This window comes from Dermacentor andersoni, chromosome 2 (genome assembly GCF_023375885.2).
Source record: "Dermacentor andersoni chromosome 2, qqDerAnde1_hic_scaffold, whole genome shotgun sequence".
In the NCBI taxonomy this organism is placed as follows: domain Eukaryota; kingdom Metazoa; phylum Arthropoda; class Arachnida; order Ixodida; family Ixodidae; genus Dermacentor; species Dermacentor andersoni.
This window is the reverse complement of record NC_092815.1, coordinates 180,713,474-180,857,652: the sequence shown is the minus strand read 5'-3', so window position 1 is coordinate 180,857,652 and position 144,179 is coordinate 180,713,474. Positions and strand designations below refer to the sequence as shown.

The 144,179-nt window shown below is 45.6% G+C and overlaps 1 protein-coding gene, 1 long non-coding RNA gene and 1 other non-coding gene across 6 annotated transcripts in view; 2 read left to right on the top strand and 1 right to left on the bottom strand.

Moving 5' to 3' along the window:
• Positions 1-32,770: 32,770 nt before the first annotated feature.
• On the top strand, positions 32,771-107,343 carry LOC129387222 (uncharacterized). Its single transcript, XR_008614486.1, has 3 exons — positions 32,771-32,919; positions 37,522-37,574; positions 107,230-107,343. It is a non-coding gene; the product is annotated as an uncharacterized lncRNA (long non-coding RNA).
• TRNAT-GGU (transfer RNA threonine (anticodon GGU)) lies at positions 82,524-82,598 on the bottom strand. The gene has a single exon. It is a non-coding gene; the product is annotated as a tRNA-Thr (tRNA).
• A 29,645-nt stretch (positions 107,344-136,988) lies between the features above and the next one.
• Positions 136,989-144,179, top strand: part of LOC126540366 (calcitonin gene-related peptide type 1 receptor-like) — a 143,443-nt gene continuing 136,252 nt past the window's right edge. For 2 of the 4 annotated variants that reach the window (XM_050187166.3, XM_050187165.3), the window contains exon 1: positions 136,990-137,844. The gene's annotated coding sequence lies outside the window, so the exon portion shown is untranslated. Of the gene's footprint in view, positions 137,845-144,179 lie in introns of all 4 variants that reach the window. The other 2 variants (XM_055075994.2, XM_050187167.3) reach the window with 2 other exon arrangements.

Sequence of the window (144,179 nt, the reverse complement as noted above, 5' to 3'; positions counted from 1 at the left end):
CAAACGAAATGGCGTTGAAAGAGTAACAACCTGCTCATTATCACAAAGTAGAATGAGGTGATCACTAGTGACTCACGTGACGTCATCACGGCTCTCACCCAACCATGCACTCTCCTAACCTGCCGACATGCATATCAAACGAAATGACTTTTAAAGAGCAACAACCTGCTCATTATCATAAAGTAGAAAGAGGTGATCACTAGTGACTCACGTGACGTCACCACGGCTCTCACCCAACCGTGCACTCTCCTAACCGGCGACATGCATATCAAACGAAATGGCTTTTAAAGAGCAACAACCTGCTCATTATCACAAAGTAGAATGAGGTGATCACTAGTGACTCACGTGACGTCACTACATTCGCACGAGAGCGTCAACTCCCCTTACCTGCCGGCACGTATATCAAAAGAAATGGTTTTCAAAGGGCAGGTAACTGCTTACTATCGCTCATTAACATGACGTGATCACTAGTGACTTACAATGCTCTGTTCCGAGTAACTCGCTCGAGATATCGTGTTAGAGAAGAGACACATTGACACGCGCAAACCGTGTTATGATGGTGACTCACATGATGTCCCCATGAAGGCTATTTAGCACGCACTCTTCATTAAGGGCTGCAATAATATAAAAATATTTTTAAAGGCCAAAATATGCTAATTGAGTCACACCTTTTTCTTACAAATGAATTGGTCATTATGGAATGGTGGTTCTCATATTGCCAGAAACGTTGTCATGCTACCGACCTCGAAAGGAAATATCCTTTTATAAGCTTACACTTTGAAGGCTGCCTCGCGTTAATCAAATATAAGTGGAAAATTGACGAATAGCTGAATCTCGGATGCGTGGGATTGAGCGCGCCTTCTTTTCTCCTAAAGCTCAAGTATGGACTGCAAGAAGTACAACCGAAAAAATAGCGTCGTGATGTATTTTATGAGACATCTCACTCGACACGAGATGTACAAAGATACGGTGAGATCTTTTGAACGAAAATATGTAATTTGATGCGGTATTTAATATTACAAGAAACCAGGGCACTTCCTGAATGGGATTGTAGAAACAAACCGAGAACAACTACATGTCTTCCTCTCTAAGCGCAGCCTGAACAAAAGAAAAGTTGTGCCTATTGTTACGTTTCGCCTACGACGCGCGGTATAGCCTGCGCGGATGCAACGGACGCCGGGGCTTCGTTCAAAGCGGCGGACATTTTGGCCCGTTCAGCGCCGCCGATACGCCTCCCCGCCACGCGCGTCCAGGCATGTTTCAGTGTCACGTGTCTTCAAGTGTGCGTGTGTGTGTGTGTGTGTGTGTGTGTGCATGGTTGTGCCCACGCTTGTCAAAGCGCGGCAGCCGGGGAGAGGAGCTCCCCAAGTGTGAAGCGAGGAGGTCTGACCGGCGCCGGCCCGGCGGATGCGTCACTACACTCGTCTCAACCTGTCTCTCAGCGTGTCCGTGCCCCGTCACGTGCGCCTCTGACGTGACGTTCCTTCTTGCCCTCGACTCCGAGACTATAAAAGCAGCTGCCCCCGGACGCCAAGAGGGAGGCTCCGATTTCTTCCGTCGAGATACGTGCTCTCCTGTCTCTCCACTTCGGTCGACCTGACCTGCCGCTCTTTTGCGATGCTAGAATAAACAAGTTGTTCTGTTACCAGTCGACTCATGCTTTGCCGGGACCTTCGGATGCTTCCAGTTGTGCCCCAGGCCGCCAGGCCAACGCTACCCTTGGGGCTTGCGACCCATCTGCAACAACTCGTGCCAGCGGTGCGATTGCAACAACGGGTGTCAGCGCTGAGATTCCAACACTATCAAATGCAGCGCAATCCACGCGTTGAACAAGTGCCATTGCGTGTTGTGCAGCATTTACAAGCAACGAGCGCCTGTGCTCCTTTTGTGTGACTCCTTGTGGAGTCACCAGCACTGCGTCGCGCCGCTCACTGAGGTACTGTTTAACTTGACATTTAAACTTGGAGAAAACTTCCTCTACGGGTTAAAAAAAGGGCTGTATGGCGGCAGGCGCTTGATGGAATGGTTCGAGCTGACCAGATTTGCCTGTTTTGCGCGATTGTGAGCGGGAGCGTTGTCGAAAATGAAGACAGCCTCTGCATCCGGCTCCTCAGAGTCAACCTGGGCGGAAACTTCGGCGAGAAAGTCATTGAATACGATCCAATGGACTCTTTCGACAATTCGCCAGTGCAGCACACCGTTTGCCGACATGCAGGCGATGATGTTGATGTTCGCGCGTTTCGTCGAAGTCGTCGTCTGGAGCGCTGCCGTGCCTTTTTTTGCGCGGCCGAATTTTCTTGAACACCATATATTGTAATTCGTTTCGTCGACGTAAAAGCGGCAAACCCGGGGCCCATTGGTTTGTAACCATTGCGCATACTCTTTTCGCTTCTTCTTCACGTCGCAGCGGTTGCGGTCCACCGGCCTCGGGGTCGCTAATTTGATGGAGTAGGTGTGTGCGTCGAGGAGGCGGTCAACTGAACTGGTGCTGATTGTGAGGCCAGGTATTTCTTGTTCAACGGTTCGCTTTATCTGTTTCAGCGTGAACGCTGGGTTCTCGTCGACAGTTCTTGTTACAACGGGGACAACATCGGCACCAAATTTTCTGATGGAGCTCCCCGTTTTCAGAGACACTTCACGGTCTGTCGCTGCAATCGACCTTACAGTTTTTAGATTTATGCCGAGCGTCTCGGCGAGTTGTCTCAAATCTCCGCTGCGCCTTGAGGCATCGACGATTCTTGATCGGTCGACGTCAGACACCTTGTTGTTTTTCTTCGTGGCTTATTTTGATCCTTGAACGGAGCACCCCGCTTTCGCACGACGCTCGCCTGTTCGTCTTCAGGAGTCCCACCTTCTATGGCGGTCAGCTCAGGTAAAAATCAAGCACAGCTGTAGCACCGGGAGCACATAAGAAAAGGTCAGACCGCCACTATTACAGAAGCGCCGTGAACGCCGTCTGCTGAGTCCTCTGTTTTTGTTTCACCACCATCGCAGGAGAACGGCGTGTGCAGTTTCGCCTGCGGTGACGCAGACGATAACTTGTCTGCTTTAGCTTTTTTGTTCTACTGCTCTATGTCATTCAGAAATACTTCCAGTAATGTAATTCTAAAGAGCACCAACTCTTTTTAGTACTTCCACGATTTCCCTGTCGTCTGTAAGCGCGTTCGACTTTCCGCTTGAAAAGCAGACGATATCGTGTCGTAACCTAGCGGACTCAGCAGACGGCGTTCACGGCGCTTCTGTAATAGTGGCGGTCTGACCTTTTGTTATGTGCTCCCAGTTTTCGTTCAAAAGATCTCACCGTATCTTTGTACATCTCGTGTCGAGTGAGATGTCTCATAAAATACATCACGACGATATTTTTTCGGTTGTACTTCTTGCAGTCCATACTCGAGCTTTAGGAGAAAAGAAGGCGCACTCAATCCCACGCATCCAAGATTCAGCTATTCGTCAATTTTCCACTTATATTTGATTAACGCGAGGCAACCTTCAAAGTGTAAGCTTATACAAGGATATTACCTTTCGAGGTCGGTAGCATGACAAGGTTTCTGGCAATATGAGAACCACCGTTCCATAATGACCAATTCATTGGTAAGAAAAAGGTGTGACTCAATTCGCATATTTTGGCCTTTAAAAATATTTTTATAATATTGCAGCCCTTAATGAAGAGTGCGTGCTAAATAGCCTTCATGGGGACGTCATGTGAGTCACCATCATAACACCGTTTGCGCGTGTCAATGCGTCTCTTCTCTAACACGATATCTTGAGTGAGTTACTCGGAACAGCGCATTGTAAGTCACTAGTGATCACGTCATGTTAATGAGCGATAGTAAGCAGTTACCTGCCCTTTGAAAACCATTTCTTTTTATATACGTGCCGGCAGGTAAGGGGAGTTGACGCTCGCGTGCGAATGTAGTGACGTCACGTGAGTCACTAGTGATCTCCTCATTCTACTTTGTGATAATGAGCAGGTTGTTGCTCTTTAAAAGCCATTTCGTTTGATATGCATGTCGCTAGGTTAGGAGAGTGCACGGTTGCGTGAGAGCCGTGGTGACGTCACGTGAGTCACTAGTGATCACCTCATTGTACTTTGTGATAATGAGCAGGTTGTTGCTCTTTAAAAGTCATTTCGTTTGATCTGCATGTCGCCAGGTTAGGAGAGTGCATGGTTGGGTGAGAGCCGTGGTGATGTCACGCGAGTCACTAGTGATCACCTCATTCTACTTTGTGATAATGAGCAGGTTGTTGCTCTTTAAACGCCATTTCGTTTGATATGCATGTTGCCAGGTTAGGAGAGTGCATGGTTGGGTGAGAGCCGTGGTGACGTCACGTGAGTCACTAGTGATCACCTCATTGTACTTTGTGATAATGAGCAGGTTGTTGCTCTTTAAAAGTCATTTCGTTTGATATGCATGTCGCCAGGTTAGGAGAGTGCATGGTTGGGTGAGAACCGTGGTGACGTCACTTGAGTCACTAGTAGTCACCTCATTCTACTTTGTGATAATGAGCAGGTTGTTGCTCTTTAAAAGTCATTTCTTTTGATATGCATGTCGCCAGGTTAGGAGAGTGCATGGTTGGGTGAGAACCGTGGAGACGTCACGTGAGTCACTAGTGATCACCTCATTCGACGTTGTGATAATGAGCAGGTTGTTGCTCTTTAAACGCCATTTCCTTTGATATGCATGTCGGCAGGTTAGGAGAGTGCACGGTTCGGTAAGAGCCGTAATGACGTCACGTTAGCCACTAGTGATCAGCTCATTTGACTTTGTGATAATGAGCAGGTTGTGGCTCTTCAAAAGCCATTTCGTTTGATATGCATGTCGGCAGGTTTTTAGAGTGCATGGTTGGGTGAGAACCATGATGACGTCATGGGAGTCACTAGTGATCACGTCATTGGCTGGGTGATTGTGAGCAGGTTATTATCCTTTATAAGCCACTTCGTTTGATATGCATGCTGGCAGTTTAGGATAGTGCATGCGTGAGAAGCGTGGTGACGGCATGCAAGTCACTAGTGATCACGTCACTTGAGTCATTGATAGGGGGCATGTTTTTGAGCTTTGAAAGCGATTTCCTTTGATATGTTAGTAGGCAGGTCAGGAGAGGTGCGACGGCGGTGGCGTCGAGCGAGTCACAAGTGAGCTAATCATGTCGCTCAAGGATAAGCTGTTACATTCTCCGAACCATTTAATTTGCTGTGCATGACGGAATCATAAGAGCGCATGCAAAATACAAGATTAGGGAGCTATATTGAATCGCTTAGTGATTAGGCCAGTGCCTGAGTAATGGTGAGCAAGTTTTTACCCTTGCGAACAATGTCAATCGATATGCAAGGTGATAGGGAAGGAAATCGGATGTCATGATCGCGACCCAAGTCGCGTAATATCCGTCATGATTGTGCCTCACTTACCTCTATAAGGGGCTAAGATATCAATATCCCCCACCACATAAAGCATTAACAAAGGAGGAGGCCGCAGGCTGGCGGAGACTGCAAACGGGCTCCTTCCCAAACTTACACATACTAAGTAGGATGTTCCCCACGCAGTATAGCGCAATCTGTCCGTGGTGTGGAGCTAAACCAATATTATACCACATTACATGGGAGTGTACAAGAAACCAGGCATTCCACAAACACAAAACACCAAGTGCGGAGCAAAGGGAGAGCTGGCTCATCAGCCGCGAGCTAGAGGCTCAAAGAGCTCTAATAGCGCACGCGTGCGAGGCGGCCCGGCTCAGTGGAGCCCTGGACTCGGGGCCCATCCATGGCTGAAGAGGACCCAAGCTTCAAGAATTAAGACTTCGGCCTCGACCCGCTAAAACCTTAAAAGAGTCGATAAAGTTTTCCATTCCATTCCATTCACTTATGTGAGTCTCTTGTCACTCGGGAATGCGACTCAAGAAGGAGGAAATGAGCGAGCGGTATAACACACGGAAGTGTTTCTGAAGCAACCATGACAACACCGGTAGCGTGGAAACTGTGCTCCTGTAGTGCAGACGCCAATTTAGTTATCACATCAATGAATACACGGCATTCATGACGCCTGTTACGAGCTCTTCTGCAAGAATTATTCGTTTCTCAATCAATTTCCAACAGGATTCAATTGACTGGCACTGGGATTAAAATGTGTGGCACTTGGATTAAAATGGATGGCGCAAGGATTAAATGAGTTGGCACACAGATTAATTTGGATGGCGCTGGGATTAAAAGTGATGGCGCCTGGATTAAATTATTGGCACTGGGATTAAAAATGCTGGCGCTCAGATTAAATTGGCTGGCACCTGGATTATTTTCAATGGCGTTCAGATTAAACTGAGCGGGAAAACCTGTAGATGCCATTCGTGAATTCATCGAGGAAAGCAAGATGACAGAGTTCTCGAGGAAAGGTGTTGGTGATGATGGAACATGTGGCGGAAATGAAATGCTTGCGGTCGGTAAGGATGACAAATTCTCCACCTTCGAGGAAGTCTCTGAAGTGCTTCACTGCAAGGTGAGCGGCGAGCAGCCCCCGTCTTAAAGTGCTATATCAGGTTCAGTGTCGCTCAACCTCTGGGAAAAGTTTATGTTGTGTGTCAGATTAACGGGTATTTTCGTAGGTATTTGTGCATTCTTTATCTATATAAAATCTCTAGCAACGGCCAAAAGTGGGACGCCGGACGCTGGAAGAATGTTTGTCGTTTACCTTAGTCAGCCTTCGTTTCACAACTTTCTCAAAACAAGATTTTGCTCTACCTCATGTTACGCACATTTTGATGACTATTCGCCAGTGAATATCTTGAAAGGAAATTCCTCATTCATTCCTCACTCACTCATTCCTCACATAGAGAAGTGTGCAACGAACAAGGACCAAAATATGGTGCAATATATTTTCGTTATACACCTGATTTCGCAAATATCTTTGTCGAAATAGGCAATTTTTCTCCCTTGGCTTAGTTTTCCAAATGTTACTTCCTTAATATTTACCACATTACATTTATCCTAGTTCATTGCATAGGTCCCCAATTTAGCTACACATAATGCCAAGCCTTACTCAATTTCACCCCCATCGAAATACGGCTACCGTGCCCGCGATACAATCCCGCGACCTCGTGCTTAACAGCCCAACATAGTAGCCACTAAGCAACCATGACGGGTCATACAGCGAGATGACAAACAATGCAAAATTGCCGCACCATCACATAAGCCGCTTCGAATGCAGATGAAGATAAGGTGCTCCCAGTTTACTTTCATTGATCGTGGAGCTTGAGCACTTGGAGTGTAGCGATCGCAGCGTACTGTAAAAATACAGAAAAGCCTGCATCTCCTTGTTGCAGTGAAATTATGCAAGAGACGAATAAAACAGAGGTAGAGCTTCGCGCTATCCTTTAGGCCACTCGTTTGGCGTGGGCAATTATCGTTCGTTGCAAAGAGTCTATTCAGACAAAAGTCAACTCATTATTTCAACAACGCCAGTGCAGTGCCTGACCTGAAGTGACCGAAATGGTGCAACGCAATGGCAGAGCTGTCACGTTAAGATTGCGTGCGACCAATTCCTAAGAGGGACACATCTTACTACCGTCATGTTGGTGCGAAGACACATTGGAAATGCCGAGAACGAGCGCGTCCTGAGGCTTCCGAGCGAGTCACAACTGATTCGTCCCTCTCAAACCATATGGTCACCTGTGGGCGTTTTTCTGCAAGGGCCCGAAAAGGAACAGACCAGCCTGAAGAAACACCTTTGCGAAAACATGTTCGCTGCGAACCTCCATTCAAACAAACCCTCCATAGAGATAGCTATATTGGGGTCCCAAACTTTTTTTCACGAAGGTCAGACCGAGATAGAATATGACTGAGGGCAGCGTAGTTTTTTGGGGGCAACGTGGACAATGCAGTGTTCCTGACGGCCCAGGCTCGTCGCTGCAAGTGAAACGCTACGCGCACGAAATTGCGGTTTATGTGCTTCACCTCGTAAGGGAATGCTCATGACAAGCTCTAGAGAAGGCGGTTATGCCCTCTAAAGATTGAACCTGGCGACTAGCCATAACAGCTAGTAGACTGATGCTTTTACTATGAATGCGGTTCGTCGCATGTGAAAATTTACATAATATACTATACAGTGCCCAAGCCTTAACCCCTGACGCACTTTCTTAAATGGGCTTCGAGCCGTCATTTAAACTTGTTGTATTGGTCTGTTCTGTAGTACAACATCTTTCGTGTCATGCCGGCAAAGAGATCTGCGCGCATGTCTAACAAAGTGGGCCTTTTCAGCAATGGAAACCGACACCATGTTACCCACGACCCTACAGTGCTGAGGCTTGTCCTCCGAGAACGCGCACGCTGGCAGGTTCTGCTCCGGCCGTCCCATTAGCACGGGGAGAGCGTAAGTCCAGTGGCTAACTGCTTTTCTTCCGCACCGCGGCGCTCGAAACCGAGGGCTTTTCATGCGTAGAGGAAGTTTCGAGCGCTCCGGTCCTGTTGCTGCTGCGCGGGTGAGGAGCGAAAAGTTTATTATGCGCTACCAGATACGATAGCTTATACTGATTTGGAAATGACGGCTCATGGTCCACGAGATGGAAAGCGCGTGGTGGCGTCTACCTATTCTCAAATGCGTTATTTTTTCCTGCGCATACACTCCTGTCGCACTCAGGCGAGTATGTAGACATGGAATATCTGGGCAAAACTTCGTCGCGTGCGGGAAACGCGCTATACTTCGAATTTCGCGGATTTCAAGTATTTTTATGAAGTTGTGAGCTGGTTTCCAGCCTTTGGACGAATCGCCTACTGGTGTTTGCGCTTCCTTTCCACTGGACATGTTGCTGTCGTGATATCGCGTGAAAGAATCGAGACTTAGCGGGATCCACCAACAGAAAACGGCCACAATGGCTCAGGCACTTATATTTAGGTGTCCGTTAGACATCCGCACACTGTTTAGATTATACCGGAGTCCCACACTTCGGCGTGCCTCATATTCATATCGCGTTTCTGGCACGCGTACATGCCAGAATTTATTTAATTTGTTTTTTTTTTGGCGGACCGTGTTCGTCGCAGTAAAACTTCGTCGTGCTAAGCCAACAACTGTGATGCGGGTCTCTTTTCCATTCGGTTCTGAAATTTCGAAACGTGTTTACTGACTGCAACGAGTGTTGTGCGTATTCATAAGCGTCAGCTAACAAGCACAAACATTCAAAATAACTATGCCTTAGTGCAGAAAAAATTGTGCTTGTCTATGTATATCGTGTTGGGTTTGTCAGCAAATCTACCAACATAACTCGCTGGAAGTAGTACGTATGCCAGTCAAAAGGCAAATATGCAAGGTAAACTGTCACCTAAATGTGCAAACGCACAAATAACGTCTCACCTAAGGAACAGCAAGCTCGAAGAGAGGTTACCTTTGCGGATCAAAGAAAATGCACGTGTTCTGCGGCGTGAGCTTGCATGCCATTGCCTGATGCGCGCAGCTGTCTTAACCCATTAGGGACCGGTTTCTTTTTTTTCTTGATATCTTTAAATAAATCTTATATATTGACTTATCTGTGTACTAATAATTCACATGCAAAAAATTATTACTCTCGCCTAATTAGTTTTTGAAATATAGCCCGTGACCATATGGTCACACTGGGCCCTTACGTTACAACAAAATACGCGAAGTGAAAAACATTTATTTGAAGCCATGAAACATCACAAAAACATATATAGCGAATAGTCGAGCACTTATTTAGTGTGATATGGTTTAAATCATGGAATACACATGCCGTCGTCATATTTTGCGCATTGTGTGTGCACTGAGCTGTTGCAATTATCTCATGCACACCTCCACCTCTTGCCATTAGGTATTGGTGCAACAAAGTTGGCCACTTGGTCATACCGTGTACCAGTCAGGACATCACCAGTCTTTGGGATTATGCGTTGACCAGGTCCTCTATGCTTATTGGCCCATTGTATCAGGTAGCTTTGTGCAATTTGCCTGCGGAATTCCACCTGCGTGACGTTGAACCCTTTGCTACGAATTAGCGCCCAAGCGTTGCTGATAGATACATCACAAAGTCAAGTGAAAATTGGCCACCACCATTTTTTGCCACGGATTACAATCCTGTGGGCGCCTACATTTGCATCAATCTGGTCCGTACCTCTCATAAAACTTGTACTGAGCAACAGTGTTTTTTGCGGGCCACCTCGATTTGCTTCTTCTGAACACGAGAGTACCTGTCTGCAGATGACATTGGCTCTACGCCGTGAATGGTGCTTACGATCGTTACTACAGAATTGTCCAGAATTGTTGTCCAGCGGACAACAATTACCCATTGTCGCTCAGCACGGGCTCTTCGTGCCCGCGAGGTTGGCGCTTGACGAATTGTGGTCGAGCGATAAGGCAGTCTTTGGGAACACGGTTCTGCTTCACTGTGCCCGTGCCTTCGTAGCCCTGCGCCTTGAGATGCCTGAGTAGCGGCATGTCTGTGAATAAATTATCAAAATAGAAAAAGAAAGGAAGGTCATGCGTCGCTGCTGCGAGTTCATCCACCACTTGAAGAAGTGGCGCCGCTGCTTTTCCGAAGTCCTTTTCATATTTTGGAGATGTTCCGGGATCCCCTGCTTGCCTTGATACACTTTGAAGTTTACAAAGTATCCGTTCTTGGCATTTAAGAAGCACACTTTACACCCGAAGCGGATAGGCTTTCCGCGTATAAACTGTTTACAGCCATCACGACCATAATACTCAATCATACTTTCGTCGTAGCTCAGGTGACGCACAGGTTGAAAGTGCTCCAGAATCCTTGCTTTCAATAGTGCCATCAATGGACGCAACTTGGCCAACTTGTCACTAAGCGTTAGGCTTGCATTTGGCACAGGGCAGGAATCGCTTTATCTGTACGAAGCGATTTCTTTGCATAGCATTGTAGGCCATCGTGTGGCGCATATCCAAGCCACTGTCCCAATAGCACTTTTTCCCTGGCAAGCGGTTATAGCCGGACAAAACCAGCACTCGAAGAAAACCTAATTCTTCTTTGCTAACCTCCGGATCTGGCATATTGAAAAATAACGCATACTTTCTTGTTTGTTCGGCTAGCAGCTCCACGACGGCTTCGTCAAAAAAGATTTCGAACAACTCGACAGGTGAAAAGCCCCTGTAAGCAGCAAAGTTTGGGTAGGGAAATATGCCAAGGCTTTTCGGGAGATCACCGTTCGTCCATTTAGAAGCAGTGGATAATTTCGCAGGAATGGCCGCATCAACTACGGCAGAAGAAACCTCTCATGTTCCGTCACCTTGCCCGCCTGGGGTCGTCACCGTCCGAGTCGGATCCACCAATACGGCGTCCGTCGGAGAAAACAGTTTCAGCGACGGCTCATAGCTGCCGCCAGATTAGATTGTCAATGAGCCCGCCTGAGTCTTCATCGGCCGACTCTTCATCCGAATAGGTGCTAGCCTCTCGCGGGTCGATATAAATCACTGACACGTCGTCATCGTCTTCTTCGAGTATCTTCGCTATTTATTCCAACATCAACCTATTCAGACATTAAAATAAGAATTAACCACTGCGGGAATGCGCCAGCAGCCATGCAAAAGATGACAATGCAGTTTTAAAAAAAATAAAAAGTTAGGTAGCCTAAAGGCCTAGCGTGACCATATGGCAACGCGCAAGATAACACGCTCATTGACGGATAAATCAAACATAAATCTTTCAGAAATGTTCTTTGAAGGTCACATATTCGAAGAGCAATATGGAGGTAAGGATATCGGACTATTGCTTAAACAAGTAGTGAAAAAAAAAATACACGTTACCCCTTGGAGTGATGCGTGGTGACGCTACTAGCACAGCAACCCTTATTCCCGCCTTTGCGAGGGGCTCCCACAACACGACTGACACCTGCTGCCACTTGATATCCATAAAAAGGGAACTCTCATCTGTCTAACGGCATGTCAAAGGCAATTTTGGTGACGTTTTGTTAATCTTAATTAAATGAAATCCACTGTGCAGACTAACGTGACCATATGGTCACGCTGGTCTTTAATGGGTTAAGTCCCGATGGAGTGAGAAATTTGGCGCAGAACGTGAAATGACAAATTATAAAACTATTTCCTCGTTCATTAATACATGCCGAAGCCACTGAACCAGGCATTACTCGACCTATATGCAGTAATGAATCAAGTGGTAATTGCCCCGAACAGAAAAGAAATATTAGTCGCTTGTAAGGGTGCCTTCTTTCGCCATGTTTAGTTTACTTATTTATTATTAAATATATTTATTTATTAATTATTTACGTGCATTCCCGAAGACATTGGGTAAACGGAAAGGTTGAGGTACATCAACGTAAAACAAGCATGCTTAGCACAACGGAATAGCCCGCAACATCGATGCATTCAATACACAAAAATACTATTGAAGTAAAAATCACAAATAGAAGAAGTGCGCTCAGGAAGATGCTAGTAATTATTACTCCAAGATCCAGGCACAACATAGTCGGGGTGCAAATGCGAAAGTCGCCGTATCGATTCATAAATCACCGAAACGCAAAGCGCAAAAAAAAAGCGGACAGCAATTAAACTCTGTCATTTAGGGTAAGCTGCAAGTGCACCGACAATTAATGGTGTGTGAGACCCCACATGATTTGTTTAGGAAAAGAGGATAATAAACAAGCTTTAAGAATCGACTATTCATACTACAACATCAACGGATAAGGATATAGAAAGCTACTGGATAAAATGAAGGCAGAAAAGAAGCGGACAGTTCAGATAGCAAAATGTTCGAGGCAGAGCAAGAGGCGGAGTGCCTGCGATATACACAGTGCAAATCTTCAGCAAAACGTGAAAAGACCGTATTACCTTTTTAGGTTATGAAGTGCACCGAATGGGACTGCCGCAGCAAAACGTATCAGAGCGCACGCAAACGTCCTAGGCACCAACATTTAAAAACCTACAACAGTGGTATAACGTTTGAAAGGCGCTGTCTCGCTATGTTTAATCGCAGCTCGTCTTCAGTACCTCTCGAAAAGGAGATTCGACTCCAGCTTTTCCAACTTGCAAAAGCACAGGAACACGATGAAACAACGAAAAATCCGCCCGGGTCACAACCCATTTGCCTTAACACTGTCGAAAAGACTGAAATAAAATTGAGCACTAAAGGTAGACGAGCCCATTATTCAGAGGGAGTTGAGATGCCCTATTACCTACGCGACAGCTTTCCAACGGCCTCGAATTAAACGGCCTACAGGCTTCATTAACTGCAGAAAGCATTGTGCGTGGATGTCGTAGGTTGATAAATGCTAAGCCAATCTCTGTCACAAAATGGGGCTGCCTAATGGCTCAGAGGACTGCTCAAATTGCCTTGCTGCTCAGATCTAGGCAGGTTTGAAACTTGATGAAGGAACTGTAGCGCAAATACAAAGAAAGGAGGACCGCAGATAACGGGCGCTACACTCGCAAATTATGTATTTCAGTTCGAATAAAATGAATAAAGAAAAACAAAGCTCTCTTCCAAGCATTGACATAAATGTGTCGCGTGCGCAATGCGTGCCTCTTTCTCTGATATAAAAAGGCTCCAAAAGTTCGCGTACAGTAGTCTCTTTATTGTTGCGCAGATTTTTAACCATGTGAAACAGAGGTTCCCATTTGCAAGGACTACAATGTGCAAGTAGATGCGCATTACATTTCTTCCTAATTTGAAATTTTGTGCTCCCATGCTCACTCATTAACGCACAGTCCAGTTTGACCTAGTATATATATGCCTTCTGATGCCGTCAGCGGAATCAAGTGAACCCCACCAGATAGGTATTTCACATAGGACCTGCAGTGCTGCTCTGGTCTCGAAGCTTTCCGTTCTCGCAGGAAATACTCGGACACAAGCCACCGACTCTAAAACAAAAACAACACAAAAATTTGCAGTTTTGCCAAAATGGCGAAGCATCGACTGCGACAGTAGAAGAAGTATTTTAATGACCGGGAAATGTAGAGACGTCGACCGGATAATGGAGCATCTGGCCTGCTACTCTACGTAAGGGAAGGGGAAGAGGGGAAGAAAAAGCGTCACAATGGAGGATGATAATGGGAGGAATGAGGTGAAGGACACATTACACAACTGGTATCACAGGCTTGAGTCCAGGCCCGTGTCACCTAGGAAACGTGAAAGAGCACGCGTTGTCTCAGTCGTCTGCCAACTCTGTGGCCATGCGCCTAGCAAGAGGTCCTCCGACAGTGGTCCATCGTGTAAATGTCTCAAGGTATCTGCCATTGTCAGTCTTTCGCGCGCATACTCAGGGCACACCACGAGCACATGGTCTATAGTCTCTATAGCGCCACACACTGAACAGTCCGGGGAATCTGTCCGTCCAATAATGTGCAAATATTTGCGCGTGAAGGCGACGCCATTCGCAGTCTGTGTATCAGGCATGTATGAGGGCGTGGAATTCCACACAGAATAAGAAATTTCATATCCGGATCAAGCCTTTTAAGGCGGACGTGACGAGCGTCTGGCTGGGCCCAGTATTTTCTCGTCGCACTCCTCATTAATTCCGACAGGAGGCATGTGATGTCCGGTCTGGAGAATGGCAGTACAGTTCACAGGCCATTGCGGAGGGCGCGCCCTGCTGCAGCATCGGCCATCTCATTACCGTTGAGCCCACAGTGTCCCGGGATCCATTGGAACACTATGCAGTGGTGTTTTTCTTGAGCGCATGAAAGTAGCTCGGTGATCTGCAGTGCCAGAACCTGATATGCGGTGTGGCGCAGGAAGCAACCCAAAATTTGCAGCGCGGGTTTTGAGTCCATGAAAATGCACCACTCTTGAGGTCTTTCCCCGCAAATGTGGCTAATCTCTTCTGAATAGCCACACGCTCTGCAGCGGTTGATATAGAATTATGATCTAGTATGAAACCTCGAGTCATCTGTTCGGCTGGTATCACCACAGCTGCTGTCAATGCCTTTGATGACGCGGAGTAAGGACAGTGTAGTTTTATCAGCCATGTAAACTTGGACACAGTCGTTTACATAACTAAATAACAAGCCTGGTGTCAGCGCGCACAGGCAAACCTGAACACATACCACTCGATGACCGCGGACACTCGCTGTCAAAACGTTGGAGTGAGCAAGCGCAGCAGCAGCATCGAGCGAAGTGACCTTCGTGCTGTATATCGCTCCAACGCAAACTGCGGCGAGAAAACAGCACGCACAAAGGTATGAGCCGTCTGCACATCACTTTCAAGATGTGGTTGAACGCGTTAAATGCGCAATGCGTTAGAGTACGCATTGCTGGCGTAGCAAAAGCCGCCCCCTCCCCCGTCCCTCCCGCGCTGCCTCCCCACTTTCCTCCGTTTCATGCGCGAGTTTCAGCTTGAAACAAGCCCGCGAACACACGCAAAATTGCCTCGCGACTGGCCGCTCGAGGCTGTTTGCGTGCATTCGTGGACTTCTTCCACGCTAGGAAAAACGCTTTTAGGTAGCACGTATTTAGATTTTAGTACTTATTTTTTCGTGTTCCTCTACAAGTTTCTCATTGTAACTTTTCGTCTAATTATAATATTTGAGGAGTTGATTAATTAATTAAGACGAATTATGTAATTAGGTAGAATGCCATAAAAATAATCTGAGTATCTCCAAGCGATGGCAAGCAACATTATCTTACTGCTGTCCAGTTACGTGTCCTTTGCATACCTTTAAATCTTGGTGCATTAAAGTTGGGAAACCCTGTATAACGTAACACATCCTGTATGCAGTAAATAAGGTGACTTATTTACATGATATTATCATTAATAACAACTCCTTTTTTTTTCTTCCATGGATTACTTCTCAGAGCCGAGATTGGATCATAGACATTTCGAATTTCTCTGCCATTAAAGTTTCCTTTTGGGGTGGGTTTCCGCTCGGGCGAAAATGTGCAATCATCTTGAACACTTACCGAAAAGAATGCGTATAATGCAGGTAGTATATTTCCTTTCTGCGCTAGCTCTGTTTCACAAGAAGCCCGTGTGGAAACGATCATTTTATCGGGGCGCTAAGAAGCAAAATTAAGGTCCTTTTCATCGTGAAACTGAACCCACAAGTACAGAGCGCCTATCATCTCATCAGAGCACTCCCGCAATACACACGGTGCAAACGCCGTTTCTTCTTTATTCGCACCTAAATGGCTTCCTTAGAAAGTGAAATTTTTGTGCCTCCACTTTCTTTGCCAGTGGAACCCTTGCCTGAGCAACACGGCATACACTTTCTTTCCTTTTCAGCTTGCGTGGTTCTCAATCGCTTTATCGATGTTTGCTGAAAGTAAACGAAACAAAGCGAAGAGCTTATGCAAATGTGTTCACGGGTGAATTTCGGTTTATGCACGAAGCAACAGTGGAAAAGCTTGCCTTTCGTTTATCCCGTGTGTTGTGCCTGAGGCTATGCGTGAAGGTATTCTCACGACATATTCCAGATTCTCAGTACTAAGATACAAAGTTACATTATTCTACAATATGTATGCATCTTATACTTTCTTGTTAAATCGTCCTCAATATGCGGCCTAAAGGTGCACCACAGATGCCGATAAAAGCAAGAAATTTACAAAGATCATAGCCCAATAAAGGAGACTTAAAATAACGTTCACTCAGCTTGATTACGTTGTTGTAAAGTTATTGTTTTTATTTAAACTTAAAGTTTGAAGTTTCCAGAAATGTTTCATGGGATCAGGAGGCATAGACAAGTTGCAGGCAAGCTTTTCCCCGCCTTCTTCACTGCTTTAGGTTCCTCTGTAACAAGACGGGAAAAATTCAATCCAGACAGGGCATTGTGAGGAGCCAAATTAAAGAAAACAAGAAGTACCAGTACCCGTAGCATGTAATAAAAAGGCAATCACAGGCAGAACATTTGTAGAATTCTGAAGCCGAGCTGTCTATAGTTTCCGGTACGGCCGCAGATCGCCAAAGCCGTAAGTCCACACTCATGCTCCACGCAGTGAACAACACTGCCATCGCATTATTGCTAGACATCGGACTCCGTAGCTCGCACAGATGGGTGTTTGTGATCGCCGACGTCAGCTTTGCCATACTGGGAGTGGACTTCCTCAGCCATTTCAATCTAGATGTGAGTGTTCGCGAGTGGCACCTAAAGGATAACGTCACATCCCTCGATCTCTTTGGCCGATGGCCAAACAAATCGAGGGATGTGACGTTATCGACTTGCTTGTTTCGACTTGCTGAGTACCCGCAGCTCACGAAGCCCTGAAACGATGCGCTACCCGCGAAACACAAAGTGGCGCATCATACCACCACCACTGGCCCACCTGTTACCGAACGGCACGGAGGCTCGCTGGATGGAGGTTGGAAGTCGCCCGCCGTGAGTTCCAACACATGCTTCAGCTCGGCGTTATTTGTCTGCCATCCAGCAATTGGTCTTCACTTCTCCACCTAGTTGCAAAACACGATAGGGATGAATGGCGGCCTTGTGGTGATTACCGAGCTTTGAATGCCGTAGCTACTCCGGAATATTATCCCATTCCCCACATACGTGACTTCGGCGCCCATCTTGCAGGAGCCGAAATACACACCGAGATCTACTTGATGAAAGCGAACTACCCAATTCCTCTCGAACCCAGCTACACTCCGAAGGCAGCAATCCCTACTCTATTAGGCCTATTTGAGCTTTTCCGTACGCCTTACGGGTTGAAGAATGTGGCGCAAACTTTTCAAATGTCCATGGACGAGGCTACGCACGAACTCCCGTTCATTTCTGTCTACCTTGACGACATTCTTGTTCTAAGTCGCACAGACGAAGAGCACAAAGAGCACCTTCGCCTTCTATTTGAGCGACTGGATGAACACGGCCTGGTCCTAAAACCACAGAAATGCATTTTCGGAGTTGAAGCCCCCCCATTTTCTCGGCCATCGCATTTGAGCCTAAGGAATCAAGCCACTGGAATCCCGGTTGCGGGCAATCGAGGGCTTCTCCTCTTCAACCTCCTTCGGCAGGTTGCCCGAGTTCCTTGTGCTCAAACATTTCCACAAACGCTTCATACCATCCTGTGCGCATGTTCTCCAGCCGCTTACCGACCTGCTGTTTCGCGACTCAAAAAAAAAAAAAAATGGGAGAACGCCTAGCTTCCACTAGTCAACGGAGCACGAACACTCCTTTCAGGAAGACAAAACGTGGTTGGCGGCTGCAGTGTTGCGGATTCGTCCGTTGCCCGACGCGCCAGCTCCCCTTATGGCAACACGCGTCGACCACGGCAATGGGTACAGTATTGCAGCAGCACGACGGCACAGACTAGAGGCAGCTGGACTCTTTTCAAAGCGCCTCACACCTACAGAAGCTCGCTACAGCGCCTTCGGGAAGGAGATGGCCATCCATTGTGCTGTCGAGCATTTCCGTTTTTTTTAAACGTTGTAGCGTTTCCGTTCTGACCAACCGTAAGCCGTTCACCTTCCTTCGCCATATTTCTGGGACCGAAAATCAGGCAGCTGACGCACTGTCGCCGATGGGCGCTGTGCCTGCTGTCCTTGTGGATTTACAATCTCTAGCCTCTGCCCAGCCAAACGACTCCTAGCTGCGCCAATTGAGGGAAAAAAGGCTCGTCGCTCCAGCTTGCGGAGATGCCGCTTCCCTACATCTCAACTTTGGTCACGTGCGACGTGTCGCAGGCGGCTCCTCGCCCGTTCGTGCCCCATCAGTTTCGGCAGCCAATATTCGATTCGCTCTACGGTCTAACCCATCCCGGCATCAGAGAGACACAGAGGTTTACCACACGCCGCTTCGTCTGGCGAAGGATCAACAGAGGTGTTTGAAACTGTCCAAGAAGCTGCTAAGCCTGTCAAGCCGTGAAAGTGACCCGGCACACGCGTTCAGTGGTGCAGCCGTTTCAATCACTACACGGCGTTTCGACCACGTGCATTATATGCACGTGGTCTAAATTAGTCTAAACTTAGTCTAAAATAAAATCTAAATTTTAGGCTTGGTAGAGCCTCTTCGGCACTGCCAAGGTATCGGACATCTCCTCACGTGCGCCGACCGGTACTGAAGGCGACCTGAGGTGACGCCTCTAAAGACATCGCGGCCGAAACGGTGGCGGTAAAATTTGTTGCTACGTGGGAGTCGCGGTACGGTTGCCCTTTGCGTATAACCAGAGACCGAGGCCGACAATTCCGAAGCTCACTTTTTTCTGCCCTGGTAAGACTGCTCGGCACGCGCCTTCATAACACCACTGCTTACCACCGACAGAGCAACAGCATGGTCGAGGGTTTCCATCTACAACTGAAGGCGTCATTGACCACCACTATCGACAGACAGCGCTGGGTGGGAAGGTTACCCTAATGCTACTGCGGCTGCGAACAACAATCAAAGATGACCTCGGAGTAAGTGAAGCCGAGATTTTCTATGGGTCAGCAATCCGCGTTCCAGGGCACTTTTTCGGCACCCAGCAAGGCATTCCGCCAGCGGCCGCGCCGCAATTAGGGAGATTACATACCTGGCTCGACCAGGTTCGACCTACACCCTCACGTATCACCTGCGGGCAGCCTGTGTTTAGTTTCCCGACAACGAACACAACCATGAAACCACCATTCACTCCTTCCTATGAAGGCGTCTTTCTTGTGGTTTTGCGTTGACAGAAAACCTTGAAGATTGGCGTTCGCGGCAAAGAAAAGACATTGCCGTGCGACCGCTTGAGACCAGGCTATATTGAGCATTAACTCTTCATTCCTTCCGCTATTCACACCTACTTCTGAAGAACCTACTTCTTTACCAATCAACAAGTCGGAAAGCAATACTGCGGAACAGCCGCTTCTTCGCTGTGAAGCCCACTCGTGGGTGCATGCAAGCTTGGCGGCGACGCAACAGTTCATCTGGCAACAGTCAAAAGGTGGTATGGGTGGTACATCTGAACAGCGGCTATTGAAGCGGCCATTCATTGCGAGGCGCCCGGGGAACTACATCGTTGTGGTCATGCGTTTACGCCTGTTTTTCGTCCAGGTTAATTATTTGCACCCTGACTCTTGTTACCAGAGTTCAAATCGCTGTGGTATTGCCGTGTCGTGCCCCAGTGACCTGTTCCCTTTCCTGAGAGTCTGCCTTGCCTTGACAGATTGTGTATCGTCTGGTTTGTGCCAGCTTTTATTGATGCTATCCGGGAACATTGAAAGTAATCCTGGGCCTGTTCGCCCAACTAGTACACCGAGTGTGACTACCGATGCTGTCAGTATCGCTGGGATCTTTGATTTACTTAAGTGCTTAGACCTAGATCAGATGGGCTTCCTTCAAGAATTACGAGCTGTAAAAAAAAAAAAAAAAGATGCGATGAACGCATCTTTGGATGGTCTTCTAGGTAGAGTCGCTGTTCTGGAAAAGGATATGAGGGTTTTCAAACGAGATGAGGCTGCTTCTGTATTGGCTCAGCCACAAGCTGTTGACAATTTAGCGCGCAACTCGGCCGAGCTCAACACATCGCTTGATGACGCGAATAGTAGATCGAGAAGAAATAATTTGGTTCTTCTGGGCTTGGGTAACTCGGTTACAGAAACATGGAGTGAAACCGAAGATAAGGTCGAGCATTCTTTCAAGAGTAGTTGAGTGAACATGTTCATGCCGAAAGTATTGAACGCTCTCACATTATTCGCCAGTTCGAAGATGATAAAAAAGCGTCCTATAACCACTCGGTTCTGCAACTTTAAAGAGAAACTGACCTTGTCTTGCGGAGGTAAATTGAAAGATACAGACTTCGCCATCCGAGAGGATTTCACTTGGGCTGTGCGAGTATCTCGGGCTAAACTTGTAAACTATGCTCGCACCAAGAAAGCTTCTTCCAAATTTTTTTACGACAATATGGCCATCAAAAAAAATGCTTCGTTTATGATGCATTTCAGAACTAAGTCATCGAACATAAACCCTAGCAAAAGTCAAGGAGACTGCGCTGTGGATTCCAACGCCACATTCACTGCGGTCTTCGCACTATTCATTCAATATCTGATCTTACCATTCTTTTGCTGAACTACCGCAGTATAAAGAACAAAATTGATGACATTACCTCGCTTGTTCCCTCAGTACAACCGCATGTAGTCACGGGTACAGAGTCATGGCTGGATAATTCAATTCAGAACGCTCAAATCTTTCCAGCTGATTTTGACGCTTACCGATGTGATAGACACTCGCAGGGTGGTGACGTGTTTCTGCTTAATCACTCGAGTGTCCGTTCTTCTGCTTTGACCACACCTAATGGCTGCGAAGAAACTGAGTGGTGCAACTTCGTCTGGAAAATGGGCAGCTCTTGACAGTTGGTTGCTTCTATTGTTCCCCTACGCGGGCTAGTGCAGACATATATTTATCTCTTCCCGAATTCATAAGCCAGATACACAATGATTTCATTATCGGAGGCAATTTTAACATGTCTTACATTACATGGATCGACAATAAGCCATTCCTTACTAACTTATCCAAACTGTACATTGACTTCCGCGACTTCATTATTTCATACGACCTGTATAGCTTTTTAATGAAGCTAACCAGGACAAGCAATGGTTCCTCACCTGTTTTAGATCTGCTTCTTTCTAACTGAGATTCGCTTGAGGGCTATAGCTATATTATTCCTGGTATCAGATGCGTGGCTGCACACATGCCAATGACCCAGCCTTCAGTTCCACACAGGAACACGAGAACAATATTTTCTATGATAAAGGCAATTACACATCATTATCGAGTGAGCTTGCTAACTTCTTACCAGATTTTGAATTCCTGGACCAGCTTTTAGATATTAATGCGTTATCAGAGATATTTAGGCAGAAGAATTTAATGCTATTTGATAAATACCTCCCTTTTAAGTACGTATCAGCTAAGTGACGCAAGGACAAGCCGTGGGTAACCCGCGAAACTAAACTAGTGATCAAAAAGACCATCGTCTCTCAAGCCCGTTTAGAAAATTTTCGGATCCGAAAGTGCAAGAAAAGGTGCGAAGCCTTGGTACAGAAGTAAAAGTAAAAATGAAAGCTGCAGAAGGGAGGTACCTACATAAGTTGCACCTGAAACTTCAGAATAACCGAAAAGAAGTGGCAATTTCTTAATTCGAAGCAATGGCCGTGAATCAGTTGGCATTCCGGCACTGAATCGTGTCAGAACCTGTTACTAATGATTTTGATAAGGCATGTTGCTTCAATCAGTATTTTCAGTCCATCTTCGCGGCGAATTTGCGTCATAAGATCGAAGATATGGGCGTCTATGAGTAAGAGTCAATGGCAGAACTAATTATAACATAGAACGGTGTGTTACAATCGCTCACTAACCTAAGCGTTTCTTCGGCCAGTGTGCCCGACGACGTTCCTGTTTCTTATGTCTGTACAGTCTGTGCTGAACTTATTGCGCATTACTTGGTTGTCCTGTACTCAAAATCTTTGGATACAACAATAATACTTCAGGAATGGAAAAATGTTGCTACAGTGCCAATTCATCAGAGTGGTCCTAAAGACATAGCTGATAATTACAGGCCAATTTAGTTTAAATGAATGAATGAATGAATGAACTTTATTCCCCTTTTAGGAGAGGGGAGGGGCCGGGGTGGGGACAGAGGGAGGTCTAAGTATTCCAGTCCCAGCAGGCGTCCGCCACCACGTTATGTGGCTAGAAGTATAATATCAGTTGAAAAACTCTTGAACACATGATTTATAGCGCAATGTTGAAACCTTTGGAGGAAGATCAATTCTCCACTCCTGCTCAGCATGGTTTTACATCAGGTCACTCGTGTACAGCACAGCTCATAGAATTTAGCCATGATATTTTTTCATGATTTTACCTTGGGTTACAAACCGATTGTATTTTCTTAGATTTCAGAAAAGGGTTTGATTTGGTACCTCATGAATTGCTGCTATATAAACTGTCTTTACTTAACATGCCTACTTCTCTCCTAAACTGGCTTCAATGTTATCTACAGGGACGTAAGCAACGTGTGCTGATTAGGGTCCCAGTCTGATTATGTCATCTTTGGGAGTGCCTCAGGGGGTGAGTTCTAGGGCCCCGGCTGTTTCTAGTCTTTATTAATGACATTGCGAAAGATGTGACTTGTAAGATACATTTATATTCAGATGATTGTGTTGTCTACCGCGATGTAAACAATCATTCAGATTCATTTCATTTGCAGAACAACTTGGACCACATCCAACAAGCGCGTTTGAAGTGGAAAATGTACTTAAATCGAATAAAGTGTCAGATTATCTCTTTCACGTGCAGGCATCATTCTTTCCTGGCCGAATATGGATTACGTTCTGTCCAACTATCAAGTGTATCTGATTACAAATACCTTGTCTTTCTCTTTTCCTCCGACCTCGCACGAAATAAGCACGTTGAATATGTTTCATCCAGAGGTTGTGGAATGCTGATTTTATTAATATGAAATTTTAAAACATCACCGCTAAATGTTAAAGAGCTTCCCTATTTAACTTATGTTCGACCTATATTTGAGTACGCTTGTGTCGTTTGGAGCCCGCGAACTTCATATTTAACCTAGATGCTTGAACGTGTACAAAACTGTGCCGCTTGATTTGTATCCAGAGATTATAACTTCCGTAGTAGTGTTAGTAACATTAAACTAACGTTGGGATGGGAGCTTCTGTGTATTCGCCGAAGGAACTTTCCGTTAGAAATATTGTATGAAATTTATCACAGTAAAATAAAGACAGACAAAGATATTGACTTGCTTCCACGCATTTCATGTCGAATAGACTTGATCATGGATGGAAAAGAAGAGAAATTAAATGTAGAACTAACACTTATCAAAGCACATTTTCTACTTACAATTCGTGAATGCAACTGGTTGCCCAAACAAATTGTCGGATGAAGATCTCAACCAAAGTTTCGGGCATTATTATCAGATGTATGGACGAGCGCAGTTCCCTTCATTTAGTACTTGCTTGTCATGCCTTGTAGTTTTTTTACTCGCCTTTTGCTTAGTTATTTATCCTCCTCTCCTCCCCTCCTGCAATAATGCTTTCGGGCGCTGCAGGTATTTGCAATAAAAATAAATAAATAAATAAGGCTCCGGTATTGTATGGGAAGGGGGGGGGGGGAGTGCCCTGTTAGCGACTGTCCGTCACTTCGTTGTGCGAGTCTCCTCGGAAATCCAGTTTGCCTTGCCCTGGGGGTCACTGCCCCTTGCTCCTTTTGCCATGCCTTGCTGTGGGCGTCACTCCCCCCTGCTCGCCTGACAGGGGCGCCACCACAGCCACACGGTAAACCTGCTTTTACTTTTTGAATAAAAAGTCAGTCGACTCTCCGTTCCCAAGCTGTCAAAAAGTGTATTCCTTGCCTCCGCTAAACCGAGCTCCCACCGTATCCCCCAGCACCTAGCCTCATGAACAAACGCGTAAGCGCGTGTTTTCGTGTTATTGTTGTTTGTCAGATTTTGCAGAAGTCTGTCCATTTAAGTATGACGCTGTCAACGTTGCCTGTCATTGCTTCTGTGTCCCGGGCGTCAGGAATCGCGACACCATGGCATTAAGTAGCGGGTTTAATTGCAGCCTTGCCTTCTTGCACGGCAAACAGAATCGATAATTGTCGAGCTTGAATAAAGGCAAAAAGCGAGACTAGTTTGTTGCTTGATTCCTTTGCAGAACTTAAAGCGCGCTAGCCCCACATAACAGGACCTTCCGCCGATACATGTAACTTAACACAACATGGCACGGTTATGCGCGTTGTTGCTGCGAGCACATAATACCGCCCGAATCTATTTTATGTTAAGCGGCCGTCTTTAGTGGTGTTAGAAAGCCGTACAAAGCAAGTTTCAGCTCATGCTCTTCAACACACGTGCCTGTCGCATCGGGCAAGCCTATCCCCTTTTCTCAACGCTTCCAAAGTAGTACAAACTATACAGTGGTGGTCCAGCCAATCTAGGATTTGGGGAAATTTTCGGAGCAGGCGAAATGTCGTTCTGGAACAGTTTAGGAGCAGCCAGACCAGCATTTTGGAGCAGTTTGGGAGCAGAAAAATTTGTCTTTCCGGAACACTTGGAGTGGTACAGCCGTAAACGGTAACCTTTCAGCGAAGCATGCTATTGCTTTGTAATCAGTAAGTGCTGCGCAAGAGTGAAGCAAGACACAAAGCCAAAAGCGACCAATTAAGTTTGCATTCCCTCTGGCCGTATGTTATGCGTGGTATGTGGCTTACATATTTATTTGGGCATGCAAGGAACTTAATTTTGTAAACAATAAAATAAATATTTGTATGCTAATGAGAACAAAGATGTGCGCCTGGGCGCAAGTCAGACATAAAATTACAGAACTATTTGCGCCGTCAGGTACCAGACAAAAAGTGATGGCAAATGTTTTAAGTGCATTCCTAGTGACAGATGTGCTTTGGCGTGCTTTACCGCATAGGACAAAATGTGTATTACTCCCAAAACCTATCCTCCACTGACAAGCTCGACAAGAGACTATGTGTCTATGAACGGCGCAAAGACGAGATGCCTCCATACGGTGTGTCACAAAGAGGGTGATGGTGGTAAAGAACAATGTTCAGAGCATCCCTTCCACTCGCTTTTGTTTTGAGGCAGTTTGTCAGCCTCCCGTGTGTCGTGTGGCTTCTGAGCGTAGATACAAGTCGATTCGGCGTGAAATCCGCAAATTTTGCCTCCTATACCGACCGGTCTTCCGAAGCACTACTGATTGGACCTAACGGCCAAGGCGATGTGCCATGAAGAAAATTGGCTATTGGCCGATGTGACCGGCATGCTTTCCACAAGCTGTCGCGGAAGATTTGTCGCTAATATGTTCGCGTGAGTGTGTAACCGACGACCGGTTGTCAGATCATGCGCACGTGTTTTTGACAACCGTCGAAGCCGGAAAGTACGACAATCGGGCACAGAAGTTCATAGGTTCACAGAAAGTTCCGAACTGCACGTGTAAACGTGCGAAACCGCGTGCATGAACACACGCATGCAATATGATCTGCGTGCCTTCCAGTTTCTAATCGGTCCTACATCTTCACACACAGGCGCTGCATTCGTCGCCGTTCGCTTTGTCGCCGTCAAGCATAGCAATCGTTTCGATCGGAGACGATGACCCGGACAACCCTTGCACCAAGATAGTCGTGCCTCATATCAAACAGTGGTTGCGCCAGTTCAAAACTCCGGAATTAAATTTTCTTTTGTCGAGAAACCAAATGAGCGCCGTGGTAAGGCTGCGTGCAAATTCATCGACCTCAGCCGAGTATTTCATCAAACATACGAAAAAATAGAGTAGTAAAGAATCTAGTCGTCGACTGAATTATTTTAATGTTCACAAATCGATTCGTATAGTTCAGTAGTTGCATAACGCGGCTGAAAACATTGTATTGCCGTAGAAAACGCGAAAATACCACAATTTTGCGCAGTTGGCGGAAACGTCACTTAAGTAGGCGCAGCAAGGAGCCGGCAAGTCGAATTGTAGCAAAATGGCACAGTTGTACCACAACTCGCTATATAGTTGGCGTATATATGACAGCAATTCCGATGTAACGATACTTATGAAACTTCTTTTTTTCTGAAGAGCCTATGAAAAAAATCCTGCTTTTTCTCGCCACCTGTTCATGGGGACAGATAGAGAAAAGGCTACCCCCTCCAAACACCCCCCCCCCCCCCAACCCATGCAGATGGCATCAAAGAAAAATACAATGGAGTGAGAAGGGCGGTGCATAACGTAGCATTGGGCATTGCCCTCATGCCTGCGGTATTTCCTGAGAGCAAGCAAAAACCCCGTACCGCTTGTACAGAACTCATCTCTAGCTCATCAGCGGCGGTTAGGCCGACCTCGCAGTAACTCATACGCCACGTGGCTGGCCGGTGCCACGATAATTAAATCTCGCGATGCCATGTGGCCACGGCCCTGCCCATATTTCCTAATGAACGGCCCGATACCTCCGAGAATATATGCCAGCTCGTTACCGAGGGTTTATCAGGTGATAAAGGCAGCACAGCATGAGTGCAAATGTGTTAGTGTTTTAGTGTGCGTGCGTGTGGTTGTGTGCGCATGTGTGCGTACGAGTGTGTTTGTGCGTGCTTTCAGCGCAGGCAGTGGATAATGAGAACGGCGTATTAATATCAGTTACTTCAAGCACTGCATTTGAATTGCAAATATATAGTATCCGCTTTTAATATATTCTATACAGTGCGACAGAAGAAAATATCTAATGAAGGATACCATTAGGAAACCTCCCAAAATTGGCTGAAACCTCATCCACTGTAGCTGCAAAAATTACGCATGTCTCTACTCTTCAGCACGGTTTTTGCGGAATAACGCATGCATTTTCACATTATAAACTATCATCAACTCAAGTTACTTGCGAAGCCCATGGCATCGACGGATTTATAGCTTTTAACAGATATCCGCGCTAATTTCGTATTGGAAAATGAGCTGTATGCGAAATTATAACACGAAATATATAATTTGTATAAACGGCAGATACAGGGCGTACCTCTAGTATGTTAAACTACATAGACCTTCCTTTTGATTTCCTAAACTTTCGGTGCTTCCCCTACGAAGATTGAACCACAAAATAATTACAAAAATGAGATCGTCGCTTTTGCACGAACCAACAATGTAACTTTATTACTATGTATTCCCACCATTAAAAAGGGGCCAGCTACGTTAACTGGCCACTTTTTACGTCTGTGCTACATTGTTCTCGCGTGAATTGGTTTCTACATAGGCTTTTCTAAGAGTGGCGTGATTTAACTGGCCAAAAATGAGCAGCTGTCGACGCTGAAATGTCATGCTGTGAAAAACTGTACTTGTTGAAACGGATAAAAATACAAGCGATTTAAAAGCGTTTAATGCTCGGCCAGTTCTTGTGCAGGTCCAGTAGCTTTCACAAGAATGGCGTGAATGAATGTGTGGCTTGCAGGGGTACAACGTATTTTAGAATTCATCACCGAAACGGTCGATGTTCAGTGCAAAACTAGGCGGGCTATATTGCGATTAGACTACAACAAATAGAATTACTTCAAGAGAAGGAGTGATCAAAGCACAGCATGGGATAAACAACCTAAATTATGACAGCTGTATATAACAACCAAAGTATGAATAGTAAGTGAGGCGAGCAACGCTTCTTCAGTCACTTCCTGTGTCATAGCAATTTGTAGATTGTAGATCATAGAAGTTGCATGACAAAAAGTTGCAAGCAACGTATCAATATCGAGTGCCTATTTTTACCCCGATGGATAATATCCTATTGCAATGACGGTGAGATAAACAAGAGAGATCATTACTACTACGATGCAGTGTCAAGCTGTCGACCAAAGCAGGCACATAGTTTTTGTGTAGGACCCAAACAGTTCTTCCACGCAAAAAAAAAAAAAAGAAAGATCGAACGGCTTTGTTTCTACTGCCCCAGGACAGGCATGCAGTAGGAATACATGCCGCGAGAATGTCTTCCCCTACATTTGTTTTGCAGTTATGTATTGAATTGAGAATGACGCGGTGTAAACAATGAGCCATCATTTCGCTTTATATGTATTAAAACAGCTGGCTTTTGTGTGTGCGAAGAACGTTCCGATACTTCAGCTGCCTTTTGCTGCAGGATCCATGCGACTCTGCGACACTGTGCTTCCCTGCTGTGCCTGTTTCTTCGGCGTAAATAGGGTTCACGAAGACTAGCAGAACTCAGCGATATCTTTCTTTGCTTGGGACAGTGTGACTGAGCACCGTCTGAGTGATGATAGGCTGCAAAGCCTGTGCTGAAAAGCAATAGTTCACAAGTAGGCGGGGGGGGGGGGGGGGGGGGGGGGGGTTGCTGTGGTAACGGTGAAGCAAAAGCGCTCGTCTAAAAGCCCAATTTAATGACGTTTACCAAATGGAGAGGAAAAACATTGCTATATTTTCAACCAAACGAAAGGGTCTCTGGCACCGGTGCGTCTAAGAATTCGATATCTGATGTGAGAAGTGTAGTGTTAGCGCTGATGTCAAACACTTCACGAATCATGCGGCGAAATAGTCTGGTTCGGTGCGCAGTAAGCATGCCAGAGAGGCGAAAATACCCATAATTTTGCCACTTAGATGATTCAATCAGTTGGAAAATGAAAAAGAAAGAGTGTTCGGACAAACCAATTGACAGCAGGCAGATGCACGATGATAACCTAGTACGTGAGCATGTCCGAAAACAGCAAACAGGCTATAATTCACGCCGCTGTGGACGCCTCCAGAATAACATAGTCTTTCTACAGCACTAAACACAGAGGCTGTATCAGGGCACGTTAATGCACTGAATCTGCATTAGTATGCGGCCGCCGAGGTTGGAAAATTGACTCGCATAACAGGGATGCTGTCTCGTGTGCGCAGGACACACACACACAAATAAGAAAAAGACAGCATTTCAGGCGTACGCGTTTCTTTTTCTGTTTTCTGCAAGTTTCATTATCTGTTTACACCTTGCACAGAAGAAGAAGGAAAGGCCTGCGCGAACTTTCACGTATTATTCCGCAGCTTCTTTGGAATAAACATAAAACTCTATTTCACGTACGTAGAACATCACTGAGAGAAGAGAGAGCGAAGAAACAAAATCGAGTAGCCAGCGTGTAAAAGTTAAGCACTGTGTCGCATCAGCTCAAGAAGTCTATTGCGCAATAAAGCATATATATGTGCAGTTTTCCAGCAATGAAGCAGCCTGGTAATCCATGAGTGACCTGATGAATTTAGAAGCAGTAGACAGGTCTCTCCAGTAAAGGTCTAAGAACAAACGTGCACTGTTTAAATACAGGCTGGGACAAGCGCATAGTCTCATCAGAAAAGAAAGCGCGCGTTATAAGCAACTGGTTATAATTTTGAATGCAAGTCACATTTACAAATTTTCATGCAAATGTTTCGGGATGTGCCTAAGCGTGTCGATAATACCATGTAAAATATGGCCTAAACACTTTAAGTTTTTTTAAATTCAATCTTCCGCTATTACATGTTCGCAACCATCGCGGTGCTCCTTTCTTGTTTCTTGCGAGGATACATGAACTTACAATGCCGCCTACAGTGCCGGCCACCTTGAAATCGAAGGCTGCGAGACGGCTAGCGAGAGCAATAATATGGCATCAATTTACTGTCTACTTCATTATTCATAAAAGAAAACTCGTAAATCAGTGCCGCTGCAACCCTTCCTGCCCCCCCACAACATAAAGGCAGCAAAGAAAAGAAAAAAGAAGGCCGACCAAGCGTAAATAGAAATCTGCAACCCTTGCACCCTAAGCAACAAGCTCACATCCACTTATCTATTCTGTTGTGTACACATAGGCTGGACATCATGCGCGCAATTGGAACTTATACACGGTGCATAATTGTGACATTTTAGTAGTTCAGATGCACTGCTAATTAACGCGTCACTCCACATTTGCCAGTGAAAGTTTGCTTATTTTACTCTTGCTATCACACGAAACCCGAATAAAAACAAACGACGCTTTCAGTTGGTAAAAGGGGTAGCACATTGTGACGTCCCCTACGCTTTCAGTAGTCGCCACAAGCGCGCTGTGTAAGATGCATTTAAAAATCGAGCTAATATTCGACACCACCGTTACCTCTATACGGTTTGAAGCAGCTGCACACAGTGTAAAGGTATACGATGCGAAATTGCTGGAATATCCAGCTCGGTTACTATGAGAACTGCTACATCTACCACATGTTGCGCCAGCGAGAGTTTTTCAGAGCTTGCCTCTATGGCTTGAAGCAAGTGCACTCTGCGAAAAGTTATACGGGCGGCAACCCGCCCACGTGAAACGGCTATTAGTGTTGAAGCATGACGACAGCATCTGCGGGCACGACTCAGATGTTTTTTGGAGGTGCGCAGCTCTGCCCGAACGACGCTTTCAAAGCAAGTTTAATAAGAGACACGTGAAGCTTTTTTTTGTGCAAACGCGTAGAGTGAGAGAGCTCATCCATAATTCCTCGTCATATTTTTTTTCTGTAAGAGAAGCTGTACACATCCACTAACCAAAAAGATGATGTTATTTTCTACGTATCTGGGCTAACTGTTGGCTGGAATAAAGATGTTCTTATCATGCGCAAACAGACATATCATAATGTGAATAATATGTGCCACTTTCTGAGTCTCATCAGCTGTGAGCATGGATACTTTGGGATGTTCTAGTTATGATCGCTGTAGTCACACTAGACAGAATGAAACAAGAATCAGGAACAGCCGCGAAGTACCTCGAACGCAGTGCTGACACAATTACCTATCGCAAGCAAGGGGGCCGCAGCAGCGACAGAACGGAAGCGCCCAGCGGCAGGTGCCAGGGTTTTCGCATCCGTGTCAGCAAAGGCAAGACGTTAACGAACCAAGAAGCTGGAGCGCTTCCGCTTCGTCGTCGTGCCTGGTCTCGACTGATTGCCGATCCTCTGAACTCTGCCTGACCTGCTGTCGTTAATGGGTGTTCATCAGTGAACCGGTTCCTTTGGCGACCTGGCTGGCGCGAGTAACTATGGTGTAACGCTTGAATAAGCGCAGAGCTTCAGACGAAGTCAGCGGTGCCCCGAATGACAATCTGTCGGCAGAAGGGTAGTGCTAGCCTTGGACAGCGTCCCCTTATGCTGACATGGCTTCGAAGCTGTTTCAGATACAAAGGAAGCAAATTTGCCCGCGGATTGCAAGCTGAAGCGGTTCAATATTTACAGCCACTAATGTCGTAAAAGCCTCAAAATAAGTTTAATTCTATATGTCTCGGAAGTGCGGCAACCACAATGCACTGTTGGTAGAACACAGACACGCACACACACAAATAAAATGCTCACGTGCCGGTCTTTCCGTGCACGCTAAGGAATCCCTGTTGGTAAATTTAATACGTAACTTTCCGTCAAGGCACCTCTCATGATAACCGATTGTGCAGTTTCGGGACATTAAAACCCATGATTCAATTTATGTTAATTTGAATTCTGAAAGGAAAGGGCCGGAGAGGCAGAATCAGCCTTCTGACGTGAAGGCTGCTTAAGAGTTGCACGGACACATGATTGTAAATGATCATCATTTCTTCTGAATATATCAAATCTATGTCGTCATGGATAACTCAATTGCCTGAATTATTTGCTCAGTTATATTTTGGAAATTCTATTAGAAGCCACCGTACGTATTGTGCTATATACCACATTCAAGGGTTAATTGTTGGGGATGTTTTCACTTTCATGTCGTAACCTATTTGATGAAACGCCTTTTTGTTGAAATCATCATAAGCGTAACAGCGAGGAAAGGTTCGTGCAGGCCCTCATGAACCATTGAGTGTCAAGCGTGAATTCTCGCTTGTCCAATTTCTGACAAGGACGCAGTGCTTTTCATCGCCGAGAAGAGAACCATTTGAAACAACACGAGAAGTCAAGTTTCAAGATAATCCTATGAAGCAATCCTATGATGGCCTGCAAATAGAAGTTGAAACAAGACAAGTGGCAGGGGGAGAAAAGAGAATAAGGAAGAAGTGCGATAGAACAAAATGGAGTCTGTGTTGTGAAGATGCTAAGTGCAGTTTTAGTACATGAGTGACTACACATTTTCATGAGCTGACTACGCCACATACTGCCGCAAGGCAACACACGTGAATTAAGCTATGGAGCGATGAAGCGCGTCTTTCGGAGAGGTAGTTGCGGATTTCATAATAAAGCGCCACACGAAGCGAAAGCTAGCATGAGTCACGGCTTAGAAGCACTCATTAGCATCTATTTGGTTGATAGAGTTGGGAAACAAGGTTTTCTCCAATACTGAAACCGCGCTGAAAGCTCCACAAGCTTTTCCTTTGTATCCTTTCATTCTCCTAACTGAATGGCGCCTCCATCCGTTTCCAAAAATTGCGGAACGCTCGCTTCTTTTGAAGCGCGTTTTCCACGTGCTTCGTGGCAGTTATGTGAGAGGCAGAACGTTGCAGATGCACGACGAGCTATCAGCAACTGCGAGAATTCCTTTTCATTGAACAGAGGAAATGGTCGAAGGTAAACATGCCGAAATGAAGGCTAACTGTCGAAGATTTCGCAACTCCGGCATTCCTATCACTCAACGCTCTTTCCATTAATTTCAGGTGGGTGGTTTCAAAAACGTTTTCTGTCTGGCGCAATCGAATTCCTGGAGGTATCGAAGAACACAAAAAAGAAAGGAAACAGGAGAAGCAATCGAGCGCGCGAATTAATGACACAACGTAGAGTACCGTTTTGTGAAATCCGGTATTCGTGTTTAACGAAAATTTCGCAACCAGTGTGCACATCAGTGGAAGTGAGAACAAGAAATGCGTGGCTGGGGAAAAAATTGTTTTAGCGAAAAGAGAGTGAAATAAACACATAGAGGCAGTCGGAGAACGTTGCACTGAGTGATCAGAAACACGAACGGAAGCAGAAAAGCAGTCCAAATGGCAATGAGCAGGAATTAATGCTCACCAAAAAAAAGAGCGCAAGTCCCACTCAAATCTCTGGAAAAGCCGGGGAAGTAGCGCGCAAGTTATTTGGGCACTAGATAAAATAACTTTTTTTAGCGTAACGTGGACACACACATGTTCATGTCGCTAGCAAAGGCCACGAGTGGTCGATGCGCAATTGTGTGTTTAACATTATAGCGCTTTCCTGAAGCTGTGTTAGCTCAAACATTCACACTTGATTTTTCCATCGCTATGAACAAATGATGACGATCCTGTCCTGCAGAGGTGAGACATTGCAGGACGTACAGTTTTATCACTGAATGTACTGTTCACAACTGTTCGCAAATCGGCTTCTTCATTGTCGTCAGGACACTATCATAACTATTTTAACTTGAAGAAATATTGTTGGGGAGTAGACACTGCTGAAAAACTTTGGCACGGAACACGCAGTTAAATGACAAGCACAATTAAGAACATTTAACGAGAACCATTAATTGACAAGTCGCAATGAAAGCAAGATAATGTGTCCTCAACACCACTGCAAGATCGACAACCGTCAACAAATGTCGAGGCTGAACAAGCTGATAAGCGCGAGCTCTTCATGGTTGCAGCTTCGGCAAGCCTGGAGGACACAGTAAATGTCGCTATAATCTTACTGTTCATTGTGCCAGAATAATGCATTTTCACATATACATATACATATACATATATATAAGAATCCGCATTAGCAAAAGATATATTATCTCCGCTCTGACAAAGCGCGAGCGTGCAATCAGTGTTTGTTGCTGGTTATCATCTGTTTATGGGCGCAACGATGTGGTAAGGAAGAACAAAGACAAAGCGAAAAGGGTGCCTGAAGCGTATAGCACTCAAATGGTTATCGCAAATTTGGTCTAGCGTTGTGCATGTTCAAATAAATGTACTGCGGGACGGCTTTAGTACGTACATTAATTAGGTTTACAGCAATGAATAGAAAACACAGGAATGCTCCAGAGGCCACAAACTAAGGAAGCCTTTATGATTACTTTCCCGACCACCCTTAAAGCATCTACGTACAAATGATCACGATGCTAAAAACCAAGGCAGCATTCGTACGTGGAAACAAAATATATCGGGATATACAGTTGGCTACAATCACCTCGCTAACAATTTCGTTCACTTCGCGCACGAGCGCTCATCGGTATCCTCACAGCGTTGCCTTCCAGTTCTGTTCTTTTTCTTTGCCTCTTTTTTTTTTTTTTTTTTTGCTGCTATACTCCCCAACAGCTATGGGATTGCCTGTGCTGTATGCATATACGAATGCAGTACTTAATGATTGCCCTTTGTTTCGGGCCGAGTTTATTAGGAAAGCAGGACTGTCGCTGGGTCGGTTGCAGCTCTCGCAAATTAGTCTTGGTGTCGGAAGCGTGCAGAGTGAACCTCAAGAACTTCACACAAAGTTTTTTCAATATCGAGTCCATTCGTGCGACGCGACGCTTGCATTCTAACCCGTCGGCACATCTCTTTGTTTACTGCTCAGGCAGTAGTTTCTCTTCCGGAGAAAGCGTATGCGCTTCCGTGAAAGTAACTCTTAGCGACCCTGATTGCCTCCTCTAAGATTGCGGGTGAGCGCTTCCTTTGATAAAGCGCCAGGTTGAAAGTATAGGCAAGGCCTGAATGTGGCTTTGCGTGTTAAACAAGCAGTGCGTGCATTTTCTTGTGTCTGCATTTTTACCTTTCTTTACTTCTGGCTCAACGCATCCTATCTCCTATCAGTCTCCTATCTCAATATACAAGTAATGGTCACCCCATTTAATATCAGGTGCATCGGTGTTTCTTACCAATTTTATTGTTCTTGTGTTGGTTGATAAAGCCTCGAACATAGTACACACAAAAAAAAATAAACGCAGGGACCTCGTTCCCTCCCCTAAACACCTTAGGAAAGAAGTTTAAACTGTTTATTTGAAGTGAACTTATCGGCAATTCCAGGGTTCTTATAGAAAATTATGCCAGAGCTGTAGTTATTCTAATTGTTCTACCTAAGGTGAGTTTAAAAAGAGAAGCCAGGAGCATCCATGCCAACGAAATACTGTGGACTTCTTCAGATGGCTGCTGGATGGCAGCAATACGATTGCAGTGTATGGTTGCATCCAGGTGGATAAATTCACAGCACGTTTTCCGGTATGCCGGTTTAACCAAGTAGAGATGTTCGGTTGTCTAAAATCTTACATAACAATTTTGCTTTATTAAGTTTTGATCGCAAGAAGGTAAACCATGTTTAAGATGTGTGACCGTTTTTGTTGTGCAGGCTCAGACGTTTTGTGTTGCCGTTTTTCGCACTAAGCGGAAAGCTGACGTAAATTAGAAAAACAATTCCCGCAATTTCAGTCTCATGTGCTCGCGTATTGAAACAGTATGAAAGGCTATTAAGTTCTCCATTTAAATTATGCTGATATTTCAGACTGTCTATTCCGCAACTGATACAGAGCAGGTTCCCAATTACCATTCGACATCTGCATACAGACGGGTTCACTATAAATTTTAGATTCTTAGTAGCTTGCGGATGTTCCGAGGCAGTCAGCTGACAGCCAATTCGGCGGGGGTAGTAATACGTCTCGGAGCTGCTGAGGCAAAATTAGATGCACAGTCGTATTCAAGATACCCTTCACGAGGACTATACAAAACTAGCCTCAGAAACTGTACGGCAATGACACTGAAGATCAATAATAAACTTATGCTGCTCATGCCCTAAATGTCGAAAACAAGTTTCCAAACCAGATCTACTTCTGTTTGAGTACGCGACACAGAACGTAACTTTCACTGGCTACAAAACCTACCAACCCTCGATAGTCATCGCATGTTCGTAAAGCATAACGGCAAACATGAAACACGCCAAAGGTAAAGGGCAAAAGTCTTTCAAGCGCGAAATGGGCCAACTATATACAGGAGGTATATAAAATAGGACCCTAAAGGCACTTTTCACGCTTACTAGCGATTGTGGCAGTGTTGTTGAAAGGAAGGTATCGGAGATGGAATGCTGAGCCGACGTCAACACCGTGACTTTCAATTCCGGCAGGTCAACACACCGCCTTTGTCTTCCTAACAGCTCCGAGTGCGCTGATAATCTTGGCCACGAGAACACCGTGGTTTCATACTTGAGCCTAAGTGTTGTGTTCTCACTTATTAAGAACGTGGTGCTCCATAACCGGTAGTTTACCTCCAATGCTCGTCCTCTACACAACAGGCTCTGAGCTAAGATTTGGCAGCAGGCGTTTCCAGATCGCAATGGCGATATAAAATAATCGCAATAAATCGGATTCCATGGTAATAACAATTAAAATCGGAAGCTAAACATAAAGCCACTTACATTAATTATTGCTGAATTGGTAGATAGCCTGAAAGTAAATATCTAAAAAAAGCATTACATTCGAAAAGTCCGACGTCAGTGAAGGACACCTAACTTCAAGAAAAGATATATGAACTGTAGTATAGCAGGGCAGTAGAAAGTCGCATCAAAATTATTCTTGCTGCGTTCATTACAACTGCAGTTGTTCTCAAGCAACAGTGAATTGATGAAGTTGCAGCAGGCTTGTTAAGTTTTTACTGACATGGTTGAATTTATTGAATAACTGCATGACGTCTCTGCCAATCTGCCGTCTCCTCAAAGCATATGTGTAATGCTCCGAAAAAGCATGTTCCATTGACAAAAGGAGCAATTACTGCTGTATGCTGCGTTTGTATAAGAAAGCTATAGAAATAAGACATCATATAGCATGTCCTGATTTTAAGAATGCACGTACCACTAAAGTAGTCCTGCTATTGCAAAATTTTTGCACCAAGGTCACTTTTTTTGCATCGAGGCTCTCATCTAGTTACAGTCTGTCTATTTGCGTAGCTAATTACAAAGTCACGGCCCTTAACCTTACATTTTGAGATAGAACTCTTCCTCACACTCCAGAAAACGTGCTATCTGCGTGGCCGAAAGCGCACTTAAGTAACCTACTCTCTCGAACTAATGTTATCAGCATCCAGCTGTGAGGCTGAAAAAGTGGCTCACTAACTGCATTTTGCGTGGCTGGGAAAATAAAGCACCTTGAGACAAGGCGCCGAAAGAGCCGCTGAAGATTGCAAAGATCCCACAAAATGACAGGTGATTTAAAGTGTGGTAATTTGGAGTGCATATTTAACCAGTGGATATTTACGTTGGAGCTACATTAAGGCGTAAGTAACCTCGACGCTCTTGTACGACAGTTTGATTCACCTGCGTACCTTATTCTTTTCTTAAATTTACAGATGCTTACATGCAAAATGCTCGACGTAAATGTGATCACAATCTTCATTACTCGGTGAGTGTCTCGTCTCGAGTTACGTGCCTCATCTTCGGCCATCGCACCAGTCTTAGTTCGCTGCCATCATGCTCGCCCGCTGTGCGGCGTGCGTGTAAACAGGAATGTGAGATAACGGACACAAAATGACCCACGTGAGCGATAAATTTCTAAAGCTGCATTTTAATTCAACAAGCATTAACCTCAAAAGTGTTTACTGATTTGAAAGGGAAGAATAAAATTTTTGTCGTGCGTTCGAGAACATTGGCCAAGGAAGTCACCGCGTACACATTCTGAGAAAAGCTGAAGAAATAGTACGTACAGGTTTCACAATAGTCACTGCGAGACAAAAAAAAAGGAAAATTAGCAAGCTGAGTAATGGTAAGTTCCAGGGACGCTGGAGCGTATGCGAAATACAAAGCGTGCAACTCTACCATGGGAACAACGAGAAGAAAGGGGGTTAACCGAGAACCCGATGTTTATTAGTCATATCAGAAGAAGCCAACAAATACTCACACCAAGGACAACATAGGGGAAATTACTTGTGCTTTAATAAATGAAATAAAGAAACGATAAGTTTAAGTTAATGGAAAATAAAGTGGATGAAAAAACAGCTTGCCGCAGGTGGGAACCAAACCCACAACCTTCGCATTTCGCGTGCGATGCTCTACCAATCGAGCTACCGCGGCGCCGTTTTCCCATCCACTTTCTTGGGTATTTTTGGGTCCTAGTAGAACCCTGGGAGTGTTAGCCAGCGCCACCACTTGGCGGCGGACGTGGAACGTCCTCTTTGCCACAGGCGTTACGAGAACGTGATCTTTTTGGGTGAAGGCAACAGGTCAATAAACCCACATATGCTACCTGAAGGCATCAATGATACTTAGGCATCAACACTCCCAGAGTTCTACTAGGACACATAAATACCCATGAAAGTGGATGGGAAAACGACGCCGCGGTAGCTCAATTGGTAGAGCATCGCACGCGAAATGCGACGGTTGTGGGTTTGGTTCCCACCTGGGGGAAGTTGTTTATTCATCCACTTTAGTTTCCATTAATTTATCGTTTCTTTATTTCATTTATTAAAGCACAAGTAATTTCCCATATGTTGTCCTTGGTGTCAGTGTTTGATGGCTTCTTCTGATATGTCTACCATGGCAAGTAATTTTGCAGTGGAAGGGAATGAATGTGGTCGCACATAGAGCCTCGACGAGTTCGTCGGCATCCATTAAGGGATGCGATGGTCCCGCCTCTTCGCGCAGGGGACTGGGGCTTCTGTAAAGCATAATGAGTGTGTATGTTTCAGCTACGCTTTTCTTTTTTATGTTATGTACACTACACACCACCGACCCCGCCTCTCTTTCCCATTGTGCCAGCGTCTATGCCTCTGGCCACCCTATACTTGACGTGATCATGTGTTGCGTCAGATGGTGGGAGTATTCCACCTTCCACCTATGTCCTCTTCCCTCCGTACGATTTGCCCAGTAAAAATGATTTTCCCTTCTCTAAACATTGTATTACTTCCACAGTCGCTCTGCTTCATTAGTTCCAGCGTGTTATAAGCTCACTAGTGCCAGCGCTGTAGAAGACGAGAAACAAAGTACAACATTTTTTCATTCCTGAAAAGGCTCATCTTTACCGCGATGATTGCGGTTCGTACCATTCCGCAAGTTATTAAGGATTAATATAAGTGTGCTTTCATGACTTTACGCCCATACCACCTGCTTTACTCGGCGTTGCTTGAGAAAGAAAAATGATTTTTTAATTTCTTTAAAAGAACTAATGCAACTTACGGGCTAAATTTACATTAGTGGATCGAATAGAAGGATAGATCAGCTGATATCACTACTACTTATCCAATGCGGTGCGCGTACCGCATACAAACTGCGTTGGTTACGCCCATTGCTCCAGGTATGCAGCTGATTTGTATTTCTACATTCTTAGCCAAACTAGAAAGAAAACAGACAGTGCCAAGAGAGAAAACAGAATAAGCAGAGTGAAAGATAAGAATCATCGCAGTCGTCTACCTGCATACTTGCACTGCCTAAGAATATTCCTCCTTTGTCCTAGATGGTCACGGACAGATTTGGCCAGAAGGTACTCTATTCCCCCGTCAACTGTGCTACCTCTACAATGATGCTTGATGCACCGCATTTTAAAGCGCAATTTTCTTTGGGAACCCACCCGGACTTTTTCTAACCATGTCTGGGCTAGGTTTCTAACCGTGCCTCGTCGAATAGCTAGATACAGCTCTCACGCAGGACAGCGCTACCACCTTTAATACCCTTGCAGTTGTCCTGGCTGCTAACCTTGTTTTCAGTTAAACTACTCAACAATAAACAAGGTATACCCAAAGATCGACATCGCAACCAATATACGTATCAAAACACAATTCCTTCAGTAAAGCTAACCTTTCTACCCCTACTTTCCTAGTGTTTCGGTTTTGACGCATCTCTACTTGGTTGGCCTATCGCCGAGTAAAGTTCAGTTTGCTATTGCACTATAGCCCGGATCAGCCCCACTCTAGGCAGCACGCCTATCCTGGATATCGTGTTACAGCAAAGGAGATCAATCCCGCAGATGGTATTATGCGCGGTCGCGTGGGTCGCGTATAGCGGGGGTCTCGGCGTCCTACTGCCTTTACTAGGAGGCAGCGAATCGCTTTGGTGAGAAACGCTGTCTAGAATTTCAGCAATTCCGTATCATTTATTTAACCGCATCGCGAAAACTTCGCTTTTCAATTTCTAACATATTGGTTGGATCGGCAGTTTTTTTAAATCTTTACCGTGGTTTCCTCGAGTACAAGTACGCAGCCTGACATGCGGTTATGCGGCGCCAAGATATATTCTTCGTTTGGAACATAATACACGTAACAGTGCACAGATCCTTTTGTTTAAGAACACTATTTATTATATTTGAATACACGGGCAACTTTTGAGGATAAAGGATGACCGCCGAACACCAACACACGGTAAATTTTCCAGCCGGTGGGGCAAGTGATGCTTGAACCACAGCGAGCTCTTCAGGCCGTACCATGTTGACTGCAAATAGTTCTTCTGTTTGCCCTCACTAAATTAATTGTTTGCGACACTGAGACAGTCAACGCTCCGGATTTAATTTCCCGCAGGTCAAGGTGCCTGAGGGGATCCTATTACCCCAGTCATTACCTTAGCGTCAGCCTAAGGCATGCAAGAAGCACGCGTGAGCAATGACCCTCTCAGCAAATTTACTGTGATCCAAGGTGAAGGTTAGTAATGGTCTTTTGGCGCTCAGTTTGCTGCCCCAGCCGACCTATATAGTAATAAGACAAAAAAGAACCGCTAATGACCAATGACCAAGGGGCGAACAATTTGGCAGTCCCACGCAACTTGAGGGCCTTCTAGGGATTCGTTAGTGGCCTGAGCGGCGCGTCCCGCCTCCATTATCGTCAGAATAGACCAGTCGCGAAGGGTTAAAGATAAGAGTGAAGTAGAATAGGGCGAGCAGTACCTCAACATTGCGCCGACTCCCTAGTGAAACCCACCACGAAAGGCAGAATTGACGCCAAGTGGGAAAACTGCTCAGAAACTGCCAGACAAAAGCTGTCACCATCAAAAAGGCGCAGCTGTCGAGTCTGAGCTCGATATTGCTTCTCCTGCGGTTTCATCTCTGTGAGCAACGTGGACTGATTGCGGGATTCCCTAGCACTGCGCAATATGTTGTTGTCAACGGGTCTTCATCAGTCAGTCGCCATAGGTCACCTCATTGAGCCACGCAAGGGCCGCGAGTTGTCCGACCGCGGAGTTATAGATGATTGATATATCCAAGGGAAAAGAGGGACTCATAAAATCTTTAGCCTAGGGAATAACGATGTTTTGCGATGATGGCGGATGGGTCAAAGAACGATTAAAACACGAAGAGAGAATGTGTGTTAGAAACGGGCATCCAAAGAATAGAGGCGTCAGTAATATAACTTTTATTCCAGAGGATGGTACGTAGAAGTCATGGAATACCCTTTTCCCTAAAACACCAACGTCGCCACGAGGGACAGGAGTAGCCGCCGTTCATGTGAAGATATTATATATTCTATTATGTCACATAATAATCATAGCCTTGGCAACATATTCGCTATTTATTACACTACATACATCGAGTGCTCAGTCAGCAGGATATAGGAAGCTATTTTTGAGTTACTCTTATCGCATAGTTATCAGTGCGTGTTTTAGATTACATTGTATATATGAAACATCAAACGACTTCCCCATTGCCTTTCAGGAGTAAAAAACAAGCGGACTATGTTACAATTTGAAGCACGTGTTAAAACTTTTCAATCTGACTGACCAAAAAGAAAATAAATGTGTAAACACCTTGCAGTAAACCATGCAATTATATTCTTTGCAATTATTTTAACCGATTGATCAGATGGTGAATGATTGCTTACGAAGACGTAGCGGATGCCCGAGGGCGCTGACCGCTACAGAGGATGGTTGTGAAGCTTACAATCACTGCATATCTATTTTCTTGCCGTCGGCTGGCACAGCTTCTGGGCATATATCAGAGCTCAGAAATGCGTATGGAATCTCAACGAAATAAAAGTGATAAGTTTAAACTATCAAGTATTCGCCAACGCGCCTACCATGCTCACGCAAAGCTGAGGTCGTCGTACGGCAGAGGTTTAGCAACGCTGGTTCGACACGCTCGGTGGCGAAGGCTGGAATGCGCGCTGGAATCCGCTGGAATGCCCGAGTCGTGATACGGCATGTCTTGGGTCAAGATCGGCAGCATTTTCAGTAAGCTTGTCGGTGTACAAGGTTCCTTGCTTCTGCAGGAAGTTCGCTCATTTATTTCTTATCTATTATTCGGAGGACGGATGCACGACATGTAGCTCCACTATTAAAGAAGTCTTGTCGACGCCATACAGTAATACAATGTGAATGCATGAGTTTTTACAAAACACCATGTCTGTTTTTATTTTTTGATATTTGTGATAAATAATGCGCACGAGAAATATGCGAAATAACTGTAAAAGCACACTGCGAGATGCTGAACAATGAGAAACTACATATAAAAAGCCACAACAAATGTAAACGAATGCTCTCTTGACATTCAAACGTAAGTAGAGAGCCTGGACATGACGACGACTACCTCTTGCGGTCGCTATAATTAAAGAACAAAGGTATCGAAATAAAACATAGGCGTGTAAAATAAATTTCACTTATCTTGCCAAGCATTTCATACGACGCAACTCAAGTGTTAGCCATAATAGTACTTGTCCCGACGCTTACAAGTTTTTAACAACGAGCGTGTGGAAAATAAAATGGTATAAAAAATACAATTTATATAGAAATTACGGCCTACAGGGGAACTTTTCAATCGTTCTACAACTCTGTGGAGGAATCTGTTTTCATTTCCTTCGAACTTGGCGTATCAAAAGTGGAGTGATTGTTTGAAAGAGAGGCAGTTTTCAATAGTGCACTAAAACATTTAGTGTAGATCTCTGAACGCTGTGAAAGGTACGCTTCTACAATTTCTCTGTAGGAACTTCTAATCTTCTCTATACAAGCATAAAAACCAAGAAAAAATGGCGAAGAGGTACAGACGCTATGCGAAACGTCTATTAAGTAAGGTTAAAATCGTTATGACCGTAGGTTTTCACAGAAAGCGAAAGGGCAATGGGCAACGTGATTTCCAGTATGAGCCCTTATGCGGGAACTGTCACCGTCCTGTGTCTGGCGAAACCCGAGGCGTTGTTTATTCTATCAGCTAAGCCCGAAGCACTGCCACTCGCCGCTTTTCTGTCACCCTCTCCTTTTTTTATGCAAGGCACCACGCGGCTATAGAACAGGTTTAAATTAGGTCGAGATACAAAGAATGAGCAAATGGCTTGGATAAAATTATGTGGTATCAGCACATGAAACAAGACGTACGTCCATGCGCCCTAACGTCAAAGCAGTGGTCGCGTAAATATGCAGACGTTATTTACCCGAAAGATACAAAGGCTCCGACTCGTGTAAGGACTCAACGGTCAAACAAAGTTATAATTGAAGCAGAGGTGACCGTTTGAATTCGTGAAAACTGGTGGCGAGCTCGGGTAGGTCTGTTGTGTATTATTCTGTGGTCTTCTCTTTAGTTCTTGAATGTATAAATCTTGTTTTACTCAAATAATTGGTGTTCGAAAACAGAGAAACCTGACATTGAAGAAGACGTCCTGTCTTGTAACTTAGCGTTCAGTCTGCATTCCTCATCTCCGATGTGATATTTTTCAATTAGGACGTGGTGTCTTGACAGTGACAGCCTGCCCATGCAAAATAGAAAGCTTCATCACAAAGTTCCCTGTCGCAGCTATGTTTCCCCAATTTTCCGTACCAGCGCACTTGCATGCTGCAATTGATTTGCTCCGACATGGACTTTAAAGGCAGAAGATCCCAGGTGACCAAGGCGAGTGAGAGAGCGAGAGGTGAAGAACTCGTATCGTCCGTATTGAAAGGCATGAAGACATGTTGTCAAAAAAGCTCAGGTCTTTCGCGTCTGCGTATACTGCCAACATTCTATGCGACATTCCATGCATATCGAGTCGAAGATCATTTACAAGCTGATTCCACTGACGTACGTTTCAACCCGGCAACGTGCGCCTAAGTGCTGCCTTCTAAGACGTTCTTACTCGGATGTAAGTCTCTTCATTTCAAACGATCAGTGAGCTAGCACAGGCGAATTATTTCACAGGATTCACGTTCATTCACAGAAATCACGATTTTCCTCGTGTGTTTAGTTCCCGGGAGGATAACATTACTTCCACAAGCTATTCACGTCGATCTTCCTGCTCCTATAAGGAATCTTCATAAATAATGCATGCTACTTGACATCACAAGGGTTAAGAATATGCGCGAAATCATGTGTATCATCATTAGCCAAACCTGAAAAGTGATATCAATGCTAGCTTTAGATGGTTTACGCTAATGCACCTCGTTATTTCAGTATTTGATCTTCAGTTTTCAGTTTCAGCTTATTATTCCTTCATAGCAATTTGTTACAAGAAATGGTATACAGACAAGGGTCCCAAAGTCAGAGACTGCACCGGGACCCTTGGATTAGAAGTTATATGAAAAAAATAAAACGGTGGTACAGAGCAGAGAAACAAATTATGAAATAAGAAAAATATAACCAAGAAACTGAGTGACGACACACCTAAAAGACAAAAGAAACGGGGAAGATGCACAATCAATGGTAATTACACAGCTTCTAAATAGCAAAATAACATTGTAGGAAATTAATCAGACAGCAAATAATTCTTGAGTTCATATTTGGAAGAGTACAAGGTAAATGACAACTTAATGAAATATGGAAGACTGTTCCAAAGTTTAAGCGCACAAAAACAGGAAGCCATCTTTCCGTAATTAGTATGACATAAAGGCAACAAGAAATTTCTTTGTGCTGCAAACCTTGTTTTATTAGGATTAAAAAGGAGATCAGAACTAACGAAGTTGTAAAAAACTTGTTGAGTTAGTAATCTGAAAAATAATATCGCTAAATGATAGTTAAACAAATCAGTAACTTGAAGAATGCGGTTTGTACATAGTTGTGAAGAGGCGTTAGAGAAAAAATGGCTTTGCGTTATAATGCTGATAGCCTGATTTTGAATGTGCTCAATAGAGGAAAGATAAAAATGATAAGTGTTACCCCAAGAAGCGATACCATAAATGATATGACTATGAATGAAAGCGAAGTATTACGATAATAATGCTTCTTTGAAAAAAATGCACGTGAATTGAGTAGTGCTCTAATGCCAAATGCTGTTTATGCTTGATGTGTGCAATGTGGTTAGTAAACTGTAAATAAAAACTGTACGTAAATTCCCTGTAAATTCTCCCTTTCTTTCCCATTTTTATCCGCCAAAGAAGATACAGAAAAGCAATATTTTTTTTTCATTTTATTGAGGTATTACATGCGTCCCATTCCAGCGCCGATAAGAGCTTTATGGCAGCACAACTATGACGTATCTACGCCACAGACCAAGAATTATCAGTGCTCTCTAGCTTCAATGCAGTCACTGACATAAGATAAGCCTGGGTTCCTCAATTAAGAAGACTTTTCAGTGCGCTGCTATGGTGGCGCACCATCAGCCCGCCAATGTGTAAGGTTTACCTTACCGAGCTTCGGAGTCAAAGTTAAAAAAATATTTGCACAATATACGAAAGGTAGGTCGGTACATACAATCAAAGAGTGTTCCCAAGAGCATTCTAACATTCAGAAATACACCTCAACTTGAAGCCCTCGGGTGACTTGATTTAAACGACGCCTGTCGTGAACGCACGGAAGCAAACACAATGAATGTCTTGGGCTTGTTCACACGAGGCGTCATTTATGTGAAGTTAGGCATGGGCTTCAAGTTGAGATGCATTTTTGAATACAGGGTTTAGAGCTAAGTGAGCCATAATTGAATTAATTGCTTTTTATGGAGAGTGAAAATCAATATATTTTATAGGTGAAATACTAAAAGCATTTCATTATTTCAAAATTTCAGTTGTCGGCGAGTGCTATGTCTCGTTTTCACTGGGAACCTGAACATAATTAATCTGTATATATTACCACTGAATGTATTTGCACTCGATGTTTCGATATTTAAGCACCAAATAGCAGAGAAGGTCATTTCATAGTTAAACACGATTAAAGGTGGAATAATATATGACGAAATAGAGAATTTGCGATGTGTTAAGATAAGAGGAGTTTCTTTTTTGTTGTTGTTGTTGTAGTTGTTGTTACAGATCATGTAACGACAGAAAAATACCCACGATGCCGATATGTTATCGAGTTGGGCGTAATTCAACGTTGTCGAATATTGTTGCCTTCCTGATACGTTCGTACACGCAGTTCGAGTTCTTATTTCCTGGGCTTTAGGCGCGATCACATTAGGCCATTTCTCTCCAACGAATTCTGTCAATAATCGTGCTTGTCAAGGTGATACGTGAGGCGACTTCCAATCGCGGGATAACACAGTGTGATGCTTGATTCGCATGCTGCAAAGCGAACACTTCAACGGGCATTTAGCGGTTGCAAAAGCTGACATGTTCAATAAGGTTGTTTCTGGCCATAGAATAATTTCAGTTTGTTCAGTCGCACGAGATTTTCTTTTATGACCAGTTCAATAACCTTAGGCGCCGCGTCTCATACACAGAGATAGCTCTTTGTTTGAAAGCAATGAGATTAGGTGTGGCGTACAAGCATTCACCTACATCAAGCTCCGCAAAGGAGAGGAGAGCGAAGGCCTTGAAAGGGGCAGCAAAATAAGAACCTTATGTCACAACTGGCTTTTATATTGTCGCGTATACTCTGCTGAAGTATACACACTGAATGGAGATCCAGGCGTTTGTCCTTCACGAAACGAAACCGTTGATGCGCGATGCCGAGACGAACCTCGTTCTCTTCTTCTTTAATCCCCTTGCTGTGCCACTGCATGTGGCACTACCCCCTCTTCAAAAAAATAATAATAAAAAAATGAAAACATACATAGGCTTGACGTGAGAGCGCCGAGATGGCTTAGGACGAACACATAGGCTATAGTCACAATCACTGTGGTGTGCGATATAGTCACAAGGCACTGAGGGACGAGCAACAACAAAAACTAACCTAAGCGGCTGAAGACGTCGGATTTTAGCGGCTATGATACGGTTTCAACCGCACAACATGCGCAATCTCGGATTGCGGTTGCCGACGTCGGGGAGGCTGGCTTCCGTCAGGAAGGACTTCGTAATTCACGTCGCTAATCCGCTGCAACACTTTGTAAGGTCCGAAGTAGCGACTCAAAAGCTTCTCGGACAGTCCTTTTCAGCGCACGGGAGTCCAGACCAAAACTTGATCGCCAGGTTGGAACTCGACTTGTCGATGGCGGAGATTGTAACGTTGTGCATCGATGCTCTGTTGTTTCTTTATGTGCACTCAGGCAAACTGACGGGCTTCTTCCACTCGTTGCACGAAGAGTTCGGCATCTTGGGCGAGATCGAGGTGATCGATGTTGTCGCATGGCAGCATTGCTTCTAATATAGTCTGCACTTAACGGCCGTAAACGAGGTAAAACGGCGTGAAGCGTCTTGTTTCTTGCGTAGCAGTATTATACGCAAACGTTACGTATGGGAGTATCTCGTCCCACGTCTTGCGCTGTACGTCTACGTACATAGACAGCATGTCAGTCATCGTTTTGTTCAGTCGTTCGGTCAAGCCGTTTGTCTGCGGATGATAGGCAGTTGTCCGTCGATGGGTTGTGCAGCTGAGTTTAAAAACGTCTTCAATGAGCTGCGCTGTAAAGGCTTTGCCTCGGTCTGTGATGACGTGCGATGGGGCGCCATGCCGTAGGACGATGTTCTGTATGAAAAACTGGGCAACCTCGGAAGCTGTGCCTCGAGGCAACGCCTTTGTCTCAGCATATCGCGTTAAATAGTCTGTGGCGACGATTATCCACCTGTTGCCAGAAGATGACAGTGGAAACGGGCCCAGAAGATCCATGCCCACGTGGTCGAAAGGTTTGCCAGGTGGGTCAATAGGATTCAGCAATCCCACAGGCTTCACAGCTGGTGACTTTCGGCGCTGGCATTCGCGGCACGCTTGGACGTATCGCTTAACACACTCGGCAAGTTTCGGCCAGTAGTAGGATTTGCGCACTCTGTCAAGCGTTCGCGTGAAACCCAAATGGCCAGACGGAGGCTCGTCATGACAGGCGAATAAAACTTCGGCACGGAGGTCTGCTGGAACGACCAAAAGGTATATCTTGTTGGTGGCAGCGGACTTCTTCTTATACAAGACGCCATGTCGTAAACAAAAAGACGACAATCCTCGAGCGATGTGCCGGGGTATTGATGGGTTTCGTCCTTCCATATGTTCGAATATAGGTCGTAGTGAGTTGTCTGCGCGCTGCCGTGTGGACAAATCAGTAACGCTTACGGCCCCAAGGAAAACGCCGTCGTCCTCAATGTCTTGGTCGGTAGTGTCGATAGGGGCGCGCGAGAGTGCGTCAGCGTCTTCGTGTATGCGGCCTGACTACGACGTGGCCTGAGTACGACGTGACACGATGGTCACGTCGTACTCCTGCAAACGTAGACTCCACCGTGCAAGTCGCCCAGAAGGGTCCCGCAGATTTGCAAGCCAACATAACGAGTGATGATCGGTTGCAACTTTGAATGGGCGGCCGTAGAGGTAAGGTCGAAATTTGGCCAGCGCCGATACGACGGCAAGACACTCTTTCTCCGTAGTGGTGTAGTTGGTCTCTGCACGCGATAGTGTGCGACTTGCGTAGGCGATCACTCTTTCAATACCTTCCTGCCGTTGTACAAGTACCGCGCCAAGACCAACGTTACTGGCGTCTGTATGAACTTCCGTGTCCGCCTCCTCGTCAAAGTGGGCCAGAACTGGTGCTGACACCAGACGCTGTCGAAGTTCAGTGAAAGCAGTCTCTTGCTCTGAGGCCCAGACGAACGATACATCGTCCCTCGTGAGTCGAGTCAGCGGTTCCGCCATCTTCGAAAAATTTTCGATGAAACGCCGGTAGTATGCGCAAAGGCCCAGGAAGCGTCGGACACCTTTCTTGTCGGTCGGTGTTGGAAATGTGGCTACAGCGGCAGTTTTCGCGGGATCGGGGCTAACGCCTTCCGCGCTGACCACGTGTCCCAGAAACAAAAGCTCCTTGTAGCCGAAGTGACACTTCTGAGGCTTAAGGGTGAGGTTAGCCGATCGGATGGCTTCGAGAACTTGCCGCAGTCGTTTCAGGTGGTCGTCAAATGTCGCCGAAAAAACAACCACGTCGTCGAGGTAGACGAGGCAGGTTTGCCACTTCAGACCAGCGAGAACGGTGTCCATCATTCGCTGGAAAGTTGCTGGCGCCGAACAGAGCCCGAAACGAAGTACCCTGAATTCGTACAGGCCATCTGGAGTGACGAAAGCAGTTTTTTCGCGGTCTCGTTCATCTACCTCAATTTGCCAGTAACCGCTCTTTAGATCGATAGACGAAAAATACTTAGCTCACCGCAACCTGTCTAAAGAGTCATCGATACGTGGTAGTGGGTACACGTCCTTCTTGGTGACATCGTTGAGACGTCGATAATCAACACAGAAACGAAGCATTCCGTCTTTTTTCTTGACCAGAACGACCAGAGACGACCACGGACTGTGCGAAGGCTGAATGACACCATCATCTAGCATCTCCTTGACTTGGGCTTGAATTGCCTCACGTTCTTTCGGCGAGACACGATAAGGCTGTTGTTTGATGGGGCGTGCGTCGGCGGATGTCGTGATTCGGTGCTTCGTGATTGGCGTTTGGCCCACCTTAGTAGACCGAGCGAAGCACGTGCGGAACTCGTTCAAGAGTTCCTGCAGTGCGCTCTTTTGGTCGTCCGTAAGCTCGGAGTCTATATCGACGTCTCTGAGCGAACCGTCGTTTGTGTCCACTTCAGAAGCAAAGCACTCGACGATGTCCGTTGATGGTTCGGCGCAGGCGACGGCAGTGCCACGAAAAACGTGCCGATGCTCAAAGCTAAAGTTGGTAACGAGGACCGCTGTCTGGCTATCACGAAGTTCCACAAGGCTTCGTGCAACACAAATACCTTGGGCCAGCAACATAGAAATGTTGCCTTCTACAATGGCTTCACCGTCTCGTAGCTCGTCGGACTTGACCGGGACCATAACACTCGCACGCGGCGGTATCGTGATGCTGTCGTCCGAAACGCGAAGTGCGGATCGGGGTCCAACGGCGTCGGTCTGTGTTGTTGCCCTTTGTGTCGAGAAAGTGATGCAGCGCTCGCGGAGGTCAATAATGGCGCCATATTGCCGGAGAAAGTCCATCCCAAGAATTAAATCGCGGGAACACTCGCGTAGAACCAGACAAGTGGCGAGAAAAGCAGCACCGCGAATTTCTACTCTCGCCGTGCATAAGCCAAGCGGTGTGACAACGTGGCCACCTGCCGTACAAACTGGTGCCCCATTCCAGGGCAACGTAACTTTTTTCAGAACGCTCGCCAGTTTGCCACTAAGAATGGAGTAATCGGCGCCGGTATCTACAAGTGCACTCATTTTTCTGCCGTCGATCAACACAGGTATGTCCAGTGAAATTTTGTTGGCGGGAACTGGTTCTGGCGTCGTCGTGTTCTCGTTGTTCTGCGGTCGGCACGATACGAGGTCTTCAGCGCGTCGAGTATCAGCGGCCCCGCCTCGGAAGGTCGCTGACGTCAGTTTTCCCGGCGTGGACTTGGTGATCGCCCTTGCGTCGTCCTCGAGGTGGTATCACGAGCAGGGAAATATCGCCGCGGTGAGGGTGAGCGTGACTGCCGCTGCGATGCACCCGGCCTGCGCTGCTGTTCGATGAATTCTGCGATGTCGGGAGGCCTCTGGCCAATCCTAGGTGGAGGCGAATTGATGTAAAACCCCGCTGGCCGAGTCGTCGATAGGGGCACTCCCGATACGCATGACCAGCTTCGCCGCAGTGGTAGCACAGCGGTCGTCGGTCGGGTGCTCGCCAAACCTATGATTTCCTCGTGGGTGTTCGGCGGTCGTCGAAGTACGGTAGCGGAGTTGTCGGAGCGGCTTGCGCCGATTGCAACGCAACTGGCGATGCAACATAAGTAGGTGCGAAAGCTTGGGCGGGGCTCAGTAACGTTTCTGCGTAAGTCTTGCGCCGGGATTCACTTGGCAGAGGTGGCGCTTCACTGCTGGAAAGAGATGCCTGCAGTGCCTGCTGCACTTCGTTGCGTACGACGCTGACAAGGGAGCTGACTGGCGGCGGCGACGTACCGTGGTGCTTCTGCAGCTCGTCGTGAACCACTGAGCTAATCAGCTCACAAAGCAAGGCGATGTCGCACCCGAAGCCTACGGGCGTATCCGGAGTGCAGGCGGAATTTACTTGTCGGTTGTACATGCTCGACCGTTGCTGAAGCGTCTTCTCCATTGCGGTGGCTTCGGTGAGGAACTCCGCGACAGTCTTGGGCGTATTCCGAACAAGACCGCCAAAGAGCTGTTCCTTTACGCCTCTCATCAGATGACGCACCTTCTTCTCTTCCGACATGCTCGGATCGGCACGCTGAAAGAGACGCGTTATGTCCTCCACGTACATCGTGACGCTCTCGTTGGGCTTTTGGACGCGTGACTGAAGGGCTCGCTCCGCTTTTTCCAGGCGATCGGGGCTGGAGTAAGTCTCCAGTAGCTTGCGCTGGAATTCCGGCCAGGATGACAGGGCACTTTCGCGGTTCACAAACCACGTGCGAGCACCATCTTGGAGGCTGAAGTAGACGTTCCTGAGTTTAGCGTTGTTGTCCCACTCGTTAAACGCAGCCACGCGCTCTAACTCCGCCAGCCAGTCTTCCACGTCTTCAAATATGTCGCCATGAAAAGCCGTCGGCACTTGGGGGTTCAGCAGCGTTAGGTAAGTCGGTGTCACCCTTTCCGTAGACGTCGCAGTGGTCGTAGTCATCACTTTTTCCGGGAGGTTTCCAAATTCTGGGGCGAGGCCTCGGATTCGCCGGCTTGTGCGGTGAACTGAAGTCAACTCCAATTGTGCGAGGTTCTTGCTGCCCAGTGGGGTCTCCTGCATAAGTTGGGTGTACCCAGCAAGCTCCACCAAATTGTCTCGTATACTCTACTGAAGTATACACACTGAATGGAGATCCAGGCGTTTGTCCTTCACGAAACGAAACCGTTGATGCGCGATGCCGAGACGAACCTCGTTCTCTTCTTCTTTAGTCCCCTTGCTGTGCCACTGCATGTGGCAGTATCATGTTCTTGTATCTTACAGTCTTAATGAGAGCTACAGTTTCAAAAAAGTGCCAGTTCATTCAAGGTAATCGAAACAAGAAATCAAGTGTCCGGCGTCGCACGGATAGAGAGCTCGAGGGGCCTAAGATGCACCTAAGTGTGAAACAGCTTTCATATAATGTAAAATAATCTATTTCATATAATATATTTGTCAAATAGGTCAAATTTTCTTCGCCGTGCGTTCTAGAGTCTAGCTCACTGAGAGACAGCAAAGGTCAACTTATATTTGTCTAGTGCGGCTTTCTTTAAAAGTATTCAAGCAATCTCATTGCTAAGCTCGAGCAGACTGTGAAGTACATCCTGAGCACACAACACAGACATAATAGTGGAGGTCGGTATAACGTATCTGTCGAAAAATTCATATTGACGTGCATCTAGGCGAGTGTCGATAGAAGAATTAAATATTAGGCCAATATAAAAGCCGTTAGGCGTAGATTACTTCATACGTTTTAACTTTTCGGGAAACGATGGTCCTAAAAAATCATATCTATTGAGCGCTGAGAATGAGCTTACTTCTGATGTCTGACGTAGGTTTAGCTTCAGTTGACTCCCACATAGGCAAGTAACCTTCTTTAATATGATCAAAGGTTTCCTATCAGATAGTTCAGTTTACTGAGACCATCACGAACCTGCGTTATTTCAACAAAAGTTGTTAATCTTATATGTCTTATACACGCTATATGATCAAGATGCGTTTGAAATAGCCTTCAGCCATAAAGGATGCGCAAGAGGACAAGCAAGTTCAACGGAACTTGCCAAGGATTGAACAAATGAAAAGGAGCAGTTGCTGCTCATCTGCCAGTGAGCGGCTTGGTTGTTTTAACAGCGGAGCTGTTTAACCTTTTATTTTCGCCGTGGAGCGTTATCAGAAAACTCAACCCAGCTGTGCGCCACCTCGCGCTGCCTAGCAACCACCTGTGAGAGCACCGAGCCACGTAACGTCCTCCTAGTCCGCGCGCGTAGGGTGGACTCGTGACGTCGCAGGCGAGTAAAAGCTCGTAACAGCTGGCGCGGTGGCACACCTCTCGCCTCCTCTACATTGCGAGTACGTGCTGCTGCCATTGGAAGACCGAAGAAAGTCCGGACGCCCGAAGAAAAAGCGGCTTACCAGGAAGAGCACGGTACTGCGGAGCGGGATCGCCACCGAGCTGATCCGGAACAGCTCGCCGAAGATGCGGCTAAGACGAGGCGATGCCGAGTCAAGGATGCCGAGTTTCAGTCCAGGGACGTCCAGTTTCAGGCCAGTCGGCACCTGAGTGCTCGACGTCGCCGAGAAAGTGATCCCGACCAGCGACCGCTCGAAAACTTCCAGCGTCAAGCCCACCGAGACAACTTGACAAAACCTAGAAACAACTTAGCCAACCTACCATAACCTCGGAAAACTTAGAAATGACTTTGCCAAGCCTACCAACAACTTAGCAAAAGATAGAAACAACTTAGGCAATCCACGTAAAAGCTAGGGGATCACAAGGTCCGCTGTTGACTCCAGCCTTGCACCACTAGTGGAAACTGCGCACAATTTTTTTTTTTTTTTTTTTTTTTACGGAACCCTTCCAAACAGTGCTGACCTGCTCCTGCGGCAGCCTTGGTGAATAGCCCCCAAAACGGGACAGCACATATATAAAAAATCTCATTACACGTGTAGCCATTTGGTACTTCCCCGTACAAATGTGCATGTGGCAGAATGTTTTATCCGCGGAATTATACTATGAAATGCGAGAGACCTAAATATCCTACCGGGGAAAACGTACGCCTTCGATCACATCATCTCTTGACAAAAGAGATTAGAGTTGGCGTCGGCTCTCTCATTTTCATGCTCGGGCGAGTACGGGGCCTGAATGGCACGCCTACTTGTGCCAACGCAACCTACATTTTTGAAGCTCGCGTGTTCTCGCGGAAAAGTGTTGCCGCGACCGAATGTATACACGCTGCGGTAGGTCGAGACGTTCCGGCGCCTGTCTAATCTGCTTGGGGTTATGGTTGCGGGGCACGTTCACCACCGAAGATCCCTGCGTGTCCCTTGTCAAGATGCGCCATTGTGTCCTTCTGGCTCACCATAGTTTCGCTTAGGTCGGCTTCTACAATGCGTGGTGTGTGGCAATGCCTGGTATTGGCGTGATTGCAATTCATAGATTAAGAATACAGCGGAACAACTTTTCTTTACGGGCATTTTTAGAACACTACAGATATACGTGTCACCGCGGACAACAAGCACTATGAGCACGCAAGCTGCGTGGTGTACTTGAGTTACGCGATAAATTCGGATTAGCAAGAACCCGCTTAACGCGCAAGTGGCTTGTAACGAAAAAATATCTGTAATCATGTTCAGCTGATGTCGACAGCTTGGATTGGAGTTAGGCATGTATCATACAATTCGTCACACGCCTGCCGCGGTGGCTTAATGGCTATGGTGCTGCGCTGCTAAGCACGAGGTCGTGGGATGGAATCCCGCAACCTCCGGCGACCGCATTTCGATGGGGCGCGAAATGCAAAACACCGGCGTCCCGCTCATTGGAGACGCGATAAAGATCCCCCGGTGGTCGAAATTAATCTGAAGTCCCCCACTACTGAGTGCCTTATAGTCAAATCGCGGTATTGGAACGTAGAGCTTCCAGAATTCAATTCAACAATTCGTCGCACAAAACAAATCGCAATAAAACTCGGCACAGTTGCTGAGGAAGAGAGAGAAAAAGGGTGCATAGAAATGCAGGGAGGGTAACCAGAGGTAGTTCCGGTTGCCTACTCTGCACCGGGAGAAGGAGCAGGGTAATAAAAAGAGAGAGAGAGAGAGAGTGGAAGACTTTTTCTAGCATTATTAAGAAGATCACATTCTGCTCTTCGAGTTTCGTAAAAGAAACACGTATTACCGGGCCCCTGGTGCCCTTAAAAATTCATTGTCGTAGTTATTGACCTCATGACTTCCCTGTTCTTGCACGTCACGCGGAGACGTCGGAATTTTCTCGTACCTTGCACAGGAATACAGAGCATGCAATAGCAACCAAGAATAAAGGCTTGACAAATTGCGCATTGTAAGCCACAGGAATGTTGTTGTTTCCCTACGTGAGCAAAGAGTTCTTGTTTAAAGGTTATGCTTACTTCTTTTTTTTTTTATTTTTTGAGATACAAATACCTTGGCTTCAATTAAGTGCATATTGCTGTTATTTATAGAAATCGATTTCTGGTTGGAACAGAGTGACAGCACATGTAGGTAAATTACCTTTATAGTACAAAAAGACCAACTTGTTCTTTTGTTCTTTTTTTTTTTGCTCTCTGCCGTTTTCTGTTCCATATCTGTACCACAAGAGCACATATTATTCTTGTCTTAAATGAGTATTTGCAGAAATACGCCCCCTGCTTGGTCTGTATAGTCTGCAGTAAGTACAAATAAATAAAATAAATAAATTCAGTAGCATGATATTAGGCACCGCACGTCAAACTGACAAAGGGTGTGGTTGTACACTACGAGTATCAAAAAAATAAAACATTGGATGAATGGAGGATATTCACAGTGCTTCGAGCTCCGGCAAAAGTGCAGTGGCGTGGCGTGTGCGCCTGCATTAGGAGAGGATGAGTCGGGCTGCGTGGTAGTCGATTGCCGTAACTATCTGGCCAACGAAAACGCAGCAGTTCCCTTCGACGTCCAGTGGCAAATGGTCAATGGACCTTACACTGCTGCTACAAATTGACGAGAACACTCTAACGCACTTTGACCCCATTAAAGATTCATGCCGACGCCAGCCGCAAAAGGTGTAGAGCTTCGCAAGAGAAACTTACGCCAATCCTCTCCCTGTTGTGACGTGCACTTTTTATCTAGCATAAGTGCTTGAAAAAAATGTTCATTGCCGGACAAATGTTAGCGTAATACTTTTCAAATGATGTTACATTGCAATACAAGGCTCCGTACGTTCCAAAGGGAACACTTCGACTATACGAGAGACGCCTAGAAGAGGACTCCAGATTATCCATCTGAACCGGCCTAGAGAGTATCGAAGCCTTACGGCACTTCGTGATCATGCCAACACTTCCGTCGAATCCAGTCTTCGAGTCGTTCATCTATTGTGCTGAGCTACAGAGTACTAAAGTCACTGAGCCACTGCGTCTGCTAGAAAGGCTCACACGTGAGTGTGTTGTAACCGCTGGAGATTTATTCTTTGGCTATTCCGCTCTATTATGCATACTCTTTCATTGTTTCAAAAAAAAGTTACGGATCTCTCAAAAATAGAATAACACCGGCAGACCAGTGAAGTGTAAGGCACACTGATCCACAGAAATGACGCTGCATACGCACAGAAAAGTTCCCATTCCCCAAGAGGTCTTGGAGCACTTTTTTAATGGTCCCATGTCCACTTTTTGCGAAGTAATGACACACTGCAATCCTCTTTGTAGTGGATTGAAGTGAGATAGGTAGCTTCAAAGGTGTTATCACTAATGCTAAGGCGGGCCCCAACAAATGTGCTAACTTTTTGGGGCGTATGATGAGGCATCGCCGGAAACAATGACGGTATATCTAACTTCTGAAATTTCTGAGAAATATTGCTTTCGCGACAGGCAAAGACAAAACTAAAAGTGTTCTGCATAAAATGGTAAGGAGAGACGCTACTGTCTATGTAATCCATTCGTCACAACTTTCAGCAAAAATTAAACAAATGAACAAAAAATTAACTAAAACAGCGTATTTAAATTTAGTTTTAGAGATCCAGTAATGCGCCCTCTCGTGCGCAGCGAGCTAGCTCGAACATTGCGCTATAATATAGTATAGCATATTGTGTATTGAAGTATAATATGCTGCACTATCGTATCCTTTAATCTATAGGTGCCTGGTGTCGCTATGAAAAAAGCAAGAAATTAACAAGAAGTGCTGGTGTTTTCTGGAGTGTACGACTGACACAGAACGACCACCGTTGTACCGCTTGAAATGGTAACACGAAAATTGGTGCACAAGAGATTGTCGCAAACAAGCACGCCTGCCCATACGTTTGTGACAAAGGGTTTCCTTCGTTCGTCTCTCTTTCTCTCTCTCTCTCTTTTAGCCGCCGTATCGTGCGTTCTTGTGCTTCGGTTAGAAGCAGAAATAGAGAAGCATATATATATATATATATATACATATATATATATATATATATATGCTACGTTGCACTTTTGGCAGGCTAACACTGAATTCGGTATGATGAAAAGAAAGGCTTACATATTTTTTTGTTCTGCTAAGGAAGTCCCAAGGAAAACCGGGCAGTTTCACTCTGTTTACGTCGAACTGGCGCACATAGGTACACGAAAATACTGCCATTGTTTCCCGTTTAGCGTGTTCTTTTTTATTATTATTATTATTTGCCGTGAATCGATACGAAATTGCATCGCAAGCGATTGTCAAGCTCGCTCGATCCTATTCAAGGCGAAATGACCTCGAAGGGGAGAACGATAGCCAAAGTAAAAAAAATATAACTTGAGGAAGCTGGAAGCCGAAAATCCGAGTAAAGTATAAAAGCTTGTCTGTTCTGCACTGGCGCCAGTTCCATGCACAAAAATCTATTCGCGCCTGCGCGACACACATCGAGGTAGAAAAATACGAATAAGACAAAGACGTTCTTGTTTTTCGACCGGGACGCACAATTCCAAGACATTGTGCCTTCTTCTGCGCTAGCCTGTGGGTGTGCGCGAAGAGTGAAGGCCGTTTTGCTATTCCCTCTCGCCTTCCCCCCCCCCAACCTCCTCATTTTTTTTCAACATGCACCGGTACCAAAATTTTCTATCCTTTAGCACAGCAAGCTCGCTCCCTTGCTTTAGTTTTTCTCGGGAAGGCGAATGTTGTGTGTGTTTTTCTAAAGAATGTAAATGAGGAGAAAGCAACAAATTGTTGTTGTTGTGGCTGCTGCTGCTTCTGTTGTTGTTATATGTTGTTTTTGTTTCAACAAATAATATGGTTTTCGACTACATACCTTTGTTTTATTCGAGAAAATCTGGAACTTGGCATGTTGATTTCGATAGCCGAGAACAAGGCTCGATTAAGCACCGCCTCCTAGTGACGAGCTATGAGACACGGGAATGGAAAGTGAAACGTCTAACTCAACGAATCTTATGTGTTATAGTCTGGTTGACAGTACTTACTATGGTACGTGAATGCAGCACCAGGTACTGGTACAGGGCGCAATAACGCATCAGGATTTGATTTCAACTCTGTTCTTCTTGCGCTTCGTTATGGACACCCAAGAAAGACACCTTGTCTACGTTAATTTCAGTAAATACATGTGTGCACTGGTGCATCAAATAAACTTAGAGAAATCGGGTAAAACAAACTGTTACAGAGTACAGCAGTTGTGTTTCGGGTCCAGACCACGGAGTTGAAAATTTTTCAGTATCTTTGATTGTACTACACAAGTAAACCTGACCTCACGAACGGCTTTTCTTTTCACTTAGTTATACCACGTTGCTTTATTATTAAAGTGGCGACATCATGGATGGCATTGAAAATCACCCAATAATGGGTGTACGCGTAAACATTATTTAGATTCTCTTGCCACATGTTGGTGGACATCAGATGCCATAATATGTTCACACTAACATCAGGATGAAGGAACATGCTAGAGGTGTTATTGAGCGAAAAGACATCAAGTTGTGAAAATAAATGGCAAAATTGCAACTTTAGTATTATATCCTTTTCTCTTGTTGTTTACTGGCATATAAAAGGTGGTGTTAAGCGACCGTTTATCCGCGAATACGGTTGTCGTTTACAGCCTTGTGTGCGTGAAGTTTTTCACGCCAAGCGCACTTGAGGCACACGATACAGCAATGAGATTTTTTTATATGTGATATGCTTCTTGTGAAGATATATATTCTATAGCATCTTAGCCTTGGTTGATTCTTTGGTTACATGTACTAAGAGAGACATTACACGCTAATATCACCTGCACTTATGCCGCTTATGCTGAAAGAGGCCGTGAGCCTGCTGGATTTCTTATCTGGCTGTCGGAACGTTTTGTGTCCGGTCGCTGACATGCATTAAAAAAAATGTTTACCCAAAGAAAGAAAACAATTCGCACTGAGTAACAGGAAAAGTAGGGCGCAGGAATTACTTATTAATATGCCTAAATTAGTTTTGGGAAGTAAGTGTTACAATATAAAAGGTTAATATGTTATGTTAAACCTGGAGGCATTTGCTCGCATAAGCAAAAAAAAGACATTATCGTGTTTGGTCAGCATTCATGCAAAGTAACCTGCGCGATAGAGATAAAAAGAAGAATGGTGGAAAGTTGCAAACCAAGTGCATAAAGAGGGACACACAAAATTTAAGCTATAGCCAATACGCGACAGGAGTTACCGCAGAGGTTCAATAATTTACGATAAACAACTTTTTTCGCACTCCTTGCTCGCCCAGCGAGTTCGCTTTTCTGTGGGTCTTCCCTTCTTGCATAGATAATTGAGTATAGCCGTTGCGTGCTCCACGTATCATACTATAAGTCGTTCCACGCAACCGCGTACCGCTGGCCGTGCAGTTGTCACTCCTCGCCCGCGTCGGCGAGCCGCGATATAACGTATGTTCTTTAAAGCACAGCGCGCTCATCTTGAAATGCATAGCTGTCCAGTGGGATTTTTGTATGGGGCAACGTTCTTTAGTCCTAGTTGATTGCGTTTACAAATGATCGAAAGCATACGACAGGACAATGAGCATCGAATATCTCAAATCTAAGAAGACACAATAGCCTTGCACACAATGGGGTGTGCTTGCCACCCGAAACGGTAGCACAGTCTCTGTGGCGTTGGGGTGCTGAATTTGAGGCGGCGGATTCCATCTCGGCAGTGACAGCGCATTTCGATGGGAGCGAAGTGCAAAGACACTCGCCTGCTTAGATTAATTTAGGCACGCGTTAAATAATCCCCATGCGGTCAAAATCAATCCTGAACCCCCCACTACGGAGTGTCCCACAATCATATTGTCTTTTTTATCGTGAAACCTCAGAAGTTATTTTTTTTTACCGAAGAAATTGCCTTTTTATGAACTCACGCTATTACTCCAAGTTCTTTTCCTTGGGAGGGGGGGGGGGGGGGGGGGGCGTTACATTGTCGTCATCATATTGGAGAAAAAGCACAGCGAGCGATTTGAGAGAACAGAGAGGCATTCTTGAGTGGGTACTCGAAATGTGTGCCTGGCTTAGCATTCTGCACCAGGTGACACTGGTGATGCATGAAACGACACACTTACTGCGAAGGAAAGGTAACGTTGAAAACAGTCTGTGCGGAGAAGCCAGCCTCGTCTACAGGGCCACTGCCGGTTGGTCATCCACTTGCGAAGCTCACATTATTTGACGAAGAAAGGCAAAGTCTAGTGTGGCAGCTCGATGAATAAAGAAAAAGAGTTGTTTAGAATTTTGTAGATACGTCCGTCCTAAGAACAGTGAGAATTTCTAACTCTAGGAAAGTGCTCTACGATTGCGTGCCATTGGTCAAGCGTTTGAAGCAACGTAACGCTCTTTGCCAGACTACATTGATTGCGTCATTAATATAGCGAGACGACAAGGTAAGTAGTATAAACAAACAAGCATGATTACACGGGAACTCTAAATAAACTTACACCGTGAAAATTGTACAGTAATCAATTCATTATTTGCGATTGTTGGTACTTCGTCGCTCCTACTATACTTCACGAACCGGGCATCCCGTACAAAAAAAATTATTGAGAAGGCATTGAATTATTATTGGCCAATGTTGAGTTTTTCATTGAGGAATTGTGGAAATTTTGTTGGAGAATTGTTGGGCGAACTGTTGAGTGGTCTTGAATATTGTCCACTGAAATTTAATTGAAACACCATTGGGTACCTCAATGTTGAATAATTGTTAAGTTACATTGAAAGTCCATTGTGCTTAGACGGCTCGTTGTGTTCATTTTGTTGAATGGTTGTTGAGTTACCATTGATTCTGCGTTGAACTAACGTTGTTGTAGTTCTGTTGACCTGTTGTTGAGTTATTATTGCCCCAGCATTGATAAGCACATTGTGGCACAGTTGAGATGGCATTGAGATTTTAGAAGTCGCCATTGAAATATGATTGACGTTTTGTTGGGCTAGTGAATTTTATTCATATATAGAAATTTCTTTGCTGTTCACACTTGCATGCCCCGGTGCCTGCTCATAACTTTCCTAAACACAAACAAAATCAAAGCAGATACTGGTCCAACTTGAAGTACCTTTATTTACACTAAAGATGCGTGCACGTGAAACATTATTACAGTACATAAGGCACCACTACATCGAACCTGGAGACATAGGCTCGTATCTACAGCACTCTAGCAGTGTAAATACATCTGAAAAAACCTATACATATGAATTAAATCAAAACGATCATTGTGGCCTTTACTTTCGACTTAAGTTTATGACTAGAAGGCAAAGCGACTCAAAAGGCAGGGCCCTTGTAACAACCAACTTTGAACACATGAACACTTAAAGCTGCTTGCGTGTGGATACACACAAGACATCTGAATGCGTTATATTAACATGTTTCGCACACTAACCCATCACAGGAAAAGTTACGGCTGACTGTGAGGAGGCAAAATTAAAATAACAGACTTGAAACAAATGACTTCACGTAAATATATACAAGCTTTAGCACGTCTTTCATCGCGACTAAAATTTAATGAAGTACCAAAGTAGACTTGTCTGAGCTTTTTGTCTTGGAGATGTATATATTTTCAGGTTGCCCAATTATTTTATAAAATAACATCACTCAACTTAGCTATTAATTGATGAGACATCATTTAGAAAGTTGTCGGGCATGGCGAACACCTGAATCATGTTTCTGACGAGCCAGGTTTGCAAGAACAGTACACCATTTGTATATGTTAAATTGAGGTACAGAAGAGTTTGTTGGTGGTATTTCCTCAATTTAGTGAGCTCATTTTCAGTTAATTTTTCTGGACTTGCACAAAGCTAATTAGAGCACTTTTGGGGGCCTTTTTCACTATACCCAGCAACTAAGTGGTTTAAATAATTATTTAGCACAGAAAATTGGTAGTAACACACGGCTAACACAATTCCAGAGCCAAATAGATGGTCACCTGCACTTGCAGTATCAAGTAGCCCAGAAATAGTCATAAAGGATGGGAAAAGGTTTCAATGACTGGACAGCCAGATTGGTGAGACAGTGAAAAACGCAAATAAATGTGTATACGAAAAACCAATGACCTCAATTGCGCAGGTAAAATATTATTAAAATGCTACCAGAATATTATTGCATAAAATACATAAAAGTTGCATAAAAATTGGGACAAAGCAGTAAGAAAGACAGAGGGAGATACAGCACCCGTGTTGAAAAAAAATTACAAGTGATATACATGCATATTTAAGCTCAAGACAATTGTTTCTCCAATATATACAAAAAGAACCCATACACTGACGGCATAAAAGAAGGTTCCTGCGCCTGGAGAATGCAGCACAGTACAAACAGCGTCATGAGAACCGAAAACTAGAACTTAGTATGTTTAAAAAGTACGAATACTTGCATACCTACAGGCATGTGACATGTCATGCCTTGACTGGATGAAATTCATAAATCTTACACAAATGAAGTTACCATCACTCTTATTGGCTTCCTCAGGGGACTCCTTGAAGTTGAACTAGAAAAATGTACATCAGTGTTAAAAACAGAGAAGATAAGACCCTATAGCGTTCTTCCTGAAATAAACAGCGCAAATATTTCATGTATAAATTATATGGACACTTCGCCAATTCGGTGTACATTATTATTTGACAACCACACAAACAGAAACGAGAAGGATGAATTAAGGTAGGAACACACATGAACGCTGACTCAACTAGACGTTTATTCGTGAAGACAAATATTTTAAACAAATTGGCCAACTTCACAAAGAAAAAGCCATGGATGTGCAGCAGAAACAGCCCGGCACAACAAAAAAAGACCGAAAGACATGTCCTGTAGAACAAACATATGCGTCAAAAACAAAAAAACACATGAGAACTGAAAAGTTTGTCCTGTAAGTGATATTAACGAGAAATAATGCAGCAACTCTTTCCCACTTAGAGTCACAGAAATCTTGCTTATGAATTTTTCTTCGTGATCAAAAAATAATTCTTTCATAAGTCCTCTTGTGTTCTGGTCTTTGTGATGAAACAACCGTTATTTCTGCTCTATACCTCAACACCGGAGGAGTTCCAGCAGCAATATTTATTGATCACAAACGAAACAAATACATAAGCAAGTTATCTGTTGCCCTTAGTGGGAAAGACTTGCAGTTCTCAAGAGTATTTCTCGTTGGGTAGTATCACTCATCGAACAAATATTTCACTTTTTCGAAAGATTTGTCCGCTAGTTCTCGATTTTCACGCACGTTTATTCTATATGACATGGCTTTTTCATATTTTTTTCTTGTCGCTCGTGGCTGTTTCTTCCACGCATGCACGGTTCTTTACCTTTGTCAAGTTGACGAGCGTCTTTAATACCTCTGTCTTCAAAAATAAACTTAGTTGAACTTGCGCTCGTGTGTGCTCCTACCTATTTCGTCGTCCGTCTCTGTTCGCGCTGCTGTTTCCAGTATGCACGTATCACTTGGTTAGGCTGGTAAACATTCTCGCAAGCAAAAGGAAATACCTACCCTCAAAAGGTAGCCCATCCTTTACTACTACAAGCCAGCGCAAATCGAAAGCCTTCACAGCGTCCATGCGCGGCAGCTAGATGGAGAGTGGCAACAGAGACGCGAGCTTGCTAGTGAATCAGCCACATATCAACGGGTGTGTCTTGCATGACGCCAAGCAGCTCTTGACGTAGAACACTTTAGCATCTGGGCATTTGCTACATGCGTAACCTGCGAGAAGGCAATGCGGACAGAAAATGAGATTGCGCGGATTCAGAATCTGCCACACACTGGTCATAACTACGCACAAAATAGAAGTGCGTACTATACTGGCAAATAAAAATTTGCGACTCTTTACGAGCGCTGTCTAGAAAAGGAAGAAATAGGTTGCTACGGTAAATGTTAGCTAAGACACGCACAGCGATGTTTCACAGCGGGGAGAAATATTCCCGGCTCTCACAGAACCGAAGACCACGCGACGGTGCATAGCCGATCCCAAGCAGATATCGAACCTTTGGGTAGAAGTCCAGCAGCAGGAATGGCCTAAAGATACGCCGAGAGCGATGCGAGCGGTGAGCGTGCCTGTACAAGTGAGAACATGCACCGTTTCTTTGACGCTAGCCGCTCCGGCGTGTCTCCGATCATCCCACGCGATTTGTGTGCAGAACGTCGCGTACACGCCCTTGCGCGTTTTGTGCGGTAGCGTCTGCGCAGTGAGCTAGCTTCATGCACGCGTCATTCTTCACCGCGCAAACGGTGCTCGAGGCGACAACGCGCCGAGTGGCGCTCCTTTCGCTTCTGCAAGCATCGCACATACGTATCGGCCCAGCTCAAAGAGGCAGCAGAGAACAGTGGCATGTTTCGGTTATCGCCAATTGAAATTGTACGGTACGCCTTCAACAGAAACGCGCCGCGCTAGATAAAGATGGTTACTGCGGTAGTTTTGGCGGTGATAGGCGATAAGGCGACCCCGTCGGCGGCTGTGTTCTTTGCCGAAGTCGTCACCACACCTCTGTTCATTTGCGCTGTGTATCCGTGTACAGTCACCGCGCGGAAGCTGTGACTAATCGGTTGGCCGTTCTCCGCAAATCCCAAAAAGGCGAAATATATTTTGCGGTGCGCCGCATCATTAGGCGCAACCTAAATCGAGGCGCGCTTAACCGCTACGGCACAAAAGGTGATCACACTAACCGTATGGTATACGATGAGCCACTACGGATTGAAAAAAAATAATTATGATGTCCTACGTGCGAAACCAACGATCTGATTATGAGGCAGGTTGTAGTTGGAGACTTCGTATTAATTTTGACTTCCTGGAAACTTTTACGTGCATACAATGCACAATGCACGAGCGTTTCTGCATTCCGCTCCTTTGGCATGCGGCCGCCGCAGGGATCGTATCCACGACCTCGAGCCCCAAATTGCCACGGCGGCCGCCATAGTTACGAAATGCGTATCGCGCGCTTTCGCTCCGGGGCATACGGTTTGCTTGAAGAAAGTGAACGGTGTGATTAACATCTCACGCTTGTCAATGTCAAAATAGAAAAAGGCTATGTGCCCAAGAAAACGAGATTACTTACCTATCTGCAGAAGTTCGGCTGCGACTGTTTAGGGGTGCCTTCTCTCCAACAGGCATCATGACCTCTGCCGCGCAACTCATCAAAACAGCCAGGCTCGCACATCAGTCGAAGACTAGTAGCTGAGTCAGCCAACGACTTCAACGGATAAACGTCTCACTTATCTTCGTTAAAGCATTTCACTAAAATGTGCGTCTTGATGACCGAAAAGAAAAAAACACTTTCATCAAAAAGCACGATGCGTGAACCACCACGCAACGGCACCCAACTAACGGAGTCGGAAAGCCGTTCACAGCTTCACTATCGTATGCAGTTATCAAAACCTTTCAAACACAAAATAACGGCACTTAAAAACCGCTAATTAATTAGCAATAATTTTTCATCAACTAACCTTCATAAATTTTTAAGAACAACCTAATTTGTAGCGTAAACAACAAATACTACGACCAAGAAATGCGACTACGAAACTAGCGGTAACGATGTGTAGTAACGTTGGGCGAGGTTCAAATAAATCGCATGCTTCTTTCAAGGCGAGAGTCGGGAGCAGCCGCAGATACAGCGATTAGCTACGATACTGTTGCGGCTGTTTCTGAATCAGAAGCTCTTTGAAGTCAATGGTTATAGCGACTGCGCGCTGCGATCTCAAAGCGTGTTCGTTGTTTGATCTCTAGTACCACGGCCATTGGATAAAAAAAGCTATATTTACTTTCCGGACGGAGGGTGCGTCGCAGGAAATTCGAAGATCTCTCACGTGTATGTTTGCAGCATGTGCGCGGCTTGGATCCTACGGTTCCCACAGCGCGTCGGATGCTCGAAGGTAGTAGCGTGGTCGCGTGTCGGCGCCTGTCTTATCGCCGGCCGCGCTGCCGCCGTGTCTACTTTTGGGGAACTCCACATGCGCGTAGTCGCCGTGTTTACGAGTGAACTTCGTATTCTTCTGCTCCCCGAAACGTGCTCATTTTAGATCGTACTAATTGCTACGTCATCTAGTGTATGTTAAAACGACCATGGCGTTTGTGCACCGGCGAAGAAATAAATCGTTATGAACTTGGGCGGTCATGCAACTAGTCTAACGCTGCAGTTTTTACAGAGAGAAAACGGCTACGAAAGTGGGGCAGTCCCGGAGATAGGCGCTTGAAAGCGCCAGCGTTAGCGACAGCACGAGGAAGTGGCACGCTGCGCACGCGCCAAGCCTTTCAGAACTTACTGGCTTTCGAACGAGAGGAGCATGCGCGCGTTCATGGCCTAATGGTTAGAGCACCGGGCTTGACGGCCGACGTTCAATGCCACCCCATCGGTCACACATTATTTTCTTTTTATGAAAACGAGGCGAAAGAAGAACCTACCTGCCGCAAAGTGACAGCAATGAGGTTGGAACGCTTCGCATTTTAATTTTTGGTATGTCTTCATATGCGAGTCCTAATTATTGATACTGGACTCAACTGCTGCACAACAAAAAAACAACTACAAAAATCAACACAAATTACCCAATAAATTGTTTATTGAGAACACTCAACGGTAATATTGTTGTGCAAGTGTTGAGCGAACTCAATTGCTTTTGAAAATTTGTTGAAGTCCGTTGTTTCAACAATTCCCCAATAATATATCAATGGTTAATCAACAGTCATTTTTGTACGGGATATCATTCTACGTGTGAAGAAAGTGACAAATAACCTCAAACATTAACTATAACATAAACGCCAAATATGTCACTGTAAATGTATTATTAATAAAAAACGGTGGGCAGAAACTTAGAGGTTAACAAAGAAGTTCGGGAACAAGTTAAGGGCGGTAAAAAGAGCGACCGAACGAAGAATCTTAGGCGGAAAGGTAACAGACAGGAAGAGAGCGGTGTGGATCAGAGAGCAAACGGGGATAGCCGCTATTATAAGTGACATTAAGAGAAAGAAAATGGAGCTGGGCAGGCCCAGTAATGTGCAGGATAGACAACCGGCGGACCATTAGAGTTACAGAATCTGTGCCAAGGGAATGGAAGCGCAGTCGAGGACGGTAGAAAACTAGGTGGGGTGATGAAATTAGGAAATTCGCAGGCGCAAGTTGGAATCAGCTGGCGCAGAACAGGGGTAATTGGAAATCACAGGGAGAGACCTTCGCACTGCAGTGGACATAAAATGGGCTGATGATGATAAAGAAATAACTGTGTTAGGAGAAACGCAGGTGCATAAACGTCTTGCTGTCGTCTTGTGGCGGCATTACGTAGTTAAGAATCGGAGCCCGCATTTACAAAACGTTTTTGAGCTAGAATTATCGCAAACTGAGAATTCCAGCTAAATGTGGCCCTGAGCATATCATTATTGAATGCGACCAACAAATAGCACAGAGCAATTACGTGCGAGAAGTTTTGTAACTTCGGCCCCCAGTTCTTCTCGTTCGTCGTATTTTAGAGTAAGGGTTGAACTCAGTCACATCCTTTAAACAAGTAGGCAATTTTAAGATGCAGTGCGGGTAAGGTGGTCCACCAAGTTCTCGCGCATCGAGACTCTTAATCACAGTCGAGGCATGGGGTTTGAATTTGTAAATGCCCAAATTAATTTGCCTTAAAAACTCAAAATTCATCATTTATCTTACTGTAGCTGGAGGTACAACAAAGGCGCCAACACAGTCTCATGACCCGACAGAACTGAGCGGTACGTAGTGAAGCATTCCACGTCAGACAACATTTTTGCTGAAGTAACGAGCGGGCAAGAAATTCACAAAAGTCACTCAAGGCGCTTATCGTTCTTTAGTCAGCACACTTCATACAATGCTGCCTAGACTTCACTAAATAAAAAAAAACACATTGTTAAAAATACAGCCCCAACTTCCATGCTCAGATTATTACATTCGCTGATGCTCACTTGATTTCATATTGTAGCTTCCTGAGGATTTTGATATTCTTGGAGGTAAATGACGGATGAAACGTTTTTTTTCTACGCAATTTAATTCTTTCCGTTGTGTGTGGCAACCTATTCTGATTCTTTTCCTTTCATGGCATCCACGCAGTGCTCAGTGCAGAGGCTTTTCCTCCCATCCATGACGCTAAGTTGTGAGACATCGTAAGAAGAGACGTCTGCCGTTGATTGTTTGGAAGTCAGAACGTATACCTGAACATTTCAGAAGACTAGGATTCATTAATTTATTTCCCTTACCTTCGGTCGAGTTTTGCAGGTCGGTATCTTGTGCAATTTCTATTACCCGTCTTGCCCAACAGTCCAGAAGAAGTGTCACGGGTCAATTGCACTGGAGATAAATCGCTGGTTCGAGGCAAACCCCGACGTGAAAATAAGTGAAAAAAAAAGGTCACTCGTCAGAACGGGCTTTCAGGTGGACTCCTCTTCGCAGTAACAAATTACTACGCCTATAACTGTGGCGCCAAATATACAACCTTATCCCGTTATCGATCTCACCAAGTGCCTCACGCTGCGAGCGAGCCATCAACGCTTCACGAATGATTAGCATCACTACGTAGTCTTCGGTTATGTTATCTACCCAACTGTTGACGTTGAGGCTCTGCACGTTCCAAGCGAAAGGAGGAAAATGTCGACTCTCATAAATATGCCATTTGCGTAAAACGTGCGCAGAACTCTATTAGCAACGCGCTCTCATATACGGCAGCCCCTATGTATATAGCCCCCAACGCAAAGCCTAAAAACGTCGCATGACACGCTTGATATGCTTGTCTACGCATGTTCTTATCGAATAGCACAAACTAAGGGCTTTTTTATGCGCACAAAAGACAGCACATGGACTACCGTAGTTCGTTAAACCTATCTGGCAGTACACTTTTATGCGCACGCGGGAACTAAGCAGAGAGGTGCAGCGGAATCTTTATTTTTTTTTTGTCAGCGGCTTAGAACTTATGTTACTTAAGAGGAGTATCTCACCCGTGACACCCCGAGTTATTAATTTAGTTCCATGTTCGGTTAAAAGTTACGTTCGGTAAAAAATTACGGAAAAAGCATTGCGGCTGCTGAAAAAGCCGCATGGCAAGTTTTCACACCCTGAGGGTCGAGCGGCGACTGCGACAAGCAGTGCCGTTTCAGAAGCTGCCAGTTGTATCTCAGGTAACCTCGTTGCTGAGGAGGGACCCGAAAGGAGAACTGAAAGAAATTGCTGATAGGGGACGGCGCAGCACAACACTAAAGCTCAAAAACAATGACCCCATTGGGTGGTAATATTATTGTGCATGACACACAAGAGAAATATATTCGAACAAGGATCAGCCAGGGATAAAGTGTGCTTCAGTGCAGCTTCTTGAATTGATCCGTTATTAATCCCGGCCCATCTCGAGAGATAGAGGAAATACCCCCTCATTGAAATACTAAGAAGCATGGCCACCTTCGATAGCTCCCCTTTCGTGCCAGTCGCCGTCTCTGACTCGCTCAGGCTTTCCGCGTTCCTACGCGAGCTCACCGCGGCTTCCCTTCCCCTCCCCTCACTCTCTCTATCTTATCTTTCTATTCCCTCTTTCCCGACCCCCAGAGTAGGGTAGCCAACCAGACGCATTTCTGGTTAACATCCCTGCCTTCTCTCTTTATTTACTCCTCCTCCTTCCTTTCCGTGGATGCTCAGCGCTTTGGCAAGAATGTCAAAATTACTTTCTCACTTTTATTTTTATAAGCCAGACCCCGAATACGTCTTAATGCTCCCAAACAAACAGGATTTTTTCTTTATTTAAGCACCTGCGCAGGGCACATAATCTGACACCGATAGATCTTACAATTTTGCTTTGTTTTGTGTCTGGCCATTTCTCCTTTTTTTTGGTTCAGTTTAATGTTTTCGGGATTTGCTGCAAATATATATGCAAGTATATCGCAAATTAGGACAACTTGGGATCCCCCAAAAAATAAATTAGACAGTTGTTTGAACACCGTTTAAAATCATTACCGTTTAAAGTGTGTGCTCTTTCTTCAGCTTCATTGCAGATAATTACTAACCCCCGAGAAATGTATCTTAAATGGAAGCCCATGTTTGACTTAATTTAAATGACGCCTGGTGCAAACGCACCCAAAATGCTCATTGTCTTTCCTTTGGTGGGTTCATGGCAGGTCTCATTTAAATTAAATCAAGCGCGAGCTTCAAGTTAAGATGCATTTCTGGATACGGGGGTAAGTACCAACAAGACGACAGGAAGTGTAGCCCTGCAAGAAACAGCTGTACGGCAAATAAGTTAGGACATGCGCACGTTATTAAAAAAAGAGCCTGCTATTGACCCATTACTTTGAAATAGTACCATAGTCGGTCCCAAACCTTTATTAGGAACCCTCACATACTTCTGGTCAGGCCAATTTTGCTATCGCTGATATTCGAAGTTACTGCGTGGCCCGATATAATTGATTTATAAAAATAACAAAATGCTCATTCATTGTATTCACTGAGAGTAAAAAAATGTGAAAAGAACACCTAATGTGGCGCAAACGGGTTGCAAGCCTAGAAACATTTATATTCCTGTTTACGTCGTTTAAGTAAAGAAGCTCCTATTTCGTTTGTGGAGAAGGTGCTGTGATATCAATAAAAAACACCACGTATTTTGTTCGTCCTTCTTGGAATTGCTATTTCACTAGTCCCTAAACTAAGTTCTTTTTTGTTCAGTGTATTATGGGATATTGTGTGCAAATTTAGACGAAACTCTGCCGGTGTTAGTAACAGGAGAATATTTGTATGTTTTCGCTAGTGGAAAAAAAGCATGAACAAGAAAGCGGCTTTAGAATTGTGACATTTAATTAATCAGAAAGAACAAATAGCGAGTCGGCAGAGCAGCCTGCCGCAGTCGCAGATTGCACGTACACTCTTGCACTCAATATGCAGACACCCATAAGAAGAGTTCAAAACGCTGCTTTCGAAGAGGACCTAAACCGAAGGTCAGAATAGGCTGACTTTCAACAGGAAATATTTATTGGAGATGCCATATACATAAGTGTTTTCATGATGCAACATGTGACCCTATAACTTAAAATTATTCTAATCTGTCTTTTTGAAATCTCCTGACGTCAAAGTTACGTAACCGTAGACGCAAGCATCAGGCGGTGACCGGCAGCGTTGTTTGGACCGATCAATGAAGCGCTATCCTAATTTATAGGAGGTCACTTCCTCCATCCATCCATCCGTCCGTCCGTCCGTCCGTCCGTCCGTCCGTCCGTCCGTCCATCTGTCCATCCATCCATCCATCCATCCATCCATCCATCCATCCATCCATCCATCCATCCATCCATCCATCCATCCATCCATCCATCCAATGCAGAACATACTGTGACAATTTTTCACCTTACCAAGTTCTACAGAACAGTAGAAAAACGCGTTTCGTATTCCTAGTAGAAAAACGCGTTTTGTATTCCTGACCAACAGCTGTGCTTATTAGCTAAATCTTACTAAATACCCCTGAATAGGGCCTCATTTGTTTTTCGTTCCAGGTACATGAAAGTAAATAAAAATGAGTCGCGTTTTCTTGTATGAATCTATTTGCCGTCACTGCCTATGTCGTAATATGCACTGGTATATCAAATTCAACAAACATGCTCCGTCCTTGAACGAGCTTAGAAGCGCCAATGTTGCATATTTGTTACTATAATAAAGTAAGCAGACCACCCTAATTGGGCTGCCTAGTGTGGCCAATAAGCCCGCTTGCTATATAGCCAATAATTTTTTTTCTTTGCACTCACTTTACCGACCTAATCCCCCTCACAAAAGTATTATTGTTTCGTTCAGCGATATTAATGCATTTTCTTACCCGGTTCAGTGAGTCTACAGTGATAAGCTATTACAAGGACTACTTAGATAACGACAGAGGAACAGAATTAATGAATGAGTAGAGTCCTAAATGACAAAAGCAGAAAGGAGTGCAGAGAGCGAACTGCGTGAGTGCCGAGTTTATCAGTTTTGAAAGAAATGCTGCCACAGCTAGTAGTGAGTTCGGAGCGGCACAGCAAAAACATAATGAGCACATCAGCTCGCACGTATACGGCAGTTGTACAGTATGACAATGGGGCAAGACCCCAAGGAAAGCAGGAGAGAAAAGGTAAATTTGGGAATCTTGTAAAAGCCTCAATTAAAATGTAGTTTTGAAAATTGGAGAAGAAACATTTTTGAAAGAATGCGCTTGCTAGTCATGACCAAATTTAACCATGCTAAATAGAAGGCCGGGGAGCTTTTGTGAAAAAGGGTGTCGGCACTTTGTATGTGGGTCATCAAAATGTTGCGCGAAAGAAGTTCGGGCGAGTTCTGTGGGGTTTGCTAATTAAATTATGGAGTTTAATGTCCCGGAAGTGCACAGCGGATTATGAGGGGTACCTTAACGGAGCGCTCAGGATAAATTTTGACCACCTGCTGTTGTTTAATGTGCATCCGAAGAAGGCTAGACGAGCGCTTTTGCGTTCTGTCCCCATCCGAATGTGGCCTCCGTGGCCAGAAATAGCATTCGCGGCCTCGTATTGAGCAGCGCAACGTTATAACTACACCGGCTTCGCAGCGGGTCACTCTAATTGGTGCTATTTTATCCTTGCAAAAAGCCGCTCAGATATTATAGCCACGAATGGTGCTTACGCAAAAGATTGATTATCTTCCAAAACAGTTAAATGTTTTTCGATTCTTTGAAGCTTCAGGATGGAGGTACATTATCCAGAAGTTCGACCTTGCCGTTCCATACAATTATTCTTGCAGATGCACTACGCTAAAGGAATATATTCTATGGCGTCCATGAAGGAAGGAGACATGGCTCCCGAGCTACTGCAGAAGCTTTCAATTTGCAAGGCCTGCATGCGCTTTATTTAAGTGTTTTTGCGACCGTGATTACGCAAACCAATGCCTGACGCTCTGGCACAGCGCGCAGCCCCGCTCCAGGTGAAGAGCGTTTCGTCTCCTATAGAAAAACGAAACAACTGCATGGTCATGCCAAGAACAAGCAGGGAGGAATTATTGGCAGCGCCCATCGGATAAACTTCTGAAGCAAGGCATCTAATACGAAACAGATTGCGGCTGTTTAGGCGTTATAACCACTAATGGTCCATGATCATTACGCGCACATCCAATGCGAGGCTGCCGGCCATCACGGTAACACACAATCGCAGCGTCTCGCATCCACTCGACCTTGATGAACGACTCACTCCACAGGAACGATCGTCGGTGCGAACGGAACTCCGGAAGATTGCTTCTGCCATTTCCCCGAGGCGGCGCGCATCCGTCAGACGAGGCGGGCTTCTCCGCGCGAGTCACAACAAGGTCTGATGTACGTATAAGGGCATATCGATTGACTCAGCCGCTACACGAGGGCACTCCTTCGGGGGCGAGAGAGACGCAGCTGACATGCAGGACGCAAGGAGGAAGAAAATGAGTATGTCCGGAATCTTCTGTGATAGGGTTTCTATCAGAATATTGTTGCGTGTTGTACCTCGCAAAGAAAATGGTCGAGATTGCTCAAACGAAAGCTCTGAAGTTACGCTGGAGGGCAAGGCTATTAAATAGTCTAAACTCTAGTTATTGCATGCTTAAAAAGTCTACTTTCATTGACTTGGCTAATTATTATCGCGCGAGAAAGATGCCACATTTTCATCTTTCTTTCTGAATTTAGAGCCGACCGAAGCCTCAGCTCCAGCACAGATGTGGTACATCAGTGATCTTAAATTTCTTTTTCTTTCATATTTGGACTCCTTTGGCAAAGTAAAAATGGTATGGACGTGCTGTGTTTAGCGTTTGTATTTTTAAGATGTCGTGGAGTCCTTGTTTACCAATAAAAAATTAACTAGGGTATCCGGCTTTTCCTGCATGGGACCCAGTTCCTTTTTTTTAAGATTAAGAGGATCCTTTATCGTATTCAGTTGTCGGCGTAGTAACATTGTTACGGCAATTTAAGACGCCAGAATTAGTGGTTGGTTCCTTGGACAAAAAATGTTCACGCAAGTTTGTAGCTAGCTTTGGTCTTATATGTTGTACTTTATGAGTTAGGAAGTGCAAGTACTGAAGTTTGCCAAAATACACTATTCAGTAATACCGCGAAGACTAATTCGAAGGCTTTTCATCCGTGCATACAACGACCGAAGCTAGACCTAGCCCCTGATAACATCAAGTTATAAAGTGCTTCTCCATCATATACATACTTGAGAAGTGGCTACATAAATTTAGCGCTTTTATCAAGTGGGAAACTTTTTAAGACATCATTTGAAAAAGGGATTCTGCTGGTGGTTGGTCTAATGCAACGACTCGATTTTAATTCTCATACTTTTCGCGTACACTCAATTGTCTGAGCGGCACCCCGCGGAAATTACCACTTAGATCGGCTGGTCGTGAGTGGTACATCACACAAAAATAAACAGCATCAAGCGAGAAAAATCGCTACGTTGTAGCAGCCAATGTTTCACACGTCGACCTCTCCGTCAGGTGCACGTGAAGTGGGCGAACACGCAATGATACGCATGTTGATGTGTTGGAACGTAATCAAAATTTAGGGTCAAGAAACCTGCATTTCTACTGGGCAGTTCTAACTTGCCCGTAAACGTATTCAGCATCATCATCATAAGCCTATATTTATGTTTACTGCAGAACGAAGGCTTCTACCAGCGATCTCCAATTAGCCCTGTCTTGCGCTAGCTGATTACAACTAGCGCCCGCAATTTTCCTCATTTTATAACGTCACCTAATTTCCTGTTGTTCTCGACTACGCTTCTCTCCCCTTTCCACCCTTTCTGTAAGACTAATGGTCCACCGCTTATCTATCTAACGCATCATAAGGCCTGCACACATTTTTTTTTTTTTACAGCGGAGCTGTATATGGCTACGGTACCATAGAGTTTTCGTGTCAACACACAAAAACTATCATCATCAATGGCGCATACCTCCGTAAGCACTCATACCCCCGTAAGCAAGCAAAAAATGCAATGGCTCATATCAGCCCATATCATCCCGTATAGGTTCATTTGTAGGCTTCCCGTGAGCGCCCAATGCGAGGCGTCCCGCTGACCTTTGGTTCCCATCGAGTCCTGATTGTACCCCTGATTTAAAGCAAACAACCGCATTTTCAAAAGTAAGTCCTGGAACCATTACCCCTTTCCACATACCTCGGAGGACCTCGTACCTATTGTATCCCCATAGCGCTCTGTGCTTCATTATGGCTGCATTTCGCTTCCACTTTACTGTTATTGTTTTTTTTCAGTGCTTCTATATATCTATTTCCTTCGTTTATCCATATACCAAGGTATTTATATTCTCTTACCCGAGGTATCTCCTGGCTCTGTGTTGCCAGTCTCCGTTCTCTGTTTTCATTGAATACCCTAACAGCTGATTTTCTAACGCTAAATTTCAAGCCTAAATTATCGCCTTCCTGTCCACAGATATTAGCCAGATGTTGCAAATCACTTCACTTTTTAGCTAGCAAAACAATGCCGTCTGCATAAAATAAACATGGAAGCTGCTACTTTACTACTGTACCCGCCTGTTTCTATGAGAGATTAAGCCCGATATTACTTCCTTCAAGCGCCCTCTCTATCCTCACCATGTACATCTGAACAGTAGTGGGGATTAATAAAGGGAAAATTCTGATTCTGATCTGATTTTCCCTTTATTCATTACTTCCCTCCACCTTGCGGGTTTCCGCAAAACTACTACGTCAAACCTTGCCTTTGCCTCGTGTGTTGTCGACAAATTCGACTTCGCCCTGCCATCTGCTAGCCGCCTGGTTAGCTCAGATGGTAGAGCGGCTGCCCCGGAAAGGCGGTGGTCCCGGGTTCGAGTCCCGGACCAGGACGAATTTTTCTTCAACTTTGAGGCTTTTCTTTCGAGGAACCCGTATGGGTTTCCTTTGTAGCAATTGCTACGAACGGGTGGATGTCTGATTTTCCCTTTATTCATTACTTCCCTCCACCTTGCGGGTTTCCGCAGAACTACTACGTCAGTAGTGGGGATAAAGGGCACCCCTGCCTCAGTCCCTTGTTGATATGAACTTTCTCCTCTTCCTCATCCCTTCCCATTCAACGCAAACGGCATTTTCTAGGTGAATCTCTCTCAAAACTTGTAGACAATCGTCGCCTAAGCCTTCCCCTTCCAGAATATCCCACAAATTCTTGCGGTCTACGTTGTCATACGCTCCTGTAATGTCAAAAAGGCTACATATAATGGTCTGCTTTCTACTCTTGTTATTTCAATACACGTAGCAGGATCAAATAAGTTATCATCCAAACGCCTACCTATTCTGAAGCCATTCTGAAGTTCTCCCAAAATGCCATTCTTCTCTGCCCATGCTTGCAGCTTTAATTTGATTGCCTGCATTGCTAACCGGTATATTACCGATGTAATGGTCAATGGTCTAAACAAGTGACTTCTATCTTTTTGCCCCTTTCCTTTATAAATTAAATTCATTCGACTTTGTCGCCAACTGTCTGGTATTCATCGATCTTTTAAAGTTTTTTCCACTGCTTTCACTAGAGCTTCCTTACCTTTTGGTCCTAGTTCATTAACCAATCTAATGGGAACCTCGTCTAGCACTGTGGCTGTGCGCTAGGAATTTTCGCTTCAGCTTTCTTCTCCTTGAACTTTGTCAGGCCAGCTCCTTTTCCATCTGGTTCTCTTTCATGCTCTTTTTTTTTCAAATACAACCTCGTCATTGCTTTGGAAGGATTCGGATGGTATTTTTCAGATGTAATTTAATGCCGCGTCCCCTTCCAGTTTGTTTTCATCTTCGTCTAGGATATGTTGTTGTATGGTTGTTGACATTAGGCCTAATAACTTTATCTGGTTTGAAAATATTCTAGGTGCGGTTTTCATTTTCTCACCTGTTTCTGGCAACCAACGTTAAGTTTCACCTTTTATTTTTGTTTGCACCAGTATTTGAACCATACACTTTTTATCCCGGTATATTTCCCATTTACTGGTTACTTCATCCTGTGGCAACTGCGCCTTCTTTACCTGCCTGTGCTCTCGAGATGCTTTCTGTCGTTCGGCGATCGCTTCTCGTATCTCCTTGTTCCACCGCCTTTTCGGTTTCTTTTTGTCCTTTCCAAAGAACATGTTTATTTTTCCGTATTTCTGTCGTTATTGGACTTAGAAGCTCACCATATTCCCACTCATTACTTGGCCATTTTCAAAGTTCTTCCTCTGCTCTTGTGACTATATTTGTTATTTGTTCAGCATTAAAATCTGGACTGACCATTTTGCACTCCTTGCTCTCTTTCTCAACTACATATCCCATTTTCGAAATGATGCGTTTATGGTCACTCCCTGTGCTGCTATACCCTTCCTCGTCAATGAACATTTATCTCAACTTATCATGAATTCCTTCTGTCTTCAGACAGTAATCAATGATCGATTGCTGGCTTCCAACTTCCGACGTGATCTGCCCTTCACTTTTAGGCCCTGCATTCATGATAACAAGGTTATGTTGCTCACAAAGATCTAGCATTGATTTCCCGCTGTTGTTTTTGTAGCCATCTAGATCCTGTATATGGGCATTCATGTCACCTAATAGGATAATTTCGGCATCATTCCTGAAACCCTTAGTATCAGCACTTATGCAATCCACTAACTCTTTTTTTTTCACTGCAATTATTTCTGGTCCACAAATACGTTACGCCCACCCAAGTTGTTTTTCCATTCATTGTACCTAATAATCAGAGATGCTCCTGACATTTAGAATTTACTCTTTTCCATTTGGCTCCCTGATAGATGAGCATTCCGACTTCCCCCCCCTCCCCTCCCTTTCTTTCCGACTTAGTTCTGTTGCACGCTTCCCAAACATAATTATCAACCACTGGCGGCTCTTCCGAGTCTCTAAGGTGCGTTTCGGTAACCGCATACACCCCTGTTTGTTCTCTATTTAACTGCTCCGCAATCTCTGCCCACTTTCCTTTCTTCTGCCGCCTTGCATACTGATGTAGCCTATTGCATGGCGAGCTCTCTTTCTTGATTTCGTCCTTTTTCTGTTATTGGCGGCGATGCTGTTCTGAGGTTCCCCTAGGGGACCTTCTTCATTACTATCTACTCTGGCCTCCTGAGCACTCGTGGGCCCTTTAAAAAGCAAGAGCGAGACCAGCAAGTCGCCAGCCCTCTTCTCGTCTAAACCTGTAATTGAACTGGATCCAGTCTCGTTCAAAACTACCACACCTTCTCACATCCCTGTTTACTTCGACAACCTCGAAGCCCTTCTCTCGGCTCATTATCCATATCGCCTCATTAGCAGCCACTACGGCTATTTGTACGTGACTGTCACGTATAGGCACCTCCGGAACCGTGCACACCACGATCTGCACCTGAGGGAACCACTCGCGCAAGTTGGCTACCTCCTTCGTCAAGCTCTGGGCTAGTCCTGTCCCTTTCCTGTTTAGGGCGGCATTTAGCCCACCTGCTACTACGACATGATTGCGGACGTGGGCATTTTCTGCGAGCTTTGCTTTTGCTCACTCCATGACAGAACAAATTGTCCGCCTGGACTAGGGACCCCCCCCCCCCCCCTAGACTTTTTAAGGGCTGCGCCCTTAGGGCTCAGCTCACACCTCTCCTGTAAATAGCAGAAATAATGTTTTTCACCACCATCACCACCGGAAATATCCCTACCGCCACTCTTTTATCGCCTTTCACCAAGTCCAGAATTGCTTCTAAGCACCTAGCCAGGTTTGATTCGCTGGCGATAATCACGATTTCACTCTATCCTTCCTCTCCCGGCTTCCGTTTGTAATTTTCCGCGTGATTCGGAATTGACAAGAGGCATTGACCCTTGCGCTCCTGCTTTTCTCGCGTGGTGGCCTCAAGGTAGGTGCCGCTCTTTCCACCTACCCCCTCACCACGTTAACGTACTGCCCCTCACCAGCTACCCCTAACCACGTAAATCGTCTAACTTAACCATAAATCGTCTTGTCACGTCGGGGGACTGCGTTCTGTTGTCTCGACCATTCTCATTCACAATGGCGGCCCAGTGCAGCTTTTCCTCGGCGGCTTGAAGTCTTTTTCCCACTACCTCCCGCGCATCACGCTTCATATTTAGCTCATTTTTGAGCTCTTCGACCTTTTAGACAAGCTAATCCTGGAAAGCCTCCGTTTCTTTAGGCCTAGCATCGATATCACAGTGTGGCCTGATTGCCGCGATCCTATCTCCATTCGCATCCGTCCCCTCGTCTGCCTTGAGGGACCCCCCGCACACTGCGCGCTTTCCCCGCTTTCTAGCCATGTATTACACGGCTTTTTCTAATACAAATACTATAATACTGTAATGATGCAGATCACGTGCCTTTTAGCAAAAACCGACAAGCACAGTTTTTAAATCCTTAAAATGCCGCAATGTAATTATCACCAATGCATTAAAAGCAATCAATGCCGCATAGACGTAAGTATGCGATGTTTTCGCATGTCTTCAACCACGCGGCCACGCTCTCACTTTCCTACCAAAGCAATATTCCCGGTAACAAAGCATACACAGCAAAACCACTAATAGCTATTAGTCTTGCCACTACCAAGGCCTTACTTAAAGGCTATAAAGACTTAACGTCCCACTATGTTGCACGTGTTTAAGCATGTGGCGCGAAAGGGCGCTCTTACTAACCTGCGAAACCAAATATACACGAAACACGCCCGCGCACAAGAGAAAAGAAAGAGAAAAAATGGAAACAACCCAATTGTTATTTTAAGACTAAAAAAACAGCAAATCAAAAACAGAAGCCAGCTCAAAGAATGCAAACAAAAACATGATTTAGTCGCCGCCACGGAGCCCTGGAATAACACGTCCATTCCCCACACTTTTTCACGCTACTTTCACGATGCGGCGGAGGCGAGCGCCAACTGGAGGTAATGCAAGGAGCCGTGCGCGCCACTCCGGGCCCCTCGATATAAACACGCGCCGGCGCATGTAAATGGCGGACGCCGTGGCCGGTCTGTGCATGGCAGAAATACTGGAAAAGGGGTTTTCTTTGAGTTTTCGGGTTAGAGAATTATGTTTTCTCGTATAGTCAAATAATAATCCGACGCTATCATGTCTGTAGGTTGAGTGTAAGTCGTACTTTACGATTTTTCTACGTATTTTAGCTTCAGAAATTCAATTAGTTCAGTAGCTTCCTTGCGCCACATGGAGGGCCTGGGTATGAGCGGCTCGAAAATATGTTTGCCGAAACGACGTCCGATGCTGGACGCCATCGCGGACGCAGGATTTTCTGCGATACGCGGCCCTTAATGCTATCGACTTAATTTAAAGGCACTGCAATGTAAAGTTTGTACGTATGAACGCTACGCGCCGCACAAATCGCACAGTGTGTCAGATGGCACAATATGATACTGATGATAATGATGACTTAATGGCATTTCTTGAAACGGGACGGTGAAAAACAGTCACCTAGCCTGTTGGAATTGATCAGCTATGCCCTACATGTTTGTCATTACATCAATATTTATACATAATCCATAATCTTCTTTTTCTTCCTCAAGACTTCTCTATCTACCTTGTACCGCTGCCTATGCAGCTGCTACTTGGCGTGTCACCTGGTAAGGCAATATGCAATTGCAATGCAAAGGGCGCACGTATAGACGCCACGCGGCACGCATTTCCTATCGCAAGGCAAGTGGCACGATACAATGGAAATGATGATAGTAATTTATTGGCATCACCTTTGTAACGTGGCACTGACATAGTTACCTAGCCAGCTCGATTTAATTAGGTATTTATTTGTAAATTTATTTTGTAACATTCTTGTATACAAGGGTGGATGGATACAACTTGCTTGTACGTACGGCAAGGTTTAATATCCTTAAACTTTTTTCTCTTCCCTAAACATTATTTAACTGCCTCGCACCTGTGCATCTGATACATGGCATTCTACCTGTTGCAGTAGTATGCAACTGCAATGCAAAATGTGCACCTATCGACGCTACGCTGTGCGCATATGACATCGCGTGTCTCTCGCGCGCTAGGACGCGTTCATAGGGAATATTTTTTCTCAGAATGCTAGCAGACGCTGGCTTCTTACAGCATTGACAGTATGCATTACACTTTCATGATTAACACAGAAAACTGCAATATCATCGGTGTAAGCAACAAGGCTAACCTTTCATCAGGCAAGTGGCGGTCAATTAAACTGGGACAAGTGCTTTGAGTTTTTTCGCATGGGGAATGGGACGTCACACCAAGGATGTTTATGAACATTAAATCGCAGGAAACAGCGACCAAATAATTACAGAGTGCCCCTGCAGTACTAATGTGACAACGAGCCTTATTGGAAAAAAAAAACAGAGGTGTTACGTGAAAAGGCACAAAAGTGGAAATGCTGGGATAAGTCGATTTTCTCACGGGCCACAACTTGCAACTTATTTCTCGTAAGCAAGCTATGGTATATAATGCAAGTTTTTCAATGAAGCAGGCTGAATGTGCAAAAAATGCACAGAGTTTTCGCGGTCTTTATTTAGAACTATGCATGGGAAAACACGAGCCGAAGAAATCTTTTTAAAAGAGTGAGTGATCGTGGGCTTGGTGGAGTGCATCTGTATGTCAGACGACTCGTCAGTCGAATTGTTTTTCTCAGAGATGTAGACGATACCTTTCTCAGAAGAATGATTCAACTGATGCGGGGTAAAGTGCTACCGGATTTTGTTGCGTCTTCGTTGTGTAAGCAAGGACCAGTACGGGGATATGTAAAAGAAGTGGTTTAATCTTTCCGTTTTTTATCGGTGCGTTTTTCTTTGCAATGTTTAACCGAGGGGTCACGTAAAGAACTGTACAAAAACCTCACTGATGTGTTATTTTCTATGTCATTGTGCCGTCGTCAATTATACTGTGCAGGCAAAGGAAAAGTTGTTTTGACAGGCGTTAAAAGATGCTCGTCGCGCAAAGGGTTAAAACCTTTTTTTCTTTTTCTGAGCTGCACACAGGAACTTTACCCGTTAAAACATGGTTTCTATTTATTCCGTGGGGTACTCAGTGTTTATTCTGCGAAAAACCAGAGACAATTGAGCATGTGCTTTTATATTGCAGGGGTGGGGTGTTTTCCCGGGACATGAATAAAGGGAAAATCAGACATCCACCCGTTCGTAGCAAATGCTACAAAGGAAACCCAAACGGGTTCCTAGAAAGAAAAGCCTCATAGTTGAAGAAAAATTCGTCCTGGTCCGGGACTCGAACCCGGGACCACCGCCTTACCGGGGCAGCCGCTCTACCATCTGAGCTAACCAGGCGGCTAGCGGATGGCAGGGCGAAGTCGAATTTGTCGACAACACACGAGGCAAAGGCAAGGTTTGACGTAGTAGTTCTGCGGAAACCCGCAAGGTGGAGAGAAGTAATGAATAAAGGGAAAATCAGACATCGTAGCATTTGCTACGAACGGGTGGATGTCTGATTTTCCCTTTATTCATTACTTCTCTCCACCTTGCGGGTTTCCGCAGAACTACTACGTCTTTCCTGGGACATTTTACACATAACTCGGAAAAAAGTCCGCATGGAATCCGTTATCTCACGGTCAAAAACGACGATGGCGTGCTTTTTGATCTTGTTACGCTCCTGGGCCTGCACAGCATATGGAGAACTCTGACTGCTGTACACAATGAAGATACCGGTGTTAGACCCTCTCGCGGATATTTTTGCGAATCTGTTTCCCTTTTTACCGAAGGGCAGAAGGTGCAGACGATACGTACCGGAGTGGGTTCCAAGATTGGAAATGTTCTTGCGCATGCTTAAATATTGATCACTTGTGTTAAGCAAACAGCTGACGGTTCTCCATGCTATGCTTTTGTTACTCTGTTCTTCTGAGTTCGTAAACTTTGTGTCAAGCGAGGAAATAAAGAAAAAGAAAGCTAGCAAATACTGGTCTGGCTCAGCGGTAGAACAGCTGGCTCCCACGCAGCGGTCCCGTGTTCAATGCCGGCGGGAACTGGGTATTTTCTTTTCTCATTACCGGCGACAGTTGCTACGGACACCGGCGGAGGTGGACATTATCGCCAACCAAAACGGCTATTGGAATGAACCCATAACAGCTTATGCCGTAATACAATTATCGAGCCTGAAGAACATTGAGTTTCCCGGAATATTATGCACGACGTAACGTTTGGCTTCTGAGGTGCTGAGGGATTCGTAAAGCACGAAAAAAAGTCATTCATACGCAGAACTCTTGCTTAGGAACATAAGGAACATAACAAACGTCCGAATGTTAATTACATGCAGATGCAGCTGTCGCGCAGAGAGCTACCTGTCATTTCTTATCTATTACCCGAAAGCAGCACAACTATATTGATGATCACGGAACTGGTGAACAAACAAACAAGATGACGGAGAGGCACATCCGCAATAAGGTGGTGGCTGGCTGACAGAATAACTTGTCGGAGGCGCCGAGATGACTCGACGAGGTAATGGAGCCACAAGCCACGGAGTGCAAATAATTGTTACGGCCGATACCCATGTACGGATTACCCAGCGTATTTATGAGGCTAGAAAGTGCGAGAGCCAGCAGGCGCTCGGCAAAGCAATGGCTACGATCCACTCACGCACCAACCTCGTTTATGCTTTATGCATTAGGCAGTGCCGATGAGTCCGCGATGCCATGGCTGCGCAGTTGCTGTCATTGCTTTCTGGAAGCCACGTGCACTTGACGCTGGAAGCGGCCACGTGCCGGTATTATGGAAACATTTGTCACACTTTAAGCACTCCTGCGCTCTGAACAGTCTGCTTCCGGAGGAGCTATCCCTGCTCCATTCCTAATGTTTGAGATGACTCAGGCGAGTTCTGACCACGCTGATCACTGCTTTAACGTCTCCTATCTTTGTAACACGAAGGTAAGTCACGGCGCAAGTGGCTCAAAGGTACTAGGCCTGCATGTTCCTATAATCAACGTATTAACCTAACTGTTCGGGGTAGTTGGTGTTCCATAGTTTATGCGCAGCGCGAACATTCATCAGACGTAGAGAAAAGGACAAGGGGCCGAGTGTCAGGAGGGCAGGTTGCATGCGGCGAATTCATGCAGTTATAAGAGCATTCACAGTCAGATGACACCGCACGCACAAGAGGTGGCGTGATGGGAGCGCACGTGGGCTTGCTTAAGAGACATGCTTTGTCCTCATCTACGTTCCGCGGGCCCCTCGGCTTTCTTACCATTAAGCTCCCGATTAATATTAGGATGCCGAACGACGCCTACTCGCCGTTCACATATACGCAGCTTTGCGCAGACGAAAAATTCGCTAACAAAGAGCGAGAGAGAGAGAGAGTGAGAGAAAAAGAAAGAGACCGACACTATACATAACCATATTGGCTAATAAATATCGGGGTCTTTGAGAATTCCTCGACTGTAAGGAGGTTCAATTAATTTATCGTGAGCTCATGTTTTGTGCTCCTTTTCATTTATTATTGGTTCACGTTCATGCACCTGTTGCACATCTCTGAGTGCATCAGTGCTTCACAACTTTGGTAGTTCTAGGAACAGCACAGATGAAAAACCTTAATACTAAAATTGCTCGATGCGCATAAACAAATTCGATGCCAGTTGCGCTGTTACGGCGTAAAATGACCGCCACGACAAGCTTCTGAAATAACGGGCAACTATGCTTGCGAACACACTAAGGAGAAGTTAAGAAATTCGTCTTACAGATTTTCTCTTACCCCTTGTGCTTTCTTTTTTAGTGTGCAGGCAATCTGAAATCGCTTGTTTACTACGCATCATCAAAGCGAAGCTTGCTGGCACAAAAGATAGGGTACAATGATTTGCACAAAACGCATGATGGCATAACGGCATTGGTTGCAGGCCTCGGTTCGTAGCCAACGTTTCGATCAGGCCTTGGCTTGTCTTCGCCAAAGGCTACAGTGGTCATCATTGGCAATGTTCGCAATGCCCTTAACTTCGAGGCAAGTGGTGCAGTACCAAGGAATGCTTGAAGAAATGCATGATGCTGACTGAATTTGGTTCAGTTGCCGGGTTCAACGTTCCGAAACTGCAAAATGCGTTATGAAAGCCGCCGTATGGCATAGCGCTCGAGAATGACTTTGACAGCGTTGGGTTGTTCAACACAACGCTATAAACAGTAAGCGCATGAACGTTTTTAATTGTGCACCCGTTGAAGTGCGGCCACCGAAGTCTGGAAACGAACCCGTGACCTTGTGTTTAGCAACAGAACGCTATAGTGCCACGTAGCCACGATGTTGTATCGTGGCTGAAGTGCTTCTTGAATGCTTCATCGCAAATGGTATCACTAGAAGGAGACCCTGTAACGAATGTTTCTTGTGCCATGATCTGATTCTTCTCTTATATGTGCACTCAACGTATCTGAAGTATACAAGTAAACGGAACGACGAAAAAAATATATGTAAATGTGCAATTACTGAAGCCAACATAGAGGTCCGATAACCCTATAACGGACCACAAGTGCATGAAATGTATCATCTCGCTTTATTTCATCCCCTTAAAACTTATTGGCATACCCATGCTCTTTCGATAAAAATTAGCGGCTGCGTCTTTTTACCCATGCTCTGGCGTGACAACGACTGTAATTGTTAACTGCGCGCTAGAGGTAAACAGTGTCTAACAGCTGCCACTAAAATATAACATTATTCCTGCATTTTGCTTGTTCGCTTCTTCATGAAAACACTTTCCTCGGCATGAATAAGTGGAAATTTTGCGTATTTTTATTACGACGACCTGCAACAATCACAAAAATATGCGGCGTCTCGACGTACGCAATATACAGGCGCCACTTTGGCCGTACGCTTCGCGAGCTGTTTCAATGGCACTTACTCGGCTGTCGCTGCAAGGTTTTGTTGTTGCAGAAGCGCCTTCATCGCTTCCAGACACTCAGCCATGCGCTTGCAAAATGGATCGATTCTGCTCTGCACCAGGGAATACAATAACGCACCATGGGACACTTGGAAGAGAGGCTTCGAAGCGTTCCTGTCGAGGAAACAGCACCAGAACGGAAATGGGATTCGGACGAATTGTTTAGGAAAGCGACAGAAACGTCTGCTTTCTACGCGACGTGGCGAGCTGGAACAGAAACGCGCGGCTCAATAACACTTTAGATGGTGCTGCGCCATGCAAGTATACGAGAAACAAGTGTTCGAGAACTGAACTTCTTCTATACACTCTCTTTCCAACTGCTTGAATAAAGTCCTCGCACATCTTGTGTTTTTATAAACCTCGTGAATACCCTTTGATTGTAGCTACAAAGACTTGCCCTGCCAACTTGTTTAACTATCGGAATGCGTCCTTTTTTCCAATTCGGATACCTTTTTTTTTCCATCTTGTCGTGTTTTCTCTTCTTTTTTTCTTTATCGAAGAATTGGAGCTTGCTAAACGCCTGTATGCTCTCTTGAAGCCTGGGAAATCTATGTACTTAGAGTGGCTCGCGGCCTCCAGGATCTTAAGGCGTCGCCAGGTGAATGACCCGAACTCTGTTTTCGCAACAAGTGTATTTCGTAGTTGACGATGCGAATATGTCGTTAGGCTACACCAAGACTTCGAAGCAACAACTGTTTGTTTCTCTTCTGTTGAATTATTTCTTCTAAGATTCCGCGAAACATTTCTCATTGCTTGCCACTTAAGAAGCCATCCTACTTAAATTATGTGGCGTATGTACTGTACTTCTAATTCCATGAACTCATGATCTTTCGCGCATACAGAGCGCAAAGAGAAAAGAGCCCCATATCTTTCTTCACAGGGGGCATGTATTAAGCTATGCATGCCCTATAGTTTTGCTACGAGTATTTTGTGCTACGTGTCGTCTTCTTCTTCCTCTTCTTTTGAACATGTACATGGAATTCTTCAGTAGCACTCGAGTTGGGTGTTTCGCTTACTGAAGTGACAGGACACACTTGGCGCCGTAAAATAGAGTGAGATTGCTGAACACGCGTTCTTTGAGCCTCCATCTAATAAGAAATGCACCAGAAACCTATCGTTTCCTTGAATCAAGCTTACTTCTTGCCGTTTCAAAGCAAGGTTCAAACCTTTTCTTTTGCGTTGAAAGTAAACCTTTGTGCTTCATCTGGTGCCCTCTAGGCGCTAATCCTGATGACGAAAACGCTGATTCCGCCGGTGAGTTATTGCTAAGGTTCGCCAAATTTACCACGTTTTAGAAGGTGTCGAAACGCGTTCTTGGTGAAACGATGGTGGTTATAGCCCCGTAAGAACAGAGAACCTTTGAGAGAAGCCACACTGTAGGGCGCTGCAATAATATTTAGCTATTGGGATCCTTTTAACGCGTTCCAATGAGTTGGTACAACATGAATTGCTACCAGAATGTATATAACTCGCAGAAGGTTGAAGAGCATGTTCACCACTTCACGTATGCTGGTGATAGTTTTATGTCGCCTTTCAGTCACATGTAATATGTTTCAGCGTAGTTTGTCGCATTGTCCCGCGATTTTTAGTTATACTGCTGAAAGCACCGACGAGACCATTAACTACAGTAATTTGCAATTAGTAGATAATTGAAAGCTGCGCAAACTTTTCTGACTGTTAAGATGCGTCTCCGCTTAAAAGATGTGCCTCCTCTGTGTCTCCGCTTGAAAGACCGAGCCAAGGTTTGTTGCGATAGTTGAATAAGAATTGCGAATTTAGGGTGTACGATTTTGCGACGGCTCACTGCGAATGAGAACCGCTGTAGAAATGAACGGATTTCAACGTGAGGCCGTATCAAGCTCTGCAGCACGCTTTTTCTTATCCTCGGCACTCTCGTCACAGCACTTACTATTTGTTCAATCAAAACAATGTAATGACGTTTGCAAGCAACTGAACGAATGGCAATAAATAAAGTCGGTGTGAGGACTGCTGACGCAACGCATATGTGTGCTTCTTTTTTTTTTTTTATTGCACGCTCGGCCTCATGGAGCAAACAGTTATTCCCGGAAAAAGCGCCACACTTTCTGTTGTAAGCGGAAGACAGAATGCGAAATGAATGCGACAATACGAGTCTTAAAGTATCTATCTCACTTTGCACTATATAAGTACAACACTTAAAACAGAGAAACCTTACGTTTGCCTTAGAAACAGCCACGCAGCACCGTTAAACTACCATCCAAGGAATGTGCGCAGTATGCTGCTTGTGCATGCAAAATAATAAAGTCGGCAACTCAAGTGCGTGACCGCTTTTTGCTCAATTTATCTCTCCGAATAGGCTTGACGTTCTTTTCTACAACACTTTTCCCGTTCCACTGAATAGTGTACTTACAGCAACAACCCCCAATTTTTTTGTAGTTTATTAAGGCAGCCCGGCCAGCTGCTCCTCACTTATGTCGAAAGTCTCAAGCAAAAAAATCCTGGGTTCCCAAGAGTCGTTTCTCTTTGTTCTCGTTATACGACACTATGGATCCAAGCTCACAATAATATGAAAAAGAGGAATAAGCTAATGCGAGTCCTCTATTCCGTTCATTCAAATACATTCAAGCGGCCTATGCAGAACAATTGAACCCAGCCATGGGAACCGAGTTGTGACAAACTAAAATTTAGATAGTTGGCTCAAAAGTTCGCTTTCTTACGTGTTCACGTAATTCATAAGCATGCAAGTATCGCCTGATTGCACGTGAGAAGGCAAGCCCAAGTCATGTTTTTTTAAATGTTCCCCCACAATGTTTATGCATTTGATATATTCTATATGCAATGTTATGATTCCTCTCTAAATTTAGGAGACGCTCCTGCAGTTTGCGCTACTTGGACGGTAGCGTTAGTGCACACGCTTCCATATTTGTATACTCGCTCCTTGTCCGCGATCTCTTGCTAACGTATGGTCCATGCAAAGTATTCATTTTTGTTATTTTCTTAATCCATCTACAGATGAGCTTTTCCACATAGCTTGGCATCCCTTTCTGGTCTATGCCATCGCAGGGCATTTCGTACTCTATCTAAGTGATGCCGTTGCAAGAATATCATTACTTTACTTATATTTCGGGCATAGATAAATACATTTGCACGATCGACGCATATAGAAACCGAGCTTGCATTCCAGCACCGTCCATACTCTTCTCGAATTGTGAAGAAAACTGTGATGCACTTCTTGCGAAAACAAGATGCTTCTGAAAGTAATTAAGAGCACAATAATGTAAAATAGAAGTCGATTTGACTTCAGGACCTCTAGAGCTACATGTCAGTAACAGTAATTTGACATCTATTGATATTATTAGTTCAATAAATGTTTCCTGATTTCATCAATGGATTCAGAAGAGGCCGATCATCAATTGACGGTTTGATCGACCTAGTATCTTCTGTTCAACAGGAAAAGAGACGCCGTCGTCTGGTATGCGCAATATTTCTGGACATCAAAAGTGCCTACGACAACGTCTTCCACCATTCGATTCTTCAGGCGCTTGAGGATATTGGTGCTGGTGGCCAGATGTATGCATGGCTGCAGAGTTACCTCAGTGGCCGCACCATTTTCATGTCCACTTCGGATGGCGAGACTGATAGACATGACGTTCGCAGGGGTGTTCCGCAGGGTGGTGTCCTTAGCCCAATATTGTTCAATATCATACTGGTGGGCCTTGCAGACGAGCTACCTGAAACAGCGCGTATCAGTACGTACGCGGATGATATCTGTATTTGGTTATCTGGGGTCACACGTCCACAAGTGCGTGCAAGGCTCCAACGTGCGGCTACCATAACGGTGAAGTACTTGCGCCGTAGAGGCCTGCAACTCTCAGCAACTAAGTGTGCAGTCATGGCATTCACGCGCAAATCAATGTCACATTATCCAATCGTTGTCGACGGAACAGCGCTCCCTTTAGTCACCCACCAGAGATATCTTGGCGTGATAATAGACCGCAGCCTTTCTTGGACCAAACACGTTACTGCGCTTAGGGCTAAACTGACGAACTTCATACACGTTCTTCGTGTAATATCAGGACTGAGATGGGGCCCCCCTGAGCGAAGTTTGCTCCAAGTGTACCAGGCACTTTTTGTGGGCTACATACGCTACAGCATGCCTGTGTTATCTAACATGGGGTCATCTTGTATACGCACGCTGGAGAGCCTTCAGGCACAAGCACTACGAATATGTCTTGGCTTGCCACGCTGCACGTCAACTAAGGGCACAATAGCGGAAGCACGGGCTTGTCCTATCGACATATACAGGTCTTGTGAATCTGTGCGAACCTATCTTCGCCTGCTAACCAGACACTTACACCATCCACTGTCAACACTTCCAAGCACCAACCTTGACTGTGCTTTTTCTAAAGCTATTGCATGTCACGCAAGCATTGTACCTGCAAGATTCCAGGCCACCGACATCCCCGTGACACCTCCATGGACATTGCCAAGACCACTAGTGAGGCTTCAGATACCCGGAATTCGGAAGAAATCTCACGTTTCCTCCATTGGCTTGAAGCAGCTCACCCTGTCCCATATATTTACATCATATAGTGGGACTGTACAAGTATTTACCGATGGTTCGGTCACGCCATCTGCCACAACGGCCGCGTTTGTCATCCCACAACTTGGAATTACTCAACGATTTCGATTAGACCACAAATCGACATCTACGGCTGCAGAACTTGCGGGAATACGAGAGGCTGTCCGTTTTATGAGAACGCAGACACCCCATAAATTGACGATATTGTGCGATGCCAGATCAGCGCTACAGGCGCTAAAATACTTTTTAAAGAAAGGACCATACTATCTGCTCGTGCTGGAAATCGTAGAACTTTATCACAGTGCCGAGTTAAGTGGCCACGTGATCACCTTTCAATGGATGCCTAACCATTGTGGTGTCTTTGGTAATGAACTCGCTGACAGTGAGGCAAGATCGGCCTCCTCTTCCTCTAATGAAGTACGGATTGCCTACTCGCGACCTGACACCAACTCCATGATCAAGGCACTCATGCAGGACCTTACAAAGGCTTATAGAGCCCACTCTTATAATATTCACAGACGTCTACATACGGAGCAAAACGTCATTGCTACACAGGATTCGGCTCGGCGTTGCTTTCACCCGTCGCTACGCACACCTCATCGGCCAATCGAACAACCCTGATTCTTTACACTGCCAGATGCCCGAAACACTGCAACACGTACTGTGCGACTGACCAGCATATATGCTGGAGCGAAGGAAATTAGACAGTTTCCTAGCCAGCGTTGACAGACAACTACTGTCGGAGGAAGCTATCCTCGGCCCATGGCCTGTCACTGCAATTTCAGTGCGTGCAACAAAACTTTTGTTGAAGTTCCTGCAGGACACCAAGCTCGACGAGCGGCTCTAGCGAGGCAACTGTCTTATGTACATAAGCACTCACCACTTCTTTTATCATCATCATCCATCCCAATACTTTCACTCCCCTTCCCCCTTCCCCAGTGCAGAGTAGCAGACTAGAGCGCACTAGCTCAGGTCGACCTCTCTGTCTTTCCTATCAATAAATTCTATTCTATCTATAAATGTTTAGTCTCTTTCACGAGTGGGTTTTAACGGTGTGCCGCAGCTTTCACGTCAGCTAGTAGAAACGAATGCAAACTATCAGTCATTCCTATACAGCGTTGTGTGAGTGTCTGAGCATGCGCAACACCATGGAAGCTGCAAAGAGAGGACATGTGCGTTAGTAAACAGTAGATGCTAATTAACGCATAAAGCTGCAGTCACCAATTATTCGCAGTCCCGTTTGCTTACGACGAGTTTCGCTTGATTCCAACATTTCAGGGCCGCATGATAAAGCTATCTGAAGCTGCAACAAACCACCACCACCTGACACATCGTAAGAACGTCGACATCGAAAAAAGCATTGCGTAAGAGAGCGTAGTTCTCACAATATACGTTAAAGAAGTTTTTGTTGATTCTTTTCAGTTAGGGTCCATGAAATTGTATTTATTTCCAACTCAATTGCATTTATTTCCAACTCATCTTCTCGTGTTTGTACTGACTCTCAGTGTTGCTGTGTTGAGTTTCATTTGTGTCGTCTGCCTTATTTCTTGTGAACTTTCAATATGCTATCGTTTACTTGTATTTCTTTCTATATGACTTCTTTCTGTTTAGCCCACTCCTGCAATAGCCCTATAAAGGGGCTGCCGTATGTATGAATAAATAAAATAAATAAATGTTTTGCTTGCACCCGCTGTTAAATGTGAACACTAGCTAGCATGGTCTCCCTGCATGCGATGTGGATGCAGCGATGATTTTCGGGCTATGGTGATGTTTTGCTTGTGGTGAAGAAAGCGCTGTGACTAGACAGACGTGTATGTAGAGAGAAGTATGAAACATAGCGATGCAAGTGTAATTCTTAAACAACTCTGACGAACACCTGATCAACCAACCACTCCCACCACGCGACCCATGTGACCGCAGATAGCTTCACTGCTTGAGTCTAGCTGGTGAGAAGTCCTTTATCCTATGTGAATTTTCTTTAAACGGCAAATGTTCTTCGTGCTTTCCCTCTTAACATTCCAGCTGTGTGGGTGAGGCCGCTTCCTATATATACTGTACGACAAACCGATCTTATAGACGAAGGAAGAGGCAATGAACTAGGTCCACGTCCTACACCTGAGTAAGTGTACTGGGATAGCATTACCAGGATTAGCAATTACACTGGTTATAGCACTGGTTCGCGTTGCTAACAAATTAACGCCCGTGTGAGGACACATATTGAACACTGGTGTAAGGATCAGCCAAGAACTCCTGAGTACCTTTGATTACAGTCTCCGGGATCCAACGGATTTTGATTTTATCAAAACCGGCATCGACCAAATATGACATTGCACTGTCTTGCCTAGTTTACTCTGCGAGAAACTGGCGGACGAGTAGACAGGAAATTCGGGGAAGAAAGCAAAGAAAGCTTGGCTTTAAAAAGCAGGTTTCGCAAGACTTTTGATCATTTGCTTTGCAGTGATGGGCGTATTAGAGAACACATCGTGGTATTGGCACAACAGCTATAAATACGTCAATGCCCAAACAGATTTTGGTAGTAAATGTGGTTTATTGGACATCCTTAACATCATTTATTGTCCCTTGATCACCCTTTTCAGGGTATTGCATAAGATTTTGTGAAGATTACTGGTGACAAGGGAGACTTCAATAACTCTGACGTGAAGCTCAATGTTTCTTGCAGTATTAAAAAAAAAGCTGAAGCAAACTTTGACCAGCACGATGAAAACGAGACCAAAGATGATGAACACGAAGAAACACAAACTCATTCCTCGTCTTTCGTCTTGTTTTCTTCGCACTGCTCAAAGTTTGCTTCAAGATCATGAAACAACTAACTCGCGCCAGAGTCCTGCTTGGAAACATTTTTTGACTGGGCAGACAGACCACACAGACGACATCCTTTGTGGTAGCAAACTACGAACTGCCTCTTCCTAAATTGCAGCCTAAAATTTTCGAGTAATTTCTTCGCATACTGAAGCATGCATGCTTCTGAAAACGCTGTCATCCGGTAGCTTAGGTACAAGCGTCCCGACTTCGAGTTTAGTGCACTTCTTGTGGATGAAGTCTTCCTTCTGTCAGTTGGGTCTGGCAGAAGACTCAAAACTAGGTGCTACCTAAGGAATCATCGGCGGAAGTGCGACGCGGGCGAGAAAAATGGTCATCTGAGTCCGTGACACAGCGAGCACAAATTAAAGCTGGGGAACATCGAAGCATGTAGAGCCATGCACTGCAGTCCCGGGAGTGGCGCTCCAGAACTTTATATCTAAAGCGGCAGGCACGAGGAACGAAGAGGCAAAAGGACACTTTATAAGGACGTCCTAACTAAGACGCAGATACATGGATTGAAGTAAAAGTGAACGTCATAAAAAACGGAGGCACGAAGAATATGTCGTGCATGCATCAACCGCAATCAAAGGCATGCTGCAGCATATGCACATCTAGCAACATGACATTGGGTACATATTATCACGTATTAGTGACGGCAAAGAGCACAGTAACAATACTGTGAATGACGAAAGTAACTTTTATTGGGCGAACCGGTGGCCACAAAAACAGGCTACACTTAAAGCCCAACGATAGCGGCGAACACAGTCGGCGATCGTCGAAATCTGATCTTCGGGTGAAACTCATCGGCTTTTTTACATGAGCCATCGAAGGTTCCCGAGTAAAAGGGGTCATGCAAGAAATTGACCCCAACTTGCGCTCTCGCACGAGAGGACGTTCCAGCTCACGAGGGCGCTCCCGCTCCAGAGGGCGTTCTCGATCCAGAGGACAACCCAGCTCTGGAGAATGTTCTGGTGTTGACCCGCAACCCTGAGGACCTGGGGCAAGATCGAGGTCCCGTTCACAGTCGACCCCAAGAGCAACCTGGGCCGATCGAGTCAAGAACGGAGGCATTGGGAAACCAGGACAACCGACAAGGGCAAGGTCTAGGAGTACTAATGGTAGGGCACAGCTGGAACGTGAGTCAAATCCCCGAATATTGACATTAGAATCAGAAAATCGGAAATTAAGGCAAGAACTGTCTGAGCTCAGGGAGGCTTTCAAATCTTTTAAAGAAAGGTCCGAAACACCCCGTAGTCAGATGGAGACAACGGCTCCAAAATCCTTGGCCGGCAAACCTAAACGTAAAGCCCCCCACCCCGTTCCCATTAGCGAAACAGAGGAGGAAGATTTAGAAACCTCTGAGGCAGAGGAGATGAGAGAGAGTGAGGCACCCCCCAAACACAAAAAAGTCAGAATAGGTGCAAGGTTAGCCACAATAGACACGACTCTGGCGAAAATCATAGAGCTCATCACTAATCTAGATGCTCGAGTGGGTCAACTAGAAAGGCCTAAAGTTAAGGCAAAGGCAAGCGCAGCGGCTGCATCGGCAGTCCACAGAGGCACAAATGGTAGCCCGAGCGCGGACTCTAGGGGTTCGGGTAGTGAACCAGTGGTATCATAATGGCTTCAAACGACAACAATAACATTAAAATATGGCAGTGGAATTGCGCGAGTTTCCGAAGGCGCAAGGCTCCCCTGCAGCAGCTCATTAGATCGGCCAAAGTTAAGCCGCACGTTATTCTCTTACAGGAAACACTAGCTAAGGAGGATATCTCTCTACCGGGTTACAACTCCGAAACCTTGACCATTCCAGGGGGTCGGGGAATAGCGACTTTGGTTCGAAAGGGTACCTCCTATGAAACTCACGAGCTTCCCAAGTACAAGGTTGGTCTAGAAGCACAAATGACCGGACTCATCCTGAAGAACAAAAAAGCAGCTAACGTGTATATAGCTAATGTTTATAGCTCTCCGCAAGATAGGAAAAGGGACTTTAAGACCCTCTTGGGCCGCATTTCCAGTAAGGCAGATACAGCCCCACTCGTAGTGGCTGGGGACTTCAACGCTCCCAACAAAGAATGGGGCTATGGTCATCAGAGCGTCAAGGGTACTAATTTAGCAACCACGGCAAGTGAATTGAAATTTGCTCTTATTACAGATGCTAACTTCCCCACGAGAACTGGTACCTCCACTACCAGAGATACAACCCCCGATCTTACATTCCTTCGGGGAATTGAAGGCTCATGGGACAATCTGCAGGAGAATTTAGGAAGTGATCACTACATAATTGAAGTCATCTTACAGACGCAACCACCACCACTAAGGAAATATGAATACGTGGATTGGGATCTCTTCCGTAAGCTGCGTAAGGAAACCAGCATAGATGACGAATCTTATGAGGAGCTTTTAGATCAACTAAAGGCAACGAATAATAAAGCTACTAAAGTAGTCTCAACAGAAATCGAACTCCCAAAAATGTACCCCAAGCTAGCTCACATGCTGGAAGCGAAAAATGCCCTTCTAACCAGATGGAAGAATCACAGACTCAATAGAAGACTTAGAGCCAAGGTCGCCCAAGTTAATCGTGATATCGAAACATACGCGGCTCAACTTTCCCGTCAACAATGGGACGAAACTTGCTTAGAAACAGACGGCAGATTGCGCAGAGGAGGCAAATGGAACCTATTGAAGAGCCTACTTAATGACAAGCTCTCCAGAGGTACTACAAACCTCGCCATAAACAGGCTCGTCAATAAACAGATAACTATAGGGCGGACAGCAACAGAGGTCGCAAGCGACCTCGCACACATGTACCTGTCACTTAAATATGAATATGAAAACGAAGAAGAAATAAGCGAACCTTACTCCGGAATATCGCAACCGGACTTGGACAGTGACTTCACTGCAGCTGAGATAAGGCATGTACTTTTTAATTTAAATGGGAGATCTGCCCCGGGTCCGGATGGCATCAGAAATAAACTTCTGCGAAACCTGGACGATGATGCCATAGACATAATCACGGTCAAAATTAATAGTCACTGGAGATCCGGCACTGTCCCACCGGAATGGAGGGAGGCCAAGGTGACGTTTATACCGAAACCCGGCAAACCACTAACAAAGGAGAACCTCAGGCCCATATCACTGACATCCTGTATTGGCAAAGTAGCCGAACATGCTATTCATAACAGGATAATAGAACACAGAAAACCAGGAGCTTTTCAGACACAATCTCATGGGCTTTCGGAAGGCATCATCCACACAGGACGCCATGCTCATGATCAAACGGGTTATTATTGACGACCCTAGCAGGGACGTAAAGGGCCTCCTGGGTCTGGATCTTAACAAAGCATTTGATACGGTTGCACATAAACATATCCTACATGAAATCTCAACCTTGAACCTGGGAAGCAATTTTTACAATTATGTGAGGTCCTTTCTAGCTAATCGGACAGCTCGGGTCAAACTCGGGATAGTCACAGGCGGTCCATACAATTTAGGCAACAACGGCACACCACAAGGTTCAGTATTGTCCCCACTCCTCTTTAACATTGCCATGCACAGGCTCTCGGAGGAATTGTCCAAAATCCCGAGCTTGGGGCACGTCATATACGCTGACGATATCACAGTGTGGGTCCCAAGGGGGTCACTCGCAGCACTAGAGCAGACACTACAGGCAGCGGTAGACACCACAGAATCCTTCCTTAAGGGCACCGGACTCAGGCTATCCCCTAGTAAATCTGAGCTGCTGCTCTTCAGACAGGGGAGACAAGGTGTTAGAAACCTTGTGCCTTTAGAAACTCTGCCAATAAAAATCACAGACAACACAGGACGGGTCATACCCAGAGTAGAGCAAATAAAAATTCTGGGTCTTCTGATTGACGCAAGGAGCTGTAACGCTACGGCCCTAAACCGTCTCACAGGTCAGGCCAACAGTACTTTAAAGCTCCTGGGCAGGGTCTCAAACCGAAATGCAGGCCTCAAGGAGGACAATCTCATCAGAGCATATCATGCATTTTTCATCAGTCGTGTAACGTACATTGCATCATACCTGAACTGGGGGAAGGGAGAGAAGGCTAAGCTAAACGCACTTATACGCTCCGGACTCAAAAGGGCTCTGCGACTCCCGCACGGAACGAGTACCGAACTCCTCAACAAGTTAGGACTTCATAACACTATAGATGAGCTCATTGAGGCACATTCAATGTCACAAATTGCAAGACTCTCCAACACTAAGCCAGGGTGTAAAATTCTAGATGAAGTCGGAATACTGCCTCGAGGAGGAGACGTCTCTAAGTTCAAAATACCCAAGGAGGTGGAGACACAATTAGTTGTAGACCCCATACCTAGAAATATTCATCCTGTGTACAACAAGGGCAGAAGGGACGCCAGGGCCAAATGCATTCTGGGTAAACTGCACCAACAACACAGCTCAGCTCTTTTTGTCGATGCAACTAGTTATGGATCGGCCAACCGCTACGCTATTGCCGTGGTCGGTGAGAGCGGTAAATTAATAAACGCGGCGTCACTAAGAACGAGCTTCATTCATGCCGCCGAAGAAGCAAGCATAGCACTTGCAATTACAATGAGGAGAGGCTCCACGATTTTCTCCGATTCCCGTACAGCTATTAGGAATTACTCAGCCGGCTTCGTCTCAGTGGAAGCACACAAGTTACTTATACACAGTATTAATACTCATAATTACGACCTACTGGATAGCTCACACCTAGTCTGGTTTCCGGCTCATCAGGGCCACTCGGTCAGCCCCAGTGGCTGCAATCCTAACGAGCAAGCTCACTCTGCTGTGCGAGATCTCACATGCCGCGCATCAGATCAGGAACTGCTCCAGGATGACTGCGGCTCCTACAAAGACCCACTTACTACTTTTCACGAGATCACCTCACACTATAGGGACGGCAGGAGGTTTTTTCCTCCCCCCCATCAGAAGCTCAACCGAGCTCAGGCAGTCACATTAAGAATGATTCAAACTAAATCTTATCCTACACCTTTTGTGCTTAACAAAATTGACCGGGATTTTCCCGCGGAATGTAAAAGTTGTGGACACACTCCGTGTCTATTTGATCATATGTTCTGGCTGTGCCCCAACCAAAGGGCTTCGGATCTCAACAGTGAGGAGGACTAGAGTCAGCGCATATCCAGGGAAGTCCTCCAAGATCAACTTCTGGCCGTCCGGAGAGCTCACGACATCGGGAAAGCCTTTGGCCTACCGGTGCCTACGTGGGCGGAGCCACCGACTTAGCCTGGGGGCTTGTGCCCTCGGACCCTAGTTTCTCTGGACTAAAATAAAGTTCTTGCCATGCCATGCCATCGCTCGTGCCCGCGTGTGTTCCAGAAAGTTCTACACAATTCGCGTCGCACAAGCAATCAGATTACACAAGCTTCTGTGACAACAGACAGCAGAAAGAACCATCGATAACATTCGAGAAGCTTCCGATACATGCGGGCGCGTCCCATGCTAAGCGATAACATTTGTTAGACTGCGAAAAGCGGTCACTTGAAAAGGGTATACAAGTATATGTGCCAATATTTCTGAAGATTGATGCGCTGCAACAACATTGTAATCTTCTGTGTTTACTTGAAATACGTATCTCTAGGCTTCAAGAATGGTTCGCATATTAGAGGTATACACCTATCACATTTCTCGCACTTGGTTACAGTGAACTAGAAAAATTATAGCAGACTCTACCCTGGTGTAACTTGCCAAGCCGTGTTGCCGGCTATCTTCCAGTTATTAAGAAAATTTCTCTCTTTCTTTCTCCAAGTTCGGTTAACAGGTTGTGATATAGAATATTCCTGATGTTATCTTTGCTGTGGAACGCACAACCCGGTTGCTTGTTATAAATCCAGTATAAGCCGCCATCTGACGTTCTCCTTGCGATAAAGCAGCGACATATAGAAAATACACCCTTCATCTTAGCCTAACGCTTATTCTGTCTGTTGCTTCCAGTAGTGTCCGATAGTTCCATTACTGTGCTTGTATACGCTGACGGCTGGCGCGTCTGCCAAACCTCGAAGTCCTACACCAAATTATACGGTGTATATACCTCTATAATGAGAATGAAACAGTGTGAAACAGCTGCAGGTTCTCGCTCTAAAAATAGCGGAGTCACTTGTGCAATAGACGGCCGCTTCCTGACGGCGTTCCCTGCTCTTCGGAAAAAAAAAAAAAAACCGCTGGTGTAGGCACGAACATGCAACACAAAACAAGTGCTTCGGTACAAAGTTGGTGTTTGTTCGTTCAGTGTGTCCCCGTAAGATGTGTCGGCCACACGAGTTTAGCACTGCCTGGAGCAGTGCAGAACCAGTGGTCCCTGCACGAAAACCAGGCGCTTTCATAGTAGTGTATAGTTAGCACTACTTTGGTACTACGAGCCAGCATGAAAAAGAAAAGCACACATAACGAATTCCAAAGGCTCAGCGAGCGTTAGAAGGGGTAGGATAGACGGCAGGGACAATACCTTGCCCGCCAGTCTGTGTGCATTCGTACGCACCGAGTTGCAAGTCGCGTGTTTGCTCATCGGATATGCGCATGCCACCGTGGCCACCTATACGTCGAGCTTATACGCAGAAGTGCGGGAGCAGACGCCTCCCTCCGGAACTTAGATCTCCGCACGTATGCGCACCCGTTTGCAGAGCAGCGGCCGTCGTTCAAATGCGTTTCAAGGGGCCTGAGCTGCTGTTGGCGGTGGCTGCGAGTTAGAGCCAGCGAAAATGTACTTTCCGTCACGCAAGACATGTGCGCCGTTCTTGAAGGTAAAGCGCGCGTTAGTCGTTGGACGGGCCAAACTGGCCTAGCTGTTTGCTCTCTGCAGCACTTCCTCACTGACAGTGCGTCGGAACGAGCCACCGACGGTTGTTTGCCATTATAGGAAGAGCTAAAGTGGCTGCCACCTATAAGAACAGCCCTTACATGGCGGCGGAGTTGTTGATCCCAATAACCCAATGATACGGGGGCTGCAGGTGACGCAGTGATTCTGATTTTTAGTGTGAACGAGTATGAGACCTGCTTTGTGCTTTCTTAAGCGAAAATCTAGTTGCGCCGGTCTGTATAGCGCTCCTCCCACGCTGTTTGCAGAGTGAATCAGCTTGTGCTCTTCTCGCCTTCGCGACGCAATACAAACCGTGTTTAAGTGACTGGCACATGGAAACGCGATGGGGCACATATCTTGTGAAATGCAAGCATGGCACCAGAATGCACTCACTCTCCGTGTCGAGACGAGCGTATAGAATCATACTCCTCTATTTTTAGAACTTCCTAGAGTTCTGCACTGCGAACATGCCTACACTTCTCTCTATTGTGCTTATGCAATTGCTGTTCTGCTTGCCAAAGCACTTGTCAAGCCCTTTCGCGCTTAGTCGCGCCATTGTGGCAGCTATGCAATGATACAGAATCTCGGTGTTTCTGTATGACCAGAATGCTGCCCCACTGTCATAACACTCAAGCTTTGAGGTCAGCTGCGTTCGTGGCGTACGGTAACGAGCATGTAGCACGCTTGCACCGCGTACACTACTGCCACTTTTGGCAGTGTTGATACGAAGACTTTTCGAGTTTTCTTTTTTACTGTGTACGGAGCCTACCAGCCACCAAAGTATACAGCGATCACGTGATAGCTGACTCTCTGATATGTGACCTTATTCAGTTATACAGTTGAACTTCAATACACCAAACTTCAATATAACAAAATTCTCGATATAACGAAGTATTTAACTTTTCATAGCATTTCGTGCATAGAACACCATGTATGTATAACCACAATATAACGAAATTTCAGTGTCGCCGAAAAGAAATGCCGAGACAATAAATGGAAACTTCCATGGACGCACATAGTCAAATGATTGAATTACAAGCGGCAGCTTGCAAACATACGCATCGGCACGCGGCAAGAGCGACCACCGAAGTGGAGCCGCTTCATGTTGCGTATAAAGTCCGAGTGCAATAATATCCTATGGCGCCCCGCGCACAGTGTGCTTTGGGTGCGAGTGAAAGTGTGCGAAGGTAAGACAAAAAGATAGTGGCTTCACGAGTGACGCATTCCCGCGCGAGCAAATGGAAAGACGGGGAGGGGAGTGAGCTCGCGGCAACGCGATCAAGCGCGCGATGGGGCGAAGTGGGGCGCGGAGGGCGGAGTGGGGGCTAAGATGGCGCGCGTCTCGGCAGTGGCTGCGCATGGCTGTAAGCGCGGCTGAGCGCATGCGCAGCCGCGCACCCTGCTTTAAGTCTGCCGCGTGTGCAAAGAGTGGGCGTGCCGAGACGGCGTGGCACCATGTAAGCTGTCCTCCCTTGCATTTAGTATTGGAGGTTGCGCAATTTCGAGTTTCGGTGACCCGTTGGAGTGAGAGGCAGACGAAGCATTTCCACCCCGCTGCCGGCGCTTTTTATGCTAGCGTTGTCCCAGTGCGGACGACGGTATCAGCCGCTGCGGTGGAGTGCACGCGAGAGCGTGGCAGGTTTCGCTTAATTCGTACGACCGATGCGAAGATATCGTCGACGTTGTTGGCATGAAACCGTATCATTCGTCGCCGACTTCCAAATTTATCAAGATAAATTGTTTTCTCTATCAAATTTGCTTTCTTTCGATTGCGCGATAATTCGGAAAATTCTGCGGCCCTTTTTCGTGTAAAAAGAATTGATCGGCGACTGTACTTATTTGCATAAAAGGTCGAATTTCAATAGAACTAAATTTCCATATAACGAAGCAAATTGCCAATTTTACCGACTTCATTATAGCGAGTTTTAACTATTTTTCGTGCCAGCGTAAGATGCCTCGCCGCGTTTTCCTAGACCCATTATTGCGAGTGATGGGAGGAATGGCACATGGTATCAAGTAATACAATTTCTTCACTTCTTGGTGAAGAAATTGTATTACTTATTTGTTTTTCCATTTTTTACCCTAAAGGCCCAGCTTGGGCATTACATAGGTGGGGGGGGGGGGGAGAACAACTGATATACAAAGGTATAAGGCAACGTGCATGTAAGTCGAATATCCTTATATGAATTCGTACATGGTATGCGACCTTTACATCACTTCTCATTCGGCAACATCATACGCCAATTCTTATATTGTGCAAACAATAATCTTACATCCTCTGACATCTGAGGAAATGCAGGAAGAGATGTTAATGTTATTAATTTCCGAATGTTTCATTAAGTGCTTCTTTGAATATAATATGATCAGCTATTTCGGCTATATTGCTTGGGAGATGATTGCATACCGAAATGGCTAAGTGCAGACATGAAAACTGGAATAGTTTAGAACGTGCGAATGGTTGTTCGACCTTAAATTCGTGATCAATTCGTGGAAATTTTCTTTTAGATGGTAAGAAGTGCGCCTGAGAGAAGATATTTGGGTGATGAAAAAGCTTATGGAAGAAAGTTAGGCGAGGTATCTTTCTTCTAGTCTGCAATGGGATGAGTCCTAGGTCATGTTTTATTTTGGTGATGCTTGAATGTTGTGAATATTCACCTGTAATAAATCATGCTGCCTTGTTCTGAAAAGATTCTAATTTGTTAACAAGATGTGCTCGGCGTGGATTCCATATAAATTAGGCATACTCAAGCCTTGAACGAAGTACGGTGGTATATGCAAGAAGCTTGGTATCACTATTAGCCTGACGAAGCGTTCGACGAATGAAGAAAAGAGATTTGCATGCAGCGGAAACAATACAACCCACATGATTATGCCACGACAAAGTCGGAGAAAGGTGAACACCTAGATATTTAAATATTTCTGCGGTTTCTAGAGCCTCATCATTAAGAAAGTATATTTGTTTCGAAATTTCACTGCAAGTAGTAAATCTCATAGGTTTAGTTTTCGAGGTATTTACACTCATTTGCCAGTCTGAGCACCATCTTTCAATCCTGTTCAAGTCATTTTGTAATTTATCACAGTCAGCCTTACATTTTAATGGCCGATACAGAACGCAGTCGTCGGCGTATAACCGGATTTCTGAGTCTATACCTTGATGAATTTCATTTATATAAATTAAACATAAAGTGGCTCCCAAAACGCAACATTGGGGCACACCGGACTGAACAGGTTGAAATGACGAACGGACATTATTAATTACGACAGCTTGTCGTCTGTTACTTAAGTGTTCTTTAACCCAGTTTATTACTTTTTCTTCAACTTTAATCAGCTTCAGTTGATATATGAGGCAGTTATGAGCCACCCGGTCAATGGCTTTATCAAAATCTATAAATATGGCGTCAGGTTGTGTAAGTTCGGGAAGGCTAAGGTGAATGTCTGTAGTTAGTTCAAGAAGATGGGATTCACATGACCGACCTCGTTGAAAACCATGCTTGTTTGCAAATAGAATGTGGTTGCTAGCCATGTACTGCATGATTTGAGAAGATAACACGTGTTCAAATATTTTGCACACAACAGACGTAAAGGATATAGGTGTGTAGTTGTTAGCTTGTTTTTGTCGCCGGTTTTATATAATGGTATCACATGTGCCAATTTCCAGTCGTCTGGAATTTCGGCGGTGTCGAGAGACTGTTGAAACAATAGTGTAAGTATAAGACGAGAATTGTGTTTTGTCATATTTAGTAGCTAAGTAAAAATACCGTCAGGACCAGGACTAGAAAACGATGGTAAACGCTCAATAGCTTTCACAATAGCGTCACTTTTCACAGTTATACATTCCATAAATGGTGAACTATCAGAAAACTGTGTTGACATATGTAGGGGCTTTTCGTCGTTAAATACACTACAAAAGAATAAACCAAACCGCTCAGCAACATCCATGACATCAAGTGCAGCACCAGACTCAGTGTCAAAAACAGGTAATTCTTTTGCAGGTGAGGAAGAAACGACCGTCCAAAATTTTTTTGGATCTGTTTTTAGAAATTGCAAAATATCCTGGTTGAAAAACTTATAATTGGCCCCCTCGATATGTAACGCACATTTTTAGAAAACGATAAATATTCTGACTTAGCTTCAACAGATGTCGCGCTTCTTGCTTTTCGAAACAAACGTTTCTTTTTATTCAAATATCGCTTAATCTCTCGTGTAAACCATGGCTTGTCTGCTGTTTCATAGATCCATTTTTTTTCGAATGTGTCTCTCCCGCCGTCTTAACAACTCGTCACGAAAACGAATCCAGTTATCTTGCAATGAACAGTTTTCATACGTTTGCATTAATGACAGGTAAAAAGGAAATAGCTCAGAGTTTAAGCCTTCGGGATCTCCTTTAGAATAGTCATAAATCTTCCTTTTTGTCGAGGTTTCTTCACGGTTTGTATTTTAAAGGTGCAATGTATGTGCACGATGGTCACTGATATACTCTAGTACATCCATGGTAACACGTTCTGGGTGTGTTGTTAGAAGCAGATCAAGAATAGCATTGTGCCGCGTAGGGATTTCGATAACTTGAGACAACTGAAAATATTCTAAAAGGTCAGCAAAATTTGCACAATCGCGTGTCTGGCGCATGCTAGGGGTTTTTAAAGCAGACCACTGTATGGCTGGAAAGTTAATATCGCCGGCCAAAATTATGGGAGAGTTATTATATTCGGATTGGACGGAGCCTAATACAGAGTGCAGTTCCTCAGAAAAATCTTGTAGAAAGTCGGGTGGCCTATAGCATGCTCCAATAACCACGGTTACAGCTGATAAATAGCATGCAACCCAAATAGTTTCAAGAATGCTGTCAGTAGGAACGGGTTTTACCTTCATATGCTTTCTTACGGCTATTACGGCACCGCCTCCTTTTCTATCCACACGGTCTTTACGAAAACCAGTGAATAAATTTGAAATTTGTAACTCAGATTTGCTAACTTCAGGAGTTAACCACGTTTCGGTTGCGATTATAACATCTGCATTACAAGCGTGAATGGCGGAATTAAGCTGACCTTGTTTGTTAAGGATGCTACGAAAGCTGGCGGAAATTATAGATAACGTAGGTGTCCCACTGTCTTTCTGCGCGGAACGACTGCGTCATGGGTTTGCATTTTTAAAGACGTTCACTTATAAGAGTGAACATCTTTAAAAATAAATAATGGGGTTTTACCTGCCAAAACCACTTTCGGATTTTGAGGCACGCCGTAGTGAGGGACTCTGGAAATTTCACCCTGGGGTTCGTTAACATGCACTTAAATCTAAGCACACGGGTGTTTTCGCATTTCGCCCCAATCGAAATGCGGCCGCCGCGGCCGGGATTCGATGGCGCGACCTCGTGATCAACAGCCTAACACCATAGCCACTGAGCAACCACGGCAGATTACCGTCTTTGCCGTTGAATCAAGGTATAAAGAGACAATTTACACCTTCTCGTCAGGTTATCCACAGAATCTAGAATTGACGTCTCATTGCTGAAAATCACAAAGCAATATTTGGGGGTCAGTCTCAAGTTCAAACAAAAAGAAATGGCTATGGAAGAAAGTCACACGCAGGAAGCACCATTTGCAAGCCCCACCCGACGTCAAAAACCTGGGAGCTCAAAATATATACATAACCTCTTCTTTTTTTTTCTCAAGAGCCGCTCACACACAAGGACACTTTAAACGTTTTGTAAGCTATAGTGTGCTGAAGCCTGCGCTATTGTCGCCTCAGTTCATTGAAGTTTAGTTTTTTATGCTTTAGTTAAATGTTATCGATGCTGCGGAACTGGTCATGAGTGATAATGCATATAATACGTATAATACATATCTGTATTGTGGACACGTGCCTTCGGATACTAAACAAATAGAGCTTGACCTTGAAGGACAAACTTCAATTTCATCACAGGATATCCGCAATGATTTAGGAGAGAAACGTCTGTGTGCCCCTATGATGTTAGCTTTCTGAGAGTACTGACAGTTGGGCGTTGTCTACAGATGAGTACAAGCATGTGATTTACTATCAACCCTACATGAATAACTAGGGCACGCAAGAACCGACGCACAAGAAAGCTAAAAGAATGGCTTGATATTTGCGACCATTGTTTCCTTTTTACCACGAAAGTATTTTCTCGCAGGCACCACAGAAAATCTGCCTTACGTGCGTACGTCACGTAATCATCATAAAGCAAATACGTGAAATGGCGATAATTTGCTGTTTTGTATGTACATATTGGCTTAAAAAGTGGGCTTAGGAAGGTTTGCTTTCTAAAGAAATTGCACTATTGATAATGTAAGCTTGCTGCGATGAGAGCATTTAGGCTTGCGTATCTTTATCATTAAGTAATTCTGCCGAAAACAAGGCCTGCATCCTATATAGACGCCTACATCTGTAGTAGAGATGGCAGTTCATGGAAGTTAACCCGGTACACGTCTACGGGAGGCGGCGTCCCTGGCGCATTCATGGCGCTTTTTCGAGGCCGCTCTGTGGCACCGCTGTGGCTCATGACGTTATTTGCGTGTCTGCTCACCTTTGAACATGTGTATGGGTGCGCCCGCGATGCCACCGGAGCTCTAACGACGCTTTTTCGCTTACGCTTACGCAGGGAAGTAGCAGCACAAACCTCGTGTGCTTCCTATCGCTGTCACTGCTTCGACTTTCGAGCGAAAGTGTATATAATAAAAGATTGTGCACATTTTATAGACTCGTCGTTGTGAATGTGCCGGAAAAAAGCGGCCACCGCTTCTTTGAATACACGTTTCATTTAAGTGTTACGACCGATTCCTCAGAAAAAAGGCTCAAAAAATTATATATTTTTTTCTTCTTATACACAGAGACAGGAGCTTTGGGATCAAAGTTACAGTTTTTTGGACAATCAATAGCACGGTCCAGCAGGAACGAAGAGGACAGAGTGAGTTCGGCACGAACAAATGCGTGGACTGTGCACAGTGTGGTGGCCTTGCGTTCGAGAAATGTGGGAAGAGCAATAAAAAAATATATGCGTTTACCGGTGAAATTAGGTTTGGTTCACGTTCAGAAGCACCGAAAAGTACAGTGATCAAGGGGTAATCCATTCCGACGTTCTTCGATCGCTTCCGGGTCTTTGAGCGCAGTGGAGCGCAATAAGCGGGTATCAGTGGTCTCAGACAACGTGTAGCAAAACGCAGTCTACCCGAGTCCACACGCCCAAAGCCGCGAGCATACTCGGTGGCACCTCGATCCCGCATGAGCGCACCGCCAAACACGCCTGACAAAGCAACGCACGGATCCGACAGCGCTTGCGAAATTGTGTTCTCGCTGTTCATTTGTCGTTAGCGCTTCACAGGGACACTGCTTCTATCGAGCTCCTTTGTGTCTGCCGTTACGGGTAGTTTGTCGACTTACACGGTGGTTAAGTAGAGCAATGAACAAGGGGTACTTGGTGGACGTTCATGGTTGTGTTACGCTTAGTCTTACACTGACGGAAAACTAACAGACGAACATAAGGAAACAAAACGGGGACGTACATGGCGCTACGTACGTTCACGTACGTCCACGTTTTGTTTCTTTATGTTCGTCCATTAGTTCTTCCGTCAGTGTAACATTAAGCACAATACAATCAAGATCATATACGTTCGTGTTGCAAAACATCTTCCAACGCACAACGAAATAGCCAAAACACCAGTGTTACTCACTCGTGCAAAGTGTCAGCTGCTTTTTTTTCTTTCTTGTGTGCCATTCGGCAAACAAACTAGAAGGAACAAATACCCAGAGAGGTAAATTGACCAGACGTATACATCTAGAATGACATCCAGCAGAGCACTATAGAGTGCAAAGAAATGAACAACACATAGCTGCGTAGCCGACAGGCATGGTCTGGTCCCAAGATTACTTTACGAACGAGCGGCGAATTCCCCCACAACTCACGAAAATAAGAAGCAAGCTCGGTTCATTGACAGTAATATAACCCGCATAAGGAGCGCTCACTGGTGCCAATGAACCGAGTGCGCGACAGAACTTCATCAATGCGCTACCATTGCTTCTGTTTCACACTGCGCCCTGTCAGCGACGTAAATGTCAATTGCTTAACGTCTGATCCACTGCGAACTGGCTTTCAGGGAGTGCAGCTACCATCCAGACATCCAACGCACTACGAGCAGGTAAGCAGTTGTGCGCAAACTAACGCTGACGTGACGCACAGTGAAGGAACGACCTTCTTTTATACACTTAACATGCGGGGTAGCAACGGCTCAGACGGCGAGCTCACTCGTAACACGCTGCTAGACGTCGATTTTGCGATTGTCTGCAGAACAACGGCTGTATATCTCACTTAGACCCAATACGTTCCGCCAGTCGAGCTTTCCTTACTTTTATACAGGTACCCGACTTATCTTGAGCCTGCCTCTGGCAAACAGCGGAAAGAACCGCGTCGCAAGTCTGTTTCAGTTGCTCGTGACACTCACGCACCTACATGCGCTTCTTTGAGGCCCAACTTCGCTTATTAGTCATCTCATCACGTGCCCATTTTACAGCCGAACTTGCATCTAGTCGAGCAGAGAAGATATAATTTCCGACATTCTAAGCTCTACCCGTTGCGGAACGAGTCGGTGCGACGGACAAGACATTACCGAATACGAAGAAGCGATCGCTAGGCAAGGTGAATAGGCAATGAGATCTTAAATTTATGTCTCTGCCCAAGTGAATGAAATTTATCCTTCGGCGCTCTCATTCGTTGATCTTCAGAGAGACCTTAAAGACGTTGGTGCGCTTTCAGCCAGGTGGATCGTTCAAAGCTTGAAAAGATCGTCGTAAAGGGAAATATAAATACGTGACGATGCGATACAGCGCGCATGTTCACGTAATATGGATATTGTTCTTGTTTTGCTAAAAACTGCTGTCCACCCGTAAGTGCCCATACTTGCTAAATGAACGTCATTTCATTTTTTTTTTTTTTTTGACACTGGAAACTTTGGTTATGAGGAAGTGGCTGGCATACAGGCTATAGTGTTTGTTTTGCATAAAGAACATACTGTTGCCTATATCTACGCGCTTATTTGCTGCAGAAGACACCGGCCACTGATATTGTGGAGGGTCGAACAACTAACGTGAACGGCTTACACCATGGATTGTTATCGTCCCGTGCAGAACTACGCTTGTGAAGTAAAGATGGCGCACAGTAACGCCGCACAATATGCTTGCGTGCGATTGATACATTTGGAACTTATACGTGCATACTCACGCGCTTTTTCTTTGTTAACGGATAAAATTGTAAATATATGGTAAGTAGAACATCAGGACTCTGTTGCTTGGTTGGAGTAAAGTAACTTAACTCGCTCTTTGGCACGTAGCCGAAACGAAAACGCCTGGGCTATCATGCAGGTTCCAGTTTTTGTAGAAACTGAGTCATTAATATACCATGATGACTCTTACTATCTTTGTTCGTGTCGCGTTTTTTCTACTTTTATTGGCGTTGAACCAGGTATGCTGTCTTGTATAGTGCCCTATACATAGAATCAACACTATTTTGATATTTTTCAGCGTTTCCGCTTACGAAAAGACGTGTATCGCGTGGCTGATGCTTTTTTATGTTGTTGCTGCCTCAAAACGTGGCTCGTTTATTCCTCTTATGGATATTTACAACTTACGTACTTCCTATTTTCCTATGGACATATACTACAGCACGCAGATCTTCAACAAGCGTCCAGTGCTTAATAAGTAGATACCCATGCTGGCCTAGCTTTGTAGTCACTTTAGTGATGGTTATGTTCAATAAGGATATGCTGATTCTGGGCTGTTTTAGAGGTATCAGGAGACCGCGCTACAATGTCCGAATAAAATCTTTAGCGAATCATCGCCCTTTATTTTTGATCATCATGCACATATATGCAGATTAATGGGGCCGGACGTGAGTGACATCCGAAGTTTTCGACACTGTAGGAGCCATAATGTAGAGATCGTATAACAAAATACACCATCTGTAGGCGATAAGTAGGACATAAGAGCAGCCTTCATGGTGCATTTTTTAGAAATAATAAAGTAATTCTGTAGCGTTAAATTTTGCTCAAATGAACAGCTGCTTTATTTCGCTTGAAGGAAAATAGGAACGAAAAAAAAGCGCCTCTTAACAGAATAAAAAGCAACTAACCTTGCCGAAGTTCGCTTATAGCCTGAATTGTGTTTCTTGTATGTGCGTATTTATCTTTCATGTCAAAGTAACGCTACAACAGTTGAGTGCACGAAGCGGCGTTTCCCTTGTCCATCGTTTCCGTTACGCTTACTGCTTGTCATCATCAACTTTCACTTGCCTTCGCCAGGACACCGCGTCATCCTGAAATTCCCCATCGCCATAATCTGAAGAAACAAAAAGCTTTGTCCTCACGGCCACCACTGTGATTCGAGCTCATGTTACTGCAGTAATGAACATTCGAGTGTCGGGCGCACTACCTATGGAGCTATCACGTAAGTTTTCTTTTTCATTTATTATATTGAATTAATGACAGATATCTCATTAGTTGGTGTTCCATAATGTAACTTCTTAGCGCAGAATCTATCTATCTATCTATCTATCTATCTATCTATCTATCTATCTATCTATCTATCTATCTATCTATCTATCTATCTATCTATCTATCTATCTATCTATCTATCTATCTATCTATCTATCTATCTATCTATCTATCTATCTATCTATCTATCTATCTATCTATCTATCTATCTATCTATCTGTCTGTCTGTCTGTCTGTCTGTCTGTCTGTCTGTCTGTCTGTCTGTCTGTCTGTCTGTCTGTCTGTCTGTCTGTCTGTCTGTCTGTCTGTCTGTCTGTCTGTCTGTCTGTCTGTCTGTCTGTCTATGACAACCCAATGACCGAAGTTGTCTACAAGCTTCGACCACGAGGTAGGTGAGTGAGTGAAATAACTTTATTGGAGGTACTGCGAGGACGCGAGTTCGTCGCGCACCCTAGTTCCACATCGGGACCGGCAGGTCTAGCCCACTGGCCCGGTCATGGGCACGCTGGACAGCCAGGAAGGAGCAAGGTATGATAAAAGCAGAAGGCAGGGAGGTTAACAAGAATAACATCCGGTTGGCTACCCTACACCGGGGGAATGGGAAAGAGGAAAACAGAGATGGCAGGAAGAGAGAGGAGGGAAGGAAAGAAGGAAATTAGTGGTGTGTTCGCTAACGCGTGTGGTCTAATAGTAACTGCACGAATAGTCACGGAGGTTCGCACAAGCCAGGATTTCCTTGTCTGGAGCGGGGCTACGCAGAAGCGAATCCCACTCGTCCTCGCTTAACTGGGGGTATGTCGACCCGCACTCCCAGAGCATGTGTAACCATTATACGCCTACCCAGTGGTTACACATGCTCTGGGAGTGCTTGCCCCGAGGTATGTGTGCGCCGCTATCTTGCCTAGCGGACAACATGGGCCACTTAGCATTAAAAGAATTAGCATTCTTAGCCTATCTGAGGCACTTTGAGTCAGCAGCAGGTATTAGCAGATGCCAATTCACCGCACAAATCACGTCGAGCCAGTCTCGTACAACTATGCCAAGGTCACTGAATGGCAGGTCTGCAGTACCAGCAGTACAAAAGTGGCCGCAGCTGGGAGACCGAGTTCAGTGAAGCTTCATTTTTTGTGGAGTCCGAACGTGTAGACGCTGTGGCTTGCCGGTGTATTAATGCGATGAACATTCTCGGCCTATATTGGCTGCAAACGAGACTGTAAACAAAGGTGTCTTCAGCAATGCGGTCTGCGCTGCATTTGCTTTAATACCAATCGCATTACGTCGGCATTCATCGTGGGATGGGTACTACCGAAAGTTTCATGCAACCATGTGAAATGTGTTGTAACAATAAGGCAAAGCTGTCTTAGCAAACCCTCCCGGACATTGCTGCCCGTGGCTGCTGCTGTCTTGCGGAATACCGCATGCGCATGACAGCACTGATGTAAAGAATCAGCTTACGTGTCGCCCAATATGTGCTAGCAGTACAGAAGTGCTTGTGACCGGCTCTGTTCAGAGCACATTTTGGAATCTATGCGGAGCGAAGCATTCGTGAGCATTTAATGAAGTGCTTTGGCGTAATGAATACTGCCCCACGCGCCCACGCTCTCTCGCATCCAGGCTACGTAATCTGTAAACTCTTATACTGACTTGCAATTCTTCATTTCTTCTTAATTTAAGTCTACCACTCCTTTCTAGGCCTCTCCTTTTGTTGTGGAACTGACGGTGGTCTGCTCTCTTGGAGAAATAAATGAATCTTGAATACCACCGTCAGTAGTGCTTCGCTACGCGTAGAAACCGGACGTTCGTCGAGTGAGCTCCTCAACAACACCTTGCAATGGGGCGATCGTGGTTTAAATCGTGGATCCGGGACCTCAAAGAGGTGCGACGTAACGGTAACACATTTCTTCCGCATATATCGCTAAATCACCTCTGAAATATTTTTCTGCGTGCGCTATTCGGCAAGACTGCATCACCAGTACGCAGCCAGCAGGAGAATTAGGCAACTCCGGGATGGTTCGCAAACAAACCTTCCGTTATATGTCTTCAAAGCGCATAATTAATTTATTGAGACGAAGCTTTCTGTGCCTTCATTTCTTGATTTTGGCACGTCGGTTCGGTAAGTTTATCGCGGGGTAAAGTGAAACCGACACTGAAGACAGTGCCTTTGCAAAGTGGGTCGATCTCGGAACATGATGGCGTGGGACATGCGGTGGGGATATTCGCGCATCGACGTCTTGTCTCTTGGCTGCAGAACACTGCGCAACAGATGAACATTGTATAACATTTAATTAACCCCTTCGCAAAAGAATCTTTCCGCGTAGGTTTCAATTCATGTGTCGGATTGGAATTATTTTCGTTATAGGTAATTTTGGCAGTATCCGTAAGCGTGTATATGAAGAACACTACTTCTTGCCATAGCCCACCCCTCCCTCTCCAATTCTTGCCCCATCGCCTAGCTTTTTCCATCGTTGTACTGACAAATGTTTCTGACACTCTCGTTACCGCTCCAATGTTTTCATACTTATCAATTACGCTTGACTGCTGTCTCCTCGGGTAAGGACAATTCATTTATTCAAGCTGGACAGCATATCCTGTAAATATCCCTTTGCTTCTGCGAAAGTTCCAAATTTGTCATCTCATTCTTTTTATTTTTCGCGCGCAATGTAAAAAAAAGGGAGCAAGCAAGAAAAACGATGCAAATAATTCAACACGCAATCTTAAAGATGCAAACAGTGAAAATCTCCATCAAGGTTTTACGAAAGGAAATTGCTTTTCTCTATCACGGCTACAGCGCCTGTTTATCTGGGTGTGCGCTTACAAAATGCCAAAATGCACCGCCTAATGCACCGCTTCTGTGTCTCCCAAATTCTTTGTTTAATGACTTTCTTTTTGTCTGTGGATTCGCACCGTGGAAATCTGAGAATACATTTGCTGACGCTTTTACGAAAGCTATAAAGCCGGATTATCTGCTTGCGCGACGCCTTACTGCAACAGGCTTCCGATTTGCGAAAGAAATATTTGAATAATTTAGAAGTAATGATTTTTCTAGCCCTTATATGCCCCGCGCATTGGAGTTTTGCCAGACCACAGCCACGTTTGAAAAAGATAAATTAAAACAAAGTTTAATAGTATTGACAGCTCAGCGCGTTGGTCTTGCACTGTTCTTCAATCATAAAAGAAAACATAACACGAGATATCTTTCTAGAAAGCGAAAGGAACTTACATCCCTAAATTTATGTGCTCGAATTAAACCTTACTTCTCCCACAGTGTTCACTTCTTCACCTCAATAACAGGAAGAGTCACTGATTCATTCGTAGCACTAACTTTTCTTTTTTGTTCGTTGCAGGACGTTGACGCACGGTCACTTCGGCGCCCGCGCGAAACCTGCAACAGTGCCGCTGACTTCATTTCTTGTAACGCTGCTCCAGGCAGAGACCGATGCGAGGGTCGTGCCGGCGCCGGAAAGCACTGTATTGAGGCCGCCTTACAGCGGGAGTAGCTTACCGGAAATGCGCTGGCTTTTGTCACCGCGGCAATGACGTCATCTCGTCCCCGTGTCAGGGAGACACACGCACATCCAAAGAGATACGGGCTAATGAAAACTGGTCACTCGTTCACCGGGCTCCTTATCCGGGTCAACGGTTAGGTGAAAACGAGAGGCCCAACCTAATCACAGGATTCCCTGACTTTGCGGTGACTTGCCTCGGTTAAAAGGTCAAAGAGTGGCTGCTGGAAACATTGATTCTCCTTTGATGTGCACGCGTGCGTGTGTGTGTGTGTGTGTGTGTGTGTGTGTGTGTGTGTGTGTGTGTGTGTGTGTGTGTGTGTGTGTGTGTGTGTGTGTGTGTGTGTGTGTGTATGTGTGTGTGTGTGTGTGTGTGTGTGTGTGTATGTGTGTGTGTGTGTGTGTGTGTGTGAAAGAGAGAGAGAGAGAGAGACAACCTCTCAATATGCAATTTCTTTCTGTGATGTGCTGAAACATCTGCTTACTTCCTCTTGCTAATGACGTCCAGAACCGGGCCATGTCCCTGATACATCTTGTCTTGCGCATATTACGACTTGGTGATATTTTTGGATAACGATTTAGTTTGTACTGGGGCCTACATCTTGCTCGTTCTTTTTTCTACCCAAAGTTTGCTGCGAACCAGCACTTCTCTACTAGGTCCTCGATAATCTACACGCGCCTGATAAAGCAGAAAGCGGTGACGGCCGGCTAGCATAACCTCGCTCGCCACGTCTTCAATGTGTTTACCCGTTGAAGGGTACCTATAGTCGGGCGCCCACATTGTAATGCTGCTTGTCGAAGGTTGTTTTCAATGTTGCTCGCAAAGTGGCTTCATGGCCTTGGCTTTAGATCATCAGCTGATATGCACCAAAGTGAGCAAACTACTTCTTGGCTATCCATTTGGATACGTGTGCTGTTCTGCCGGTACCCATCTACTCAGAAGGAGGAGAACATGACACTATAGTTCCAAGTTCATCACGGTGCACAACTCGGAGTCGGAGAGGTGAAATTTGTGCTCGTAACGTCCTAAAGGTTCTATCGCAGAGTCCATCGGCGAAATAGGTTACGACCACTATAAGGTAGGGATAGCCCCCTTGTCCGGCGCTCTAATTGCCCCGTCGGTGTCAACGATTAATTAAAGGACGTTCTTGATTTCGTGATTTGGAGCTCATAATGGCTAGCGACCCGCCCACATCTCTGTCTGCTGTGCATTGGGTGTTCTCGCCCAGGGACTGGCACACATTGTGCACCAGCAAATAATACTATAGGGTGCATTTAAAACTTCTAGTAATTACTTGTTCTAGCAACCTGCTTGGCAGTCTGCTCATTACCTTCTTCAGCGCTGCTGCGGGTTTAAAAAAGCCAGCATTCGAGTCACGTAATCTATTCCCAGCGAAAGAAATCAAGAAGGACTACGTGACCGGTGCTCGTACAGATTCAACTATAATACAAGTATGGCGAAAGCTAATCTTTCTAATACAGTACGCCCAAGTACTCGGTTTGGCAGTAGTGATATCATCTTTCAGAGGCGTAGTGCCTCTTTATTGCAGCGGAGGAGCACTTTACAAGGAACCTGCTTTGTGAACGCCCCTTATCTTTCGACCTCTCAGACACCTGTGTAAAAATAAAATAATCAAGAAACAGTTTCTGTAGACCAATACGTTTGCAGATTTTATCACCCCTGCGTAACGGACCACGATAGACGCCGGACAAAAAAAAAAGCTATATTTATTTTATAGATAAATTTTTGCTGCAACAAACGCGAAGGTTTCAGCTACTGCCGAAATAAGGACAGTTATTCATTAGGTGGACAGTGACGGTGCATGGTAAGAATTACTACTGTTGTGCCTTTATCCGTCTACAGAAGCTGACATACCAACTTGAAAAATTTAGCAAGGAACCGCCATAAGTACCTATAGCTTGCAAACCTTTTTCTTTTACAATGAACATTTTCATCGGCAGATCGTTAAGTTTTGTACCTATGTAACACTTATGTAACATAACACATGACGATCGTGATAAAAAATGGGACAAGGCTAACCAACCCGAGCGCGAACTAACAGCGTTGCTTGAAAAGGCATATATACACATATATGTAATACCAGCAGGAGGTTGCGGACGTAGGGGAACTTACTCATCAAATAAACCAACACTGCTTATGTCTTTTCTTCTTCGGCTACCTTTATTTGACCTTAATAACTAGGTCTACGCCTGGAGCTTTACATATATATGTAGAAGTCGTCCAATTTGGTAAAGAACCACTGTAGAAAGGGAACGTAACAATATAAGATGACAGCCGGAGCATACAGTTCTGTCACATGGTTTGTTGAAGAAACTATCTAAACATCCCCTTCAACTCTTTGTCAAGCTCAGTTTAAATCTGTTCTGCACATTTGCCAATTGCAACATAGGTTCTCAGAGCAGTCAAAGCTTTCAGAGTTCAATGCACTAAAGTGAAGTGGTAGGGCTGACTATCTTTTTCTCACTTATTCGGTTTCGTGAATGTGAAATAAAACAAAAAAGATAGATGAGCCTCCGGCTTGCAACTGAAACACAGGTTTCTCTCGAATTTTCCCTACTGAACTCACATGAAAGTTTCTGTGAGTCCATGTATGCGTGGACTTACACGAATTGTAGGAAATATGTATTTATTTACCCACAAGGCATTCTAAACGCATTGGTTGCTATTTCTGTCTATGTTGTTCCAGTTCCATATGGAGAGTGGATTGAGTAGCGGAATTGGAAGGGAAACAAGCCTGACGCACAGAAAAGACGCGCAGAAGCTGGTCCCATGTCAATAGCGGACCATTACGCCTATGTTACAGCTATTTTGGGTCCTTGGCCGAGCAACGCGACCGCTATTATGAAGGCCGCTGTAGGCTTTTATTGCGGTAGCGATCATATGCACCCGCCAGGCGTATTTCTGCCTCGCCATCGTCGGCGTCGTCTTCGTCGGCGTTATGTTCCGTGTAAAGTCCAAGGGTGATAACATCGTCGCCGCGAGCCGTATGCTGCATGTGCGAGTGAAGCCGTGCAAGGGTGCGCCGACAGTGGTGGCTCAATCTCGCGCCAGCAAGAGAGGAAAGCGGGGAGCAATTGAGCCGGTCTTCGGACGCGCACAATGCATGGAGGAAAGGGAGAGGGGGAAGCGGCGTTCTACTCTGGCGGCAACTGCGTGTAGTGCGGCCGCGCGAGGCAGCGCAGGCCTCCTTGAAAACGATATGAGATGGGGGCGGCTCACAGCTTCGCATACGATGTGTTCCCGCCACTCAGTTTTCGTTGAAGCGCTCTATAGGCAGCCCGAAGGTCACTTCGCTCGTAGTTGCTGTCGCGCTTGCTCACGGCAGCGTTTTGACAAGTGTGCGCGGTCATCGAGTGTGATGTTGGGCTGCTGAGCACGAGGTCGCGGGATCGAATCCCGGCCACGGCGGCCGCATTTCGATGGGGGCGAAATGCGAAAACACCCGTGTACTTATATTTAGGTGCACGTTAAAGATCCCCAGGTGGTCTAAATTTCCGGAGTCCTCCACTACGGCGTGCCTCATAATCAGAAAGTGGTTTTGGCACGTAAAACCCCATAATTAATTAATTAATTAATCGAGTGTGATGTGTTCGTGTTGTCTGCGCGCACTTGACACCATGCTTGTCAATTTAGTTAGCAAGCGAATGTTTGCAGGTGTATACGGCAGATAAAGCTACTATCCTTACTACGTATAGCTGTTTACTAATTCGATATCGCAATCGATGCTTCGCCTTTCGGGCAAAACTGCTACTTTTATTTCAAGCCACTGCACGAGCCACTCGGCTGTAGATGTCGCAACGTAGTGAACTTGTATGTAGCTCGTCCATTGAGCGAGGACCGTTGAGCTACAGAGAAGTGAAGAAGATGTCGGTAACATAGACTTGAAAATGTCGGCTACATGGACGTTGATGATTCGGCAAGATGTCTCTTATACATGCTTCAATGCTTATCGCGTTAGCATAGGCATTCGGCGCGGACAGGACCTTTTTTTTTCGAGCACTCACACAGATCCATGCATTCAAATATTTGGGGTACCGATGCCGAATGAAGAGCTAGTGTTTACTCCTGCTGCTTATTATTGTCGTTCCTGCGCAATCTTTAAGCCTTAATTACTTCAGTTACATTAGACTTGCATTTTTTCTACCCCCATGTATCTCTAAGGATCGATTTCTTGTCTGATCATCACAATGTGCTTCTGCAAAAAATTAAAGAGAGGTTACCTTCCTTTATCGAACAGCATCAGGTGTCCAAGCAGACTGATTTTCCGTGTAGCATGGGGAATGTTTGCCTTAGGCGAGTGAGATTTGTGGAATAAAGCGAACACCATATAACCTTTAAGGCTGCTAATGTACGCCACTACAATACGCGTTCATGCTGGCGCCTTCGTTCATGAGTTAAAAGCCCTTATGTTATAATGCGTTGCCGAGACTCAAGGCGTCTGGAGCCGAGCAAGATAAGTAATACAAAGAGCAGCAAGATAACACTTTAAGCAACAACAACAAAACATTTGAATATCAGAAAGGTGGTACACGCCACCATCTAACCGCAGGTTTGGCAGCGGGAAGTTTGCACTCCAACACGAGCGCTCTCACGGTCCATGAAACTCGCTAGAAGTTACAGCCGGTGACTCTACTTAACTGCCACGAGGGGGAGTAAGGCTTGGTCCCGCATGCGACATTTAGGTCTCCCCTCCAGGGATTCCAGGTACCCAGTTTCGTGTACACAGCTCGCTGTGAAACTCTATACGCCCGTCCTCAGTATACCGCCGTTATGGCCAGGCAAGTGCCACCTCGAGCTCAGAGAGAAGTTGACTGCGTATTAGCAGAAAGAGCAGCGAGCAGAATACTCGAGACTGTATACCGCGAGCACGTATAGTGTTGTGGGCACATTGGGGTCCCAGTGTGGCGAGGCAGGTCGTATTTCTCCTGCAGTTCGCGCGGTCGTCTCGCGTTTCCTAGAATTACAGCGCGCGCCAGCATGTTCCTCGGCACAAAGACTTGCGCCGGAACGCGTAATTATACGCTTTCCAACCAGTTCGGGCTCTAAGGGTCTCGTGACTCTAATTGCCGTTTTTATTTTCTTTCTTTGTTTGGTTTTTCAATTCCTTAACATCACCAGAACATTTTAAAGTCGGAAACTGCGCCTCTTAACCGGAATTCGCGGTCTCCTCAGTCGTAGCTTGCGTTCTTTAGCATAAAAGAGTTTGCCGCCATTCAGTGTTGTAGAACGTCTTGTCAAAGCAAACTGCAATACTGCGATCTACATTGCCTACCTAAATTAAGTTGCGGGGCTTAACGATCCGTAACTGCACAGTGAGATAAGAGAGGGCAGGGCGCCTGTAATCAGGGGCTCCTATGGCCGAATCCGCAGAGCCTTTCATTCGTAAGTGCTAGCTCCTTACCATTACCATTGGATGTCTCTCTTTGTTGATAGTATGTCTGGCACCAGGATAGGTAGCAATTTGGTCTTCCAAGCAATTCTACTGCGGCAGAGCATTTTGTGAATAAGGGCCCTAATTGCTCTCTAGTACCTGAAGTTCTTAAGGTTACACCTAAACCTAAGTACACGAGACGTTTTCTTTTTCGATTTTTATTTTCTTTATCGAAATTCGGCTATCGCGGGTGGAAGTGAAACCCGCTACTTCATGCTGAGGAGCAGAACGCCATATCAACTGAGCCGCCGCTGCGGTGATGCATCGCCAACTTGCTTATTTTGATAAAATTTACCTTAACTTAAGCAGCGACTTATAATAATGCGCAGTAAGTAACGCTTGAGAGGAGCATTCAGAGCATCAAATTATGACATCAAAGTAAACATTTGTTTTATAGTGTTGCATGTTTAAGAAGCAATAATGCTTAAGCCTCAGCGAATTCTTCCGCATTACCGTCCTCAAGTGTGAATTCATTTATTTATATAACTTCGCTCATTTATGCACTCGGCTAGGAGGCGTAAAGGCGTTGAATCAAATTGCGTCTACCGTTGTCTTTCCCTCAATGTAAACCAGCGTGGCCTTCAATATTCGGGCTCCTTTATGTAGCTGCAGTTCTAAGTTCCGGTGCCGCCATAGATTCTTTCGTTTCTGCATTCAAGCGTAGAACAAATACTGATCAATTGCATCACCATGTCGTAATGATTACCAAGGAACATCAAATGTCGGTGAACTCTTGTTATGACATTACAAATGCTGTTCTGACTCCCGTACAATAAATATCGCTTTCGAACGACAATTATACTTGCGCTTCTCCACAGATCAATTTATCTTCAAGTTCTCTGGAATGGGCATGTTGCATTAGGACAAGTTTCAGGCTATTTCACTCAAACATAAAGCAAGTGCAGCATTATTCTTACTGTAGTGAGGGTCATTCTACTTATGTGGAGTTGGGAACAAAAGGGTATTGACAGCGCCCTCGTAAAACAAAACGATATTCGTCCAATTTAGCGTACACAACTAGGAACTGACTGACAAACTATAACGCTTATTAAGTGAGGAAGTTTAGTAGCCCTTTCTCGATTGAAAGTTGCATGCGTTGAGCATGGTGAAACAGCGTTTTCTTTGTGGGCGCAGCCCACAAGCCCCTTTCCCCAATTGTAAAACAATGCCTGGCATCCTGTCATGAGCAGTGCACTGGTGCGCGTTACCCGAACATTGCAGGAGGTACCGGGCCATAGTTTCCATTTAATAATTCGATTAGCATTCTTTCGGAGCTTCAGGCAGTTGGCGATATTTAATACGTTGTTTGTATTTAATTTCTTTCAAACCAACTTGAATCACTCGACATATGGCGCTCTTTAATGAACCCCTTGGACGACGAAAACGGTGGCCACTGGGTCTGGGCCACTGCGCTTGAGCCACTCTTCAACGACAAAAAAAAAAAAAAAAAAAAAAAAACTCCCTTAAAATGTTTTCTGTGCTGGACGGAATCGAACGCGCATCACACATATTTTAGACAAACTTGTCTGAATATATATTCACACAAGGGGCCCTATAACGTGCAACTATTCCAATATGGTTCTATTCTAATTTTCTGACGTCAAATTTGCGTAACCACTGACGCAAGCATCGGGTGGTCACCCGTAGGGTTGTCTAAGCAGACCAATCAAACGCTCTCCTCGTTCATAGGAGGTTACTTTTGTTTGCTTGACAAACGAATAACATTGCCTACACTGAGCGGCTTGCCTTATCTAATTGGCTGACAAGAGGCGAGGAGCACGATGAAGTGGAGAGGGATTCGATGGGGCCGAGCCACTGCACTGAATATCGATAACTGGATGAAGAGGGTGGTGCCGGCGTCTGCGATTGGTCCGCTTTCCCTTACTTAGCTGGCGGTGGCTGGTGGACAATCGCGGCGGCATACAACAGAAGCTTAAGAATGACACTAAAACCGATCCTCACCAAAGAAGAGTTGGCAGAACGCGGTCGTAAACGTTCCGAAAGTGCTCGAAAACGTTACACGGCTACGCAAAATGTTTCATTATACGCAAATAAACCCATGCTCTCCGACAGGTGCGAATAGCTAGTGCATCAGCGATCGGCAGCAGCCATCTTTTATTCCTTTCGGAACGGGGCAGCCAGTGGTTGTTCAGAAGAAAATTCAGTTTTGTTCGGCATATTAATGCATCTTTGATGCGTACACGTCACTCTGACGCGGTGAGTTTTTGCAGTTTTGTGACGTCTCGTGACAGGCAGGTGAAGTGGGTGCTGCCCGAAAACTTTTGACCAATAGCCGAGGGCTAGTGCCGAATAGGCGTCGAATAAGAAATACCTATATCTTTTATTCGGTCAAATCATGCATAATCAGTGTGTACCCGTCATATCAGATGGGGAGCTATCGCGGTTTTCGTGACGTCGCATGACCTACAAGAGAAGTGGGGGTGGCCCAAAAAAGTTTTTGACCAATCGCGGAAGGCTGATTGCAGAATAGGAATAGAAATGTTTAGAATAGTTTTACGTTATAGCGCCCAAGCACTACGTGCGCCCTTCACCACGGCAGAGCTAGATGGCGCTGCCTGTCGAGAGGGAAGTGCGCGAGCGGGGAGTGGCAGCAGTACACGCCTATTGATGGCGCGTTTTAGAGGCGGTGATACCGTGTGCTTCAACATTGCTTCGGCGTTAATAGCATTAACGTCGACCGCAATTTTGAGACGTGGGGCGCTATAACGTAAAACTATTCAAAACATTTCTATTCCAATTCTGCAATCAGCCCGCCGCGATTGGTCAAAAACGTTTTTGTAGCACCCCCACTTCACCGGTCTCTCACAAGCGTCACGCAAACCGCGATAGCTCCCCATCTGCTATGACGTGTACGCACTGATTATGCGTAATTTGACCGAACAAAACAAAAACACTTAATCTTGATTCGACGCCTTTTTGTCGTTAGCCCTCGGATATTGGTGAAAAGCTTGAGGGCTGCACCAACTTCACCTGCCTCTCACGCGACGTCACAGAACCGCAAGAACTTACCACGTCAAAGTGACGCGTACACGTTAAAGGTGCATTAATATGCCGAACAAAACGGAATTTTCTTCAGAATAGTCGCAGGTTGCAGTGCCCCGTTCAGAAAGGAATAAAAGATGGCTGCTGCCGATCGCTCCGGCACTGGCTACCCGCCCCTGTCGGAGAGCATGGGTTTATTTGCGTGCAATAAAACTTTTTGCGTGGCCGTGTAACGTGTTCGAGAACTTTCGGCACGTTTACGACCTCGTTCTGCCAACTCTCCTTTACTGAGGATCCCTTTTAGCGTCATTCTTACGTTTCCGTTGCATGCCGCCGCGATTGTCGACGAGCCGCAGCAAGCTAAGTAAAAAAAAAAAAACGAACCAATCGCAGACGCCGGCACCACTCTCCTCATACGGTTATCGATATTTAGTGCAGTGGCTCAGCCCCATTTAATCCCGCTCCACTTGAGCATGCTCCTCGGTTCTTGTGAGCCAATTAGATAAGACAAGCCGCTCAGTGCAGGCAATGTTATTCGTTTTTCAAGCAAATAAAACTGACCTCCTATGAATGAGGGGAGCATTTGATTGGTGTGTTCAGACAATATTGCGGGTGACCGCCCGGTGCTTGCGTCGGCGGTTACGCAAATTTGACATCAGGAGACTGGAATAAAAAGATATTGGAATAGTTTTACGCTATACGGCTCGGGTTCTGCCACAATTTTCATCGATTTTCTTTCGCGAGCCATCGGCTCCAAGAGTTCAGGCACTTAGCCATTTTTACGTCGGATTACAAGGCACTGCACTGTACCCTGTAATCCGCGACGCTGTCCCAAATCACAACGAACCACTCAGAAATTTTGTCCAGCGATATGTCTGTTTTTTTAGATCGCTATATAAAACATGGCTACTTAATAACTATGCGCTCATAAGTATTTACCCGCGCATAGCGTTGCGCATGGTTCATGGGTTTTAAATTCGGAAGTCAATGTCGCAATGCACTGAACGCAGAGGGTCTTCGAAAAGAAAACGAAATTCCTTCGCTGAAGTCCTAAAAGCTCTCTGTTTATTGAGCCCCTTCAAATCCCCGTTGGTCGACCTCTGCGTCACTCGAAAAAGGAGAAACCCAACTTCTGGCTCATCATCAACGATAAAGGCGTTCCATGGCTTTCCTATATATTTTCACTTGTCTTCCTTGTCTTTGAACACACAATGGAATGCCTTTCGTGGAAACATTTTTATTGATATATGGTTGCAACTGGCTACCGCATAGCGGCAGTTTCATAACAGTGAAAACCATAAAACAAGAAAGGCGTTGAGTCGCTGTATGCTCATTTTTGTAATAAGAACGTGTAATAGAAAAAAAAACATAATCTACCTACTTTCGTGCAAGTTAATGTGATTTCAAAACTGCGCAGAAATGCGAAATTTTCTATTACTGAAAATAATAATGGTAACTGACGGGGCTCATATTTTTGGTAACAATTTAACCATGCACAGACACGAACAAATGAAGCCATGAACATCAAGGATGGTAGCGGTCTTTATTTAACCGAAATGAAGATAAAATAAAGCTATTGCTTAAGTCTGCCCCATGGTTTATGTTTTTAACAGAAGACAAGAAAAAATTGAAGTGGAACACAGCTTCCCACAGCTGGAAGCCAAAGCCAAAACCTGGGCATGAGGTGTTACTCGCCTAATTGAGGTGCGGTCACGGCAGCCGCCTAATTCAATCCACTTCCTAGGGCATTTGGGCGCATTTATGTCAAACCTAGTCACGAAAGGCGTGCCATGTTAAGGTGTCATGTTGAGAGAGAGGACGGCAGAGGTGTGGATTAGACACCTAAGAGAGACACAGATTAATATAAATGACATAAAAGGTGTGCTGCTACACAAATTAAGCTTGTTGTTTTAGTGGTTTCTTCTGGTACTATGCGATGCAGCGCGACATCGTAGCTTTAGCGGGAAAGCCGAAAGCGATATTTTATTCGACCGGAGAAATCGCATCCTGATCAGCCGGTGGCCCCCGCCAAAACGCTACTGGAATAATAAGTAATAGTATTTTCGTTGTTGTTAAAGTATTGTATCTATCTATCTATCTATCTATCTATCTATCTATCTATCTATCTATCTATCTATCTATCTATCTATCTATCTATCTATCTATCTATCTATCTATCTATCTATCTATCTATCTATCTATCTATCTATCTATCTATCTATCTATCTATCTATCTATCTATCTATCTATCTATCTATCTATCTATCTATCTATCTATCTATCTATCTATCTATCTATCTATCTATCTATCTATCTATCTATCTATCTATCTATCTATCTATCTATCTATCTATCTATCTATCTATCTATCTATCTATCTATCTATCTATCTATCTATCTATCTATCTATCTATCTATCTATCTATCTATCTATCTATCTATCTATCTATCTATCTATCTATCTATCTATCTATCTATCTATCTATCTATCTATCTATCTATCTATCTATCTATCTATCTATCTATCTATCTATCTATCTATCTATCTATCTATCTATCTATCTATCTATCTATCTATTGTAGCGAAGAGAGACGCTAGTGGGTTCAGCGCTACTGGCTCTAAACGCTAGTGGGTCGATTGCTCCTGCTCAGCAACGGCTCTCGGGCTTGGAAGCTGTGACTGCCCTGCCCGTCGACGTCGCGCGGCTCCGAGCTCTGCCAAATAAACACCTTTAGAATTGGTGGAGGTGCTGGTTACCCTCAGACGATCATCCTGGAACTCCGGTCCCGTACCCTACCATCTACCATGCCCCAAGACGCCTCCCAGCAAACGCCTCCTCCTGCACCCACTGCGCGTCCCGGGGTGCCTCGTCATCGCGACCCTCCTATCTACACTGGAGCGGACGACACTGACGTGGACGAATGGCTCACGGCGTACGACAGGGTAGGCGACCATAACAAGTGGGACGAAGCGGCCAAACTGAGCCATGTTCTGTTCTACCTCGCTGGAGTGGCCAGCCTGTGGTATAACGAGCATCAAGCACAGTTCCAGACATGGTCGGAATTTAAGACTTGCCTCGCCGACGTATTTGGTCGCCCTGCTGTTCGCAAGCTGCGTGCCGAGCGACGTTTGCGAGAACGAGCTCAACAGCCAGGCGAAACGTTCACCAGCTATATCGAAGATGTCCTGGACCTATGCAGGAAAGTCGATTCGACCATGGCGGAGTCTGATCGAATCCGAAACATCCTGAAGGGCATAGAATACGACGCCTTTAACATGTTGCTGGCCAAAAGTCCACGCTCTGTGGCTGAAATTGTCACACTGTGTCAGAGCTATGAAGAACTCCGCAGACAGCGGCCACTGACCCGTCGATCTCTACCGCGTGACGAACACCTCGCTGGTTTGGCTGCCATGTCCAACAAGGCAGCGTTGCTCGCAGAAATGAAGGCGTTCGTCCGCGATGAAGTTGCCCGGCAACTCTCGTTGATGGATTTTGCACAGCCGCAGTCGGTACACGCGCCTACGCCAAGTTTTGCGCCTCCGCTTTGCCGCGTCATAGCGCAAGAACTGCACGAGGTTTTGCCTGAGCACCACCAGCGTGTTCCTGCGGCTGCGCCTCACAGCTACGCCGAAGTCATGGCCAGGCCCCAACAGATCCCGACAGCTGTGCCACTCAGCTACGCGCAAGTCGTCACCCAGCCTCAACAACTCCCTCAACGGGGACCTCTCACGTACGCCGAAGTCCTCGTTATGCCCCGACAACAGCCTGCTATGCAATCACTTCACCAGCTGCCACGTCCAACGCGTCCTTCCACATGGATGGGACCTGCCACAACGACTCGGTGGCGTACAGCGGACAATCGACCGATATGTTTTGCGTGCGGCTATGCAGCCCACGTCGCACGCCACTGTAGTCGCGTGCAGTCGCCTAGCGCTACACCAAATGTGCCAAGTTCTATGGCGGGTTCTCCGCGCCCTTATTACGACGACGAACCTCGGGGTGCGTCACCACCATTCCGCCGGTCCGCCAACATCCGCCGCTCAACTTTTCCACGCCGACGTTCCCCTTCACCGATGCGGCCTCGTCCCGAAGCTCGGGATGAGGAAAACTAATCGTCGCAGTCCATGAGGCAAGGGCTGCGACGCCGTCGAAACGCGGAAGTCCTCAACGTAGCCCGACCAATGTGATAGACGTGTTAGTTGACGGTGTGCGCACATATGCCCTCGTGGATACAGGAGCCGCTGTATCAGTTATGGACGCAAAACTTTGTCGCTTCCTTCGAAAGGTTACGACGCCCATTGCTGAACTCGCCCTCCGAACAGCAGGCGCACAGCGTATTCACCCGATTGCGGCGTGCACCGCTCGTGTTCGCATCGAGGACGCTGTATACGCCGTCGAATTTATTGTGATTTCCTCGTGCTCCCACGAAGTTATCCTGGGGTGGGACTTTCACGCCCGCCGCGATGCCGTCATTCATTGCGCACGGGCCGAACTAGAACTGTCGCCGATCTCAAATATGACGCTTGCCGATAATGCTTCTTTGGCGAACAAACTACTCGTCAGGCACGACACAAACGTTCCTCCCAACTCGTCAGTGATTGTACCAATGCATTGCAGCAGCCCCTCTGACGCCATCGCACTACTTCCTCAGTCGGGCCACTTTTATACTCGAAAAGGTCTGCTGCTGCCTTTTGCGACTGTGAACGTCAAACAGGGCTCCAAAGCTATTTTTGTCTGTAAACCCTTCTCATACCCTGTGATGCTGCTTCAAGGCGAATGTCTTGGCCATGTGGAAGTGATCGACGCCGTACAAATTACGGATGTTCCCGAAGACACGTCCTGCGCCAGTTACACTACGCTCGGTTCTCTTTCTACGTCGGACCCTTTGCCCACAGGTGTGTTCGATTCATCTATTGCCGATGGCCTCACCCCATCTCAGCGTTCGCAGCTTCTGCGCATCTTAGAAGAATTTCGTTCTTCTTTTGATATCAGGCAACCTTCCCTGGGCCGGGCGTCTGCTGTCACGCACCATATTGACACTGGCTCCCAACCGCCATTGCGGCAACGACCATATCGCGTCTCTGCCACGGAACGTTGTGTGATTAATGAGCAAGGGAACGATATGCTTCGCCGCGAAGTGATCCGACCCTCGAACAGTCCATGGGCATCCCCTGTCGTCCTTGTTACGAAAAAAGACGGCTCGGTACGTTTCTGTGTAGACTATCGGCGCCTGAACAAGATCACTCGCAAAGATGCATACCCGCTGCCGCGAATCGATGACGCCATCGATAGCTTACACGCAGCAGAATTTTTTTCATCTCTAGATTTACGCTCCGGCTATTGGCATGTACCCATGGCTGACGTCGATAGGCCGAAGACAGCCTTTGTCACACCCGACGACTTATACGAATGCCGTCATGCCGTTTGGACTTTATAATGCGCCAGCAACCTTTGAACGCATGATGGACACAGTTCTCTGCGGTTTGAAGTGGCACACGTGCTTATGTTATCTCGACGAGGTTGTTGTTTTTGTCTCTGACTTCACCACGCACCTTCAACGCCTACGGCGTGTTTTGACGCGCTTGGCAAACGCTGGCCTCCAACTGAACCTAAAGAAGTGCCGATTTGCAGCGCGGCAGCTCACGATACTAGGTTACGTCGTCTCGAAGGATGGAATCCTCCCCGATCCAGACAAACTTCGTGCCGTAGCTTAATTTCCTAAACCGACGTCCGTCAAAGAACTGCGGAGTTTTGTAGGTCTGTGTTCCTACTTCAGGCGCTTCATTCGCAATTTCGCCGCCGTCATATCGCCCCTGACGAAGCTCCTTGGCAGCAACGGACCTCTCCATTCGTGGTCGTCTGAGTGCGACGAGGCGTTCACTAAGCTCCGTCGTTTGCTGACGTCTCCTCCCATTTTGCGCCACTATGACCCAACGGCACCTATTGAGGTACACACAGATGCCAGCGGTGTTGGCCTCGGCGCTGTCCTAGCGCAGCGCAAAGAAGGGTTTCCTGAATATGTTGTGGCATATGCAAGCCATATGCTTACTAAAGCCGAGACCAATTACACCGTCACGGAAAAAGAATGCCTGGCGATCATCTGGGCGCTTACCAAGTTCCGGCCCTATTTGTATGGTCTACAATTTGATGTCGTTATGGACCACCATGCACTATGCTGACTGTCATCATTGAAGGATCCCTCAGGCCGTCTCGCCCGCTGGGGGCTTTGCTTACAGGATTACGATATCCGCGTACTGTACCGCAACGGACGCCAGCATGCTGATGCTGACGCCCTCTCACGTTCTCCCTTGCCAGACGAGAATGCCTGCTGCGCAATATCCCAGCTTGACGTTCCTTCCGTCGACATTGGGACCATCGCTTCTGACCAGCGCAAGGACCCCTGGATTGCCTGCATCATAGACTGCCTTGCTGATCCGTCATCGCAGCCAACCACTCGTGCATTGCGCCGTCAAGCTCGCCATTTCGCCATTCGCGACGACCTGCTTCATCGACGCAATTACACCTCTGACGGCCGCCACTGGTTATTAGTTGTACCTCGAAGCCTGCGTTCTGAAATCTGCGCATCGTTCCACTCTGATCCACAGTGTGCTCACTCGGGACTTTTCGAAACCTACCAGCGCCTCCGACGACGCTACTACTGGCGAGGAATGTACAACTACATTCAAAAGTTCGTCCGCTCATGCCCCGACTGCCAGCGCCGAAAACCTTCACCCCACCACTCGCCAGCTGGTCTGCAGCCTCTACCCTGCCCTACCCGGCCGTTCGGGCGCGTTGGCATTGATTTGTATGGGCCACTTCCCCTGACGTCGGCTGGTAACCGCTGGGCCATTGTGGCAGTAGATCAGCTTACACGATACGCTGAAACCGCCGCTCTCCCAGCAGCTACAGCGCGCGATGTTGCATCATTCCTACTTCGCCGATTCATCCTGCGGCATGGTCCACCTCAAGAACTGCTCAGCGATCGCGGACGCGTCTTCCTGTCGGAAGTAGTTGAAGCGATTCTCAAAGAAGGCCACGTTGTTCATCGTACGACTACGGCGTACCACCCTCAAACGAATGGCCTCACACAACGCTTCAACCATACGCTCGGCGACATGCTTTCAATGTACGTTGCCTCCGACCACACGAACTGGGACGCCGTTCTACCATTCGTCACCTACGCGTATAATACCGCTACGCAGAGCACCACTGGATTTTCACCCTATTTCTTGCTGTATGGTCGACACCCTTCGCACACCATCGACACCATTCTTCCGTACCGGCCGGATGCACCCGAGTGCGTGCCTATTTCTGCCACCATCAGACATGCAGAAGAGTGCCGCGACCTCGCAGGGGCCTTTACTTCCGCTGATCAAGAGCGCCAGAGGAGCACTCACGGTGACGCCACTGCCACGGTCACCTTCGATCCGGGAGCGCTCGTGTGGCTCTCAGTTCCTTTAACTGCCCCTGGCCTCTCATCAAAACTGGTCCCTAAGTATGAAGGCCCTTATCGTGCTCTCGAAGGCGCATCTCCTGTGAACTATGTCATAGAACCAGTTGAGCCATCTTCAGACATGCGCCGCCGTGGACGAGACATTGTCTATATCGACCGTTTAAAGCGTTACTACAACCCGCTCATCGTGACGAGCTGTTAGGTCGCCGGACGGCTCCCTTCTCGCTCCCGGGGGGTGATTGTAGCGAAGAGAGACACCACTGGGTTATATATATATATATAAGACATCATCGCGACCAATGACAACAGTAGCACATAGCGGCCCACATTTTCACAAGGGCTAGAAGCATACCCGATACGGTCAAGTCGTGATAGCTCGCTGAGAAGGAATTTTTCGTTAGTAAAACCTAAACGCCAAAAGGACAAGCGCATTGCATTGCTCTTTTCGGAGCGAGTTTTCGCCTCCAGCTAACAAAAACTGGAAAATACCCGATAATTGGTATCGTGGACGACTCCGGGTGATTTGTGCGGCTGTACTGCGTAACCAAATCGAGCTGCAATGGCTGAATTGTTTTATTTATACGACGTTTCTTTATATCGTTTTCTGTCCAAAATTGCTGGTTGATTCTAAAAGAACAGACGGACGGATGGACGGACAGAAGGACAGACAGACAGACAGACAGACAGACAGACAGACAGACGGACGGACGGACGGACGGACGGACGGACGGACGGACGGACGGACGGACGGACGGACGGACAGACAGACAGACAGACAGACAGACAGACAGACAGACAGACAGACAGACAGACAGACAGACAGACAGACAGACGGACGGACGGACGGACGGACGGACGGACGGACGGACGGACGGACGGACGGACGGACGGACGGACGGACGGACGGACGGACGGACGGACGGACGGACGGATGGGCAAATGGAAGGCTAAACGGACAGACGGACAGACAGACGGACGGACGGACGGACGGACGGACAATCTAGCGATCAATTTATGTCTGATATGAGACGTGCACCGTTATCCTGATTTCATACGGAAGATTTGTGCTCTTTTGATTATTTGAATATTTCGCACTTTTATTCCTCGGCGCCTGACCCTGAACGGACACCAGCGAGTCACATCGCGCACATCTATACTCAAAAATTAAAAGCCAGGGTAGTTAGCGCGGCCTCGTTGGCACCAAGCGTAGCCTACCGAGGCCACAATACAGATTGCGTTCAAACGTTTTCGAGCTACATTTCATCATGTGTTACTTTTGTTAGTGAAAATTGTCTGAGGGTTGCATGTGCTAACTAGATTTTGTACGGGGTATTCCCAAACGTATGTACACACGCACGGCTATACATTTGTCACAACGCATTCAAGTATTGGGCTTTCTTCTCGCGTGCTGCCAAAGTAGCGACGCCCAAGGCGCAAAAGGAGAATCGGTGATCTTGTAATAGTAAATATTAGGACTGCCACTCCCCTTTTCTTACAGCAAACATCAGCGGAAACTACATACATACGGAAACTAAAACCAATATCTGTGCGCTGGTCACGGGAGTAGTGCAGAGGTCTATAGAAACGCGCTCAAACACGCCAAATTAGTAGCTTATTTTGTTCAGTGCATTCGTCCCTGTTCCAGCGGCTCTGTGGTTGGGTACAGAGCGCCCGCTATAGGCCGGAAAGAGTGCAAAATGTAGCTAGCCCTTTCTTCCATACTTCACGTGCAACGTTCAAAGGTAAACATGATACGCAGAAGGAGTAGCGGAAATGTAAAATGCCTCCCTTCCTCCCCCCCTCCTCAACTTTGCCTGACAAGGTATAATAAATATTCTCTGGACATTAGTTGCAACTAACATACACTATTTGTTTCCTCAGAAGTGCAGTTTTTACGTTGCCTGTCTAGTTTACGTTGCATGTACGTTTGCCTGCGCAGCTTTTACTTTGCAAGCAAAGCCACTTATACGTTTTAACATTCCGAAACTTCACAGTCGATTCGTAGTGGAGGGCTTCGGATTTACTTCAACATCCCGAGTATAATTAATTGGGGCCTATGTCCCCGCACACTAACGTCTTTCTTTTTTTTTCTTGCATTTTTCATGCAACAAAATGCAGCCGCTGCGGCAAGAATTTGAAGCCGCCACCACGCGCTCAATACCAGGGCACGAAAGCCGCAGGATCGTCGCGGCGGTTTACGTTGCAATATTTATTCTTTTCAAAATTAACTTGTAACATCGCAGTTCCCAAGTGCGCCCGGCACAGCAGCGCCATCAACCACAGTGCGTCACCAGGTCACCGAGAAAAGAAGAAAAGGGCCGCAATGCCTCGTTCTATTATAGGCTCCCCGCGGTCATTGTCGCGGGACGAGGTTGTAAGCGCGAGCCCCGTCTCCCATAGACGACGTTCGCGGTGCTTCGCTGACCGCAATACCGTAAATGGATGCAACACGAGTAGTAGCGTCGTCTGGATTGCACGAGAACGAGCATTGTGCCGCTGGGAGCGATCACATTTTGGGGAACGTTTGCTCCCCATTCACTCCCCACGGGCTATAACTGCCGCCCTCGTGGTCTTCGCCGTTAAGCAACGCGCCGAAGACCGAGAAGTATAAACATTGGCCATTGTCCCATCAACCCGCGGCTTTTCCATGCATTTGCGATTGCACTTTAGTCTCGATTTCTCACTCGACAGTCATGCCTGCAAGGATGGTTAAAGAAAAGAGGCTGCCATGTTTGAGAATGCTTTCATCTCACTGGTCAACAAGCAGCACAAGGCTTAGGCTGCAGTGGTTTCACAGAAACGCTGTTCAGTCGTTCGAATCCGCCGAGCTAGCTATACGGCATTGGAATTGCGCTACTAATCATCATCGCCATCCTCATTATCGGAGGGCCCAAAAGAACGACCGTCACTGCATGTATCCAGTGTTGTTGCCGAAATGTTTATGGAGGATGACTCTGGGACAAGCAGTGTCTCCTCCCTGCAATAATGCCTCTATGGCGTAGCAGGACTTCTGTAATAAACGAATGAGTCCGTTAGGAAAGCCTCGCAAATGACAGGGCATATTCAGCAATAACAAACGTGCGTATACCAACGCTTTCTAATGATCGTTGCGCACGGCCCAGCTCTGTGTCAGGCCATGATGCTCCCAATTCCTTCCAGGAGACTGGTTTGGTATTCATAAATGAGGAAACGAACAAACAAACAAATAAATAAATTTTTATATTACAATTCAAAGATGCAACCACCGTAGCAGATTTCATAGAGCCAATAGACAATATAAGAACCAGAAAACGCCTGAATTCGATAAAGCTTTGGGATAAAAACACATATACTGTTATACTCAACAATTATTGAAGCCATTCAGAACATAGCGCTTATTTGACGTGGACAAGGAAGAAATACAAGGACTGGCTCTATTCGTTCTTCCTATGCCTTCTTCCATGTCCGCGTCACCTAAGCGCTATGGTGCCAATAACTGTATTAAACCAACTATCCCCAAATGAAGTCAATCTTTAACAAAATTAGAAGATTATTGATTCCGGTAAGAACTCAAGGAAAAGAACCGCAGAACGAAAAACCACAAAATGCAACTTGAAAGCGTTTAGTCCCAGCAACAAATATGGCCAACGTCAGCACAGCCCAAGTGTTCCAGCACTCATACATTAATGAAAAATAAAACGAGAGAGTCATCTGCGCACACATTTCACGAATGAAGTCCCAAATCGTTACCTTATGCACAGAATATACGTAAATAATATGGTATGTATAGTGCCGTGCGGAAATACGGGTGGGAAGAAACGCAGCGGACAGGGCAGGAGCTCGTCCTGTCCACTTCGTTTCTTCCCGCCCGTATTTCCTGCTCAACGACGCTACGTGATGCACCAACTGACCCAACAGTCTACGCTTCGGAACATAAATAATAGCCAGAGAGTTTAAACAGACAAGGAACGCACCCATTCATGTCGTCATTAACTATTAGTTACTGTGCGTGACTAACAAAATATAACTAAACGATACTGACATATTGCTAGGAATAGCGAAAATAAGTACACCAAATAACACTGCCACCACACGTTATACAACGCAGAGACACAAGTTATACAACACAGACTGCGTGTATTCTTTTTCTCGTGGTTAATTTGTGGGTCAGGAAGAGTGAACTTCTGGTATTGCTTTCCATAATTGGTCCTCGCGTGGGGAACTGTCCACTATCGAATACTGTATGCTGCGACATGCGTCTTTTTTATGTTTCAGCTTGGCGATTGTTTCAATTAAAACGGGAACTTACTGCGGAGAAAAATCTCAGGCGATAATGTAAACTGTATTCATAAGTGACACCTGTTCACAGAACAGGCGTATTTTGGGAATGCATTATTTCTGTGTGTGTGTGCTGCCTAAGCCGTGCCAGTGATAAGTCTTATCGCTTTCTTTTGCAACGTTGACAGGCACCTGGTGTTCGTCTTGCACGTTGTATGCCAGACAAGTCGACAATAATTAATGAAGGTACGAAATATGGCACACTATTTTGCAAGAAATATTTTAGTTGGAAACTGAGAGCGGCTGCCTCTGTGCTGCTTTCATTTTGCAAAAGCGAACATTGCGGGTCTTGGATGTAAACGCATCTAATCGCACCCTAGGTTTTTTCCGACGCAACCTGCCATTTCTTCTCTCCTTCTGTAACGTTCTCATGAATTAAGGTGCAATTCACATGTTTCCTTTTTGTGCACCCTTCTAATGATTTTTCTGAAATTAATGGACATTGAGAAAACGATTATAGACACTCTATGTATAGCGGTGCGTACGTGAGCTCTCTCTAATTTTGCTCTCTTTCTTTTAATCCCTCATTCTCTTTTCGCCATACAGGGTGGCAAACTGGACGTCCGTCTGTCTAACCTCCTTGTCTTTCTTTCTTTTTCTCTCTCTCTCACTCAGATCTACCCTGTCGAGTACTCTAGCAGTGGTTGAGAACCACCGAGATCATTTTCTTTGTCCGAATTACTCGTATTTCGCCAGAATTTCTAAGCTTAAGTAAGTACCATGATTTACTATCGCACGAATGAAAACCCACATTTTCGTACTGTTCCGTTATCACGAATTTTACCATTCTTCTCCTAGTGATTTGCTCTTTTTGCCAGCGCACCGCCTATGTGGTCGTGTATGATTAAACTTTCGTCTCCGCCTGCTGAGACTAATCGCATCTTCGTGTCGTGATATTTCCTTTGTTTTTTTGTCATGATGATTGTTCGGAAGCAGTATGACCTTCCCAACGACTCGGTGTGATACACTTCATTTCCAGGCTGCCACTGAATCCTCATGTCACTGAAGTAACCGCACATTTCTAATGTAATACACCCTGCCTAGGACATCTAATGGAAATGAGCAACTCAAGAAATAAGTATATTAATAAATCAATGAAATAAATGAGTAAACCACGCATTGTTAATGCAATATGATATACCTGGGAACTCTGAGGCATAAGTTTTCAATCCATCAAATATTAAATAAGTAAACAAATATAGGCAACGAGAACGGAGTGCGATGCTTAACAGCTGTCTCCCTCCCATGCGTTTACAAATAAAGAGATGAAACAAAGAAGGACTAGAGGACATAAGGCGGCTTTGTCAAAAAGTATATCCGCATGAGAAACGTTTTTTCAGCGGGTATGACAACATGCCACTGAGCTTTAGCCCGCTGTTCATATATTCGGAATGAACATTGGCAAATAGAATCGGTACTTTGCTGGGTGGCCTAAAGGCTGTGGCAAACAGCTCGAGTGGCCTAGAGGTAGGTAGCAGAAAATCCGGGTGCTAAAAAAATTTTAGGAGATGTTTATATAACCAAGGACGAACGCAATAATGTAATGACAATAATGACTTTCAACATTGCACATCTTTAACAACTATGTGATGTATGTGCATGACTTCCTTACGCGATAAAACCAATTTAAAACGAAGTGCACTTTTGCTATGAAAATAGACTAGCCGCTTAGTGCTTCATCTCTAAAGTATCTTTCATCGCCTACAATAATACTGCATACTTGAGAATATACGGAATGATTATTTACCCACAGTAATATGCACAACGTTTACCGAGAACCAAGCTTGGCGATGCATGCACAGACCTCAGTGCCATAATTTAGAAAAAAAAAAAGAATGTAGTAGGAAACAGTAACACAAGAATAATAAAACCAAGCACGAAACGATCTCGAAAAATTTTTTCTCTACAAAATGCTCTCTTGCATTTCACCAAGTCATCACCAAGACCAACATCTAATTGCTACCCAAGCAGCAACTACTGCACAAGTTTCAACGCCATCCCGTGGTTATACGCGTACTATAGGGCCTTGTAGCTCGGCTGCATAGCGGCTGCCTCTGTGCTGCTTTCATTTTGCAAAAGCGAACACTTCGGGTCTTGCATTGTTCAAGTTCATATTTAAGCCCTCCTCAGCGGCTGTTTCCTGCGAACTCTTTCCCCGATCCGAGACCAGGGAATGCAGACATAAATGTATCTAAAGCTATCGCTCATTTCTGCGTCTCTCGTTGTAGTCACGACGAACTAATTTTCCCAATATAGAACGTGCATAAGCCCCGCCCCCCTCCCTCCTCATAATGCCATCACACTCGTTCAAATGAACTGTTGCTTCAGAAGGATGGTGCCTAGCTGGCGCAGTCCAACTGCTATAGCCGCGCACGTCCCATACCGGTGCAAACGATGCCGGCCGCCTCTCAGCGACTGGTGCGAGAGCAAAGCCGAAAAGGCAACGTGGAAAGAGAGTGAGGAAAGAGAGACAGAGGAGGAGGAGAGACGCCGCTTACCGCCGATCGCCGTCAGCGCCCGCGCGGAGCGGGCGGTTAGTCGGTATCGGCCGCGAGACCGGCGAACAGCGCGGCGGGGTCTCAGCTCTTCTAGGCAGCCGGCGCGGCTGCGTGTGTGCGTGTGTTCGCGTCGTGTCTTCCCCGCACGCGTTCCGGTCGAAACGGCGCGGCAGTGGCACACGCTAAATAAACTCCAGTCGTCGTCCTCCTCCTCTCCCACTGCCCCCTGAAGACTTCGTTGAAAGCGAGCAAGAAGGAACTTCTTGTCAGCGCGGGAGGTCCTCTTTAAACTTTCTCCACTGCCCTGCAGCTGTCTTGTCTCAGTTCATCGCGGCAGCTGGCCGTTTTGCCCACGGGACTTTTTTCTTTTTTTTTTAAGCCACTCCTGACGTTTCTATTTTGAAGCACCATCCGACGTGTGTTCCCAGACACGAACGAAAGTCTTGTTTCGCTTCGTACAAAGCGATGTAGCGTTAATTTCTCGCTTCATAGGAGTTGTTCGGCTAGTTCTCTCAACTCCACCTCCTCAGTCTTATTTTTTTTTTTGTCTTTTCTCTTCGTTTGTGATATGGAAGACCAGACGACCAAACTTTGTTCCTGACCCGCCTGCTGCAAGAACAAAGCGTGTGCGCACGTGACTCTTCGTTGTCACCGGCTCACTTTGTACTTGTGCACAGCGGATAGTTGCGACGGCCTCAACAGCACACGAAGAGCTTCTGCCTGCTGCTGATCCTAGTGAGTCTGATCAACTTCTTCTTTGCCTTACATATTGCCTCGACAATTAACTATCGCCCTTAATTATCTTTGCATGCAGATATGTGCCTAGAAGGTGCCAAATCAATAACAATAATTATTCGAGATTTAGGCCGACTGCTTTGTTTCTTTTCTTTTTCTCGAAAAGCATTGAGCAATCAATGCGAAAAGCAGAAAGTCATGGCCTTTTTTCTCGCACTATGTTGTAGCTATCGCTGATGACGTCATGAGGCTGCTGCGAAAAGAGATAGCTATCAGAGAAGCACCTATAAGCTATACGCAAATAAATCGAATGTTTCAACTGGACGTGTATTGCTACGACTACTCCGCATAGAGAAACCACAAAATCCTGGTACAAAAGCGTGAAGCAGCCACGGTTATGCTAAAAGGCCAACGAACAGCATCGGGCAAAAAGAGAACCCGTTTTAATTGATCAAAGAGTGGACTACATAGCTCGAGAGGTATTATCCACGATGTATTCTCCCAACTCCATGTCGAAATAGTGTTCTTCTGTTGCCAATACGAAGCTTTTTTTTTTATCCCATTCTGTACTTCACTGTATTTATTTTCTCTCAAGCTTACAATTCACAACAAAGGCTTCGAGAAGCAAATTTTGCTTGGATGGCTGGTATACGCCCGTTCGAATTCTTTGTGGCTCTTCCCACCTATCGGTCACAGTGTTCTATGAATGTTAAAAGTTTACGGGTCTACGTATCTTCCCGTCCTGAGCAGCTATGATTGTCTCGCGCAGCATGGTTGCGTGACCGAGAGAGCGAAAATCTTAATGCCCCGAAGCACGCGACAGTCGAGGTGGAAACGGAAAATGCGACACAGTGTACGCGTATATTTTGCTTGGAGCGCGAGACGACGCAGTATGTTTCATAGACACGCCGTGAAAGTCGTCCGTCTATTATTCATTCATTATCTCCTGCGTTTCTTTTTCACTATTAACATGTGTCCATTTTACGTACAAAGGAATAGCTTGCACCACTTAAAGTGTTAACATCTTCAAAATAATATATATATATATATATATATATATATATAAGCAGATGGATATGTAAGCTTAAAGCGAGACGATTGAACGATCATATAGGTTCAGCCGAGCACTAACGACGAGGCATGCTATAGTTGAGTACCATAGTCATCACCAGTGATGGCCGGATGTGGTCCTCGCCTGCGGGTTGTGTCACAGTTTCTGGAGGCATAAGTACATGTCGCGTCATTTGCATGTAATGTATTTGTATAGAGGTGCTACCATGTCATTGTATCTAAAGTGGTTTCACTTTTGTGGCTGAAAACGAAATCAAAAACAAAATACCGGATTTTTTATTTCATGCTAAATAACTACGTCAGCAGAAGCTCGGCATTATGCGCACGATTTTACGCCAATTATGGCATCAGGTGTAAGCATATCTTACAGCTAGTAGCAATTAGATTTGTCAATTCAACGCCGCATCTTATGCCGCAATCTCGTTTTATCGCTTAAAGCGTTATGCTTCTAATTTTATAGCTTCTAAGCTAAGTTTCACATTGTACCGCTTTTAAGAACGTCAGCTGTTGAGAGCTTCGCTTTGCCGCGCCCTATTTCGTTAGGGCTTTTATGCAAACACTACAATAAAAAACAAGCCCATACTAGCAGGTACATAAATGTTGCCTGTATAGTGAACCTCAGGGACGACAGTATGTGGGGTTTGTAAATTCTTGAAACTGTGCCTGATAAAACCATTCAACGTGCAATTGATTAGCAAAATACCAAGACAGGGGAGGACTCGCTGGCGGAAGGAAGGACTCGACCGACCATAAATTTCTTGATGTCGCACTGACAACGTGATCGGAGACCTAACGATCGTCAGGTATGACAGTATATAGAGGTACTGAGCGTAAATTTTGCCCTAACTGAGTAGCATCAGCTGATGCTTGCACTTAGCATTTCTCGCGGTCCTTTAGGCGTTCGCGCCCAACTGACAGTACTCCTGACGCGCGCCTATTCGGAGTTCGCACAGATGTCTTAGAGCCTTCTTAACTTTCTTATTTTGCTTACATTGGGACGCTCTCTAGAGTGAAATGGTGACGTAAGAGTTAGTCATGAATAATTTCGGAACAGTTTTAATTGGTGATTCCTTTCATCGCTTCAACCATGACGTGCTCCCAGATGCCACGTGGCTGTACGGTGAAAATTAGCGTGCAATCGCATTTAACATCACCGGACGCCTTTTCCGTGTTTCGTGTCAGAGGGCCTGAAAAGGACCATCAGTTGTACTTGGCGGACGCTGGCGGGGGGACGGCGCCGAGGTTGTATAACAGTCGTAGCTTTCATCCGTTTGCCCCGTACGGCCAATGTCGCAGCAGCAGCGGCGGCAATTATGCCGCAGAGTTTGGCGGTGGCCGCCGCCCCGTCCACCAGTCTGACTGTCCCTTGTTTCCGACGTCAGCATCGCAAGCTGTTTGTGTAGCCGCACGCCCTTCTTATTTGATGTGCGTAACTTTTTGCGTGCAACTGAACAGCGCAAAGTGTGGCTGACTTGCCGTTTGCTTCTTTCTCCCTGCGCTCACCGAGAAATTGCTTAGCGCCGGAACCGTCATTGCAGCTTATGTCTGTCGTAACTGCAAAGAGTGGGGGGAAAATAATGACGTACATAAATTGCTCGAGTGAGTAAAACGGCCATAGTTTAGCGTTGACGGCGGGTGCTTTGTATAGCACGCGTTGGCGCATGCTACGACTTGCTCTAAAAGGAACTCAACGAGAAGGAGGAACGAGGAAGGGAGCTCTAGAGCGAAGCTGAGACAACAGCGGAAGTGCAAAGAGGTCGGCTGGAGGAGCTTTGTGGCTGGTCTGCTACCCTGCCTAAAGGAAAGCGAGAAGTCGAAGAAGAGAGAGGTAGTGCGGATGACGGTCGTAGTGTAAGAGTGAACTATGAGCTACACGCGCCGTGCAGCTAGGTTAGCCAGTGTAAGTATCTACAGGCTAACCTGTGCTAAGGAAAGGGTTAAATGGAATGAATGGCGATAAAACGACAAACAAGACAGGAATACATCGGAACGAAGAAGACAGGTGTGTGCTTCAGACACTTCAGCTCTCGTACTCGGTACCGGACGCTGGACCAACAGACCTACCTGCGCGTCGTTGTTGCTTGTTAATTAAACCTCGGTAAAATACAAATAAGTGCAAAAAATGTGATATTTGAAGCATTTATTGAGGCTAATATTTGAAGTAAACCGGTTCACATACGCGGCATTTTCGCAATTTCGTTAGGTATTCAAGATGCGCAGTAAATACAGTTTCTATTTATTTATTTATTTATTTATTTATTTATTTAGTTACCGACGCCGCGCACCATCCTACCGCCGTAGCTTCGACCCAGCTCCATATGTTTCGCCGTGCCCGCCGTCCTTTGCATCTCCGAACCCCGGCCCGATGTCGTCATACCCTTACCACCGCCTTCTTGCTGACCGCCGTTCGCCATTGCCTCACACCGCTCTCTTTCGCCGTATGTCGCCGTCGCTTTACACCGGAACAGGAAAACTAATCGCCGAAGTTCCAAAGGCAGGAACTCCCGTCACCCACGAAAAAGAACTTCGCAGCTTCCTTAGCCTCTGTTCCTACTTGCGCCGCTTCATTAGCAATTTTGCGTCCATCGCCGCTCCCTTGAACCAGCTTCTACGGAGCGACTTCAACCACTACGCCTGGTCGCCCTCTTGTGACGATGCCTTCCAGGAGTTGCGTCGTCTACTAACCTCACCGCCGATTCTGCGTCACTTGCACCCTGCCGCTCAGACCGAAGTGCACACCGACGCCAGGGTTGTTGGACTCGGCGCTGCATGCGCTCTCGCAGCGCAAATCTGGATACGACGAGTACGTCGTTGCACACGCAAGCCACACCCTCACTAAAGCAGATGTGATTTATTCCGTTACGGAGAAAGAATATCTGGCCACAATCTGGGCACTTGGTAAATTTTGACCCTACCTCTATGACCGCACCTTCGACGTAATTACAGACCACCGTGTGCTTTGTTGATTGTCCGCGTTGAAGGATCCCTCAGGCCGTTTAGCTCGCTGCTCTATGCGGCAGCAAGAATCCGACGTGGGCGTTGTCTACAGGTCTGGCCGCCGCCAGACCGATGTCGATGCGCTTTCCCGTTTGCCCGCGTCAACGGAAAGCGCTACCTGCCTGTCTGCCGTTGAACGAAGTACTTTTCTTCCCAGCGGGCGGCGACATGGCTCCGGAGCAACGCAAAGATGCCTGGATTAGCGCTCTTATCCGCTTCCTTTCAAATCCGTCGACCCTTTTTCCGCATTTGCGAGATTTGCGCCGTCAAGCTTCTCACTTCGAAATTCTGGATAGCCTTCTCTATCGCTGGAATTCCGGTCGTCAAAATTATCCGGTCAAAATTAATCCGGAGGCTCCCACTACAGAGTACCCCATATCATGTCGTGCTTTTGGCACGTAAAAGCCCAGACACAAGTTTAAGCAACAAAAAAATTTTAGGAGCATACAATTATTACGCGAAGAATTCTTCCTTTCTTTCCGACATAATGAATATGAGATTTATGTTTCTTGAATGAAGTGGTTATACAACCAAAACGCGGCCAACATTCTTGCTAATTTTTGGTTCTGCCTCGAGCATTTAGTACACCGTTTTCACACAGCTGGTTATCTGTGAGTTCCGCCTACAGCCTGTGGCCGATCTCAAAAAGAAACAGAAAAACAAAATGGCATAAAACAAAATGGCATAATGACATTGATGTCATTATGTCCGTTGATTTCACCGAGTGAAAGCGTGCGTAAGAAAAGAGAGTACAACACGATGAAGGTTTAGTAATAATTGCCGTTATGGGGTAAAAATATAAAGTATGGAATGGAAAACAAAATGCGGCAGAACATCCCCGTCAAATTTGAGTTAGTGCTTTCACTTGGACCGGAAGCAGCCACACTTGTTGTAAAGAATTTGTATTATTGGGGGGGGGGGGGACTTTCAACGATTCTCGATCGTGCGTCTTGTAGCTGCGTACACGTTAAAGAAGTCCATGTATTCAAATTTAATCTGAGGTTCACTACTACAGCGCGCCTCGTAATCATATCGTCGTCATTTCCGGTACACCCTAGAATTTATATTTAATAAAATTTCAACAAAACATCTGTTTCTACCTTACAGAAGAAGGAAGCCTTGCCCTTTCAAAGCGCATTTTCGCATGACGCTTAATATAAATCATAGATCATTTGAAGAGCCTTGAACGCTCAGCCGTCAGTCTGTAACAACGAGCACGCGCGCACCTCATATGTCGCAGTGGCGGTACCGTTTACTGGGTCACATCTCTCACCTTGTACTTCTAAAACCAACCAAACAATTCAGCTCGTTTGTCCACATTATGCTAATTCAAGCTAATGCACTTAATTTGGAAAATTTGTAGAAAAACTTAAGAAGACCTTCATTTCTTTAAATAGGAATAATTTGCCAACATGTCCTAATTCCGACGATTCTCGCGGATTTCATTTGTGAACGTAGCAAAAATATTTTCTCCAAATTTGAGCGAACTTCACGGGAGCAGGATGGCAAATTTCGAGAACCACATCCAGTATAGCTGTAAAAGAAAAACAAATCCTAACTCTGGCTTTTATTCTGCTGTGTTCATTTCTCGCGATTTTTTTCTCATACTACAGCGGTGAGGACCGCTGGCAATTCGTGAGAAAGAATGCTATACATACAAAACCTATCACTGAATATATTGGGAGCCGTAGGCGCAATACATTTGATGCTTTCGCATCAAATATCCCACTGAGCGAGAAAGCCGGCGTCTGTAGCAGGGCAACGGCAATTAAGTTCCCATTGGCTGCGACGCCGAGTCATGAGTGCGCCTCGACGGAGCAGAAGCGGCGAAACGGAATACTTGCTGCAGTCATAGCGCGCCAGGAGTACCACATAGTTTTGTTCTTCACCGTCTAAATTGGTGGGTTCTTAAAGAAATTAATTGAAACAATAATGAAATTTTACGGCAAGTTTCACGGTGGGTATCCTGTGCGATCCCCAGAATTCGCTCCGAGTGTATATGCAATGCAAGCTCAGCGAATGCATTTCGTAAGTGGGAATATGTGACGTAAAGTAAGTTATATAAACGTTAATTCGTGAATTATTGTTAATTAGTTCATTAGGTATTTCACTTTTTCTTCCGGTAATGTCTGCAGCTTCGAATGGTCCAGCTCAGCTACTACAATGTAGCAATGCATCACAACTGCACTAAGTACGTGGAAGAGCGTGAAAGGTTGGACAACGACCTTACGCGTCTCGACAGCACACCGTTGTCGGAGGACGTTATT